The sequence below is a fragment of the Dromiciops gliroides genome, chromosome 3 (assembly GCF_019393635.1).
Source record: "Dromiciops gliroides isolate mDroGli1 chromosome 3, mDroGli1.pri, whole genome shotgun sequence".
Classification (NCBI taxonomy): domain Eukaryota; kingdom Metazoa; phylum Chordata; class Mammalia; order Microbiotheria; family Microbiotheriidae; genus Dromiciops; species Dromiciops gliroides.
This window is the reverse complement of record NC_057863.1, coordinates 504,806,781-504,928,676: the sequence shown is the minus strand read 5'-3', so window position 1 is coordinate 504,928,676 and position 121,896 is coordinate 504,806,781. Positions and strand designations below refer to the sequence as shown.

Below are 121,896 nucleotides of genomic sequence, written 5' to 3'. Positions count from 1 at the left end.
TGTCAAGTGTCTGAGGTCGGATTCAAATTCAGGTCCTCTTGAATCCAGGACCAGTGCTTTATCCACTATGCCACCTAGCTGCCCCTAACCTGGCTTTCCAAATTCAACTCACTTCTGTTGGAAGAATATCTCTGGTTAGGTTCCTAGAGATCCCAGGGACAATTCCACTGCTATCAGTTTTGCAAGCCTGGAAGTAAAATAAAGAGAGCAGTCAAAAAGAAAGGAAAAGAAATTGATTGGCACACTTGGTAGTAGTTTCAGCATCCTGGGATCCAGATTTGTCTTGTATAGCTTTTTCCAAGACTGCTTAGAGTATACACCTAAGTAGCAGCAATTGGGGACATTTGAATGAACTAATGGGCTGCAGTCTGTCCCAGTAAGGAAGTTGATCCCGACCTTTAGTCACCAGTTGTGAGTGGTATGCAACTTCGGTAGGATCATCCTGTGCAGACAAAGAGAATATTGTGCAGCCGGCTTTGTGAATTCAGTCTCAGCAGAACAAAGGTAGTTGAGTTTTGTGTATTCAGTCTGGTTGAATGTGGTGAGTGGGGGGGTGGCATTCAAACAAGTTTTGTGTATTTAGTCTGTGGAAGTATTTCACTTAAACCACACATTCTGATAACAAGATTATTTTATTCCACACTTCTTAACAATATGTTGTGCATTGTGCCAGAAATTTTATTCCTGGATCCTTTCAAAATTTGATTTCCTGTGATTCTCTCCTGTCTTTCTTATTTCATTGAGCTATTCTTTATGGTATCTAGCTTTTGGCAAAGTCCTCAAAACCACCTTAAGATATCTAGTCCATTTTAAAGGTGAGGAAACTGAGGCTCAAAGACATTTACTGACTTGCCTAACCTTATACAGCTAGTAAGCATCAGAGTAGAAACTCAAACTCATCCTCATGCCTTTATTTGCAAAGTCCCAGGGGGAATTGGAGAAGGGCGCGAAGCTGTTTCTCCAAGCTTTCTTATGAAATGTATTGGATTCTGCAGGGGAGCAATGGAGAATGTAGCCAGAACCAGCAGGAATGGCTACATTCCCTCCACCCCCAGTAGTCTGAGGGGAGAAACAGGGCTTCCCACTAGGTGAGATGTAGAACTGTCATTCTGGACATTCTAGTGATTTTCCAGGACTGCTGTGCTAGATGACGGATAAGGGTAACCTATGACATTCTGCTGAGGTTGCTTGATGTGATGATATAAACAATGTCTTCTTTGGAGATTGTTCTGTGGAAATTTGATGTGTACACCTCTTAACCTGAGTCTGGCTATTGTAGAGATGAGAACTAGAAATAGTTAGAAAGAACTAGCAAATGGTAGATTTGGAAAAGACTTTGATGTTAGCCAATCCAACATCTTTGTTTTATAAATGAGGAAATGAAAGGTAAAGTGATTTGTTTCAGGTAAAATCAGTGACAGGTATAGAAATAAAACTCAGCTCTCTGGGCTCAAGATGACTCTGGTCAGGAAAACTAGAGGTATGAAATCAAGATTATGATGAGTCAGATTTGTATGTCCTGTAAGAATGCAGGACATGCCTGGCTAGCCCTTCCCTATAGCACTCTCCTATCCTGGTCAATGTGATAGGTAGCAAATACAAATAAAGAGCTTTTAAAGATTTAGGACTGCAAGAAGGGGAGGGAGGCTGCAGACAGAAAGGAAATAATCCTGAGGAAACTAGTTCTCTAGAGGTGACCCAGGGCAGCTAGGAAGTGGCAGAGTCTGCACTAGCGGGGTAGATGTAGTACTTTTGAGGAAGATGCCATGAGGCTTAGGATAAATCAGATGTTTCTCCTGTGAGAAGCAAAACCAAAGATGACCAGATAACAGGACAGACATATTGAACAATCAAAGGACTACTAAAGTTGAGACTGACCAACTAGATATCAGGAGAGACACACCTAAGAAATAAGGGGAGATAACCCCAAAGATCAGGATCATCATTTCTAAAAAATCCCCCTTGACTCTCAGGAATATGATAAGCAAACAGGCTTTCCCCATCCCTGCCCTAAAATGAACTTTCCAGTTTTCAATTGGATACCCTATCTATCCTCTATAAAAAAACTTTTGCCTTCCCTCTGTTCATGGAGGAAGACAATTTTTCTAAGCCCTCCTCCCCAGAGGTGAAGTCTTTGACTTCCAACTTTGCCACTTTCTCTAGCGCCAAATAAAAGACCACTTTAATTCTAATTGGACTGTGTGTGAGGCTGTAATGCTTTATTGTGGAATATCTAAGGACCACCAAATTTCCTCACCCCTCCACTTCAAAGAGAAATCAGAGTTGATTGCCCATAGTCTTGTCTGAGGAGGGAATGTACTCTAGGGAAGGCCAGTGTATTTGGCTTTCACCAAAAGCAGAAAAATGTCTACTTCCTATGGTAAACTGGGCCGGGGGGGGGGGGGGGGGGAGGCAGCTAGGTGGCACAGTGGATAAAGCACTGGCCCTGGATTCAGGAGGACCTGAATTCAAATCCCACCTCAGACACTTGACACTTACTAGCTGTGGGACCCTGGTCAAGTCACTTAACCCTCACTGCCCCACAAAAAACCCAAAATAAAACAAAAAATTAAGGAGTAAATCAGAAAGTGCTGCAATGTTTCATATGCCACCAGCACTTTAGGGAAGTCAGATGACAGACCCTTCCATTTCCCTGCCTTCTAAATGAAGCACTGAAAAATATGGTGTGCTACTCTCTACCAAGTCACCAAGGAGCTAAGTGTTATTGTATACCACTACTTTTGTGACTCTGTGGCCAACCTAAAATAGTGTTTACCTCTCTTGCCTCCATCCCAACATAGATTCACATAAATCCCCAATGCTTCTCACATATCTCCCCACTCAATACTTAGCACTGCATTATATTTTCCTGGTTCCTAAATACAGTGTTGGTATCTATTGTCCAGGATGAGGAGCCAATTGTGTGACCTTTGTAGAATGGAGGTCCTAAGATAGAGGGGAGGGGAGAGAAAGATGGAAATTTGAAGCGTTCCTCAATAAATAAGACAGGGATTAATTAAATGAGTGTTTATTTCAAAATTAGTCTCGTAGTGTAAGCTGGGTTTTGAGGGCTGGAGCCAGAATACATAGTCAGTGGTAAAAGCATCTGTCTTCCTCCGACCCAGGCAGAGAGGAATAGACATCACTAGCCCTGCCCCTCATTCATGCATCCAATGATTACTAGGACTAGAAGCCAACGGCAAAGGATCCCGCGTTTGCTCATGTTTAATCCAGGTTATGCTATACACATTGAAATACACGTCGGAGGTTACATGGTGTCATGCAGTCCCTGCGATGGAATGACTCTCTTGCCCAGCTACCGCCTGCAGCTGGGGTGCTCCGGAGGGCAAGGTTAAGTAGGACAGAGCACTAGAAAAGAGAACAGGAGATACATCAGGACACATATAAGCAGCACCTGCCCAGTTCAAGATTAGGCTGGCAAACACCAGCCATGAGAACTTCACTCTGGTGAACCACCACTCTAACCTATCAGGAGGGAGTGGACTCCCAATAGCAGAATCCCATGGTTGGAAAGGAACTCAGGGATAAGATGGACTGAGCGATCTTTGACCAGGAATTTTCTCTTTGACATCACAACAAGTGGTCACCCAACAACCTCTGTTTGAAGACCTCCGGGTATGAGTAATTTATCACCTCCCCTCGCTGTCCAATCTACTTTGGGACATTCTTCTAATTGTGAATTAAGAAGTTTCTCCTAATAATTTTCCTAATAATAGATGAAATCTGCCTCTCTGTGATGCCCTCACATTGGTTCTAGTCATACCCTGTGGGACCAAGCATAATAAATCAAATCAGTCTTCCACATGACAACCTTTCAAATACTTAAAGAAAGATATTGTGTCCCCTTGAGTCTTTTCCTCTCCGGACTAAACATACGCAGTTCCTACACCTGATTCTCATGTAACAGCAGTCTCCCCCACTCCCATCACCATCCTTGTCACCTTTCCCTGACACTATCCAGCTTGCCAATGTCCTTCCTAAAATATGGTGCCCAAATTAAACACAACATTCTAGTTTTGTTTTGATCAAGACAATACAATGGGACAGTCACCTCCCTCATTCTGTACACTGTACTTCTCTTAATGCAGTCTAAGATCATGTTAGATTTTTTTCAGCTCCCATGTCACACTGCTCACTTATGTTTGATACACTGTCCCCTTTCCTCCTATCCTTTCCCTCCATCTCCTTCACATGGACTTTTACTTTGTTCTGTGTCTCCCATCCTGCACTTGTCAAATTGATTGTTTAAATTCAAGTGTAGGACTTTACACTTATCCTGATTAAATTTCACCTTATTAGATTCAATCCATTATTCCATTCTGTCAGTGACTTTTTGGAACATAGTTCTGTCTCTCACCTGCAAATTTAATAATCAGTTGGTCACAGGAGTTCTAAAGAGTTGATGATAAATTTACCATTTCAGTGAATCACAGATCAAAAAGAACCTCAAGAGGTCCCCTGGACTATTTTGGGGTGAGGCAATTGGGGTTAAGTGACTTGCCCAGGGTCACACAGCTAGTAAGCATTAAGTGTCTGAGGCCGAATTTGAACTCGGGTCCTCCTGACTCCAGGGCTGGTGCTCTACCCACTGTACCACCTAGCTGCCCCTAGTCCCCTAGACTATTAACTAATAACTACTCCTAACCCCTGGACTAGTATTAACCACCTCTGCAAGATACCATGCCCAGAAAAACCCATAAAGAAATGTTATAGTCACCTTCGAAAAGTTGTTCCATTGTCCTACAACTCTTATAGCAGAAATGTTTCCCTAAATCTAAATTAAATTCTTTCCATTACAATTTCAACCTAGACTCACCATGGAAACAATGTTGCTATGCTTTACTATAGGTCTGCTTTTTTTATATATGTTTGAAGATGACAATGAAAATCTGCCTTAGCCTTTTTTCCAAGTTAGAATGCTCTCAATCTTGCAGCCTGTCTGTCCTCTGCTGGCCAATTCCCAGGATGTTTATTGTTTTATTTACTCTACATTTGGCCTTACTCCCATAATTAAGAGGGGCTGGGATCTATTTCTCAGTTCCCCAGAAGCCTGAATACCTAGAGTAACCTGCTTTGTCTCTGTAAAACCTGTTTATTCAGGACTTTTCTTCCTGCACAGATTCACCTTGCTGAGTTCTAGAGAAACCTCACATTAGCTTCAAATACCAGGGACAGGAAGCCATTAGGGGTCCCCAGAGGGACTCTTCTGCTCAGGGTGGCATGGGGCTATTATTCTTACCTTTTAAAATGTAGTCCGTCAGCAATGTAGGCACCTTCTCATTATCTTCCTTCATGGCAAAGAGAACTAGGAGAGAGGAGATAGAAATGGGACAGGACATTGACTTAGGGCATACAGTTCATTCGCTAAGGCCAATTATCCAACCAACAAACCAACCAGCCCATGGCTGACAGGCCAGTGATTATGAAAACCTAAGCAGTGCTTAAGTATATAACCACCAAAGCTCAAAGATGTTCCCTTTGTCACAAATCAGCTATTCTAAGTTGTTAAAGGAGATGGAAAAGCTTACATAGGGATAAGTAGCCAACACTGAACTCAAAAAATGCAAAAATGTATAGTCTCAGAAGTGCAAATTCAAAGACCCTTAGGGTGCCATCATCTACTTGGGATTCCAGCACAAATAAATAAGCAAGATGAAACCCAAAGTTGGGGATACAGGGAAACAGCCATCTACACATGCCTGGAAGCATTGTAAACCAGTTTAGGCTTTCTGAAGAGTGAGCTGGCAATATGTACCTGGGCTTAGAAGGGCAAAAACCCTTTGATCCCATAACCCCACTCTTGGGGAATACATTCCAAAGAAATAATCCAAAAGAGAAAAAAATAACCCATACAAAGTGATATCCAAAGCAATGATGTTTATATCATAGGAAAACTGAAAACGATCTAAGTGGCTAGCAATAAGGAAATGGCTATGCAAGCTATGGAAGGGGGAAGAAGATGTGTGTGTGTGTGTACCTCATCTACTATATACCAGGTACTGTGCTAAGCACTTTACAAATATTATCTCATGGGGCAGCTAGGTAGAGCAATGGATAGAGCACTGGCCCTGGATTCAGGAGGATCTGAGTTCAAATCTGGCCTCAGATACTTAACACTAGCTGTGTGATCCTGGGCAAGTCACTTAACCCCAATTGCCTCACCAAAAAAAAAAAAAATTAAAAAAAAATTATCTCATTTGATCCTCACCACAACCCTGAGAGGTAGGTGATGTTATTTTCCCCCATTTTACAGTTGAGGAAACTGAGGGAAACAGGTCAAGTGACTTCCTCAGGGTTACACAACTAGAATCTGAGGTCAGATTTAAACTCAGGTCTTCCTGACTTTAGGTCCAGCACTCTCTTCACAAATACTATATCACTACTAAATGGCATGTATGTAAACTTGGAGATGTGTATGTCAAATAATGGGAAAAAGAAGAATTATGAAATAACATGTTTATATTGATTAAGGCTATGTAAAAATATAGTTGTACATTAAGCACAAACCAGAGAATAAACTGATAATTCCAATGCATTATTTTCTGATGCTTAAAAAAAAGTACTCAGGCCAAGCTTGTAGGTTGTTAGCCAAGCTCTGAACAAGAATAAAACTCTAAATCACTGAATATGTGATCAGCAGGTATCCTCAAAGATTATACCAGTTACTTGAAGTTATTTTTAAAACTATTTTCTCATATTCATTAATAGCAGTGGGATTGATTCAACCAAAGTATTAAGCATCATAGCTTGAAGAATAGCTGTAAGATGAGACTTTTCCCACCCCTCTCTTTTGTTGAGGTGGGAGGTCCACAAGTGTTAGAAAAATATGTTGCACATATTTTAAGACTTTTTTCATATATTGATCAGAAATGCTGATCCCCCTTTTCCCTTATTTATCTTTGGAAATGCTATTTGTTATATGAAGCAAATCTCTGAATCTCAGGGCAGGTGTATGGGGAGGGGAGAAACACTGGGAAAAATTATGATGTAAAAAAGACATCAAATTTTTTAAAAAAGGGGCAGCTAGGTGGCGCAGTGGATAGAGCACCAGCCCTGGAGTCAGGAGGACCTGAGTTCAAATCCGGCCTCAGACACTTAACACTTACTAGCTGTGTGACCCTGGGCAAGTCACTTAACCCCAATTGCCTCATTAAAAACAAACAAACAAACAAAAAAAACCCTCTTAAAATGATTAAGTATTTACAATCTGCCCAGAACAGGGCTAGATTTATGAAGATAACAAGAGAAGTCTAAAACAGGGTTCCCTCTGCTCAAGTTGCTTATAGTCTTCTTAAGGAGAAAGAACAACTTACAAGAGTGAGATGATTATAAGCTAAGGAATTTTTAGCCTAAGTTTTTTGGTAACTTTTATTTCTGTAGTATTAAGGCAATCAGCAAGCATTTATTAAATACCTACTACTGCAGACAGACACTGTACAGGCACTGGGGTTACAAATGCAAAGGATGAAACACTTCCAACTCTTAAGAATGTTACATTCTAATGGCAGAGACAAATACACATATAAGTATATACAGAATAAATATTAGGAGAACAAATGCAAATAAATATAAAGTATTAAATGCAAGGTGATTTGGGAGGAAGTGCACTAGCAGTTGGGAGAGTATATGATTGAGAAAGATATGCTATTAAATGAAATATTGTGCAAAAGGTTTTCATAACAAAGAAGGTCATTGTGGAAAATTTTTCAGGAAGGTGGTTGTATCCAGAAGGGGGACAGGCAGTGGATGGAAATAGAAGGGACAATAAAAATGGAAGACTTTCTGCCTTTATTCCCCACCTCCTGCATTCTTTTACTTCATAGCCTCCTCTTTTTTTGCCTTATTTCAAGGTAGGAAAATTAAACTTAGGTCAAGAGGGGAGAACCTCCAAGTGAGACTGAGGTAGGAATAGCTAGAATAGGGTGGAAGTGGGTGATTGAGCTAACAGAAAGTTAGGGACAAGACCAGAGCTTGTGAACTACATCTACATCTAGTAAGGAGATTGCAGCAGGTTGGTGGAACTCAGGTTTTTTGTTATCATCATTATTATATCATTTTTGCTTTCTACTGTAAGGTAAGTATTCTATTCAATTATGTCAACTGGGAATGCTTGCCAAGAGAGCATGTGCGGAATGCATGACAGAAATGAAGTAGATCTCCACTGAAAGTGAAAATAGAGATGTCACTTAACCAACAATGATTGTCAGAACTGACCATCTTAAAATTCTAAATTGAGATGAGTTGTCCCATTATAGCAGCTGTATAACTCTTTGGCCTTTGATTCCTTGATTCGAGGATGAAAGAGAGGAGACGTTATTTACAAGTCTACCTAAGGGAAGCTGCTCTAAGTAGAGGGTTTCACACAATTGGTTCAAATATGAATGCTAGCTATCATCATCATCATCAAATCAATGTCATTTCACATCCTATGCTTCAGTCTCTCATCTGTAAAAGGCAAAGGTGTCAAACTCAGTGCAGCCTATAAAACACCCCAGATTAAAATGTAGTTGGGGAAATGTTTATAACAAAATAAATAAAAATACATTTGTTGTTGTTGAGTTGTTTTGGTCAGGTCCAATATTTCATGACCCCATTTTGGGTTTTTCTTGGTAAAGATACCAGAGCGATTTGCCATTTTCTTCTTTAGCTCAATTTATAGATGAGGAGCTGTCCAGGGTCACACAGAGAGTAAATGTCTGATGCTGGATTTAAACTCAAAAAGAAGAGTCTTCCAGATTCCAAACCCAGTGCTCTATCTATTGGGCCACCTAGCTGACCTACAATGCAACATAGATAATGTTAATCTGTGGTTTTCTTTTTCTTTTTTTTTCTCTTGGGGACAATGAGGGTTAAGTGACTTGCCCAGGGTCACATAGCTAGTAAGTGTCAAGTGTCTGAGGCCAGATTTGAACTCAGGTCCTCCTGAATCCAGGGCTGGTGCTTTATCCACTGTGCCACCTAGCTGCCCCTTAATTTGTGGTTTTCTAAGAGTCTGTAGGGACCAATTTCTTTTCTTCAATTTTTTTTCTTCATTTTTTAACAAGTTTTAAATAATAATTAATTATCATATCATATCATATCATATATCATATTTTTACTTAAATTAAGCCACACTGATTTGGACACCATTCAAGTCAAAGTCATTATGAAGAAATGATATAGAAATAAAGGCAGAGATGTAATTATAGTGGAACACTCAGGTCCAGTAAGAACCCTTGCCTTTTAAAAATTTTTTTTCTTTATCATAAAAGTATTTTATTATTTTCTAGTTACATGTAGAGATAGTTTTCTTTTTTTCTTTTTTCTTTTTTTTGTGTGTGTGTGAGGCAATTGGGGTTAAGTGACTTGCCCAGGGTCACACAGCCAGTAAGTGTTAAGTGTCTGAGGCCAGATTTGAATTCAGGTCCTCCTGACTCCAGGGCTGGTGCTCTATCCACTGCACCACCTAGCTGCCCCTAGAGATAGTTTTCAACATTTGTTTTTATAAGATTTCTAGCCAAATTTCAATTTCTATTTGAATTTACTACCACTATGTTACATGATCTTTAAGGATCCTTGTAATTCCAAAGCTATGATCTATAGGAGATTTAAATGCATAGGAACTTGCTAGAAATACAAATAAACCTACAAGACTTCATAAAATGTAGGAATTTCATGTTGAATTCCTAATTACTTATTATTCATTACTATCTGTAATGCATTGATTGTTTTTTCTTTTAAGTCATGATGAAGATTGAACTATAAAAATTAAGCTCCTGTTGATAGGTGTAGTCAGGGCTATGTTGGGTCCAGTTTAGTTAGATTACCTGGAGAGGGAAGAGGATTATTAAATTTTCAGTGTGACCATTTATACCTTGGAAACTGGCAAGAACGACAAGTCAGGGTTTGACATATTGTTTTGTTGATTGTGTAGATTTAAGAAAGTGATAGAGACATTTTGCTAGAATGGAGCATTCCCTTAACCAGCAAAAATTGCAATCTGTCTAAGACTCAGCAGAAATGTCCTAGGGAGCTGTCCAAAGCATCTAGGCATTAGAGTCACACAGATAGTAACTGTCAGAGGCTGAATTTGAAAATGTTTTCTTGACTTCAAAACTAGCACTTTATCACCAAAATATATCTATATAATCCATACACATATAATAAACATTTATTTTTGTATTATTAAAAATGATAGAGAAAATGTAAATAGTGTAGATTAAACCTAAAAATGCCTCATGCTTGTCAGAAAGCCTGTTGTTAAACGTTTGCCAGCACACCCTTGGGTATAACGGAAAGAACATTAAATTAGGAATCCTCTGTAGTCAAATGTAAGATTTGAGGGAATGGACCATGTTGGTTTTGTCTCTGTGTTCCCAGTGCCTGGAACAGTTCTTGCTATACAGTAGGTTTTTTTTGTTTGTTTGTTTGTTTTACAAAGCGCTTCTTGGATTGAACTGAAAATTGACCTGGATTTCAGTGCAATGATCTATATGATATTGGACCTGTTAAGAAGGTGGACAAGATTTTCCCATTCAGATTCTATGATTATCCAAAAGAGAATAATTTCTAAAAGCACAAATGCATATATATCCATATGTTTGTACTCCTGCCTCTTAAAAATATTTTTATGAATACATATGCAGAAGAAAGAGCTTTAAAAACTATAGAAGAAAACAGCAGTGTACTCTGAAATGACAATTCCAGATTCTCAAGGACGAGATGTCTGTTGATTTCTCTCCACTTGAAGATGTGTCTATTTTTCTTCCATATCAGAGCTTCCCTCACACTGGAGCCTCCTGCTTTAGGTCTCCAAACTGATAGAATCGGAAACGTTTGGTCACCTTTAGCACTAGGTCCCAGCAGGCATCTTCCTCTGCTGAAGAGATAGCTCCTCTTTTCTTCCTCTCCTCCTGAGAAAGCCCTGGGGTATCCAACCATCACAAAGCTTGCTCCCCTCCCACTTTGCTCACTGCCTCAATGGGGGAGGCAGCCTGGTCTGTGTCATTCTCTGCAATGCACGGTTGCCAGGGAGATGAAGGCTCTCCAGAACCCACCCAGCCTGTCACAGCATCTCAGGCTTGGGTTTTTCTATTCTTAAAAGAGTAGAGCTGGCATTAGTGGCTAACACCATGCCTTCCCCAACCCCCAACCAAGCCCTTTGGGGGTTGTAATGTTTGATGTGTATAAATCTATTTTGCCTACAAAAGACTATTTATGACATACTGTTTCTTCCTGCAGCTCAGAATGTTTGTGGATATTTGAAAGTAGACCCAAAGAGAACATAGCCATTTGCTGAAAAGGAGAATAAAGGCACTTTCTTTCCCTGTCTTCCTTACAAATAAGTCTTTCCTTATTCTTTTCCTGTCCCTCCCCAGACCGATAGCTCCTCCATCTGAACAGAGCACTCTCCACACTGAGCTCCTTGCCCTTTTGGGAGGAAGGGGTTAGGGAGGAGAGATGGGAGAGTTGGTAATGGATCAGTTAAATGTAGTTACACTCAAGGAAAGGAAAGTTGGCAAGGGAGAGAATTTCCAGGTGCTGAGAGACACAATTTAGCCATGTATCACTCTGGTCTGAATAAAGGGACTAACTAGAGAAAGACTTTCTTCAAGCAAGACTTATAGGCAATGGATGAAAGTGGCCATAGGCGGGGGCAGCTAGATGGTGCAGTGGATAGAGCACCAGCCCTGGAGTCAGGAGTACCTGAGTTCAAATCCGGCCTTAGACACTTAACACTTACTAGCTGTGTGACCCTGGGCAAGTCACTTAACCCCAACTGCCTCACTTAAAAAAAAAAAAAAGTGGCCATAGGCTCTTTTGATTATCCTAATTTTACGCATTCAAGCAGCAGGCTGATGAAGCTTATGAGGAGTACATTCTGACCAACTGAACACAGATTCCAAGGGATTTCACTTGGGGCCCTGGAGGGAGTATCTGAAAGTAGGGGGTCACAGAGAAGGGACAAAAGAACTTACTGTTTGTCAGCATCTGCAGATCTTCCACTGATGGAGGTGAAGCCTTCTTTTCATAGGGGATGACTGTGTTCAGATACTGCAATGGAAATACAAGGACAGTTAAGAGGGGAATCAGGCAGGAGGAATGAAATCTGAGAAAGGAACTTTTTCAGTCTTCTTAGATAGTCTTAGGACTATTTGTTTCCAGGAACAGGATGCTTTTTCTTTTCTTTTGTTTTGCTTTTTGTTTTTTTAGTGAGGCAATTGGGGTTAAGTGACTTGCCCAGGGTCACACAGCTAGTAAGTGTTAAGTGTCTGAGGCCGGATTTGAACTCAGGTCCTCCTGACTCCAGGGCTGGTGCTCTATCCACTGCACCATCTAGCTGCCCCAGGATGCTTTTTCTCTAGATAAGGCCTAGTACTTTGGGAATATGGCATTCTCAGAATTAGGCCAAAGAATCGGAGATTTAGAGCTTTAAGGGAAAGACCTAAGAGTTCTTTTAATCCAGCTCCCTCATTTTATAAATGAAGAAATGGAAGTCCAGAGAAGTTTAATGACTTGCCCAATATCACACAGGTACAGATTCAAACACAGCCAAGAGTTGAACCCAAATCCAGTAATAATAAAATGACAGATCCCTGTTTCAGGAGTCTCCTTGCCAATTTCATTCCCATTTTCAGGGGCCTGCCATTTAAGGATGGATGAACAACTCATACAGCTGTCTTCTCTACTTCATTTAAATTCAATACACACTTGTACTATATCCAAGGCACTTTCCTACTTAATGGGGATCCCAGATGAAAATGAAATAGTTTTTTCCCTTAAGGAGATGATAATCTAGTGGGAAATGTGGCTCATGCCCCAAGTTATATGATACAAGAGAAAATGTACACGAGAGAGGCAGGAGAGTTGGGGATCACAGGATTATTGCTTTAGAGTTGGGTTGCTTTAGAGAAAGGGTTCTTAATGCAACCACCCTCATTTTACAGATGAAGAAACTGAGGTTCCTAGAGGTTGAGACTTGTTCAGAATACTCAACTAGTCAATGTCAATGGCATCTGGACCCAGGTGAAACAATTATCCCCAATTCTCCCGTTTGGAGGGGCTTCATTGTAGAGGTTGCAGCAGCACCTAAACTGTATATTATGGGCAGGGCAGAGAGGTGGAAGAAGTCTGTCCTAGAACTATGAAAGATAAATGCAGACTTCATTATTTTAATAAGAAGAACTCACATTTCTATAATGCTTTAAGTTTTGTAAAGCATAGCTTTACATATACTGGGAGGCACTGTAACCATTCTGATTCCTTCTTTACAGATGAGGAAACAGACTTGAGCATGAAGTTTCAGGTTCAGGGTTACAAAGCTTTTAAAATGTTGTTGTAGGGGGGGCAGGTAGGTGGTGCAGTGGATAGAGCACTGGCCCTGGAGTCAGGAGTACCTGAGTTCAAATCCAACCTGAGACACTTAACACTTACTAGCTATGTGATCCTGGGCAAGTCACTTAAACCCAATTACCTCACCAAAAAAAAAAAAAAAGAAAAGAAAAGAAAAAAAATGTTGTTGTAGGAATTAAAACCCAGATCCTCAGAATCCAAACCACCTACTGTGTACTATGGAAACTCCAGGCAGCAAGTGATTTGAATTAAATTAGGAAACAAAATAGGTCTCCCAAGTACCTTTAGTCATTTAGAAAATACTAATGCTTTATTTCTGGCTGGGACAGTTCCTTATGTTTCAAAGTGAATTATGACAGGGTGCTCATTTTTGTGCCACTGACTAGCTGTGTAACCTTGAGCAAGTTGCTTTCCCTCTTTGAACCTTGTGGTCTTCGCCTGTAAAGTGAAGATTAGAACAGATCCTCTATAAGGTTCCTTCCATCTCTAAAGTTCAATAGTCTATGATTCCTTTGTCAAAAATGACAGGAAATCAATGCAGAATAATGTCAGCAGTCCTGAGTGTTGGCTATGCTCCCTCTGCTGGTTTTTATTGGTGCCTCTACAGCAAAACCAGCATCCCAATGACCCTCAGTTAATGAATCGCTAAAGCAGGTAGAGAACTTGAGAGGTCATCTGATCTATTCTCTAGAAAAATAAGAACTTACTCCAATTTTTAAAAAAATCAAATAAGAATTTATTTTATTTTAATTTTTTACAAACATTCTAACTTTAAAAAATTCAGGCAAATAAGTTATTCTAATTTATTTAAAAAATCAGACAACTTATTCTATTTTTTAAAAAAAAGTACTTATTCCATTTTTTAAAAATCCTATGTCCTGCCTTAGTAACCAGAAAGAGATCTAGGTTGCTCCCCCACTGGAAAAATGGCTAAATGAAAAAGAAATATGATTTTGGGATTTTAAATACATGTGGGTTGAAGGCCCAGTGGGATCCATGGGAAAACTGCAGGAGACCTAATGTAGTAGAAAGTAGATCTTATATGGAATCTAAATCTCAGAAAATGGTGATACTTTGGGCCTAGTCTAGTGGTGTATCACTTTCTCTTTCTTTCTTTTTTCTTTTTCTTTCTTTTTTTTTTTTTTTTTAGTGAATCAATTGGGGTTAAGTGACTTGCCCAGGATCACACAGCTAGTAAGTGTTAAGTGTCTGAGGCCGGATTTGAACTCAGGTACTCCTGACTCCAGGACCAGTGCTCTATCCACTGCACCACCTAGCTGCCCCTCCACTGCGCCACCTAGCTGCCCCGTATCACTTTCTTTGTAGTTATCTTCAGCTGCCTTGACTTACAAGTGGCATCTATGTTTTGTGACTTTCATCAGGTTTTTGAAAAGGACTATTCTCTTTCTTAAAGGAAGGAGAAATGTCATGGAGACTGCTGAATCACCTATAGCTCTCATCCTTGTTTAAGGAGGTTGAATTGCAGGACTCATAAAGGAATCTGGGTGCTAGAGATGCTGCTCATACCTGTTTATCCGTTCCTGAGTTGCCAAAGGTCTGCCGGATACCAGTCTGCAGGATGTTGGAGATCCCCTCCATGCTGAAGCGCTGGGAGAGAAAAGAAAGGGACTCTAGATAAGCAAAGGCTTTTCTGAGCTTTGGAGCTTCCCACCCTCAAGGTTTCTGGGCCCTTCCTGAATCCTAGGAACTATACATCTACATGCTGTTCTGTGGGTAAGTACATTGGGATATTGGGTCAATTGAGAGCTATGAACCAAGCCTGAGTAGGCCTATGTGCTGTAGGAATAACTATTACACCCTCAGAGAGCCAGGTCACCCAGTCTCATTGGGTGCATGGGTATTCAATCTCTGACCCCATTTCTTTAGATCTCTCAGAACAGACGAGGTCATTAAAAAAATGAAATGCTTCCATAAAATTTGGTGAGATGAAACAAGGCTCTTTGACAGAAAACAGACTCAAGAAATCACTGTTATAGTGTCTGTAGGTGGTATGTGGCTTCCAACATGCACTTGCATGACAGGGAAGAACTGGCCCAAATAATCCTGCCAAGGTCCTGATCAGCCTTCAGCTCATTTCTCACCTTTGAGATCTCAAGAGGGCACTGATAATGAATGAACTCATACCCTAACCTGAAAGGATAACCCGGAACTATTAGCTGCCCCAGGGCCAGAGATACTGACCCAGGGTCCTGGAATAGATCTTCATTGTATACTACATGCCAGACCTAAGATCCTCATTTCTCTCAAGGTTCATCTGTAAAGAAACATTACATGTTGCACTTGTTATTTATCTTCTTATGTATACATACTCTCTTTTCAATTATATTGCAAGTCCTCTGAGATCAGGGACTATATTTTGCCTTTGTACCCACAATGCATAATTAATGTTTGCTGATAACAGATTTTTTAGAAGACTGGATTGGGACCTGAGGTCCTACAGGTGAATGGAGCTGCTCAACCCCCAACATCTGCAGGGGCTAGGGATCTGGCACCCAGTCATTTCCCCCCTTGCAGGGATTATTCACCCACCTTGAGGGGCATCTGGTTTCCTTTTTCTATTCGGCTACTCTGCAGACTCAACCCTTTCTCTTTCCGTCTCTTCTTCATCAGCTCTCTCTGCTCTTTCTGTTTGTTCTGGACCTCAATAAGCACGGTGATAAAGGAATTCTTCACTTCCTTCTCAAACTCCAGCTCATCACGCCTGGCGAGCTGTTGTACTAGTTCCTCAGAGTAATCGCGGATAGCACCTTCAATACGATCCAATAGCTCACCCAGCTCGGACCCTGACATATGTCTCAGTCCTGTAAGAAATAAGCCCAATACAATCCATACCTTTCCCAAACCAGCCCTAACTAAGGCAAGGTGGGAGACACCACTACTAGGTGAGGCTAGATTTACAGCAGGAGAGCAAACTAAGGATACTGCCCATCTGTTCTTATACGGAAGACAGTGGGCATCACTCACAGAAGAAGGCAATATGCTACACTGGAAAGAGCCCTAGACTTTGGGTCATGAGGCTGTCACTAGCTAGTTCTGTGTGTGTGAGAGTGTATGTGTGTATGTGTGTGTGTGTGTGTGTGTGTGTGTGTGTGTGAGAGAGAGAGAGAGAGAGAGAGAGAGAGAGAGAGAGAGAGAGATCCAGAAAGTCCTTGAACTTCTCATCTATAAATTGAGGGTATTAGACAAGATGATCTCCAAGGCTTTTTCTAATTCCAAGACTGTATAAGATCCAAGAACAGAAACTAGTTCTAGATCTGGTTCACAGAGTGATGATGACCATCCACAAAAATGTGTATTTCCATGGCTCTCTGACTCCTTGCAATGCTTCCTTCAAGTCCTTTATTAAGGGCTTCCTATGTGTAAGGCACTGGGCTTGGCAGCTTTGTGCCTGGAGTACAAAAGCAATATTGTCTCTGCTCTCAAGGAGCTTGAATTCTAGGGGGGTTGGGGTGGGGCACAGAGGGGAAACAAAATCTATGCAGACAAGTTAGCGTGTTGTCACTTGAGGGAGAGAACTAACCACTGAGCAAGGAAGATTTCGTGGAGAAGATGGTGTTTGAGCTATGCCTTGAAGGAAGAGAAAGGTTCTAAGAGGCAGAAGTGAGAAGAGAGGGAATTCTAGAGGGAGAGACTGAAAAGTCAGGAAAGCTACAGACAGCAGCTCATAGTACAGTGTAAGTGGATTGTAAACTCCATAATATGAAATAAGTCTTGAAAGACAGTTCAGGGTCAAATCGTGGAGGGCCTAGAATGCCAGACCAAAATTTTGTCTTAGAAAAGTTAGGGAACCACTGAAGTTTGTTGTTTTAAAGCAAGGTGGTGACATTGTCAGATTTGTGCCCGAGGATGACGGTTTTGCCAACTACATTGAAGACGGACTGTTTCATGTTGATCTGTATCCATGTGCCTAGGATTGCACCTGGCATACAATAAGAGCTTAATAAATACTTTCTGATGGACTGGAGACAGGAGAATCCAGAAAGTAGGAAAACTAATTAGGAGGCTATTATGATAGTCCTGGTGATGAGGGCCTAACTCAGGCCATGTCAGTGTGAGGAGAAGGGAATGAATTCAAGAAATAATGGGGAGGTAGAATCTTTGGAGACAGCGTCCTCAACATCACTGATGTCCATAGGAATAATAATCAGGGAAACCTAAATGTGGGATGAGTTGTTTATTCTCAGGGGTTGACCAAGATATAGTCTAACACAGAACCCACTTGAGTGATGACCCCCATGGCACCCTGAAGCCTCCTTTAAACCACAGGTGTGTATATGTATGTGTATATATATATATATATATATATATATTATGTATACAACTCTATGTTGTGGAGAAAGTACTGACCTGTTGAAGAAGTTTCTTCACTTGGTAATTTCCTACACCACTGAAATAACAGGTCTAGTTTCTCTCATTCTTCCTCTCTCTCTGTTTCTCTCTGTGTATATCTCTCTTCCTCTCCCTTTGTCTCTGTCTGTCTCCTTTTCTCTCTGTCTCTTTCTCTCTATAAATACATGTTTATAGATACACATACACACATAAATGTCTATCTCTATGATATAGATAGATAGATATGTGTAGATATTTTGTACAGTACACACCTTTGGAGAAATTCACAGCATAAGGCCATAGACATTTCAGAGAGTCTGTTAACCTTTATTTTTGCCCTTTTTTGAATTAAGACTCCAAATGGAACAAACAATAAAGACCCAGCCAGTAGGTGGAACAAATTCTGCTATCTTCTTAGAGAAAATGGGGCTGGAGAAAGTCAAACTTCTTTTCCATTTAGGCTTTTTCATTTGTAAAGTTGCTTTTTTGAGTCATTTCTCTACTCCCATTCCCCAACTTGCTTCTTTCTAAATTTATGCTTGGCTTTTATTTTTGAATCTCTTGCTGATCGAGCTCATTTCCCCTGTTTTATGCAGCTATTCTAGGCCCTCATCCCGTCTCCATTTTTGCCATTAAATTGTATATTTCAGCTGCTTCCCAGTCCTTTTGCTTAGTGCTTTTACCTTTGCTACAATATATGAGTGCCTGGGCATCATGCCAGGAGGGGGCTGGTTCTTGATGCAGCATCACTGCAGACAAAATTGTTCTGTTCATCTGAATAGTCTTTCTGTTTGTTATAACTCTGTCTCCTGTTGTTTAGAGTCATTGATTTTGATGTGTGGGGGTTGTTTTTACAGCTCATTCCTTTCTCTCTCTGACTTCTGATTTGATTTTAAATATGACATTTGTATTGGTCACTTTTGTCAGCCAGTCAGTGTCATTATTGGATGAATTTGTCTATTGTGAAAATGTAGGCCAGAACACTTTTTTGTCTTCTCACTCTATTCCAAATCATTTTCATGTACCTGATTTTCTTTCTCCAATTAGTGTCTATTCCCATTTCCATGTTTGCACTTTACAAAGGAGGAAGGAAGGGCAGAAGAGGGAGAGACTTTGGAGCTCCAGTTAAATTTTTTTCACATGTAACTGAGAAAACATTTAATGAAATAAAAATAATTTTTAAAAAAATGACAAAAAAAGATCACAGATTCAGAGTCAGAAAGGATGTTAGAGGCCATAGAGTCTAACCCCCTCACCTAAAAAGGGGAAAACTAAGATAAACAGGGATTAAATGATTTGCCTAGGGTCAGTCACTCAGTTAGTAAGTAGATGAAGTTGAATTTGAACTCGGGTCTTCCTGATGCCAAACGCAGCTCTCTATCCATTGTGCCACTGGCTTTCTCACTTGTTATAATCCCCCTTCCTGATTTTGTCATGCTGTATCATCCTCCAAAAATTGATGAATTTATTTCCAAATGTGCCCTTTCCTGTATTTTACATTTTCCCCATGTTTCATACTTTTTCGTGATTCATCCAGACTTTATTTTTTAAATAACATAGTTATGATGTCTTTGCAGTCAGCTTTTCATTATTCACATCTGGTACCATTTACTCGAAACTTAGCTGTTTTAAGGCGGTAGCAGGTTCATGTTGTACTTATCATTTACACTGTTCTACTTAATTTGCTTCTGTAATCTTACCATTGAGTCACAGGACTTGGAGCTGGAAGGAACCTCAGAGCTCATTTTCTAGATGAGAAAAGTGAGTTCTAGAGATTTGAAATAAACCTTTGCCCAAGGTCGAATAGGGAGCAGATAACAGGGTCAGATTTTGAACACATGCCCTCTGACTCCAAACCTAGTGTTCTTCCCACTATACTACACTACTCCAATCACCCTTTGGTGAATTTCCTTTTTTAGTATTTCCCCTCTTCCATTTTGTTCAGTTGCTTTTATTTATTTTAGGTATCTTGGTTTATTTCTTGAAGCAGAGTAAGAAGTTCCTGTCACACCTGACTTCTGATGCTCCGGATTTCTCCAGGCTCTCTTCTGTGACAACACCCCACCTTCCAGCACCCAAGGCCCCTGTTCCAACCCACTTGCAGCCTTCACCTTCATAAGAGCAGTTGTTGTTGAAGGTCTGTGTCAATGCTTGCATTTCTTGCAAGAGGATGGAATCTGCCTGGGATGAAGTTTCCCCTCCATCATCCTCCTCCAAAACCTCCTCTTCATCCTCAGGGTCTGGGGAGTTCTGCATCATCTCCTCAATCTCTTCAATTACCTGGGAAGGAGCCAGAACACAAACAGGGGTGATCAGATTGGCATAATTGCTAATGGGGATGAGGGTAGTGATCCATTTTTGTACAGAGGGTCATTCTGATCTGAACTTTGACGAGACCAAGAGACTTCTAATCAAATGGTCTGGAAAATTCATAAAGCATTATTAATGCTTCATATGAAAGAAGAGTAAAAACTTCTCCATGTCTAGAGGGACTTAAATGTACTGCTCCTCTAACATGAAGCACTTGTCCATTTGGGATAATAATCTCTTCCAAGAAGACCATTTAGGTGAGTGCTTTACTGGAACTACACTACTCAGCAACCAAGCAGGTCTGCCTGGAAGAGACCATTTACTTTTAAAGCACTGAGCACTTTATTTCTAATATATTACACATCCAACTTCAGGGTAGGATTCAGTCCATTAGTTACTGTAATACTTGAAGAAAATGTTCCTGGTGCAATGAGAGTCTGGAAAACATTTAAAGGAAAGAAGGAAAGACCACTTTGTACATTAACTGTTTATGAATGGAGGATGAAAGGAAAGTTTCAAAAACCATGTGAATGGTCAGCTGTGTAACCAGTGGGCAGTGTCTTAAAATGGTAGGTAGAACTCAATAGGAGAGGCAAAAAAAAATGCTTTTATAAATAATATCTTTGGGGCAGCTAGGTGGTGCAGTGGATAAAGCACTGGCCCTGGGATTCAAAAGGACCTGGGTTCAAATCTGGCCTCAGACACTTGACACTTGCTACATGTGTGACCCTGGGCAAGTCACTTAACCCTCACTGCTCCATGCCCCCCAAAAAAGATTGGCCAGATAGGGCATAAATAATATCTTATCTGGAAACTTGTGTGTGAAGAGCTAAAATAAACACAAACCAGACACATACTGCTGCTTTAAAGAGAAAAAGTAAGGTTCAGAGATGTGATTTATTCACTAAGTCAAGAAAAAGAAACAAAGATTACTTATTCCCACTCATGACTCTAAGAAATGGACTTCCAAAATGGCTTAAAAAACAATGGGAGCAATGCATCCAAAATTAGAAAAAAACACACACACACACACAAAAAACAATGGGGTTAGGGGCAGCTAGGTGGCACTAGCTGTGTGACCCTGGGCAAGTCACTTAACCCTCACTGCCCTACCAAAAAAAAAAACCACCCACCCCCCCCAAAAAAAACAATGGGGTTGTTTTTGATGAACAGGGTTATGTGCAAAGGTAAATTGGATGACCAACTCCTAATCCTGTTCAGGTCTATGAAAACAGAAGTATTTTTTCTTCAGGGGCTATATTTTCTGTCTTGAATTGGTGCTCCTTTTTTGGTATGTTCTATAGTTTCCTGCAGGGGGAGCAGTTTCTGCTGATCTGATTCTAAACTTGGATCATCTCTAGTAGAAACAGCCATCTTGAGGACTCTCTCCATATGTGACAATTTCCCCCATATTATAACAATGATAATAGCAAAAATAAAATCCTTAGTCATATGAACTATGGATGTGGTATTAAAAGGTATTTCAATTGCAGGCATAAAATTTCTACTTATATTAAACGTATTTTCCCAAAGATTCTCACTTATATTATTATACAAAAAACTTTTTGCTGCCTGAATGAGGAAAAAACCAATAATGTTATGAAGGACCATTGAGTAAACTATTCCTCTAAGTCGGGACGTTATGCTGTCCCAATACATTCCGATGAGAAAAATCAAAGGGATAGTAGAATATTCGAGCATCTTGCCCTTTAAACTGGGCTGGCTTTTCTGTTTAAAGCAAGACTTTTAGAGGCTTAAAGCAAGGGAGATTAGGCAAATGAGGCAAAGTCAGTGGGGGTATTTAAGAGAAAGTCCACTAAATTAGGTGGCTCATGGCCAAACTAGGGAGGGTGGGAGGGTCCTTAAGATCCCTTCGTGGTCGCCAAACTGTGAGATTAAAATTGGATATTAGATCATAAATCTCCCCTACTTAACCTTTCCCTTAATTTATCTCCCAGACTAGTAAATGGAAGAAGCTTCTGGTTTTCTAGATAGAGCCTTTATTGTATGGTAGTCACAAGGTGATGTTGATTAGAAGGATAGGAAAATAGAAATACAGTTGTAACCTAGGACTGCCATGAGCCTACAGGAAGAGAATCTGAGCACACTTATCTATGACCCAGGCAAAGAAAACCATCAGGTATGAGTGCATTTCAAAATTCGAGGTTCAGTGAACCCTAGGCATAAGGCACTAATCATCCTTAAGGAGAACACGATGACTTGGTAATGTGTTGCTATGGATAGAATACGGAAAGAAATCACTGAGATCTTTTTGAAATGTATCAGAATATGCAGAAAAGGAGAGTAGCCTAGAAAAAAAGCTAGACACATTCAAAGGAAGACGTAGTGGGAGTGTGGTGGGGAGAAAGAATCAGCTTAAAAAAAATCCCCAAGGGGAAAAAGCCATGTTTTTTCCTCAATTGTTTCTGGTCATTTTTTCTCCTAGGGGTTACCTAGTCTTTGACCATTAAAGATCTTATTTTGGCATCCGATTATCTGCCACAGCTTCCTTTTCTATTTTTATACTTCTATCATTCCACCAACCAAATCACAATCTCTGAGGACCTAACTTTTTCCCCTAATAACGTTAAGTCCCTATTTTCTTTCTTAACTAGTTTCTATCAGTCCTTATTTTTACCACAGGTAAAGGTAAAGACAACTCCCACCTTTCCCCTATAGTCCCTGTGCCTTTCTCTTAAAGGATAATCTTTCTGGCCCTGTATTTATATCTGACCCCACTTTAAGAAACATACCTGGGGCAGGATTGGCTCTATTTCAGTCAAGTTTCAGCATCATATTTCTGTTTATTACATGAATCTCAAAGGATCTTGCAAACTAGCTGAGGAAGTTGAGGCATAAAGAGATTTAAGCAGCTTGTCTAAGATCAAATCAAGGACAAATCTTCTAACTCTAAGGCTCTGGCTCCCACCAGAGCACAATCTCCCCCTCCCCCCACCGACCTACTTGAACATAGCAGGCTACTCTCAGAAGAATAAGAAGCCCCCAGGAACCTTGTTAGAGGGACCCATGTACCTGATCTGCTGTGAGTAGAGGTTCCTCATTAATACCAGAGTCATTTTCACTCTTCTCGTTGAACTCTTCCTCTTCCTTCTCATGGATCTGAAAGAATAAACCCAAATAGAATTCAGGTAGGTCATTAGAGGGACCTGTTTTCTCATTTGGTCTTTAGAACAAACCAAATTGGGAAGTCTTTCTGTAGTAGTCCCTAGTTTAATAAGGGACACTTAAGTATGTGCTGCTTCATTAAAATCCAAATGCAGGGGCAGCTAGATGGCGCAGTGGTTAAGTACCGGCCCTGGATTCAGGAGGACCTGAGTTCAAATCCGGCCTCAGACACTTGACACTTACTAGCTGTGTGACCCTGGCAAGTCACTTAACCCCCATTGCCTGCAAAAAAAAAAAAATCCAAATGCACTCCACCCCAGTTATGCAGCATGCATCACTGAGCCCAGCCAAAACAGAAAGGGAGAGGGGGCAGTGTGTGGCCAAGGCCATCCTGATAAAGAAGATGGATAATTTTTCTTTTGACTACAGACGGTTCCTTCTTGGGTGATGATCCCTGGCAATCAGATTCCTCTCCCATCACAAAACTTGAAACCATCTTTAACAGCTTAAAAATAAAAAGTGAAAATGTTAAGTCTGCATTTTAAAGAGCCCAAAGTGTCTTAGCAAAGTGAATGGTGCTGAAACTACCTCCTATATCATGACCTAGTGACTTACCTTACTGAGTGTTTCTGATTTGAGAGTTTCTCATCAGATTTCATTTTTATTAGTATTTTAAAAGGGAAATGGGGGAAGGGAAGGAATTACCCCAAGCCAAATACTCCTGTTTTTAGACTGTGCTGACCTGTCATAGTTTTCCTGGATTCCAGGTGTGGTGTGACAACAGAAGGAGCATGCAATGAATCCACATGGGATAGGCCATTGAGTAACCCAATAACATCAAATGAAAGTCAAACTAAGATAAAAATAAAATAGCATTTTAAAAACTCACTTGGTCTATTTGTTCTGAATCTCTGGGATCATATAATCCTAAGAAAACTCATGGCACCTCAGTGTCCTATGTTTTGTTGTTGTTGTTGTTGTGTTTTGTTTTTTTTTTTGGTGAGGCAATTGGAGTTAAGTGACTTGCCCAGGGTCACACAGCTAGTGTCAAGTGTCTGAGACTGGATTTGAACTCAGGTCCTCCTGAATCCAGTGCTTTATCCACTGCGCCACCTAGCTGCCCCTCGTGTCCTATGTTTTGTAGAGGGTTTTATAGAGGATTGGAGCTCAAAACAAAGCCCAACTGATTTAGAACAACTGGATAAACAAATACTCACTAATGGCCAACATATTTCTCAGAGCTATTGTCTATACTAGCTACCGACTCACTACTATTTCCAATTCAATCCAATGAGAATTTATTAAGTGCCTACTATGTGTACACTGCACTATGTGATAGAGAGCCAAAGATAGAATGAAAAAGTTATTGACCTTAAGAAGCCCACATTTTACTATTCCAATTCAAGGAGTTCCTCATTCTTATGTCCAAACAGTAACTAGGATGAGTCACTAGAATTCCTGGCCACAGTTTAGTCACAAAATAGCAGCCTCCAATCTCTACACTCATAGCCTCCTCCGGATTGTCTGCTTAAATCCAGTTATTTAAACCATCACCTTCCACAACCACATAAACTGTTCAGGTTTTGACAATTCAGTTCTTTCAAAAATCTGTCCCTAGCAGCACTCCCTGAAAAATTCCCTCATGGGGCAGCTAGGTGGCATGGTGGATAAAGCACTGGCCCTGGATTCAGGAGGACCTGAGTTCAAATCTGGCCTCAGACACTTGACATGTACTAGCTGTGTGACCCTGGGCAAGTCACTTAACCCTCATTGCCCTGCCCCCCCCAAAAGTCCCCTCATACTAGGCATCAAACCAACTCAGATGGCACTTTGCCCTTGAAGCTTTATACTTGGCAAGCTGCTCCTTTGCCTCTTCCTAGGGCTTAGATTTTCCCATCATACCTTTCCCCTTTATTCCACAGTCCAAAGCAAGAAGTATTTTTTAATACCATAAATTCAACTCATATACTTTCCCCCTCTTCTTATCAATTCATTTCAGCTCCCCAGAGCCTTAACCCACACTTCCAGGCACTCTTCTGGGATGGGACCAGAAAGGAACACTCCTACACAATAATGACTCTAAATAACACAACCAATCAGCAAGCAGAGATGAAAATGATGGAGGTAGGGACCTGCCAACCTGATAGCACAGAAGAATGATTTCAGACCAAGTGGACGAACCCTTTGTCTCTTACACTTCCTGACATTTTTTTTTTTTGGATGATACCCATCACTTGTCAAGGCCTAAACTGAGCATCTGGCACTATATGGCATCTTCGATCTTCTAAAAACCACATCCATATATGCTGAGAATTGTTTAGGCTCCCATAATGTCCCATAATAAAGCTTCATTTAAATCCAGCGCCAGCTTATATGAACGAAAGTAAATAGTTTTTGCCTTAAACACCATTAGTACCTAGGCAAGGCTAAGAGACAGGACAGTGAGATTGTAGGCCAATTCTGAGGAGCTGAGATGGAAGCACCATGGAACCAGATGGTGACATCTATTTCTGCTGTTTAACCCATATGTTCCTCTCTCTGCCAACCCTACCACCTGTGTTAGCTTCTTGGTTACAGCAGTTCTCCATCAAGCAGAACAGCTCCTCGGGACCATGACTTGCTCAGAACTGTATTCACATGGTAGTGCTTTCCTGGGGCCAGAAAGTCCTGTGGCGAAAGTCAGACCCGTGCTGGGAGGTACAGTTTGATTCTCATATCCCTGTGACAGCAGCTGCAGTTCTGTGTGCTGAAAAACCTTTGGCATAAAATCTATAAATAATTGCAATGTTTACATTTTCTTCAATGTAGCCAATTACAGAGACTTTACATAATTGGCTGCTAATGATGTAGCTTTTAAATATGCTGCTTCCCTTCCTAAGATGCTCTCTCAGTGCTTCTGCATTTCCTGCTGAAGGCAGGGAGGGAGCTTCTCAGGATGGGTCCTCTTTGTGGTTCTCAAGTTAATGTACTTGGGGCTATGCAGCAGGAAGGATAGTCTTTGTGTTTCTCAGACACAAACAAAGCCTGACTGGGCTGATCTGCAAGGTTCCAGGAAAGAGATTGTGAAAATCAATTAGGACTTTGTGAAAGGTACTTAAAGCTTTTAGGAAAAAGAGAGTGGTAATTGAACTCTTTTTTTTTTCTTCCAGTATTGTTTTTAAAAATCCAGGGGGTGGGATTTATGCAGACCGCACGGATTCCTCTCCTTAACATCCAGACTTCCCTTCTCATCCAGCCCTGGGTCTTGCTCCCATACTTCCTATGGTTCTACTTCAGTTCTGCCCTGATACTCCTCCAATTCCAACCTGACTCTTGTTCCCTTGCTCTCTCTAGCCTGCCTTGGACTACCTTCTTGGCTTCTGATCAGATTCTGCTCTTGCCTCATCCACTTATCAGTTAGCCCTCTAATTCCTCACAAATTCAGCAGCTTCCTTGGACTCCTGAGGCAATTTCTTTTACAGAAGGTATAAAATTGGGTTATGAGATTATTCCAATATATACACACCACATTGTAAAAACATGCCCTGAATGGATTGTTATTTCAGTGTGCAAAAAGGGTCACAGGGAATCGTTCCTTCTGGCCTCATCTGTACTACCCAAAAATATATCATAGGCACTCGTCTAATATGTGGTTATGATGTAGGAGGCAAAAAAGGGGGTTAACAGAAAAACCTAAGAACCCAAGATCTAATTTAGATCTGAGCTCTAAAAGGGATTCAGACCCCAGTTAATGGACAACCTGAGACTTGAGTCTATTAATACAAGTCAGGGCCTAGGTTCTTGTTACCCACATTAATCAGCATTCATAAAAAGAACATAAAGAGGCAGGTCATAGAGACTTTAACTATAATAATGATACATTGATAGGGTATAGAAATTCTAAGTGATAAGTGAAAATATTTAGAAACTACACATGGGAATGAAAAGGTGACATGCTCAGAAAAGTCCAAATTTGTCCTCAGATTCACCTTATTATGTGTAAACCCCCAAAACACACCTCCACAGAAAAAGGTACCCGCCTTGGGAGTTGGCTCAAGCCCCCAGGAACTCTAAATTAGGATAAGCCCTCCCCTGTACTTCCCTAAGGTGGAGATTATTATAATGAAACTGATAATCAATTTATATACACTATAAATATAACTGTCTTTTCTTTCCTTATTCAAGAGATACCTTTCCACTTTTCTGGTTCCTCTCCCTGTGTTCACTCACAGTATTGCAATAAAACTTGGGAAATTGAGTCACTGAATCTCGTAATTCTTTTGGGACAACTCACTGTCAATTTGATCCTAAATTCCATCCCACATCAGTTATACACCAGAAAAACATTCAGGCAAAACCATTAAGAGTTTGTGTTTATTTCTGCATTGCATATATTGTCATACTTGGTTGGAGTGTTGTTTAGTTTTGCTGAAATGTTTTCTATTTCTATTTCTTTTTTTTTTTAGTTTTTTTTTTTGTTGTTGTTAGATGGTGTTATGGGGAAAATCAAAGAACCTTCTTGTGACGTTTAAAATTTAATGTGCGGGGGCAGCTAGGTGGTGCAGTAGATAAAGCACCAGCCCTGGATTCAGGAGGACCTGAGTTCAAATCCAGCCTCAGATACTTGACATGTACTAGCTGTGTGACACTGGGCAAGTCACAACCCTCATTGCCTCACAAAAACAAAAAAAGAAAAAAAAATTAATGTGTGGTCACCTTATTCCTGTCCCAAGTATAGAGAAAGCTAGCTAGGTTTTACTTATAAATTAGAAGGTTTAGCACCAGTTTGGGGGCATTAAGCATTTATTAAAGCATACCAAATATTAGTAAAGAGAGAACACGTGGAGTTCAGAAAGTTTAGAAACCTATCTACCCTAGAGGAGAGATAAGAGTCCAGCCTGGCCTGCTTCTTCCAAGAGTCTTCTGCCACCCAGAGCCTGTTTCCGAGACAAACTAAGAGAGTAAGCTTCCTCTCTGTCCCAAGGAGAGGCAGTCCTTCCACCCTGCTTCAAGCTAATTGGCTAGGATCACCCAAATCCATTGGTTCACTGGACTTGAGGGTGGGCCCCTGCTGAGGTCAGAGTCCACAGTTTCTAAGAACAATACTCTTGCTGGCCAGGCAGGTATAGCTTCAATTGAATTATCTTTAAATGAGCTAATCAGCAGAGTCAGTCAGTCTCAGTCAATCCAATCAATCCAAATCAATTGCCTCTGGTTGAGGCCTTTGGGAGTTGGCAAAGCCCATTATTTTCTCACATTCTCCTTGAGAAACTAAACTGAAGGGCAGACACACCTAGAGAGATAAGTGGAACCTGATCAGGACTGAGCTAGCTCTGGGACCACCACCCTTCATTCCAGTCTCCCCCACCCCTCAGAGAGATAATATTAGGTGTGGCTGCTGCCTTTGTGGCATGAGGAGGACAGAGATGGCTTGAGAGATCCAGAGCTGCCCCTTACCCAACTCCCCCCAGCCACCACCAGAGGGGGATGGTCCTCCCCCAATAAGGGAACTTTCCAGTCAGATGATCACCCCCATCAGTCCTCTATAAAAGGATTTCCCTGTCTCCTGCTCCAGGAGAAATGTATCTCAGAGAGCCACACCTCTGTGCCATGCCTTCTCCCCATGAGAAGAAGTCCAAGGATTTCTCTCTTGGTTTCCTTTCCCTAGCACCTAAATAAACTATTATTTTATTCTAATTGGATTTGTGTGCCGGAGGGTATAATTCTTTAAAGAGAAATTCATAAGGACCCCTATCCCAAACCTCTACCAATTTTACCCATAACAGAAAGGATAGCTCTTTGGGTAGAAAAGGACAAAAGGCCAACATGGAAATAAATGAAAGTTATATTAAAATGATAAAATAATCAATAAATTTTTTAAAAATTTTGTATTTCTTTTTGAGATGCGAGGAGCCTAGAAAGTTGCTTCCACAACGCCCAAAGTCAGAAGAATTTGAAATAAACTATTCTCTTTTAAGAAGAATCATTCATACTCTTATAAGTAATGCCTTCCCAGAGCTGAGTCTAGAAGTCCAAGGTGTCTGACTGAGGGGAGCTGTTTTGGTCAGAAGTTTTTTCCCTTCTTGCTTTGATTAGGAGAGTTTCATTAGGGCTGTGGATTTAGAGTTGAATGCAAATTTCTATATTAATGGTTTTGATGTCTATTAATACCTGATGCACAATGGCAAATACAATCATCCTAGATTCAAAGACTGGGTATGTTAAATGAATTTATTTTTTGAAAGTGTTCAAGTTCATTCCATTCATAAAAAGAATTCATCTCTATAGCACATTTAACCTTCTCCACAAAATTTCCCTTCCCTTATATCATTGCCACAAATAGCAGGTCCCTTGGCAAGTTAAAAAAAAATGTGGGGCAGCTAGGTGGTACAGTGGACAGAGCACTGGCCCTGGATTCAGAAGGACCTGAGTTCAAATCTGGCCTCAGACACTTGATACTTACTAGCCATGTGACCCTGGGCAAGTCACTTAATCCTCATTGTCCTGCCCCCCCCCCAATAAATAAATAAAATAATAATGAAATTCTTTTTTTTTTTTTTTTTGGTGAGGCAATTGGGGTTAAGTGCCTTGCCCAAGGTCACACAGCCAGTAAGTGTTAAGTGTCTGAGGCCAGATTTGAACTCAGGTCCTCCTGACTCCAGGGCCAGTGCTCTGTCCACTGCGCCACTTAGCTGCCCCAATAATGCAATTCTTCAGGTAAAGATGTCAAAGGTGACAAAAGAAAGCTATCAGTGTGGCCCCACAGAGTGATTCAGCTCAAGATCTTGTATCCTTTAAGGAAAAGCCCATGAAGGAGCAATGTGGTCTTTCCCTTACTGGTGACTGACCCAGGAATACCTGAGGATAAGCCAGCCATACCTATCCTATCTTAACAGAATGGAACACCAGAGGGAGGGGCCTTAAAGATGGCATTGCCACTTTCTAGACCCAATCTTACTCTCTCCACCTCCCCTCACCCCAACTCTAACCCCAGCCCCACAATGATTCAGTCCCCTGAAAAAGACAAAAGATATTTTGATTTGCCTTCTAGGTCAGCCTCTGCTTGCTATTAAACAAAGGTCAGAGATAGTCAAGTAATGAAGAAGGAAGCCTTTCTCTATTCACTTAAACTACCTTTTCCTTTACACTAGATACAAGGAATTCATCTTTCTCAGGGTCATTTCATTCACCCTGAGATGTGAACGGTCCTGAGGGAAATATGCAAATGAGGATGAATTAGTGTTCTTTTGAAGAGCTGTCCTGTATCTCCTTGAGCTTGACCCAGGGTTGAGCAAGAAAGGTGGCAAAAGAGATAATGAAGCAGGATTTGCCGTAGTTCTAGGATGGGTTTGATTTTAATTCTAGAAAACAAATTCACTACATCTCCACCCTAAGCTCTCTCACATGTGGACTTGTTTTTGTCACTGGGCACCTAATGAACCCAAAGTATCTTTACATCTTCTCTAGTGACACTAAACAATTATAGCCTAGAGAAAAAAGCAAGTAGACAAGAGTCACCTAAAGAGTCGGTGCTCAGAGACAGGACTTCATACTCAGCCACTGGGATGTTTACCAAACAGGTTAATGGGAATCTGGAAACATTAAAACCATTGCCTCAGAGCAGCTAATGCCCCCAGGATGAGCAAATAACTTTTTCTTGTCTGGTCATTCTGCATTTCAAGAGTTAAGCAAATTCCATTCTTTCCCCAAAATATACTTCCCTGTGGTATGGTGGATGGAAAACTAGCCTTGGAATCCAAAGACTTACCGAGTTTGAGGCCTGGAGTCCCCACTTACTATCTGTGTAAGCTTAGGCAAGTCATCTAATGTCACTACATTTCTGTTCCTTCATCCATAATATAGGAAGAATAATATGCCATCTCAGGAGACTGAGGAGTGGAAAAGACCTTGTAAACTAGAAAGCATGATATAAAACATAACTACTGCTTTTGCTGCTTGAGCATTCATTCTGGACAGGTAACTTACAAAAACAGCAGACCAGCAAGGGGAATTTTTCCAGATGGATTTTACATTAACATATATAGCACTAGGATACCTGGGCCAGGATGAAGCTCCTCGGTTCATTTCAAGTTTGTCACATCTGTTTTCCCTCACAGCAAAATCTAGAGAGCCCGCCAAAGGGGAAGTGACCTTTTCCAGGGAGTCAAGTGAATGAAGCCAATAAATGGTTTTATTTTCTATATGTACCTTTGGCTGAATTGTTCGCCTTGGACCTAGAAGGATTTTGCTTCTTGCTATCCTGTGCAAAAGACTCAAAATAGATTCCTGTACTTTACTTTCCCAACTCTCTTGAGGTTTTCATCTCAGTTTGCCAAGCCACCTTCCTCCTCAGTACCAAAGGGTATGACCCTGGCTCAGCCACTCAAATGCCACCCAGAAAGATTTCCTGAAGAATACACCCCATGTCTATCTGACCAGGAGAACTTGTTCCAGGGCTATGATCACGCCTGCAGAGTAATTGTGAGTAATTAGTACCAGCAACGTTTTTGATGAAAGAGTGGGAAAAGAGATAACATCTGTTCTCCTACATGGGAGAACCGTAGGCATTACAACTTCTGCCAGGAAATGTTGTTACTTGGGCACCAAAATAGCCTGTAATACTTGCCCAGTTTATTACACTTCAGACCTTTTCACTTCATGTTTTGTGTTGTTAAGGTCAATAATACTTCTTAAAAATAGCTACCCCTAATAACTAGTGGCCAACCTTTATCTGTCATTTCTCCATTCCCACCCTTCCTACCCCATCCCTTCCCACAACTGTCAAGGCCCTAGAGAGGTACCTCAGTGTCTGAGATGTTGCCATTCAGAGCCTCGATGTTTGGGTCCCTCCAGTCTTCCCCAAGTGAAGGGATGTAATTGTCCGTCAGAGCATCCCAAACTCTGAAAACAAAGAAAGTTTCTTGTTAGCAGACATCTGTGGCCTGACTCCGCCTGGGGGAAGGAAGAGCTCAGCTAGAGAAGGAGAGAGGCTTCTCTGTGTGCCAGGCTGAGATCATCTGCCCTCCAGCATGCTTGGTCAAAACAGCCTAGAAATCACATCAGAAGGCAAACAGAGCAAGAAGGAACAATGCTAAAAGGCCCAAGACACACTGGTGCCAGGTCACCTATTTCAGGATTGAGGTATCCGAAGGCAGGGCAATTTCTTGTCATCAATCACTAACAATTGAGGCTACAGATAAACAATGACTTATATCTGGGATTGAACATAAATTTACCCCTAAAGCAGGTGCACGGTTCATATTCTGTGGCCCTGAGTGGTGACTTACTAGTGTCATTTCTTATTAGTGGGCAAAAGTTTATAAAGAGCTGCAGGAAGATTTCTTGGATGAATGACCCTCTCTCACTGAGGTCGGGGACCTTCATACAGTTTGCATGGGTCCCAAGAGATCTACTACCTAATATGTCAAGAAAATTAACTGTCCCACAGAAGCTAAGCTGTATAATTGAGATTCTTCTAACTCTTGTTTAATATTAATGGCTTGCCCCCAAGACACATAGGGATGGCATAACCCTGCCCTTTCTACAAGCTGATGATGCTCTCAACAGGCAGGCCCTATATACCTCACACAGGGTATCACTACATCACAAAAAGTACATAGCTAATAGATAGTTATCTCGTCATGGCTCATTGTAGGTGCACAGAGGGTGGGGACTAAGGGAGGAGTCGCACCTCTTTTTATATTTGTTATGTTTTTGCTGCTTCTTTTTATCCAGCATGTAGCAGTGCCTGACCCATAAGAAATCCTTAATAAACATTTGTTGACTAATTTTAAAATTGGACACATTATAAGAAAAGATTGTTTTCATATAGTTCTTATTATTTAACACATCTAATCCAGAAGACATCCTTTGAAAAATGGATGTTTGAGGAGGGTTTTGAACACAAATTAAAATAACTAATGAAGTCACAAACACATGCTTATTTATTCAACATGAACAGCAATAACAATAGTTTACCTATACACAGATAGCCCTTTCTTGGCACAAAGTGTGCATGCACATGTGTGTGTGTATGTGATCTTTGTTGGTCCCAACACCACACAGACATAAGCCAACACCAAAAGATTTAAATGTGCAAAATAAAATACCTAGCTTCAAGAATAATGGCATGCAAGGAAAAGGCAGATGATTTTGTTAAATGATGATAGGTAAGGCATGCTTGTAATTTTCTTCCGAAATGCACTACAAAATTGTTACACGAGTGCCATATAACCATATGTAAAATGTTGTAAATTCTATATATGTAAAAGCATTGCATACCCAGTAACATTGGAAGGGGTACACCTGTAAAATGGCTGCATTTTACAACATGACGGCTTCCATTTGCAGTGTGCCATACACACAATTTCAGATACTTATAGAGAATACTGAATTCGAATACTTTAAAATATGCTAGTGTATACCAAACAAACAAACAAACCCAAAACCAAGGACAAAGGAAAAACTGCCACACAAACATTTGAAATTGTGAAGATGCAGAACAGGGATCATATACAGGTATAATATATAAACAAAGAGTTCTTCCTGGTGCATATAGTCCATCATTAGTGAAGAAACAAAAGAGGCACCCCAGAAAATATAACAATATAATGCCAGTGCTTAGAACATCCATTTATTCTCTATTTTTCTGCCATTACAAGAGAGCTCTTCAAGAGACCAACTCATCAAATACTCATTAGCCATCTATTCAGAAAGATTTCAGAAAGGAATTCTTAAACCCAGCAGTGTTATCAGACTGGCAATCTCCTAATCTCTAGGAGTCCTTGTTCAACTGCATTAATCCTGTATGAGTTTAAACCTGGGTCCCATTAGCATTCCAATGTAGGAAAACCAAAATGATCAGCTCCCTTAGATAATGGTAAAATGCTAAAAGAACTACTACTGGGGCTCCCTCACTCCTCCATCTGAATCCCTTTCTTGACCATCCCACAGAATTAAAACAAAACCAAATCCAGAAATGCCCTCCAGCTCCCGGATCTAGATGAATTGTTATTGGGACTGTGCAAAAACCATGTTTGTAGTGGGCAGTATGCTGACCTTCAGGATCATTCCTGTAGGAAGTGCAAAAAAAAAAAAGTGAAATTCAATCAAGTTCAAAAAAGGCAGAAATCTTTTGTTCCTATTCGGAGAAGGAAGGAAGATGAAACTCTTATTACACTGCATCAACTTTCACTTCACCTTGAGGATGCTCCCCTCCTTAGGATGGTAGCCAAGAGAGCTCTCGAAGCCTTTGGGGAGTGTTTCTCCTTCCTGAGGCTTTCCTCAGCTGCCTTCCTTCTCCAATTTCTGGCCTTTCAATGATGTTTTCTAAGTCTTCCCCTCTGAGCAGCTCTAGCCACTTCTAGGTTTTCCTCTTTTGATACTGTTACTCTCCCCACCTCCCTCCCTTCCCCGCTTCCCCTACCTCCTCTCATTTGGGTCTTAGATTCTGCTGAGCTAAAAATAAAAATAATTTTAAAAACCTTTCAAGGGCTTCCTAATCAACTGCATCATTTTTTTCATATCTACCTTGCATGCATATATCAGGGGTTCCAAAAGACTTAATTTCTGCATCGCTAGAAAACCCCAGGTATGCAGTTGGCAAACCTACGCTCTAACCCTTTTAACCTGGGGTTCCTCATGTGATACATACCCAGATATTTGCCACTACCCTGGGCCCCCAGCAGCAAATTGCCTTATTAAAGGCAGGGCAAAAGCCTTATGGGTACAACTGGCTTCATGAGAGCACAAAGGGTGAGGGGCACTGAGGAAGCAAAGACAGTCACAAATTAGGCAGTCAGCAGCAGCAATAACAAGGGACTTGGGGGGAGAGGGGAGGGAAGGAGGAAGGCCAACTGAAAGAGGCCAAGAGGAAGTACAAAGCTTGTTTGTGTGAGAGGGAGCTGGAAGTATTTATGTCCCCTGAGAGGCTTTCTAACGCATCCTAGGCAGGGCTTCTGAAAGTGGAGTTATCCTGATTAAAAGGTAGCCTAAGGTGGACTGTGGAGGTGAGCTTTCTAAAGAAGGAATCAGGCACTTTAGCATTGTCTTAGGGAAAGAAGAACCTTGAATCCTATCTTGTAATTCATTATTTAGCATCTATAAACTGTGCCACTTATAGAAAACAAAGATGAAACAGATGCCCTCAGCTGAACCATTACCTTTATCCTATTACCTAAGGCTCACCGTGTTTGCTCTTTAGGCTGGCTACCTCATACATCAAAGAAAGCTTATTTTGAAGGTATTTTGCCTTGGGATTAGCATGTGTATAGAATTGACCAAAGACTAGGGAAGAATGGGATGTGTCTAAAGGGGGGGGGTCCCCAGAAAGGGGATAAGCAGATGGATATGTATGGATCCCAAGGTGGTAACACAGCTCACTTCCCTGTCCACTCCTAGGAAATTTCACCAACCTGTCAAGTGTGGTAAGAAGCTGTGTGGAACTACACTGATACTAACTTGGTTCTCAGCACCCATCTGTCAGGATGAGTCCTGGGGCACCTGCCCCACTTGGATTGTAAGACTGACCTCCCAGGTATAGGCAATATTCTCTGGTATCTTAGGAGTCATGTTAGAATTCACTGAGCACCAACAATTATTGGCATGTGTGATTCTATGCAATGTCATGTCATGCCAATACTATCATATTGTGAGCTGATTACATGTATTAACCTATATGTAACTATGTTGGTCTCTTATTCCACTATTGGACAGTAAGCAAGGGCAGGGATATTGACTTATCTCACAGGAGGTAGTCAATAAATGTTAATCAGATGAACGAATGAAAGAATGCCTTAAAACAAAACTTTCAGCTTTTCCATTCCCTATAGATTAGTATTATTTTCACCAGGCATACAACAAAATCAAACCTGTAATGGAGAACTAATTCTCCTAAGGTTACAAAATGAGGCAAGAGAGAAAGGGTCTGTCAATCCAGAATTCCCCACACCAGATTATCCTCTAAACCACAGGTGACACGATGGTTCATGACCAGTAGCAGTATGTATGTTTGTAAGTCATAGCTTAACTTCAACTATAAACTGGTACCAAGGTTTAAAATTGTACCACTGTGCTGACTGTGATGAGTTGAAATCTTTAACTCAAGAATTATCTTTAAACAAGGAAGGAAGTAACTGTATCAGTAGCTTCTCACCCCTGTGTGATTGCTAGAAATGGGATGAAACAGGAGGAAGTTGGCTCTTCAGGACATTTAATGAGGTACACTGATACAGTATCCCCTTCCTACTGATTATATGGCAGAGAAAGTTCAGTAATATATTTGCAATAACCACCTGGAAGAAGTTGTATCTTCTGAACTCAAAATCACAGCCAGATTGTCCTTAAATGACTATCTCTTCCCTGCCCTTCCAAGACAGAGATTAGCCTTTAATGTCTCCCTTGGCAGTTAGGTGGTGCTGTGGATAGAGTATCAGACTTGGAGTCAGGAAGACTTGAATTCAAATCCTGCCTCGTTGTGTGACTTAGGGCAAGTTACTTAACTTTTTTGAAACCTCAGTTTTCTCATCTGTAAAATGGGCATAATGTTAGCAACTATTTCACAGGTTTTTTGTGAAGATTAAATAAAACAAATATAAAGTACTTGGCAAATCTTAAATTGATATATAAGTGCAATCTGCTATTATTATCTTTTTTTTAGTGAGGCAATTGGGGTTAAGTGACTTGCCCAGGGTCACACAGCTAGTAAGTGTTAAGTGTCTGAGGCCAGATTTGAACTCAGGTCCTCCTGAATCCAGGGCCAGTGCTCTATCTACTGTGCCACCTAGCTGCCCTGCTATTATTATCTTTAATTATTATTAGCAAGTTCATTTTCCAGGTCTTTCCCAATGCAACTTTCTAAAATCAGTTCATTTGATAGTTGCCCCTGGGTTTGCTTCTGTCTTATGTTCTCTTTAAGGGAGTTACCTGACCAAATGATGAAAGCACTCCGCTGGTTTGTCCTACTGTTCCAGTTATTTGGTTCTATCCCTGAAGACCTGATCGGAGAGAGACACTCCATTCATCTCCCTAAATACTGAATCTGTCCAGAGATTGCCATGACAACAGTCAGCCTTCACTCAGGAAGAAGTGGAGAGGTGAAGGATGGGAAGAATACCTCCAGCCTGCCTTTGTCACTGGGGGTCATTTTATAGCCAAGATAGTCCAACAGATGCCATCTAGTATTTAATTGCACTTATTTTATACTATAAAGGTACATTAGAGTTTTCATTCACCTTTCCTGAAGACATTTCTGAAAGTGGTTAGAAACCACTTGGAGCCTGCGAAATAACACTATTAGCTTCCCCGTGCCCTATTTCCTCCCTACATATCATCCCCCCCGCCATTTCTTGACCTCTGCTAATGGAGTCAGACACGGGAGAGGAGAATAAGACCCTGCCTCCTGGGTCTACTACCTCAAAGAAACAGATAAAGATCTAGAAAAAGGAAGGAACGATTTGTTGTTGATTATGATATGATATGTATATGATTATTATGTGTTGTTGATTATTAATGATATGTTGTTAAATGATTTGTTTGGAAATGAGAAAAATTTGGCATATTCTATTGTCGTTTTTAAATCTGTCTTGGTGAAGTCAGAGGTTATATTCTTTGCAGGTTCCTGGACCAGCGTCACCAAGATTGTGCTTTAGAGGCTTCACAGCCAAAATGCCTAAGCAATCAACTGGGGTTAAGTGACTTACCCAAGGTCACACAGCAAATGCATTGATAGGACAAGAATTACAGTTCATGTTTCTTGAGTTTCTAGTTCATTGCCTGGTGCATTGGAGGGAAGAAATTCTTAATAACAATAGAGCCCACAGTCATTCTTCTCACTTAGAGAAATCAGGTAAATTATCACAAGCTTAAGACCTAAGGGAAATCTGTGTGAGAGCAAGAATTTTAATTTTAAAAAGATCCAAGAAAAAAAGATCTAGCATACAGTTTTAGTATTGGACTTCTTCAGGCTCAGATCTTCTTAATGATATTCACTAAAATAGGAAGGAATGGGGAAAGTGTTGTAGGCCTCGATATGATGATGATGATGATGAAAGCTAACATTTATATAGCACTTACTATATGCCAGGCATTGTGCTAAGCACTTTACAATTGTGATTTCATTTGATCCTCATAACAGCCCTGGATGGCAAGTACAATTATTATACCCCTTTTATAGATGAGGAAGCTGACTCATATAGAAGTTAAATGACTTGCCTAAGTTTTTGAGGCCACATTTGAACTCAGATCTTCCTGACTTCAGATCCAGCTCTCTATCCTGAGAATACTGCTGTTAGTTTATTGATGCTATCTGTAAGGTGGGCTATATCATTTTAGCAAATAGTATATGGGTCAATTATGTTTGAAATAGTATCACTTAATTGCCCCAACTTCTGATCCCTGTGACATACCACCTCACCCTGGAATCTTCCCAGTTAAGGCCATGGAAAAGAGAAAAACTAGGGTATATAGCTCCCATCTTCTCTGACTCATAACTTACCTTTTCCCAGAATTATTTTAAGAAAACTGATGGATGTTCTTTTCTTTTTACTAGGAATTTTTTCCTGTTTCCATCACTTCCTCTCACTTATTCAACAAATTAACCCCTTCTCCTTAAAATCTGTCCTTTTTTGACTGCTCTAAGACCATAATACCTTGTTTCATAATATCCTGTCCTATTCTATCTTTTTGTTCTAATGCTTTCCTGACATTCCAGGAATGATCTTCTAGCCCTAAAGGGTCTTAATTATGTTGAGAATATTCACAGTGTTGGCATTTCTACAGGAAACCCCCCCCCACCATAAATGACACCTTCTTTCATTACAATGAATTTAGGAGGGAGGAAGAAAGAGGTATATCATTTCTAAGAAATAGATGGTCCTAGAATTCTGAAAGTTACAGTGCAACAGGAGTAGAGATAGGATCACAGATTTAGTGCTAGAAGGGACATTAGAAGCCAAAGTGTCTAACTACTTAAATTTACAGATAAGGAAACCAAGGCACAGAGAGGTTAAATGACTTGTCCAGGATTACATAGCTAGTGTGTGAGGTCAGGTTGAAACCCAGATCTTTCTAACTTCAAGTCCATCACTCTGCTGTACCATGTTGCCTCTGGATTTAATGTTCCCCAAACTACATTTCAACAGCTAGGAAAACCTTCCTATTCCCTAAAATTAATTCATTCCTCTAAGGCTTCAACCCTGGAAAAAAGTGACCCTAAATGAGAATAGCTATAGGGTAGGATTAGTGGCAGTGGTATAAGAATAGACTGGGTTGAACAGTTGTCCAAGGACCATAGCATAGCCTTGTTGGGGAGTCTGGGAGTGGATATAACCAATCATGAATCTATGGATTCATGATGATATTTTGTTAGGGAGCCTCAGTCTAATGACTATTATCTGAGACAAAGGAGGTAAGGTAAGATTTCTTACTCCTCATCCTGTAGATTCTCTTCTTCTTCCTGGATCTGCAACTGATTCTTCACAGGGGCCAAGTTCTCAGTCTTGGCATTATAGTTTCGAAAGCAGACATTGAGCTTCTCATCAAACTCATTCACAAGATCCTCCATGGACTTGAAGCTAATAATTTCAGAGGAGAAATTTTCAAGCTCAGAGAGAGAGGGGTCTTCTAGGTGGTGGGGAGATGAGCCATAGAAACATCGAGGTTTCTCATCCCTGTCCTCTGAATAGCAGGGTCGCAAGTCCTCAAATTCTTCATCTAGGCTCACCAATGGGGCCTCCATGTTGCGCAGGTTTAGACAAGAACAAATTTCACGTTGACCTTATCTGGAAATTAAAAAGAAGAAGAAAAAAAAGAAACTATATGATCCAGAACTCGCCTCTTTCTCTATGTTCTGCTAAGAATTATTTAGAGCATTATCAACAGCCCTCTGCAAATAGCCTTGTTCCCCTTGGGGAAAAACACCCATCTTTTAGGCATTCTGTCTATTCTAGATGCCATACATATTTAGAATACTTATATCTGGGCTTTGTAAATAACACCAATATGAGAAACAGACTAAATAACTTCTTGTGGTTGCTTTTAACTGATGATTCTATCAATCAGTATGGAGGCAGTCTAAGCAAGCCATCTACAATCTCCCCATAAAAGCCTTCCACAGCCACACTAAATATTATACACGGGCAAGTACTTTGTAGGAAATCTTACTTTTATTTTCTTAAAGGCTTACTTTTTACATCACTCCTTCAGCACTTGCCATGTATCACTTTATATTATCATCATGTGTGAGAAGCTATGTGTATGTCATCTTTGACCTCCTTCTCCCTCATTTAAAACACCCAATCAGTTGCCAAGTCCTGTCAATTCTACTTGCATACCTAACTCCTTTCCACTCCCACTGTCCGTACCCTATTTCAGTCTCCCGTTACTTCTTGTGTGAACTATTGTAATAGCTTCCTAACTAGCTTTCTGGTCTATTCTTTCTTTGTATGGCAGCTCAAATAATACACAGTTGCATATTTGTTACAAGGATTTTGTTTTTCTTTCTTTTTCATTGGAGGAGGTAGGGAGGTGGGGGAGAGAGCAAAATATTTTCCCCTGGCAAATAAAATATAAAATCCCTTAGCTGATTATTCAAAGCCCTTTACAAGTTGTTTCCTACATTCCTTTCTGGCCTTTGTTCATATTCATTGTAGGCTGCTAGATCCTGTCCTCTCCCACCTTTGTCTATTTGTATATGCCATCTTCTATGTCTACAGTAAACTCCCCCCATAACTCTACCTATTGAAATCCTTCTCTTTCTTTAAGGCAACTCAGGTACTTCTTCCATAAGCCTTCCCTGAACGTCCCAACTAGAAGGGATACTTGACCTTTCCCGTGTCCCTATAATCACAGTCTAACCAGTATTACAGTTATTTGCATACACCTCTCTCCCCTCCACTAGGAGAGGAGATGCTGTGTTAATTTTCATTTCTCTTTCTCCCCTCCCCCTAGTACAATGCATTACACATATTCAGTACTTAAATAAATGTTCAATATATTTGTTTAATTGAATTAAGCAGCACATGCATGACAGACTTATCATAATGAACTCTGACTCTCCACATACTCAAATTCTTCTGCTATGATACAGAATGGCAATCAAATGCATACTGGCCTACATATGTGCTCTCACAGTAATTAGTCTGTTTAGATAAGTACGATTGTAGTCAGGGCCCTGCAGAAGAGCTAGGCAGATTCATCAATAACCATATGCTTTGTTCTCAGAGGCTCCATTTGTGAACTATATAGAACAAAGCCAAGGGAAGGTGTGGCAGCTGGGAGATCATGGAAAGAGCATAGATTTGACCCCAAAAGATCTAGGTTTGAATCCCAGCTCTTTTCCTTAGATAAGTCACTTAACCTCACTAGGCCTCAGTTTTCTTAGCTGTAAAATCAGGGAGTTGGACTGGATGATACTTAAGGTTTCTTGACGCACTAAATCCTATGATCTTAAGTCAGTTTTCTGAATGTCTCTGAGCCCAAGTATCATCATTTATTAAACAGAGCTAATTAACCTGCACTACCTACTTCCCAAGGTTGTGGTAAGGACAAAATGAAAAAAATATATTCAAAGTATTTGATAACCATAAATTGCTTTGTGAATGCCACTTGCTATTGTTGCTATCAGGAAGAACCACATGGATATTTTTACCCAGGAATAGGTCAACAACAAACAAACATTTACTGAGCATCTACTGCATGGAAAACACTAGGCCACCTGTGAAAAGAAAAGAAATATGGAGGTAGTGTATATGGACTTGAAAGTAGTCCCAGGTCTGTCAACAACTAACTATCTGACATATCCTTAGCAAGTGATATATCTTCTACAGGCTCCAGTTTCTTTATAAGTAAAATAAAGAAATTAAACTAGAAGACCTAAAGTAGGGCAGCTAGGTGGTGCAGTGGATAGAACACTGGTCCTGTAGTCAAGAGGACCTGAGTTCAAATTTAGACTCAAGCACTTACTAGCTAAGTGACCTTGGGCAAGTCACGTAACCCTGCCTCCCCCCAAAAAGAAAGAAAGGAAGGAAGGAAGGTCTAAGGTCTAGTTCATGTATAAAAAATTAGTTTTATTGGGGAGACAAATACATAGAAAGATTACTCAATCTCTCCTGGCCTCAGTTCCTCTCTTGTAGAAAAATGGAGTTGGATGGGAGATGTCATCTGTGGTTCCTTCTAGTTCTAAGTCTATGATACTATGATCTTGTTTGTTTTGTTAGCTATTAATTCAGTATTCTATCTTATGTTTCCATGCCTTCCTATAGGCAGTCCTCTATACTTTAAATACTCTTACCTCTACTTTCTTTTGTGTGTGTGTGCGTGTGTGTGTGCGTGTGTGTGTGTGTGTGTGTGTGTGTGTGTGTGTGTGAGGCAATTGGGGTTAAATGACTTGCCCAGGGTCACACAGCTAGTAAGTGTCAAGGGTCTGAGGCCAGATTTGAACTCAGGACCTCCTGAATCCAGGGCTGGTACTCTATTCACTGCGCCACCTAGCTGCCCCACCTACTTTCTTTCAAGGATCAGATGCTGCCTCCTATATGAAGCCCAATCTCCACCCCCCACACCCCATTTTTAGTCTTCTCCCATTTCAAACTACCTTGAACTAACTTACATATTATATCCCTCCAATAGAATGCAATCTTCTTGAGGTGTGAAATTTTTATTTTTGTGTGTGTCCCTGTGACTATTATGGTACCTCAAACACTGCGGATATTTATTTAACAAATGTTTCCTGAATTGAAATAAAAGATAATCAAGGTTACTGAAGTTCAGAAAAAGGGGACATCAGTGTAGACTAAATTCAGTCAGGAAAATCTTCATGGAAGTAGAAATTGAGCTGATCCTGAAGGAAAAAAGTAGAATTTAGAGAATTGGAGAGAAGGCCAATGGGTATAATTCCAAGTAGAAGGAACAGGATTGGCAAAAGCATGAAAATAATAATATGCCTGGTTTATCCACATGAATATTTTAGTCTACAAATTGAGGGCTGTTCAAAAAAGGGAAGAATCCTGGAATTAAAGAAGACTTGAATTCTAAATCACAGCTTTTTACAAATCACATAGGTCTGAAGTGTGTGACCTTGAGAAAATTATTTACTTTCTCTGGGCCTTAGTTTCCTCATCTGTAAAATAAGGGGATTGAACTAGATAATCATACGATCTTTAAATTGAGAGCTAGAAGGACCCTTAGCTTATCTAGTTGAACCAGATGTTGGTTTGCTTAGGCCCACAGAGGTTAAGTAACATAGATAACAATTAATAAAGCCAATATTTGAATCCAGGCCTTTGACTCCAAATCTAGAGTGCTTTCTACTACATCATGCTTCTCCCTCCAAGATTTAATAAGTGTGAATTCATAACTATCTATAGAATATCAATTGTTAGCATGCTAGTGACTCAAACCACTTCTTGGCCAAAGGAAATGATCAGAGGCATGGATGGCTCTTTTCACCATTCCTTGGGTGATACTATATGACTCTGAATGATGGAACACCATAGTCTCTAAAGTATCAGAATTGTGGGTCACCCAAAGGGTGATGGTGAACATAAATGGCCTGCAGCATACTATCCATGACTTATGAGCAAGAAGTGGTGTAAAAAAACCCCAAAAGATGAATGACTGGGAAAAGAGGTGGGCTCGGCATGGAATAACAATAAGGGATCACAGACTGACAACCTGTCTGCTCTACCCAAACCCACAGAAAGGTAAAAGTCCTAGAGAAAGGGCTGTGTCTGTTGTGTATGGTATGTATGGATAAGAATGCATATTCTTATGCATTCTTAAGAGAAGTGCAGGATGAGAAGTCAATGTATTGCATGCTCCATTGCTGGAGGGAGTATTTGTGATTCTATAATTCATTCCAATTTCTCCATATTTCTGCTTGTGGCTCCCATCCCTACCATCAGATCAATTATGGTATCTAAAATGCCTTCCCCTGGATACTCTCCAAATTATCAATACCCTTCCTAAAAATATGGCTCCCACAACTGAACACCATACTGCATATATGGTCTGCCTAGGATAGAGATAATGCTAAAAGATTCTAAGATATTGGCATAATCCTACTACCTCCTGAACCTCAAGCAATTAACAATAACCACTGAGCACCTACTATGTGGAAAATACTGAGCTAGGCATAATTCCTGCCCTTAAGAGGTTTACAATTTTATGGGAAACATGGAACAAACAAATAAAAAGGTAAATAGTAATATAAAATTTAAATAATAATTTGATACGGATGTCACAAAATTTCTCACCTCAAGAAGACTGCATTCTACTGGAGGGATATAATATGTACAAATAAGTTAATTCAAGGCAGTTTGAAATGGGAGAGGACTAAAAACAGGGGTGGGTGGGGGTGGGAGGGCTCTGGCTTCATATAGGAGGCAACATCTGAATTGATCCTTGAAAGAAAGTAAAGGTGATTTAAAGTATGGAGGGCAGCCTGCAGGAAGGCATGGAAACATAAGATGTAATACTGAATTAATATCTAACAAAACAAAAGCCTGATACAAATAACAAATGCAATGGGAGTTCAAAGGGAATAGATTTCCTGAGCTGGGAAGATTTTATGGAAGAAAAGAAATTTTGAGTCAAATTTTAGGGAACAAAAAGTTGTTGTTTGTACTTCGTTCTGGAAGAGGACCATGACATCAGGAGGTGATGTCATGACTTGCAGTGAATTGGATTTAAGTGAGGGAGGAATGTGCGAACTCACCAACCTCACTTTGTCTTCCAGAGCCATCTGGGTCTAGAGGCAAGATATATATCAAGACAACTGGAGATGCCCCCCAGTGTTTAAGGCAATTGGGGTAAGTAACTTGCCCAGGATCACACAGCTAGTAAGTGTCTGAGGTGAGATTTGAACTCAGATCCTCCCAACTTCAGGGCTAGTGCTCTATCCACTGTACCATCTAGCCGCCCCAGAAGAAAAGATACACTCTTAAAGAATGGATAGGCATTAGATAGGGGAACTAGAGAAGAATGAATTCCTAGACAAGGGGCAGCTTCTATTTTGATTGATACTTTATTCTTTTTTTTTTTTTTTTTGCGGGGCAATGAGGGTTAAGTGACTTGCCCAGGGTCACACAGCTAGTAAGTGTGTCAAGTGTCTGAGGCTGGATTTGAACTCAGGTCCTCCTGAATCCAGGGCCAGTGCTTTACCCATTGCGCCACCTAGCTGCCCCCGATACTTTATTCTTCATGGAAGACATAAAATTATGTTTCATAAAGGTTTATTGAATTGATACCAAATTAATGTTAACTAATCTTTTTTCACTAAGGAGCTCCTATTCTTTTAAATTTCTTTAGCCAGTTCCCTGTGGACCACTGTCTCTATTCTAGAGAGCTGAAACCATTCAAAAAGTTAACCGGGGGGCAGCTAGGTGGCACAGTGGATAAAGCACTGGCCTTGGATTCAGGAGGACCTGAGTTCAAATCCAGCCTCAGACACTTGACACTTAACTAGCTGTGTGACCCTGGGCAAGTCACTTAACCCTCATTGCCCTGCAAAAACAAAACAAAACAAAAAAAAAGTTAACCAGCTAGAGTTCCAGGTAGTCACACTTTCTTTAAATCTATACTGGGGGGCAGCTAAGTGGCACAGTGGATAAAGCACTGGTCCTGGATTCAGGAGGACCTGAGTTCAAATGTGACCTCAGACACTTGACACTTACTAGCTGTGTGACCTTGGGCAAGTTACTTAACCCTCATTGCCCTGTCCCCCCCAAATCTATACTAAGGGAAATGTCAGAATTAGAAAGGGGCCTCTTGGACACTATCCAAAGCACCGACTATAGAATAGAAACATCACAAGAAGCCAAACCACCTAACATCTAGTTTCAAGTAGCTAGCCTGGAATGCTACACTGAGACTAAACCATTAGTGGCCAAGGAAAATTCCAGAGGAGAAAATTAGCTCATTTGTAAAGTTACAAATGAAGAAATCTATCCAATATCCTGGATTTTAAAAGCAGTGTCATCTATAATTGTTTTCATTAACCCAAGCTGCAATACATTTTTGTTTTAGTGAACTCATTACATAGAAGCCGATCAACACTTAGTGAATGACCAGTTTCAATCATAACAACATTAAGGTTTACAAAGCACTTTACAAATACAACCTCATTTTATCTTCACAATCCTGAGAGGTAGTTGTTTTCACTATCCCCACTTTACAGGTTTGTTTTTTGTCTTCCCCCGCCCCCCCACTTTACAGTTGAGGAAACAGAGACAGAGGTTAAATGACTTGCCCAGACTCACACAGCTAATAAATGTCTGACACAGGATTTTGAACTCACTTCTTTCTGACTCCCAACTTAAGAACTCTATCCACAGTGCCAATAATATATCTTTTAAAACTTACAAAGCTCTTTACTCATAGCAACCCTGTGAAGTGGATAGTATATCTCCATTTTACAGATAAGGAAACATTTATTACAGCTAGGTCAAGTGATTTTCCTATAGTCACACTGCTAGTATGTATAAGATTCACAGAATCCCCAAATCTCAGAGCCAGAAGGGACCTGAACAAGACTCTCATTCATAACAAACCATACAAGTAGTCATCAAGCCTTTGCTTGAAGCCTTCCCAGCCAGGAGGAACCCACTATCTCCTGGGGGCATCCCACTCCTCTTCTGAACAGCTCTGATTTTCTGGAACTCTAGTCCTAGTTCTGACCTTTGTAACTAAAAAAAAAAAAAGTCTAATCCCTCTTCCCCTCTTCAGATTCTTGAAGGCAACCATTATTCCCCACCTTTACGCCTCCTCCCCAGATCTTCTCTACACCAGGCTAACCAACCCCAATTCTATCACAGGATCACACACCCATCAATTTAAAGCTGGAAGGGACCACTTTCTACAAGAAGCTTCTCTGCATTCCCCTTAATTCTAGTGCCTTTCCTTTGATTACCCCCCATTTATCCTGTATATGTCTTTTTTGCACGTTGTCTCCCCCATTAGACAGTAAGCTCCTAGAGAATTGGGACTACCTTGCCTTTCTTTGTATCCCCAGTGTTTGGCACAGTGCCAGACACACAGGAGGTGCTTGTTAATGCTAACTGACCATAGAGGCCATCCAATCCAATCTCCTCATTATACAGAAGAATAACTGAGTTCCAGAGAGATCACAAGACTTGTTCCAGTCACACAGGCAGTAAAAAAAGGAGCTGGGAATTGAACCCAGGCACTGACACCTAATTCAGTGTTCTTTCCATCATAGGGCACTGCTTTTCACCTGTCATCTTCTGATCATCATATGGCATGAACTTGAGGCCCTTCATCATTCTGGTTGCCTTTCCCCAGACACTCTCCAGGTTATCCATATCCTTCCTAAAAATACGACTCCTAGAACTGAACACCATACTGCAGATATGGTCTGATCAGGGTAGGAACACAAACAACTCTCTGGTTCCTAACCCTGTGCTTCTCAAGGCACCCCAAGATCACATTCATTTTCTTAGCTGTCATCAGTCATAAGTAGGGTAGAAACACCAGGCTTTGATCCACTCATTTAAAGGGTGTCACAACTAGAGGGACTGACAGAATTTGCCATCCTTAGTATAGATATAAGTGTAGTTAGTAAGAATAATTACAGTAGGAAGATACCAGATGGCAGGCTAGGACCTCCTCCGTTACCCTCCCCTGCTCAGCCCCACTACTTCTCAGCAGCTTCCCTAGTAGCAGCTCCCTGGGAGAGGTCTCTGTGTTTCTTCCTCAGCTGATGGTATACTTAGGACCACTTGCTCTAGGCACATTTTGTACTACTTGCCCTAAGCACAAGAATTCCTAGTTGGTTTCTGTTTAACCATAACCCTCTCATCTTGTGCTTGCAAGGTTGATTTCTAGGATCCCCAAATTTTTAGATTTGCCTCAATGTCCTTGTTTGCCAAGACATTTTCGAATCCTAACACAGTGCGCCAGTTTTGGCACCTGCAAATTTGATAAGCTCCTCCGCTATGCCTTTCTCCAAGTCATTAATAAAAAATGTTAAATGGCCAAGGGCCCAGCTTTAGATTCAAATCTGGGTCTCCTGGCTCCAAATCCAGGGCTCGTCCCACACCTCTTTCCACCCTACCACACAACCTCAAAGTACAAAAACTGTGCCTAATGCTTGCAGGGAGGCCTCTGTGCCAAGGCAGGAAGCAAGGATTCAGCATTCTGTCTCTCTCTGCCACTACTTCAGTATTAGACCTTTGGGTTCTCATGCTGGTCTGTCATATGGAACACCCTTCATTCTAATCAAGCAAACCTCCCCTTTGCCATCTTTGCTTTGTTCCCAATTGAACGCCCCCCTGCCCCACTGTACCCCCAGCTTTAGTACCTTTGTGCTATCTGAAATGCCAGGATCAATCTCCCACTCGTGATGTGCTGAGGTTTCCTTCCTCTTCATCCAGGGCTCACCTCAAAGCTCTCCCCTTACCCAAGCTAAAGTTAATGAGTGACAGCACTTCTTCCTTCCCTAGATTTCCCCCAAAACAAAAATAAATAAATGATGAATAATGGGAAGATGGCCATCTTCCTCTCTTTCTGCCCCCCCCCATATAAAATAACTAGTGAAACTGTGTTTTGGGGTATACTCTGTGAAACTGATTTAGACATTCTCTTTTTCCTCCCATCCCTTCCTCCACTCACTTGTCCCCACCTTCCCATCCTCAATATGGTCCTGGAGTAGGAGAAGAGAGGAATTATGCAAGTTACTGCCTTACTCTTTACCTCATGGAAAATGGAAATGAAAATACACATTTTGCAATGGAATCACAGGCAATACAGATTACTTGTCAAACACCTTGTGATCTATTGAAGGGAGGAATGCTAGGGAGAATCTTAAAAATGTGTTATTTCATCTTGATTCATTGATTTACTTCCTCATAAACCCAAGATACAAAGTGTTAAACACAGAGCTCTTCAGAGACCTATCAAGAAAAATGTGGGCTTCTCTCTGCAGTCTTGACAATGCACTGCAGACTGGAGCTGTAGCACCAATTATGAGTCCTTTCTCCCTGAAATGGAGTATGGCTGAGCAGCTGCTTCCTTGCCTGGCCTAGGGATCTCTATGGGCCAAGGTCTTTCACAATGTCCCCAAGCTCCTCATCACCCCTGACCCTGGGCCCATGTCTATCACTGTTTCTTCTATGAAACCTGTCCTCATCCCCTGCAATCCCAAATTTCCCAAGGCTCCTCACTAAAGCTCGTGTAGCATTTAATAGCTTTATTTCACAACTGACAGCTACACATTTTGACCAGAAGGGAGCATTTCATTGTCAATGAGCAAAGCAACCCCTCCCCAGTTATGGTTCTCCCTTCTTCCTCCTTTGACCTCCCCATCTCCCTCCTAGCTTGCTCCCCTCCCATCTTCGATTCTGCTTCAGTCTGGCTAGAGTACACAGTTCCTTTCCACCAGCAGCACAATGGCTGGAGCCCCCAAAAGACACAGCACGATTCTGAATAAGCTGCACAGCCTAAACTGCCCTTTTGGCCAAACATGACAGTAGCAACTAACGATGGGAAGGTGTACACAAGGGAGTAGAGAAAGGGATGGGAGGAAAAAGAAAGAAGGGGCATAGCAGAAGTGTAAAATTTGCAAAGCTGGGTCTCTGGCCAGCGCAAACATGTTCCCTGGCTCACTGGACAGGGGCCCCTGCCAACCAGTGCCCACCTAAACACATTCGGCCCTTTCCCTAACGTGTTTTTGTTTTTAAATACTCGCCACTCGGAACCGCTATCCCCGCGGCCGCTGCAGCTGCTGCGGGTTCTGACATTGCAGGAATGCATGGTCCCGGGCGATGCTCTGCCAGCCACGGGAACGGGTGGGCGAAGGAATTTTGGAGGACCAGAAAGCAAGATGGAACCTTGCGGTGTGTGTTTGGCGGAGAGAGATAAAGGTACAGGATTTCTTTCCTTACCACCCTCCCCAAATCACCCCTGCTTCGGGTGACATTCCCCTTATCCTTGTCTTACCCTCCCCCGCGGAGCGCGCGCGCACATACACACACACACACACACACACACACACACACACACACACACACACATACACACACATGCATAACGGGCTCGGCCGGGATATCCGAAGCCCTGGGAGCCGCCCCCTGCCCCATCTCTAGGGACACAGACCCTCCAGAGGCGCGTCCCCGGGCCGGGGGAAGAGGAGGGTACCCTTGCCTCCCAAGCGAGTCCCAGAATGCAGAGGGAAGCGCAACTTCTGGTCCTTGCCGGTCCTGCCCGAGACACCCCCCCGCAGGCCCTGACTCCTCAGCCCCGCCACTTGGCCTCCCAACATCCCCTCTCCCCACCCGCCCCTGAACGCAGCTGGGGGTCCGAACTCCAGGCGGCCCCACTGGCAACGGCACCTGTGAGGCTCCTGGCGGAGGGAGGCGGATCCCGGGGCTCAGCCGGACACCTCCATCCACGGGGCCGCGGCGGCCGGAGCGGCGGTGACAAGCGGAGCGAGCGCTTCCCCCCAGCTGCACCAGCAGCTCCTCTCCCCCTCCCTTCCCTTCTCTCCCCCTCCCCGCCCTCAGCGCGCACCCGGGATCTCAGGAACGCGCGCGCGAGCTCGGGCTAGCTCCAGCCCCTCTCCTTAGCGGGCGCCGGTTTCTCAGGAGCGCGCAACGAAGTCCTAGCCCGGCCTGGCCCCCGGCTGCCTCGTTATTAATATTCATCAACTTCCCAGGGCCACGCAGACTCGCGTGGACGTGCCTCAATCATTATCTCCCCCCACCCCCCTCCGCCTTCTCCTACCCCTAGCCTCTTCTCTTCTTATTAATACTAATGAGTTTATGGATGCTTTCCCTCACAGTTGGTCACTCAGCTTCGCTCATGCATATTTAGCATTTACAGAAAATCTGAACTGTAGTTTTAACTACCTAAACAGCCACTTCTGCTATTCAGGGGAAAAAAAATGGGAGCAATTGCCCAATGAACCCCCAGTGTCCAGTTCTGACTCCTTGGTCCAAAAAGAAGCTCCCTCCCTCCCTCCCTTTTTATCTCTCTCCCTCCCTCTTTCTCTCCCTCTCTCCCTCTTCTCCTCTCCCCCTCTCCCTCCCCCCCCCCCCCCACTGGATAAAGGCTAGGTCAAGTGCATTTCAGCCACCCGGAAGCACAACAAACCGTTCTTGTTAAAGATCCAGACTTTAAAATCTCAAGCTTCTGGTCAAAAAGGGAGCTTTGAGATAATATAAGCATTGTCTGGAGGACAATGAAGGGAGACCTCCCCAAGGGCAGATCAGCCTTGCTAGCAGAAGTGGCTGTGTAGGTAGCCAGGGAGAGCAGGGATTCTTAATCTTCTTTTCGTGTCATGGAACCCTTTGACTGATGAAGCCTGATGAAGCCCAAGGACCCTTTTTAATGTGTAAAATAAAACACATACAAAGGAAAATGATTATATTGAAATACAGTTATCTATCTAGATATTTTATATGTATGTAGATATTTTATATAAAGTTGACAAACCCCAAATTAAATTAAAAACCCTTAGACTAGAGCAAGAGTCATCTGTGTGGCAAAAGACACCATAATAATAATTGTAATAATAACTAATACTTTAAGATTTGCAATTTTTTCCCCCTGTAACACAGTGTAAAGGTAATACAGATATTATTTTCATTATTTTACAAATAAGGAAACATTCCCAAAAGTAAAGTGATTTGACCAAGATTACACAGGGAGTATCAGATCCAGGATCTTGACCCAAGTCTCCTGACTGTAAACCCAAATCCTTTTATGTCACCATTTTCACAAAGCCCTACTCCAAAGCTTTGTTATAGTGTGAAGGTAACCTTGTGTTATCCAACAATAAGCCAGTGGAGCCCAGCTCTGGCAGGTTCTGCCATTCAGGAAAGGCTTCCAATGTCAGACCAAGTCCTCTGACTGAGAACCATCTTCCTTAAGTGGAGCAGCTGGTGGTGCAGTGGACAGAGCTCTGAGACAACCGCTGTTTGTCTCATTTTCCTCCTCTGTAAAATGGGGATAATAACAGCACCTATTTCTCAGGGTTGATTTGAAGATCAAATGTCACGTGAAAGAATGTTTGTAAAGCACTTAACACAGTGCCTGGAACATAGTAGGTGCTATATAAATGCTTATTCCCTTCCCCTCACAAATATGAACAGGTTCATCACCAGCAGACTAGTAAATAGGTAGAGATGATATTTGGTCATGGCCATCCATGAAACAAAGAAAAAAATGTCTTTTGGTCCTGTGCAGTTTCCGTTGTACTTCAGCTACACACAGAGATGATTATATCCTTGATCTTGCTCACAAGGTTTCCACTTCCTTTTTGGGGAATTGCAAAAGTCTTTTATCTGATCACAATCTTTTATCATTCCCTCTTAACCCCTAACTCTATTCTTTGTCCTCACTGTGATATCCATTCCTTTCATCCCTCTGTTCTTAGGCTGTTAGTGGCACTGCCAATACTCTCCGATCTCTCCTGTCTCAACCCCTGATGAGCCAATTCAATTTTACTCTATTACATGACCCTCTATTCCTAAATCCCTACCCCTCTGATTCTATCACCAATCTTGCCCTGACAAAAACGAAGTGTAGATTGTTCCCATTATTTGCCTCCTCCTCTCTTATCCACATAGTGCTGAACAGAGATAAAAGAAATTATTATAACTTTTTTTTTTTGTGGGACAATGAGGGTTAAGTGACTTTCCGAGGGTCACATGGCCAGTGAATGTCAAGTGTCTGAGTTGGGATTTGAACTCAGGTCCTCCTGAATCCAGGGCTGGTGCTTTATCCACAGCACCACCTAGCTGCCCCAAGATAGAAGAAATTATGAAATTATCATGGATTTCACTACAAATGTATGTTATCTAATCTCAACTAGCCCCTCACTGCAGCAAGGTAAACATTTTATTCCCCCCTTATGAGTTCTCTATCCCCAGCTTTACAACAGCTATTCCAAACCTTCTCATCCCTCCTAAGTCCTTCCACTGTGTACCCTACCCCCAGTTCTCAGCCAATGATATCACTTCATACTTCACTGAAAAAAAATGAAGCTGTACATGGAAAGCTCTCTTGCCTTTCCTCCCTTTCTGCTCATCTCACACCATTTAGACATCTCCCACTTTCCTCCTCTCCAATCTTAGATTCAGATGGCCCTTGCCAAAGCCAAACCCTCCCTCTTATATGCATTCTTGCTCCCATCTCCTCCCAATTTCTTCAGTGGATCATCTTTGCTTCATCTCTCTCTTATCTTTAGTTTCTATCAACTGATTATATTCCTGAATCCCACAAATATGCCCATTTCCCCCTCATTCTTAAAAAAAAAAAAAAGCCCTCCACCCTGCTCATTAGTTATCATCCTGGCTAACCTCCTTGAGATACCTATTTATGCCTGGTACTTCCACTTCCTTTCCTCTTACTTTTTTTTTTTTAACTTTCTTCTAAACCCAGTGCAATCTGACTTTGGACCTCATTCATCTGAAATTGTCCTCTCCGAGATTAAAAAAAAAATCACTTAATCACCAAACCTAATGGCCTTTTCTCAATTCTAATCCTTTTAAACTTCTCTGCAGCAGCATTTGACATAGTTTTTCTTCCTCTCCTCCTGAATATTTTCTCTTCTCTTGGTTTTCATGTGCTACTGCTTTCTTTTGGTTTTCCTCTTATCTGACCATTCTTGTTTATTCTCCTTTGTTGAATCTTCATCTATGCCATGTCCATTAACTATGGGGGTCACCCAGAACTGTGTCCAGGATTGCCTTCATTTTTCACTCTGTACTTAATTGGTAATCTCATCAGTTAACATGAATTCAAGTATTTCTGTGCAAGTGATTCTAGCCAGGGGTGTGCTGGAGAGCTAATTGTTAAATTTTCAGTGTGCGCATTAATACCTCCGTCACTACAAATTAGGGCTTGATTTGTTGTTTTGTTAATTGTCTAGACTTACAAAAGTGATAGAGAAAATGTTAATGATGCAGATTAAACTCAAAAGTGTGTCTGGTGAGCCAGTTATTAAACATTTACTAGTATGCCTCTGATTCCAGCTATTATTATTAATGTTATTATTGTATTTATTTAGCTAGCCCTAGCCTCTCTCCTAATATAATGATACATCATCAATTGCCTATTACACATTTCAAACTGGATATTCTGTAGACATTCCACACTCAACACATCCTGAACATAACTCCATTATCTTTCCTCCCAAATCTTTCTACCCTTCGCTTTTCCCACCTACTCTGATGAGGGCATCATTCTCCCAGACACCCAAGCTAACAACTTTGGTGCCATGCTCAACTCCTCACTCTGTTACCCTATATCATCAATCTGTTACCACATCTTGTTACTTCTGCCTTCAATATCTTGTATATATCCCCATCTCTCCAGTCATACAGACAGCCCCCTAGTTCAAGCTCTTGTTACCTCTCAACTGGACTATTGCAATAGCCCTCTAAATGGTATCTATTCCTCTACACTCTCTCTCTACTCCAATCCATCCACTCACCTTCACCAGGGTGATTTTTTTTTCCTAATGTGAAGGCTTGAATATGTCATTCACTGCTCAGTGAGTTCTAGTGGCTCCCTATTACTTCTAGGAGCAAATATGAACTTTTCTCTTAGGCATTCAAGGCTCTTGATAACCTGGTCCCTTTTCTACCTTTTCGGCCTTCTTAAACATGTGTATTCTATGACCTATTAATACTGGCCTCCTTGCAGTTTTTCAAACATAACACTTCGTCTCTCATCTTTGTGCTCTTGCACTGGCTGTCTTCTACACATGCAAATGCTCTGCCCCCTTCCCTCTGCCTCTTAGTTCCTTGGATTCCTTCAAGACTCAACTTAAGGGGGGCAGCTCAGTGGTGCAGTGGATAAAGCACCAGCCCTGGATTCAGGAGGACCTGAATTCAAATGTGACCTCAGACACTTGACACTTACTGGCTATGTGATCCTGGGCAAGTCACTTAACCCTCATGGCCCTGCAAACAAAAAAAAGACAACTCAAATCTCACCTCCCAGTAGAAGGCTTTTTCTGGTCCTGCTCCATCTTCTCCACTTCCCCATTCCCAATGCCTTCTCCTCTTTTTTTGCTTTCCATCGTTATGAATCTTGTAGGTACATACCCTTTTATATATCTGCACAGACACCAAATACATGTAGCAGCACTTTTTGTGGTAGTAAAGAATTGTAAACAAAGTAGATGCCCATTGTTTGGGGAATGACTAAACAAATCATTGTATGTGAATGGAATAAAATATTACTATGCTTTAAGAAATGATGAACACCATAGAAAGAAGTATAAAAAGACATAAATGTACTGATGCAAAGTGAAGTTAGCAGACACTTCCTTGTATTTTACAAGGAAGACAATACACTGACTACAACAATGTAAATGGAAAAAACAACAACCACAAACCATTTAAAACTGAACCTTATGAAATTATAAACAATAAAATTGTCCTTAAAGAAGAAATATGAGAAGATAACTCCTTGGATTTCTTTGAAGAGATGAGGAATCCTTAAGTCTGGGGCATTGCATGTAATGTTGGATTTTTAAAAACTTTCACTGATCAATTTTGCCAAATTTTTTCTCTTCTTTTTCTTTTAAAATTCTTTGATATAAGGGAGGTCAAAGGAGGGATATTTGTTTTTGTTCAGTCATTTTTTAGTCATGTCCGACTCTTTGTGACATCTTTGCAGAGATACTGGAGTAGCCAGCCAATTCCTTCTCCAGCTAATTTTACAAATGAGGAAACTGAGGCAAACAGGGTTAAGTGGCTTGCCCAGGGTTATGCAACTAGTGTCTGAGGCAAGATTTGAACTCAGGACAATGAGTCTTCCTGACTCCAAACCTTGCACTTTATTCCTTCCAGGGGAGAGATTCAAGGAGAAATTGAGGCAAAACCAAAAAATAGCAGTAACACACACACACACACACACACACACACACACACACACACATATGTTTTTTGCAAGGCAATGGGGATTAAGTGACTTGCCCAGGGTCACACAGCTAGGAAGTGTCAAGTGTCTAAGGTCAGATTTGAACTCAGGTCTTCCTGAATCCAAGGCCGCTGCTTTATCCACTGTGCCACCTAGCTGCCCCAGTAACATATATTTTGAAACAATAATAATGTGAACTCTTTGAGGGAAAGGACTTTTTGTTGTTTATTCTCAGCACTTAGCATAGTATGTAATAAGTGCTTAATAAATGCTTGTTGATTGACTGATGGCAGAAGTTCCTAAGAATCAGTTTTTAGATCCTCTATAAATAATAATTGAACATATTCTAAATGTACGACATTTCCAGTTACCAACAAATTGACATACTATTGTTAAAAATGAATCAGATCGGGGGCAGCTAGGTGGCGCAGTGGATAAAGCGCCGGCCCTAAATTCAGGAGGACCTGAGTTCAAATCCAGGCTCGAACACTTGACACTTGCTGGCTGTGTGACCCTGGGCAAGTCACTTAACCCCAATTGCCTCACTAAAAAGAAAAAAAAAGAATCAGATCAATATTGATACTCTTGCAGTAAATGGAACCAGTAGATAGAAAAAAGATGTAGCTAAATGGAAAGATAGTTCACAGGTTCTCACAAGAGAAAGATAACAGAAATTTGACTTCACCTATGTGCTCAAAGCCAAGAGAAATATCATTTCATGGGACACTTGTCCATTTCATATTACAGGGCTCTTGGTGAGTATTTGTAAAAGAATAACCAGGAAGATAATTGTAGTTATATGCCAACAATCTATTGCAGAGGATTTAAAGATAGAGAAATTCTTGGAAGAACTTGACAAGGTCATACAAAGTAGGTCAATATACACTTTGATACTTGATGACTTCAATACAAAAATGGGCCAAGGGGAGGATGGTGAAAAATATATTAGTAAATATGGTTCAGACTTAAAAAATGAAAGTGGGGGGGGGGCGGGGTGGCTAGGTGGTGCAGTAGATAAAGCACCGGCCCTGGATTCAGGAGTACCTGAGTTCAAATCTGACCTCAGACACTTGACACTTACTAGCTGTGTGATCCTGGGCAAGTCACTTAACCCCCATTGCCCCGCAAAAAAAAAAAAAAATGAAAGTGGTCAAAGGTTAGTAGACTATTCAGAAACTGCATGCTTATATATTATGAACACTTTCTGCCAAAGGAGGTAAGAAGGCATGGTGCAATGTGAGCACCAAACAACATTATGAAAATGAACCTTACTATATTTTCACAGACATGAAATGACCGGTTACTCTGATATGGGAGTTATATCAGAACCAATCTCTGTACACAGTCAAACCATTGACTAGTTAGAGCAATGATCAAAATCAGTATCAAATGAGAAGGACAAAGATAAGGAGAAGAGACTGTCAACAATAGTACCAACTTCTACCTGACCTATTAAAAGGATATTAAAAAATGGGACTGGAAAAAAGCAAAGATATTGACCCTGATTATCACCATTTCCTGCAACAGTTAAATTGGTACAAAGTAGTCACCATGAGAATGAGGCCAAAAGAGACCAGTAACTGCCTTCAACCACAAACACTTAATTTCATTACCAAAGTGAGAAAAATAGCAGCCAAGGGCAACATCAGTTTAGTGCACAAACTCACTTGTAAAACATTGCAGAGGAGGATGGCAGAAAATTATAACCATTATCACTTCATAAAACAGTAAAAAGCAGTTGAGGTAAAAATATGTCCACAGAAACCTTGGCATAAGACCCAAATGAGCCACATCATCCCAGAGAATTCATAGATGAAACTGGCAAGAGGACAAAAAGTAGAGGGAAAGTGGAACAAATTTGTATGCATTTCTATAACCATCTATTTTAATCATCAGTGATAGTGAAACCATCAGATTTGGACCCTAACACTTCAGTCCCTCATGTACTACACAAGTAAATTAAAATGGCATTTAAGAAGTTGGCAAGTAAGGAGTGGTGATTTCAGACCAAAAATAAACCAAAGAAATTCATAGTGCTTATTTTGCAAGGCATTTTGGATAAAGAAAGATACCAAGAGAACAGAAAAATTCATGAATGATATCAACTTGATGAAATAATTGAGAGATTAACAACTATTGATCCATATTCTTACTTTTAAAAAAATGTATTTTGAAAAAAAAAGTTAAAAAATTTTTAAAAATTAAAAAAATGTAAAAAATGTATTTTGTGTTGATACATTGCATAACCTCTCAAAACTCAGAATTCAAGTCCCCTCAATGTATGATACTTATGTAATTGGGGGTCTTTCAGCACAGATTATTTCTCATTTTCATGGTGACTCGGTGGAGAGGGAGTGGCTATGCAAAGGACACACCCTCACACCCATCCCAGGAATTTCCCAGTGCTGCCCAACTTTGGCAATAAGATTGTGTCCAGTTTAAAATAAATTTTGTTCTTTGCCCTAACATATACACTGAAAGTATAAAAACATTTATACTTTTTATAAAGGATTGAGCAAGCAAGGGAGTCAGTGAGTGAGTGAGTGAGTGAGTGAGTGAGTGAAAAAGCGAGCGAGAGAGTCCTCTATAATTTTGTTAATTTCAGACAGTCCAATGTAGATTAGGTTCAGAGACTCTGTCTTCCTTGCTGTAGCTTGCACAACACTCTTTGTCTTTCAACTCTGTGCATTTTCACTTGCTGTCTCCCATGACTGGAATTCTCTTCCTTCTTATCTCCCCCTCATAAATTCCCTTTGTTCCTTCAAGTCTTGGCTAAAATGAGGTTTTTCTGGTTCTCCTTAATGCTAGTGCCTTTCCTCTGAGATTATTTCCAATTTATCTTTCATATAGCTAGATATTGGCATTGGATTGTTGTTTGTCCTTTGTTTTCGAAGAGGACCAATGACATCACAGAAATGTCTTGATTCAACCATGAAATGGATTTAAATGAGGCAGTTGCACAAAATCATCAGCCACACTCTTCCAGAGTCATCAAAGTCCAGTGGCAAGACAGAAGTCGGGATGATTGCTGAGGATGCAGCGGATGATTTTGGCATCTTTGATGTCTGACCAAGCTCTAAGCGCTCCACAGAGCCTGCTTCAGCCTCCTTCATGGCTGTTGAAACAAACCATTCTCATCTGTTCACACCCATCTTCACATGCTTGGGGTGTACACTTCCTTGGTCTGAGAACCATCAGTTACCCTCAAACCGGCTTATCCTGTCTAAGATGTTTTTGTTTTTTTTACCAGGGTGTGGCCATTGCATGTTCTACAGCTTCTTGGAGTCACAGGTGAGTATTGAGTGCCAGGTAGACACCAAAAGTGGATAAGCAGCCCTGAAATGGCTCTGCAGCCCTCACACCAGCTAGTCCTCCATGAATATTTCTATCTTACCACTCTAAAGACTTTGAGGTATCTTCCCTTGGCTGAGATCTGGGACTTTCTTTTATTTGTTCTGGATATTTTGCTCCCAGTAGGAGAGTTCATTCACACTGTATTGTGTCTGGTATATTCTCATCTGTATAACTTCTCTGATTTTTGTTTCTTATTGGCTTAGATGAATGGGGTTTATTTCATTGCTATGTGTGGTCTTTGTGTAACTGGCATTTGGTGGGAAGAGAGTCAAGCATTTGGATGTATATTTTAGGGCACTTCTTCCCCATTAAAGGATCGCAATCAGAAGCACAGCTTGAACCTAAAATTGTTTCCCTTAGACTTACAATATTTAGGGGCAGATAGGTATATTTCTAGTCAGTTAATCTCTTTCTGAGGAGAGCAGAATGACCAGCCTCATGGCACCATTCTTCTATTCCCTTCCTGGCAGGAATTGGTTTTCCTTGGAGAAGGGTGGTGGAGACTCTAGAGATATCCACACATATCTTTTTGCAAGCCACATCGAGACAGGCCTATGTGGCTATATATAACCTATATAAGCAACACACACATCCACACACACACCTCTCATTTTCATATTGCCTCTCCCCATTAGATTGTAAGCTCCTTGAAGGCAGGAACTATTTTTTACTTTCATTGTGTCCTCAGTGCTTAACACAGTGCCTGGAACATGGTAGGAACTTAATCAATGCTTATTGACTTGACTTGACTTGACTCCAATATCTTTTGATCTTGAAGGAATTTGTTTCCCAGAGAGGGGATTCAGAAAAGTCAGTAGGTGATACCAAGTAGAGAAATGGAAAAAACACATCTATATTTCTCCCGCCATAGCTTGTGGAAAGAGGTTGGGATGGGCCCAAGGGCCGCTGCTGAAACATGGAAGGAGTGGAAAAGAACAGACCTGGGGGATCAGGAGGCGGGGAGATAGAAACAAAGAGATGTAAAAAGAGATACAGAAATAGAGAGATGGATAAACAGAGACAGAGATAGAAAGAGAGATGGCTACAGAAAAGCAGAGAGAGAGATAGACAAAGATACAGACTGAGAAAGAGAAAGCAAGAAAAAGATAGAGAAACAGAAAGAGACAGAGAAAAGAAAAAATCAAGATAGAAAAAGAGCAAGAAAGAAGACAGAGAAATAGTTTCTCTTGCAATATTGGTAATTTCTGAGCATATTTCAAGCATCCCCCCAACTTCTTTGGGACATAGAGGAGACTTTAGTAAGGAAAACAACTGTAAGTGGGTATTTGTGAGTGTTGGTACAGTTTTATCCAGGCATTCCCTTTCTGACACCAATATTTGCAGCTGGCCTTGTCTTACAGTGGTTGGCTGGTTGTTGTCCTTCATTCTCAAAGAGAACCAAAATGACCTCAAGGTAAAATGTGTCCAATTGTGACAAAGCAGACCAATATGAGCCCTAGCACAGGTTGGACACAAAGAGATGTCTCTAAATTTGCACATCTCACATTTTCTTTGTGCTACTGTGATTCTGATTTGCTTATAGAGCACAGCACCTTCTTTGAAGTGGGCACACCATGCTGGGTGGTCCTGTGCCAATGTCTCCAATGTCCCACAATTGATTCCAAAGTTCTTCAGAGAAACCTCTAGAGTGTCCTTGTGCTGATTCTCCTGACCTTGTTGTGAACACTTGTCTTATGTGGGTTCTCCATATAATAGCCTTTTAGCCAAAAATATCTTTGGCATTCGAACAACATGGCCAGTCTATCAGAGTTACACTTTCTGAAGTAGAGTTTGAATGCTTGACAATTCGTTCAGCTTGAGAGAGGACCTACTTTTTTTGGTACGTTATTTTACCAGGTAATCTTCAGAATCTTTCTAAGGCAATTGAAACAGAAGAGATTCTCTTTCCTGGCATGGTGCTGGTATACTGTCCAGGTTTCTCAGGCAAATAATAATGAGGTCAGCAAAACAACTCTGTAGACCTTTAGTTTGGTGGTCAGTCGAATACCTCTTCCCTTCCACATTTTCCTCTGCAGCCTCCCAGACACTCAGATAGTTCTGGCAATGTGTGCATCAACCTTATCATCTTTATGTACATCCCTGGAAATTATACAGCCAAGGTAAGTGAACTTATGTGCAGCTTTCAAAATCTCTCCCATTTGCTATAACCAATAGTTCCACATATGAATGGTATGGTGCTGGTTGGTGGAGAACCTACATTTTCTTGTTGTTCATTGTCAGCTCCAGAGCAGGCAAATTAGCTAACAGCCTTCCATCATGACTAGAAACTAGCCAGAGACATTTGTAGGCCGCAAAACTATGTATACAGAGACATCAAGAGCAGGGGGCTCCCAGTGGATAAAACACTGGCCCTGGATTCAGGAAGACTTGAGTTCAAATCTGGCCTGAGACACTTGACACTGGCTGTGTGACCCTGAGCAAGTCACTTAACCCTCACTGCCCTGTCCGCCCCCCCAAAAAAGCAGGGGACTCCCATGAGAAAGTCCTAGGGTGGTCAGAAACTCACAATATAGACCTCAGGAGCAAATGGGAGTGGCAACAACCAATGTGGGGACAGTAAAGCTCAGACCAGAACAGCCCAGGCCCAGCAGCAACAAGGTTCCTAGCACTCTGTCTTGAGATGCCATTGAGGGCCCTGAAAATCCAGCTCTCTAAATTTCAAAGACCCAGTAAAGATAGGTAAGAGGGCGCAGCTAGGTGGCACAGTGGATAGAGCAGTGGCCCTGGAGTCAGGAGTACCTGAGTTCAAATCCAGCCTCAGACACTTAACACTTACTAGCTGTGTGACCCTGGGCAAGTCACTTAACCCCAATTGCCTCACTAAAAAAACAAAAACAAAAAAAAACCAACCAAACAAAAAAGATAAGGTAAGAGGAGTATCAGGAGAGAAGAAAGTCTCAAAAACCTAGACAGAAGAGAATATATGAAGGAGAGGGTGTTCAACTGTGTTCTGCTTTTTTTAACTGGAATGCTTGAAAGTACTCTAGTCCATTTAAGATACATTCTCTCTCCTATGGGATTATATTCATAGTAAATAGATGGTAAATTAGTTTTGGTTACAAGTCCTTTTCAGAAGATTGTGTCCCCAAATCTCCTCTCATTTGTAGTAAAAGTGTCCAGTTCGCCTTTGATTTCAAGTATAGTTTCTTGGTGGCAGAACTCTTTCTGGTTATTTGAAGTATTTTTCTCTGACATGGTAAATCTGGATTTTGACTATAAAATTTCTGGATAGAAAATACAAACCACTATAAGAAATTAGAATAGATACAGAGATAACCAAAAATCTATTTTAGAAGGAGAGAATAACTATATAAGAACTGCAAAGACTCAAAGAAAAAAATGGATCTTTAACAAGGGCTACATGAACATCTATTAGAAATAAAACAAGAGAAAAAAATAGAATAAAAGATCTGGAGGAAAGAACTGAAAAGAGAATAAATAATTTAGAACAGAAAGTGGCAACCTTTACCCAAGTAGCAGACTCCCAGAAAATTAGACAAGACCATAGAGAAATCAGTGACTCCATGAAACAAGGAATATTAGAATAAAAATATTGAAAAAATGTAACTTCTTTATTAGAAATTACTGACCTGGACAACAGATCAAGGAGAAATAATTTAGAAACTCTTGGACACCTTGAAAACCATAATTTTTTTTAAACTCAGCAAACTATATATATATATCTTTTTTTGCAGGGCAATTGGAGTTAAGTGACTTGCCCAGGGTCACACAGCTAGTAAGTGTTAAGTGTTTGAGGCTGGATTTGAACTCAGGTCCTCCTGAATCCAGGGCCGGTGCTCTATCCACTGCTCCACCTAGCTGCCCCAACAAACTATATTTTAAAAATTCATAAATGAAAACAGCCCAGATTGATCAGAAGGACGTTCAGAAGGAAGCACAGTTAAGCAGGTCAGTTTTTAAAGTAACATGTTAAATTTATTTTAAAGTTAGCAGTATGGAATCTCTATTCATAATTTATATACAATCAGAGGTATACTGGTAAATATTTTATAATCAGCTCTCTGAAGGCTGGGGGAAGTATGCAAGTCACACTTTTAAGTGTAATCCACATCATTAACATTTTCCCCATTACTTTATTAAGTCAAGACAATAAATAAAACAATAGATCATGCCCTGATTTGTAGCATTGGACTATTTCAAAGGTCTAAATGCTCACACTGAAAATTTGACAATTGGCTCTTGAACTAGTTCAAACTAGCTATATACAATACTCTTTCTGTGTCCCATTTTGTATATGAAAATGCTTTTTTTCCCCCTAGGTATTTATTAGTTTAGAATTTTAAAAAATAAGTTACTAAGACATAAGTACCTTTTGATCCTACTGCTAGGCATATTACTCAGTGAGGTCAAAGACAAAATGTTTCATATAGATCAAAATATTAATATCAGCCCTTTTTGTGGTAGTAAAGAATTAGAAACAAAGTAGATGCCTATTAACTGAGGAATAGCTAAACAAATTGTGGAATTGTGGTGTTTGCATATGGTAGTTATTACCAAATAGTAAAAAACAATGAATAAGAAGAACTCAAAGCATGAAAAAACTTACATGAACTGATGCAGAGTGGACGGGAGTAGCATGGTGGAGAAGTCAAAGAAGGTCAAAATGAGTATAGCCAGAGATGTCAAAATGAGTGCAGCCAAGGAAATCAGATGTAAGAGTTAAATTGATAGTGGGGTTATAATCAATGCTATTTATTATATTAATGAGATATTAACTTATACTGGACAAATAATATTGGAAGAATACACCAGAATCAGGGCTTAAGCTGATAGTATAGAAAGAATGCAACTCTTTAGAGCACTGAGGATGAAATGTAGTTGCCCCCTGGAAAAGGAACTACTATAAATGGAAGTTGGGATAAGGATCTCCAAAATCTCTATAAAGTACAGAAATATAAGATTCTATGACTCTATGATTCTCAACCAATTCATGTAGGGGAAAAAATTAACTAAGGTAATGACATATGACAAGTAAATACTGATGGGTATGGTGGTGGTGTTATAATGACAAATAGATAGGTCTCAAACTAGGGCTGAAAAGCTCGAATTAGACCCAAAAGTGCATGGAGAGGGGAGACGGGCAGCTGAGCAGAATAAGGGCATTGGGCACAAATGAGAATGGAAAGGGTATGAGAAGAAGAGTACTAAAAAAACCATTTCACTAACTTAAAAATTTATGGGATCAGTCTCCGGGGAACTATTGTTTAGAGTTCAGTTGGCTAAGTGTAGGTTCTAAAGGATAGTTTTAAGGATAAGGACTTTTTAAAAAAATAAGAGTGAAAATTTATAGCTAGGTTCTGATTATTGAGAGTAACAAATCCCATGAAATGGTCATATGTATTTGAATTTGAGCTATTTGAAGTTATAATTATGTAAAATATGGTCATTGGTTCCAACTCAATGGAAATATTCAGTGTGAATTTGAATAATATGACCACTTCAGAAGATTCTTTATTGTAACTAATAGGGACACAGTCAGGATTACACCAGACCTGGCAGTTTCAACATTAAAGCATCTCAAGGCTTGGATTATGATTCCAGAAGGCAAAGGAACTTGGATTGCAACCAAGAATCAACTACTCAGAAAAATTGAGCATTATCTTTCAGGGGAAAAAGATGGATATTCAATGAAATAAGGGACTTTCAAGGTTTCCTTATGAAAAGACCAGAACTTAACAGAAAATTTGATCTTTAAATACTAGACTCAAGAGAAGTATAAAAAGGGGCAGCTAGATGGTGTAGTGGTAAAGCACTGGCCCTGGATTCAGGAGGACCTGAGTTCAAATCCAGCTTCAGACTCTTGACAATTACTAGCTGTGTGACCCTGGCCAAGCCACTTAATCCTCATTGTCCCACCAGAAGAAGAAGAAGAAGAAGAAGAAGAAGAAGAAGAAGCACATTGCTCAAAAAAAAAAAAAAGAGAGAAGTATAAAAAGGTAAACGGGGAAAAAAAAGTTTTTCAATAAGGTTAACCTGTTTACATCCCTACACACGAAGATAATATTTATAGCTCTTGAGAACTGTATCTCTATTTGGGCAGATAGAAGGAGTGTACACGAAAGGGAAGTGAATAAAAGAGTGGATTAAAAACCAGAATCCTACAATAGGTTGTCTACAAGAAACACATTTGAAGCAGAGAGATACACACGCAGTAAAAGTAAAAGGTTGGAGCAGAATATATTATGCTTCAGTTGAAGTAAAAAAAGCAGGAGTAGCAATCTTTCTATTGGACAAAGCAAAAGCAAAAATAGATCTAATTAAAAGTGTAAAAATATTTTGAATTACTGGCCTAATTTGGGGGCTAATCTGACTGGAGGACTAATCTGGGGACTGACTGGCTATCTGACTGCTATTAATTTAATATGGGCCGTTTATAAAGTTCCATCACACTGCTCCACTCCCAAATTGATAAGCAAAAGATTAAGAAGCCTCTTAACTAAATAATCAAAGCAGAGTTTATTTATGAGATACAATTTTTTGTGTGTGTGTGGGGGTTTTTTTTGGTTTTTTTTTGCAGGCAATGGGGGTCAAGTGACTTGCCCAGGGTCACACAGCTAGTAAGTGTCAAGTGTCTGAGGCCAGATTTGAACTCAGGTACTCCTGAATTCAGGGCTGGTGCTTTAACCAATGAGCCATCTAGCTTCCCCTATGAGATACAATTTTAAATTAAGAATGCAGGGAAATAAAATGTACAACCTGCTGCCCCTGGAACTTTTTTAATGCAATAAGGGCCGGTGCCGCCTCTTGCCTTAGGGTATGTTCCACTTTCCCTGCTCAGCTACTTTCTTCTTTTTTTTTTTTTTTCTGCAGGGCAATGAGGATTAAGTGACTTGCCCAGGGTCACACAGCTAGTTAAGTGTCAAGTGTCTGAGGCCAGATTTGAACTCAGGTACTCCTGAATCCAGGGCCGGTGCTTTACCACTGCGCCATCTAGCTGCCCCCAGCTACTTTCTTCTAACTCTACTTCTTTCTACTTCTTTGTCTATCGCTGTGTCTAACTTTCCTCTCTGGACTGCTGCCGCTGAAGCCCTGTGTTTCTCTCTCACCAACCTCTCCTTCTGTTCTCCTAGTGCTCCAGTCTCCTTCTGTTCTCTTAATCTTCACTTTCTCCAACCTTTACCCTGTGCTGACCACTTCTGTGCTCTCCGCTGCCTCCTGTTCTGTCTGTCTGCTCCGTCAGTCTTCCCTCTGCCGCTTTTGCTGCCCCTCTAATCTTGTCAGTCCTCCTCAATCTTGTCCTTTCTCGTCAGCCCCCCCTTAATCTTGTCGGCCAACCTCTCCCTTACTGTCTAACTCCCAGGTATATATCTTCCTTTTCTCCACTCAAACCTTGGGCTTTTTTGCACCCCCACAGAACCCAAGCTAATCCACCAGCCAGGGCTGCAGCTGGGGGACGGGGATGCTCAAGTGTCTCATGCATACCATACCCAGGGCTCCAGGGGCCTGTGCCCCCTGCTGTGCACCTGGGACCTTGGCACAGGCTACGTCAGAGCCTGGCCTGGACAAACCAGGGATCTCTTGGATAGATCCACTCAGGGAGGAGGGAGCTGGGGCCCCCTCCCAGCTGTCTGACCTGGTGTCTTATACAGCCCAAGGGGCTTTTTGGCTCAGCTAGAGCAGAGGGGGAGGGGCACCAGCACCTCCCACATAGAAGAGACCCTGAAGGCCTAAGGCTTTCTAATCTCAGCCCAAAGTTAGGGTCCCCAAATCAAAATAAATTTCCACAAAAGAGATAAGGAAGGAAATGACACCCTACTAAAAGTACCATAGACAATGAAGTAATATCAATACTAAACATATATGCACCAAGTGGTATAGCATCCAAATTCTTAGAGGAGAAGTTAAATGAGTTATAAGAGGAAATAGACAGTACAACTGTATTGGTGGGGCATCTTAACCTGCCGGCTCAGAACTTTAAAAATCTAACCACAAAATAAATAAGAAAGAAGTTAAAGATGTGAATAGAATTTTAGAGAAGTTAGATATGGGACAGCTAGGTGGCACAGTGGATAGAGCACTGGCCCTGGATTCAGGAGGACCTGAGTTCAAATCCGGCCTCAGACACTTAACACTTATTAGCTGTGTGACCCTGGGCAAGTCACTTAACCCCAATTGCCACACCAAAAAAAATAAAGAAAGAAAGAAAAGTTAGACATGATAGACTTCTGAAGACAATTGAATAGGGATATTCTTGGTGGTACATGGCACATACACAAAAATTGACCATGTATTAGGGCACAAAAACCTCACAGTCAAATGTAGAAAGTCAGAAATAATAAACACATCCTTTTCAGATCATGATTCAATAATAATTACATGTAATAAAGAATCATGGACAAATAGACTGAAAATTAATTGGGGGGCAGCTAGGTGGCACAGTGGATAAATCACCGGCCCTGGATTCAGGAAGACCTGAGTTCAAATCTGGCCTTAGATACTTGACACTTACTAGCTATGTGACCCTGGGCAAGTCACTTAACCCTCATTGCCCTGCAAAAAGAAAAAGAAAAAGAAAGAAAGAAAGAAATTAATTGGAAACTAAATAATCTCATCCTAAAGAATTAGTAGGCCAAACATCAAATCATAGAAACAATCAATAACTTAATCCAAGAGAAAGACAAGGAGATGTGATGAAATAATGGGATTTAGCAGATACTCAAAGACCCACCTGGAGATTAATCTAGACTGATTGAATCAAGTGAGAGTAATTGACTGCTGATTAAGCCTACTTCAAGTTAACTGGATTGTAATCACACCTGGCTAGCCCTTAAGAAGGTATTGTTCTCAGAAACTAGACTGTGAACTCAACTTGAGAACACATTCAAAACCAATGGATTTGTATGATGCCAACCAATCAGCTTGAAGCAGTGTGTAAGGACCACCTCTGTTCCAGACCTATAAAAAGCTTCCACAATCAGCTTGCTGAGGAGTTCCTGATTAAAGCAGGCTCATGGAGGAGGACTTCAGGAAGAATGCAACCAGGCTGGAACTCTAGGCTAGACTGGTGCTGAAGCTTCTGATTTAAGGCAACCACATTTTAGATTTTAAACATCACAGAGAGAACATACCAAAACTTATGGGATGTAACCAAAGCAGTTTTGGGGGAAAATTTTATATCTCCAAATGTTTACATGAATAAAGTAGAGAAAGAGGAAATCAATGAATTGGGCATGCAACTAAAAAAGCTAGAAAAAGAACAAATTAAAAATACCCAATTAAATACTAAGTTAGAAATTCTGAAAATCAAAGGAGAGATTTATAAAATTGAAAGTAAGAAAACTATAGAATTAATCAATAAAACTAAGAGCAGGTTTTATGAAAAAAATCAATAAAATAGATAAACCTTTGGTTAATTTGATTTGAAAAAAAATAAAGAAGAAAACCAAATGACCTGTATCAAAAATGAAAGAGGTGAATTCACCACTAATGAAGTGGAAAATAAAGCAATAATTAGGAACTATTTTGCCCAACTGTATGCCAATAAATTTGACAATCTAAATGAAATGGATAAATATTTACAAAAATACAAATTTCCCAGGTTATCTGAAGAGTCAATAAAATCCCTAAATAAGCCCATTTTAGAAAAAGAAATTGAACAAACTAACAATAAACTCCCTAAGAAATAATCTCCAGGGCCTGATGGGTTTACAAACAAATTGTACCAAACATTTAAAGAACAATTAATTCCAATACTATATAAATTATTGGGGAAAATAGGTGAAGAAGGAGTTCTACCAAATTCCTTTTATGACACAAATATGGTGTTAATACCAAAACCAGGCAGAGCCAAAACAGAGAAAGAAAATTATATACCAATTTCCCTAATAAATATTGATGCAAAAATCTTAAATAAAATATTAGCAAGGAGATTATAGCAAATGATCACCAGGATAGGGGCAGCTAGGTGGTGCAGTGAATAGAGCACTGGCCCTGGATTCAGGAGGACATGAGTTCAAATCCTGCCTAAGACACTTGACACTTACTAGCTGTGTGACCCTGGGCAAGTCACTTAACCCCAATTGCCTCACCAAAAAAAAAAAAAAAAAAAGAAAAAAGAAAAAGGTGATCACCAGGATAATACACTATGACCAGGTGGGATGTATACCAGGAATTCAGGGCTGGTTCAACATTAGGAAAACTATTAACATAATTTACCACATCAATAACAAAACTAACCAAAATCATGTGGTTATCTCAATAGATGCAAAAAAGGCTTTTGACAAAATACAGCACTCATGCCTATTAAAAACATTAGAGAGCACAGGAATAAATGGAACTTTCCTTAAAATGATAAATAGTATCTACTTAAAACAATTGGCAAACATCTAATGGGGATAAGTTAGAAGCATTCTGAATAAGATCAGGGGTGAAATAGGGATGTCCATTATCACTTCTGTTATTTAATATCGTACTAGAAATGTTAGCTTTAGCAATAAGAGAAGAAGAAGGAATTAAAGGAATTAGAATAGGCAAGGGGGGAACAAAATTATCACTCTTTGGACATGATATATGGTATACTTAGAGAATCTTAGAGAATCAACTAGAAAACTACTTGAAACAATTAACATTGACAGAGTTGTAGTATATAAAATAAATCCACATAAGCATTTCTATACATGACAAAAAAGGTTCAGCAGCAAGAGATAGAAAGAGAAATTCCATTTAGAGTAAGTGTAGAAGATGGCAGAGGAAAAGCAGTGAACTTTCGAACTCATGACATGATCGCTCAAAAAAACATCCAAATAACACCACAGGAAAATGCCCGGAGTAGCAAAACTCACAGAAGAATGTGCTGTAATCATCTTCTAACCAAGAACAGCTTGGAAGGTCAGAAGGAGGGAGCTGCTGTACTGACACAGGAGTCAAGCCCAACCCCACAGTCACCCTGACACAGATCCAGTCCTAGGAAGGCCTCACCAGAGAAGAAGACCCCCAGAGCCTCTGAATCAGCTGAAGCACCAGTGTCTAGAACTAAGCTCAGAGTCTGGTGAGAGGGCTGAGTCCTGGGCAGGGGGGAGACTACGAAGGTCTATGCTGGTGCTGAGGCAAAACTTGGGTTTTTCACCCCTGCTGGGAACCAGGAAGTAGGCTTGAGTAGCAGTGGCCCAGGTCAGGGAGGGGCACAGGCTTATCAGAGCTGACAACCCCAACACACAAAGCTGATTGATTAGCAAGTTGGTCTGGGGTCATCCACAGACCAGGGAATAGGCCAGATGAGTGAAGAACCTGATCCTCCTTAATTCATACCACCTGGGACTTCTTAAGCTTGGGATACTGCAGCCTGGAAAGAGTGCCCCACTTTAAGGAGCTAAAAGTCTAGTAAAAGAAAGGCAAGATGAGCCAACAGAGAAAGGTGAGGACCATAGAAAGTTTCTTCAGTAACAAGGTAGACCAAGGGGCACCCTCAGAGGAAGATGTCAACATCAGGGCCCCTATATCTAAAGTTTCCAAGAAAAATACGAATTGGTCTCAGGCCATAGAGGTGCTCAAAAAGGACTTTGAAGATAAAGTTAGAGAGGTAGAGGAAAAAATGGAAAGAGAAATGAGGGTGATGCAGGAAAGACATGAGAAAAATGTCAACAGCTTGAAAAGTCAAATGGAAAAGCTCTCTGATGAAAATAATTGCCTAAGAATGAGGATTGAACAAAGGGAAGCCAGTGACTTTATGAGAAACCAAGACATAATAAAGCAAATCCAAATAAAAAATAGAGGGCAATGTGAAATATCTTCTGGGGAAAACTGCTGATCTGGAAAATAGGTCCAGGAGAGATAATTTGAAAATTATTGGTCTACCTGAAAACCATGATCAAGGAAAGAGCTTAGACAACATCTCCCAAGATATTCTCAGGGAAAATTGCCCTGAAATTCTAGAAGCAGAAGCTAAAATAGAAATTGAAAGAATCCATCGATCACCTCCAGAAAGAGATCCCAAAAGGAAAGCTCCTAGGAATATTATAGCCAAATTCCAGAGCTCTCAGGTCAAGGAGAAAATATTGCAAGCTGCCAAAAAGAAAGAATTCAAGTACTGTGGAGCCCCAGTCAGGATAGCCCAAGATCTAGCAGCTTCTACATTAAAGGACCAGAGGGCATGGAATATGATATTCCAGAGGGCAAAGGAAATGGGATTACAACCAAGAATCACCTACCCAGCAAAACTCAGCATAATCTTTCAGCAGAAAAAATGGGACTTTAATGAAAAAGAAGACTTTCAGATATTTGTGATGAAAAGACCTGAACTGAATGGAAAATTTGACTTTCAAGTACAAGACCCTAGAGAACTATAAAAAATTGTAGTTGGGGGACATACCTGGGGTCGTACAGTGGGTGACTGTCTTGTGTATGAGGCTGGGTTTTGGCTCTGATCCCTCTGGGTCCAGGGGTGGTGCTTTGTCCACTGTGTCACCTAGCTGCCCCATGATTACATCCTTAGGGTTAAATTGAGGAGTGAGGGTAATGCACTGGGGGAGGGGGAAGGACAGAGGTGAAACCCAACATGAAAGAAACAGGAAAAGGCTTATGGAGTGGGGGAAGAGATGGAAGAGGAGCAGGGCAATAAATGAATTTTACACTCATCAGAAAAGGCTCAAAGACCTTAAACTCATCAATGTTGGCTTGAACACACACACACACACACCCAACTGGGTAGAGTAATCTATTTAATCTGGGCAGTAAATGAGCCTAACACTCATCAGAATTGGCTCAAAGACCTCAATCTCATTAGAATTGGCTCAAGGAAGGAATAATGTACACACTCAATTGGGTGGAGTAATCTCTCTAACCCTGCAGGAAAATAGGACGGGAAGGGGATAAAGAGAAAGGGGCAAGGGGCAGCTAGGTGGTGCAGTGGATAGAGCACTGGCCCTGGAGTCAGGAGTACCTGAGTTCAAATCCAGCCTCAGACATTTAACACTTACTAGCTGTGTGACCCTGGGCAAGTCACTTAACCCCAATTGCCTCACTTAAAAAAAAAAAAAAGAGAGAGAGGGGCAAAAGAAGGAAGGGCAGAATGGGGGAGGGGACAGACAGAAGCAAATCCCTTTTGAAGAGTGATAGGATGAAAGAAGATGGATAATAGAATAAATATCATGGGGAAGGGAATAGGATGGAAGGGAAACAGTTAACAATAGTGATCGTGAAAAAGAGAAAAGGGGGGAAATTGTACAGAAAATATTTATAGCAACTCTTTGTGGAGGCTAAGAATTGAGAATCAAGGGAATGTCCATCAACTGAGGAATGATGGAAAAAGCTGTGCTATATGATTGTGGTGGAATGGTCATGTGCTATAGGAAATGACAAACAGGATGCTCCCAGAAAAACCTGGAAAGACTAATGAACATCAATGTATAGTGAGGTGAGCAGAGTTGGGAGGACATTGTGCATGGCAACAGCAGTGTTGTTCAACGAGCAAATGAGCAAATGTGAATGACTTGACTGCTCTCAGCAGTGCAATGATCTGGGACAATCCCCTGGGGACTAGTGAGGAAGCTTGCTGTTCGCCCCCATGGAGGGAACTGATGAAGGGAACACTTGTGGATTGTACATATGTGGCCTGGTTTCGATCTTGTGACTGGGGGGGGTGGGGGTGGGGAAGGGGAGGGAGGGAGGGAGAAAGGTTTGGAGCTATAAATCTTATGAGGGTGGATGTTGAAAACTACCAGTACATGTAGCTGGAAAAAAATAAAATAAATGTTTGTTGCTAAAAACAACAACAACAACAACCAACCAAACAAACAAACAAACAGAACAGGCCAAATGGTTTAAAAAAAAAAGCACAAAAATCCAACGAAGAGAAGAACACCTTAAAAAGCAGAATTAGCCAAATGGAAAGAGATGTACAAAAGCTCAGTAAAAAAAATAATTCTTTAAAAATTAGAATTGGGCAAATCCAACTAGTAACTCCATCAAGAAGCAATAAAACAATTAAAAAATGAACAAAATAGAAGAAAATGTTAAGTATCTTGTTAGAAAAACAACTGACTGGGGCAGCTAGGTGGCACAATGAATAGAGCACTGGTCCTGGAGTCAGGAGTACCTGAGTTCAAATCTGGCCTCAGACCCTTGACACTTACTAGCTGTGTGACCCTGGGCAAGTCACTTAACCCCCATTGCCTCGAAGAAGAAGAAGAAGAAGAAGAAGAAGAAGAAGAAGAAGAAGAAGAAGAAGAAGAAGAAGAAGAAGAAGAAGAAGAAGAAGAAGAAGAAGGAAAGAAAGAAAAACAACTCACCTGGAAAATAGATCAGGAAGAGATAATTTAAAAATTATTGAACTACCTGAAAACCATGATCAAAAAAAGATCTTTAACATCATATTTCAAGAAATTATTAAGGAAAACTACCCTGATATTCTAGAACCAAAGGGTAAAATAGAAATTGAAAAAATATACTGATCATTTCCTGAAAGTGATTTTAAAATGAAAATTCCCAGGAATATTAAAGCCAAATTCCAGAGCTCCCCAGTCCAGGAGAAAATATTGCAAGCAGCCAGAAAGAAACAATTCAAATATCATGGAACCACAATTGGAGCACATGGAGTCACATACTAATATGATTTAGCAGCTTCTACATTACAGGATCAGGAAGCTTGAGATATGATATTCAGGAAGTTTAAGGATCTATGATTACAATGAACAATCACCTACCCAGTGAAACTGATTATGATCTTTCAGAGGAAAAATGGATATTCCTGGGGAAAATGGATTTTCAAGCATTCCTGATGAAAAGACCAAAGCTGAACAGAAAATTTGACTTGCAAATATAAGATTCAATAGAAACATAAAAAGTAAATACGAAAGGGAACTCATAAGGGACTCAATAAGGTTAAACTATTTACATTCCTAAATGGGAAGATATTTCTTATAACTCTTAAGAACTTTTTCACTATTAGGGCATTTAGAAGCAGAATACATAGATAGAGGGCAAAGGTATAAGTTGACTAAGATGGAATGATATATTAAAAAAAATTAAGGGGTAAAAAATAGAAATGCACTGGGAAAAGATAAAAGGGGATAAATTTTCTCACATAAGGGGCAGCTAGGTGGTGCAGTGGATAGAGCACCGGCCCTAGATTCAGGAGGACCTGAGTTCAAATCCGACCTCAGACACTTAACACTTACTAGCTGTGTGACCCTGGGTAAGCCACTTAACCCCAATTGCTTCACACAAAAAAAGAAAAGAACAAAATTATCTCACATAAAAGAGACACAAAAGAATCTTTTAGTGGCTAGAGCACCAGCCCTGGAGTCAGGAGTACCTGGGTTCAAATCCGGCCTCAGACACTTAACACTTAATAGCTGTGTGACCCTGAGCAAGTCACTTAACCCCCATTGCCCTGCCCACCCCCAAAAAACAACAAAAAAAACCCAAAAAACCCAAAACAAAAACAAAAGAGTTTTTTACAATGGTGAGGGAAATAGGGGAAGTAGGTGGGAGTACTCAAACCTTATTCTCATCCAAATTGTCTCATAGAGGGAATAAGATACATATTCAGGTTGGTATAGAAATTTATCTTCTGCTTCAGGAAAGTAGGAAGGGAAAGGGATAATAGTCTAGTATAGTTTTACTGTCTATTTCCTCCTGTAACTCATTCAAACTTCTCCTTTGAGAATTTAAATGCTATATCATTTGGTGCATATATATTTAGTATTGATATTATTTCATTATCTATGGTACCCTTTAACAAAATGTAGTTTCCATCCTTATCTCTTTTAATTAGATCTATTTTCATTTTGTGATTGCTACCCCTGTTTTTTGTTTTTACTTCAGGTGAAACATAATGCAATCTGATCCAGCCCTTTGATTACATTAAATTTTAAAAGTTTTGAATAAATAAAACCAATACAACCAAGATTAGAAAGAAAGCAAGAAGCTGAGGAAATTTTTTTTTTACAGTAAGTGTATGATAAAAGTCTCATTTCTCAAATATATAGAGAACTGAGTCAAATTTATGAGAATCCAAGTCATTCCCCAAATAATAATTGGTCAAATGATATGAAAAACAGGCAGTTTTCAGATAAAGCAATCAAAGCTATTTATAGTCATATGAAAAATTGCTCTAAATCATTATTGATTAGAGAAATGGAAATTAAAACAACTCTGAGGTACCACCTTATACCTATTAGGTTGGCTAATATAACAAAAAAGGAAAACAATAAACGTTGGAGGGGATGTGGGAAAATTGGGACTCTAATGCCATTGTTGGTGGAGTTGTGAACTTATCAGCCATTCTGGTGAGCAATTTGGAACTATGCCCAAAGGACTATAAAAGTGTGCATACCCTTTGATCCAGGAATAACAATAATAGCTCTGTATCCCAAAGAGTTAAAAAAAAAAGAGGGGGGAGCAGGAGGACCTATTTGTGCAAAAATATTTCAAGCAGCTCTTTTTTATGGTGGCAAAGAATTGGAAATTGAGGCAATGCCCATCAATTGGGGAATGGCTGTTCTAGTATATGATTGTTTTTCTCAGTTATAAAAAGAGGTTTCAGTGGAAGAGGGAGAGAGGTACATATCAAGAAATGACTGCTGTAAAAAGCTAAAAGCATCAATAAAACTTTATCAAAAAGCCTTAGCCTTTAGATTGCAGTGTGGGATTGAACGACCCTGTTAAGCACCTTTGTTGTGCCCTGTGCAGTACTTAAACACCCAGTTTCTTCCATATGAGGGGTAATGACTGCTGTTGATTTTTTTCTGTCACTAGTCCTCTTCAAACACACCAACATTTAATTCAGATATATATTCTTTTCCATCTCTAATCTCCAGGGTTGATTAACATCACTGATTTCTTTCCACAAGGGAAATAGCAAATTCCATGAGATTTGAAACTCCTTTGCCATCATCTAACTAGCTTGTAGGTAATTATTTTATACCTGAGAGCACTTCCAGCAGGAATGTGAATGAATTTCTGTTGCCACAGCAGGAGCATGCAATTTCATAAGACTTAACCATAAATCAATCCCTCAAAGCCAGAAGTAATTGTAAAGTCTAGAATGCTCACATCATAGGGAAATTAGTCAAATTTACAAAAATAAGAGCCATTCTCCAATTGATAAATCCTCAAAGGTAGTTTTCAGAGGAAGAAATCCAATCTGTCAATAGCCATTTGAAAAAAAATGCTATGAATCCCTAATAATTAGAGAAATACACATTAAAACAACTCTGAGGGGGGCAGCTAGGTGGCTCAGTGGATAGAGCACCGGCCCTGGAGTCAGGAGGACCTGAGTTCAAATCCAGCCTCAGACACTTAACACTTATTAGCTGTGTGACCTTGGGCAAGTCACTTAACCCCAATTGCCTCACTAAAAAACAAACAAACAAATTTTAAAAATCATTATAGTCTGCTTGATAGGAGTTAGTTTGAAAAATTAAAAAAAAAAAACACAACTCTGAGGGGCAGCTAGGTGGCATAGTGGATAAAGCACTGGCCCTGGATTCAGGAGTACCCAAGTTCAAATCCGGCCTCAGACACTTGACACTTAAGTAGCTGTGTGACCCTGGGCTTAACCCTCATTGCCCTGCAAAACAAACAAACAAACAAAAAAAAACCCAACTCTGAGATACCCCCTCACACCCATCATATTGGCTAGGATGACAAAAATAAAAATATGAGGAATGTTGGAGGGGCTATGGGAAAACAGGCACACAAACTCACTGTTTTGTTTTTGTTTTTGTTTTTTTTTTGCAGGGCAACGGGGGTTAAGTGACTTGCCCAGGGTCACACAGCTAGTAAGTGTTTGAGGCCGGATTTGAACTCAGGTACTCCTGAATCCAGGGCCGGTGCTTTATCCACTGTGCCACCTAGCTGCCCCCAAGATCTGCAAGTTCTTTTTTTTTTTTTTTGCAGGGCTATGAGGGTTAAGTGACTTGCCCAGGGTCACACAGCTAGTTAAGTGTCAAGTGTCTGAGGCTGGATTTGAACTCAGGTCCTCCTGAATCCAAGGCCAGTGCTTTACCCACTGCGCCACCTAGCTGCCCCCACAAACTCACTGTTGATGGAGCTTTGAACTAGTCCAACCATTTTGGAAAAAATTGGAACTATGCCCCCAAAGCTATAAAACTGTATATCCTTTGACCCAGGGATACCACCACTAGATCAATATCCCAAAGAAGTATGTGTACACATACATACATACATAAAAATTATAGCACTGCTTTTGGGGGTGGCAAAGAATTGAAAAATGAGGGAATGCCCATCCATTGGAGAAAGGCTGAATAAATTATGGCGTATAAATTTGATGGAATACTATTATGCTATAAGAAATGATGAAGGGGATGATTTCAAAAAACCTGTATGAACTGATGCTAAGTGATGTATGCAGAACCAGGAGAACTATTTGTACAATAACAACAATATTGCAACATCTTTCAATTTTGCATCATATAAATAGGTATAGTAGCATTTCTGCTACTCATTCAACTTGCACTTGTACTCACTGGGTGGGCCTCAGAGGGCAACTACTACTCCCAGGTTCACAAGGAGCTCCTGAAGCCTTAACACTATAGCTCACAAGCCCCCACTGATGTCCCTCTTTAACCAGTCAGTAAGTAGACATGATTAGCTCAAAACAAAGCCATTTATGAAGATAGTATGGTATGAAAAGTAGCTATAAAACATTCTCTCCATAAACCTAGGTTGCATTTTCTCACAAATATAAACAAGCATCAGTGGGAAGAGTGAGCACATATTCTGAGTCCAATGATAGTTATGTACATGTATAGGAAACATATGGAGCCAAGGCAATCTAGACCCCTGGTACTGTAGGATCTCAAAATCCTTTTTTTTTGGGGGGGGGGTGAGGCAGTTGGGGTTAAGTGACTTGCCTAGGGTCACACAGCTAGTAATTGTTAAGTGTGTAAGGCTGGATTTGAACTCAGGTCCTCCAGGGCCGGTGCTCTATCCACTGCACCACCTAGCTGCCCCTCAAAATCCTTTCTTATGTCCTGAAGTCTCTTCTGAGAAGTTTACCCAGCTAGGTTTCCATAGTTTGCACCTCTCTGTGGCTCCACTTTCAATTGCCATAGCTAACTCTCTCTTGAGTCCATGGCCAGTTCTCTTTGTTGTTAGAATGCCTGTTCTTTGAAGCTATATCTGTGTCGTACTGGAGAGTATGTGACTATTTCTTGAGGGATGCAATGTCTCCTACCATGTGAATAGCTCCACCAACACAGCAATGCTAATGAGAGTGAGAGAGGAAAGAAGATCCTCTCTCATCACCTGGTATAGGTGTAATGGAGGGATTGGCCAATGAGAGCACAGTCTTTAGGAGCATGTACAATATTCTGTTTGTGCTGCACATCTGCCTGGAAGCTGAGTGAGTCTACTTCCACAAGTGCAGGATGGAGAGGCCCTTCCCTTCTTGGACTGAGAACATACACAGGTATCCATCCTCTAATTGCTTCTTGCTAATTTACTACATTGTGATAAAAAGCCTATTAATGGAACTGACTGTGCATAGTTTAAAAAAAACACTTAAACAAAGGAAAGGATTGTTTTCCTTCCAGTTAGTTTTCAAGTGAGGAGGAAGAAATGCTGTAAGCATGTGGGTGGGGAGAGAGGTACTAGCAATGACCACAGTAGCCTGCTACCAACAGCTGTCTGATCTCCCATCCCAGTCACCATATAGCCATGAATACATGGTGCCACCTTGGTTTCTGTCTCTGTCCAGCACTTATCACAGTGCCTGACACATAGTAGTTGCTTGATAAATATTTATTGATTGTTGTGTTCTTTTTTTATCTTAGGTGAATGAGTAGTAGAGACCGATGGATCAGGTTGTGCCCTTGTAAGCTTTGAAAGATTAGAAGAATCACCAGAGGTCCAGCAACCGAGCTCCATAACAGAGTTTGCCAGTAGCCACAGCAGCTGAGCCAAAAGATGAAACACCCCTGAAGAACAAGCTGCTTGACTCCAATAGTAAATCAGTGTAACAGCTGAGACATGAATTCTGCTAGCAAGGGAACAACTGCTCCCCTGTCTATGCCACATCCAGGAGTAAACTTGGTAGAAGGAATGATTGATAATCACCACTTTAAGTCTGAGTCCACTCTATCCTAGAAATGAGATGGGGGAAGAGAATGGGCCTCTAGTTTCAGAGATGGTTACACTTCAGTTTATACCAAAGTTTCTTAGTAAATATCCCTTTGTAAAAGCTAAGTGAAGTTAATTGGTTAATTGGTATCAAAAAGAAATCTTCTAGTTGGATGACACTGGAGAGATATTAACTGGTGAATTATATTGGGGAAAACAATAGATGAAGGGAGGAACAATAGTCCTAGACAACTAACCTGTCAAGGGATATCCCTTCAACTCTGAGGAGAGATGTGGTTAGCTGAGTTCTGAGCTCTGAGTTGGGAGAGTGAACTCAGAACTTATATGCTACAAAGACAAAGGGGTCTCGTCCACCTGACTGCTAACAGCCTAGACTGATTCTAAGAGGCAAACTCAGCCCTTTATGGGTCCTCAGGAGAGGGACCAATTTTGTTTTGTTTGTTTGTTTTTTCATTTTTTTTACCAAAAACTAATTATCTCTTAGAAGTAATTCTAGTTTCTTCACTGAAAAGAAGATGTTGTATTATATAATAGGTTTGGAGATGAACCTAGTTCAAAATCTACTCGTATGTATGAACATTTCAAAAAAGGTCTAATCATTTGTAGATCTGAAAGGAAAAGTTTGCTTGTTTTAAAGCTTGTGCATGAGCAAAATTAATGCAACAAGGATAAGAAGGAAAAAAGCAGACTGGGAAAAAATCTTTATTATCAAATATCTCTGATAAGGGTCTGATATCCAACATATATAGGGAAGTAAAAATATATAAGACTAAAAGCCATCCCTCAATACATAAGTATTCAAAGGATATGAACAAATGGTTTCCAAAAGAAGAATTGCAAACTACTAATCATATGATAGAATGCTCCAATTCACTAATAAAAAGAAAACTGCAAATCAAAATAACTGAGTTTTCAATCAGTTGCAAAGATGACAAAAGATGGGAATAATCAATGTTGGAGGGATTGTGGAAATATGGGCATATGCAGCAAGTTTCTCTGGTAAAGATAGAAGATATATGAGGAGTTGGTTCAAATTTATAGAATAAGAGCCAAAGGATAAAAACAAGCAGTTTTTGAAGGAAGAAATACAAGTTATCAACAGCTACATTTAAAAAAGGATTTAAATTATTTATTAGAGAAATGCAAATTAAAGCAACCATGAGGTTCTACCACATCTACTGCATCTTTTATTGGCAAAGATAATAAAAGAGGAAAATGATAAATGGTGGAGGGGCTGCAAGAAAGTAAGTAAATTAATGTACTATTGATAAAGCTGTGAATTGTCCAGCCATTTTGGAAATCAATTTGGAACTATGCTTCAAAAGTCACTAAACTGTATACTTTTGACCCAGTACTAGACCTATACCTCAAAGAGACCAAAGAAAGAGGAAAAGGACCTACATGTACAAAATATTTATAGAAGATGCTTTTATGTTGGCCAAGAACTGGAGAGTAAGAAGGTGTCCATCAATTGAAGAATAGATGAACAAATTATGGTATATGAATATGATGGAATACTATTGTACCATTAGAAATGATAAAAAGGATGGGTTCAGTAAAACCTGGAAGACTTATATGAACTGATGCAGAGTAAAGTGAATGGAACCAGGAGAATTTATGCAATAACAACAATATTGTAAAGACAACTTTGAAAGACTTAAAAACTCGGATCATTGCAATAACTCGTCATAAATCCAGAGTACTGATAATGAAGCAAACTTCGTACTTCCTGAGAGAGAAGTGATGTACTCTAGATGCAGAATGAGATGTACATTTTTAGACACAGCTAATGTGGGAATTTGTTTTATTTGACTATATATGCTGGTTACAAAGTTTTTGTGTTTGTTTTCCCACATCAGGGATACAGGGATGGAGACCAAGGTGAGGAAGAGAAAATAAATGTTTATTAATTAAAAAATAAAATAATTTAAAAAATAAGCATGGAAGAGAAGCATGGGATAGTGGACAGGGCTCCAGTCCTGCCTCTGACACATACTGACTGTGTAAACCTGGGTAACTCAATTAACCTCTGTGCCTTAAGCAATTCTCTAAGACTTTATCTCTAAGTTTTAGAGCAAATGCTTATCTTCAATGGTAGAGGGAATTTCCTAAACCAATGAAATTATAGGTCTAGTCTAAAACATTCACACAGACATACCCCCACATACATACACACACAAGCTATTATGAAAATCAAAAAAATAATTCTATCTACAAAGCCAGCAAACCTTTACTCGTTCACCAGATTGCATTGCATATATCAAGGTGACAATACATTTCCATAGAAGATTCTCAAGAGCTTACTCTGTATTCTGTCTGGTGTACTCTTTCACTGAGAACATAGAACCTGCTTATATTTGAATCTAGAATCTTTTTCACATGTGTCAATTCCTTGGAATGATAGAATTGGAGCTAGAAGGGACCTCAGAAGTCACTTAGCCAATGCCATCATTTTAAACCTAAGAAATCTGAGGCCTAGAGCTGTGAAGTGACTTCCCCCAAACAATACAGACATTAAGTGGCAGATAGTTAAGCTAGGGCCTTTGACTCCAAATCTAGTACAGTTTTAACTTTGTCATGCTGCATCCCCTTAACCAACTGTATTATAAAGAAACCTGGGGGCAGCTAGGTGGAGCAGTGGATAAAGCACTGGCCTTGGATTCAGAAGTACCTGAGTTCAAATCCAGCCTCAGACACTTGACACTTACTAGCTGTGTGACCCTGGGCAAGTCACTTAACCCCCATTGCCCCACAAAAAACCAAAACAAACAAACAATAAAGAAACCTGTGCCTCGGCAAGCAACCTCCTCTGGGTCTATACTTCCAAAATCTAACCCTACAATAAAATTTCGTATGCCCCCAAGAAACAATGGTAGGATGGGGAAAAAAATCAATGAACTGGGAGTCAGGACAAGAGGGTTCAAATACCTCTTTTTCTACTGTGTCATCTTGGACAGACCAACCTTTCTAAGCCTCATTCTCCTCATCTGTAAGTCAAGATGACCTATGGGCTCTTTTCTAGGTCTAACATTCTATGATATTGTAAAGCTATTCATTTCCAACACAGCCTTCTAAATAAGACATATCAGAGCAATTACTTTGGATCCAGAAGTAGAGGGAGCCTGTTCACCTCCCTATCTCCCAGAGGAGTTGAATCAGTGTACAAATTGTAAGGATGCCAGCAGACATGAAGGAGAATGCTGCTACCTGCTTTGCTAATCACTTGTGTTTCTTCATCAGCTACCCCCGTCTGGCTTTCTCCCCAGAATCTCAGGCCACTCCTTCAGCCTCACTCTATCCTGCCTTAAAGATTTGCTTTTTCCTTTCAGGTGTTTACCAGTTTTTGTCAGGGCACTTCATTCTGAGCCCTAGACACTGGTTTCAAAAAGTATAGGCTATTGACAACCAAACAAAAAAGTATTGTTATCCAGTTTTGATGATCATTTAAACAATGTCAAAATCCATCCCCGTTTCCTTGGTTCTTTTTCACTCATAGCTCCAAGCCTCCGTTGCTAGCCTAACAAAGCTTTCCCACTGTTGTTGTGCCCCTCCCAGTGGCTCAGGATAGGAGGAAAAAACCAAAAACAACTACTGATCTATACTCCTGCCCCGGGCTGCTTCCATCCTGGGGAAAAGAGCCAGGAGAGGTTTTCACAGAGTCGCACTCACCAGGGCTCCTCATAGGGGCCATCCAGAGAGATAAGGGACCAGCTGGCCATCTCTCCTCTTCCTTTTTCCTCAGCTGGATGGCAGCTTCCCTCCTCCACCCTGCCGTTCTCCCAGCCCACCCCCCTCACTGCTCACACTGCTACATGGCAGCCTTGTTGCCATGCCAATAGGGTTCCCATAGTAACCGAGCAAGGGCTGCTGCATTCCCAAGGGCAGAATCATGCCTACCAAAGAGAAAAAGGGACCAATCAGTTCTAGCTACCCCCACAAGAGGTACAAGGGGACACAAAAGGGATGGGAGGGTGATTCTTGTGTTATTGATCTCATTTTGCTAGAAGAATCTGAACCAAAACCCTGCCCATTCCAGTTTCCCCTCATCCAAATTTGAGATAAGGAGAGATCTGGCACTTGGCCAAGTCCATTGTTTGACCTGATGTGGGGTCCAAATAGGCATCTCATTGTGAGGATAATGTTAATATGTAAATATGTTAATGCATCCAGTCTCTTTGTCTCACAAAGAAAATTGCAAGTATCAAACATGCTTCCCCACCCTCCCCGCTCTGAGATATCATGTTGAAGCATCTGTTTTTTCTTCAAATGTCTGACCCCCAACTTAGACCATCTTAGATCACACAATAAATTTGGAAGCCACATTTTACTTTATTCAGAGCCCCTGATGGGCTAAACATCCCCCCTGCTTGTTTCAGATGCCTAAATGGCTATACAAAATGCTAGGGTATTGGGCTTTAACAAGCTTCTGGCTGCTTAAAGTGAAAAGTGAAAGCAAAACCCAAAACAATTAGACTTGACCCTTTGTTTTCAACCTCTAGCTAATTTTTGAAAAGCCATTTTAGTTCTCTTTCAGCTCTTGGGGCTGAGCTATTTCAGATCTAAATGTCTAATTTTTACCTGTAACCAAGATTTTATTTCACTCATTTCTTAAAATTATAGGGTTTGGAACTAGAAGGGCCATTAAAGATGATCTCATCTAGTTCTAGAATCACAGATTTAGAAGTGGAAGAGACCCCTGGAGGCCACTCAGTCTAACCTGTTCATTTTACGGATGAGGAAACTGCAAGTCAAAGATGTTAAAGCATGTGCCCAGAGTCACATAAGGAGTAAGTATCTGAGAAAGGATTTGAACCCAGGTCTTCCTGCTGGTAGGTCCAGCAATCTATCCACTATACCACGTTACCCCTCGGTAACCACCTACTTCATTTTACATATTAGGAAACTGAGTCTCACAGAGGCTTAAATGACTTTTCCAAGGCCATGCATATAGAACCAATGGCAAAGCAGGGCAAATCTACCTGGAAAGCAAGAAAGAAAGTGGGTAGATGGCTTTCTCAGGCATTCCTCTATAGGTTGCCTCTGAAATCCTTACCACATGCATGGCCCTGAGCAAGGGCTTTTTTGTGGAATCACAGATTCAGTATTTGGAAAACAGAATACTATTCAAAAGCTTTCCTATCTTCCTGGTTCCTGCTGTCTGTAAGACCAGAAGAGTAGCAGTAAAACTTCAATGATATGTATTTCACAGAAGCAGGAAAAATAGGTACTGTATAAATTTAGCCTATATCTTTTTTTATTATAAAAGTATTTTATTATTTTCCAGTTACATGTAGAGATAGTTTTCAACATTTGTGTTTACAAGATTTCTAGTTTCAAATTTTTCTCCCTCCCTCCCCTCCTTTCCCCCCTCCCCAAGACAGCAAGTAATCTGATATACGTTATATATGTACATTAACATTAAATATATTTCTGCATTAGTCATGTTATAAGAGAAGAGTCAGAGCAAAAAGGAACCCCCCCCCCCAAAAGAAAAACAACAGCACCAAAAACAAAAGAAATAGCATGGTTCAATCTGCATCCATATTCCACAGTTCTTTTTTTTTCTAGATTTGGAGAGCCTTTTCCATCATTAGTCCTTTGGAACTATCTTGTACCGTTGTATTGCTGAGAAGAATCAAGTCTGTCACAGTTGATCAACACATAATGTTGATGATACTGTGTATAATGTTCCCCTGGTTCTGCTCATCTCACTCATCATCAGTTCATGCAAGTCCTTCCAGGTTTCTCTGAACTCCTCCTGCTTCTTACAGCACAATAGAATTCCATTATATTCATATACCACAACTTGTTCAGCCATTCCCCAATTGATGGGCAGCCCCTCAATTTCCAATTCCTTGTCACCACAAAAAGAGCAGCTTTAAATATTTTTGTACATGTGGGTCCTTTTCCCTTTTTTATGATCTCTTTGGGAAAAAGACCCAATAGTGATATTGCTGGGTCAAAGGGTATGCACAGCTTTATAGCCCTTTGGGCATAATTCCAAATTGCTCTCCAGAATGGTTGGATCAGTTCACAGCTCCACCAACAATGCATTAGTGTTCCAATTTTTCCACAGCTTTTCCAACATTTATTATTTTCCTTTTTTGTCATATTAGCCAATCTGATAGGTGTCAGGTGGTACCTCAGAGTTGTTTTAATTTGCATTTCTCTAATCAATAGTGATTTAAAGCATTTTTTTCATATTAACCTATATCTTTTTAATCAAACATTCCGAATCATGACTATGACCAGAGATATACAGGAGACTGATAACCTACATACCCTATTTTTTTTGGACCCATGATACTTATTTACCTAGTAATATTACCATTTTAGCTCTTTTTTTCTTCTCCTCTATGGCTACCTGTGGAAACAAGAACCCTCCTCTCTGGGCCTGCAGAGTGGCTTTGCAGTGAGCTAGACCACTGGCGCCTCCGTCTATGTGGTCGAGTCTTGCTCCATAAAAGCCATGGTACACATTTCAACTTGAGAGTCTTATACAAATAATAGGGTTGTGATATTGTCACCAGGCAGGGTGGTACAACTTCTCAGCCTCAGTTTCCTCACAGGTAAAATGAAAGGACTGGACTGGTGCCTTCTACATTCCCTTACAGCCTATGGACTACAATCTACAAATGAGACACACTCCCGCTTGAGCTCTTCGTGCCAAAGGTGCTCCCTTAATATTGAGAGAGACTAATCCCCTTCCCTGCAGTGTCCTGCAGACAGAGTCAGAGCAAGTGTTGGACTATTTCTTATCTAACAGCAGCTCTGGGGCCCTGAAGCCCCTTGAAGCTGCTGGCTGGCAGCTTAGTCTGGGCCCCAGCCTCATGTCTTGACTCTGTGCCTTTGCTCTGGCTCCTCAGTGTTTGAAATGGTCTCTCCCCTTGTCTCTGCTTTCTGGCTTCCTTCAGTTCTCAGATCAAATCCTACTTTCCAAAAGAAACCTTTCCTGGTCCCCCTTAAAGTCTCCCTCTGTGATTATCTCCAAGTTATCCTTTTTTTATGTTGCTTGTACATAGTTGTTTGTATTCTGTCTCCTCCATTACAGTGTGAGTTCCATGAGGGCAGGGACTATTTTTAACTTTTCTTTGTATCTCCAGAGCTTAGCACATAGTACATGTGGGATTGTACCATAGTACACTGGGACACAGGAAACACTTAATAAACACAGGAAACTGACAAAAAACCCCGCTAAACTATGTTTTTAAAGGACTGACCATGGTGGCATCATGCCCTTTAATCCTTGCTACCAGAAAGGCTGAGTCTGGTAAATGCTCAAGTTCAGGAATTCTGAGCTTCAACAGGGCTAATGCTGATCAAGTGTCCACATGGAGTCTGGTATATATTACAATTTAATGTTTGCATATGCTTTTCCATTGGATGCAAAGTCTCCAGATTATTAGAGGAAGAGGTGAAGAGGGAGTGCATTCCAAGTATAGAGGACAGACTAGGCAAAGGCACAAAGATGGAAGATGGAGAGTCATGTGCAAGGAACAGTAAGAAGGCCAATTTATTGAATCATAACACACAGGAAAGGAGAAAGTGTATGAGAAGACTGGAAAGGTAAGTTAGGAGCTGGTTGTAAAGGGCTTAAATGGGAGCAACTAGGTGGTGCAGTGGATAGAGCACCAGCCCTGGAGTCAGGAGTTCAAATCTGGCCTCAGACACTTAACACTTACTAGCTGTGTGACCTTGGGTAAGTCACTTAACCCCAATTGCCTCACCAAAAAAAAAAAAAAGTAAAGGGCTTAAATGCCAAACAGAAGAGTTTGTATTTGATCCTATTGAGTAGGGAGTGGCATGGTCAGACCAATAATTTGGGAAATTTATTTTGGCAACTATGTAGAGGAAGATTAAAAGGGAGAGACCTGAGTCAGGGAGACCAATTAGGATGATATTTACAATAGTCAAGGCAAGAGGTGATAAAGGTATGCACTAGGTTGATGGCTGTGGGAGTGGAGAGCAAAGGACGATGTTGTGAAGACAGAAATGGTAAGGTTTGGGTCCTGATTAGATAAATAGGGCAAAGGAGAGTGAACTATTGAGCATCATGCTAAAGTGGTGAACCTGGGTGACTAGAAGAATGGTAGTTCTGAGGAATGGAAAGAGTAAAGAGAGTAAACATGATTAGTGTACTGCATCTGGGTAGAAGACTTTGAGGATGTCTATGACCAGAAAAGTGTCAAAGTAAATTTCAGTAAAAGTCACAAAGGTCCACAAGAAAGAAGCCAGGAGGGGTAGCTAGGTGGTGCAATGGATAAAACACTGGCCCTGGATTCAGGAGGTGCTGAGTTCAAATCCGGCCTCAGACACTTCACACTTGTGTGACCTTGGACAAGTCACTTAACCCTCATTGCCCCGCAAGAAAAAAAAAGAAAGAAAGAAAGAAGCCAGGATTGAGAGTAAGGGGATCTAGGTGTAGTCCTGACTGTATCATTAACTCTCTTTGTGTTCTTAAATATATCATAGAGTCAAAGCTGGAAAGAACCTTAGCAATCATTTTTCTTACTTTCTAGATTTTGAAACGGAAGCTCAGAGAGCTTAAACAATTTATTCAAACTCATGCAGATATTTAGTGGTATAACTGGACCTAAAAGCAAGGTCTCCTGATTCCTAGGCTAGTATTCTGACCATTATACTGCATTTTTTCCTCTGTGCCTCAGTTTTGTAATTTCTTTTTTTTTTCTGAATAGAATTTCATTTTCCAAAATATATGTAAAAAACAAATTTTGACATCAATTTTTTAAAACTTTGTGTTCCAACTTCTCTTCCTCCCTCCCTTCCCACCTCCCACCCACAAGAACTCAAGCAATTCAAAATCAGTTATACATGAGTAGTCATCGAAAACATTTCCACATTAGCTAGGTTGTGAGAGAAAACAGTAAAAAACCAAAACTTCAGATTAAGGAATTGTCAAAAACAACAACAAAAAATTTTTAATTGTTTCCATCGGTTTTCAGATACTATCAGTTCTTTCTCTGTAGATGGATTGCAATTTTCATAAGTTCTTCAGGGTTATATTGAATCATTGCCTTGCTGAAAATAGCCACATGCTTCCCAGCAGATCATCTGACACTATTGCTGTTATTTTGTATACAGTACATTTCACTCTGCTTCAGTTCATGTAGGTCTTTCCAGGTTTTTCAGATAGTTTCCTGTGAATTTTGTAATTTATAAAATGGAAAAAAGAATGCTTTCTGTGGCTTAATTGTACCAGATCTAAAACTATATTATAAAGCAGCAATCATCAAAACTACTTGATACTGGCTAAAAAATAGAGAGGTAGATCAGTGGAATTGGTTAGGTACACAAAACACAGCAGTAAATGAATGTAGAAATCTCTTATTTGATAAACCCAAAGACTCCAGCCTCCAGTATAAGAACTCCCTATTTGACAAAAACTGCTGGGAAAACTGGAAGATAGTATGGCAGAAACTAGGCACAGACCAACATCTTACAGTATACACCAAAGTAAAGCCAAAATGGGTACAAGATCTAGACATAAAGGGTGATACCATAGGCAAATTAGAAAAGGAAGAAATAGTTTACTTCTCAGATTTATGGAGAGGGGAAGAATTTATGAGCAAAGATGAGATAGAGAACATTATGAAATGTAGAGTAGATCATTATGATTACATTGAATTAAAAGATTTCTGCACAAAAAAACCCAATGCAAGCAAGATTAGAAGGAAAGCAGAAAGCTGAGAAACAATTTTTACGGTGTTTCTGATAAAGGCCTCATATCTAAAATATATAGAGAACTGAATCAAATATATAAGAATACAAGTCATTCCCCAATTGAGAAATGATCAAAGGATGTGAACAGGCAGTTTTCAGATGAAGAAATTAAAGCTATCTACAGCCATATGAAAAAATGTTCTCAATCACTACTGATTAGAAAAATACAAATTTAAACTACTCTGAGGTACCACCTCACATCTATCCAATTGGCTAATATGACAAAAAAGGAAAATGATAAATGTCGGAGAAGATGTGGTAGAATTCTAACACTAATGCATTGTTGGTGGAGCTGTGAATTGACCCAACAGAATCTGGAGAGCAATTTGGAACCATGCCCAGAAGGCTTTAAAACTGTGCATACCCTTTGACCCAGCAATACCACTACTAGGCCTGTATTCCAAAGAGATCATGGAAAAGGGAAAAGGACCGACATGTACAAAAATATTTATAGCTGCTCTTTTTTGTGGTGACAAGGAATTGGAAATTGAGGGATTGCCCATCAATTGGGGAATGGCTAAACAAGTTGTGGTATATGAATGTAATGGAATACTATTGTGCTGTAAGAAATGATAAGCAGATGGATTTCAGAAAAACCTGGAAGGACTTACATGAATTGATGTTGAATGAAATGAGCAGAAACAAGAGAACATTGTACACAGTATCAACAACATTATGGGACAATCAACTGTGACAGACTTAACTCTTCTCAGTAATACAAGACAATGCCAAAGTAGTTATGGTGGAAAATGCTCTCCACATCCAGAAAAAGAACTGTGGAATCTGAATGCAGATTGAAGCATACTCTTTTTACTTTTGTTGTTGCTTTTTTGTTATTGTTCTTGTTTATTCTTTCTTGCATTTTTTTCTTTTTGTTCTGATGCTTTTCTTACAATATGACTAATGTAGAAATATGTTTAACATGATTGTAATGTATAACTTATATTATTAGATTGTTTGCTGGTCTTGGGAGGGGGAGGGAAATTTGGAACTCAAAAAAATATCTTTACATGTAATTGGAAAAAATTTTAAAATAAAATTAAATGTGATTGTACATTTATGATGTATATCAGATTGCTTTCCATCTTGGGGAGGGGGGAGAGAAGGGAGACTGGGAGAAAAATTTGGAACTAAAAATTCTATGAAAACAAATTTTGAAAACTATCCTCACATGTAACTGGAAAATAATAAAATAATAAAATACTTTTATAAAATAAAAACAAAAAATAAATATAAAAAATACCTTCTACCTACATCAAAGTACTATAAACATCAAGTCCATTGATGCATGTGAATGTTCTATGTAAACATATGGTATGATTATTGCTGTTTTATAAATCCAGACTTTATCATGCAGGTCTAATTTTTACAGGATCCTCTTATACATTCCAAATTTATACTTCTCTACCAGATCACTAGTATTTTACTCCAATGCTATTTCCCCCCTTCTATGTGGCTACAAATCCTCTTTCCATTTAGGGATCCATCAAATTGATCTTAATGTTCAAGCTATTTTAAAATTTCTTTTTAGGGGCAGCTAGGTGGTGCAGTAGATAGAGCACCGGCCCTGGAGTCAGGAGTACCTGAGTTCAAATCCGGTCTCAGACACTTAACACTTACTAGCTGTGTGACCCTGGGCAAGTCACTTAACCCCAATTGCCTCACTAAAAAAAAAAAAAAATTCTTTTTTTAGCCTCCTAACCTTGACTAAAACATGGCTCTTCCCAGAGGACACCATCTTTCCTCCCATCCTCCTCCCTAATCTTTTCCTCCATGTCTTTGCCTCTAGAGGCTTTATTTTCTACCATGCTTCCCCAATTCAGTTGAAGAGAAGGAAAGATGATCAATCTGCTATTATTTCCCTGTACCACATGATATACTTCACTTTCTCCATTTGTTACTTAAAATTCATGTTCATCTAGACTACCTTTTCTAGATCGCCACTAGCACCTCTGAGACTCAGTTTCCTCATATGTAAAAAGAGGCAGTTGAACCAGGTGACTCTAAGGTTCCTTTCAGCTCTATGAGCCAATAAATAATGAGCCAATAAAATGATTTTTTTTTCAGGGCAATGGGGGTTAAGTGACTTGCCCAGGGTCACACAACTAGTAAGTGTCAAGTGTCTGAGGTCGGATTTAAACTCAGGTACTCCTGAATCCAGGGCAGGTGCTTTATCCACTGTGCCACCTAGCTACCCCCAATAAAATGATTTTTTAAAAGATCCCATTTTATAAATTTATGGTGTTGGCAAATACTTTATTCACAACCTCTTAATGTAGGTATAATAGATATTACTATACCCATTTTTCATATAGGGAAACTAAAATTCAAAGAGCTGGACTGATTTGCCTATATTCATACAGCTAGTAACTGTCAGGTATAGAATCTGAATCCAGGTCTCTTGACTCCAAGTCCAGGGCTTTTCCCTCAACTATTCTAACATTTTCTTGCCCACCTCTAGAACCACTGTTGTTATACAGAGCTTAGTCACCCTGAGACAAGATTTGGGGCATGAGCTAAGTCGAACTTATATAGAGTTTGGAAGAGATGTCCCTCTTCTTTGCCTCAATGAATCTTTCCACTTGTCACCTTAATCTCATCTCTTCTCACCTCCTTTTTCTGGAGGGGGGGGCAGGGCAGTGAGGGTTAAGTGACTTGCCCAGGGTCACACAGCTAGTAAGTGTCAAGTGTCTGAGACCAGATTTGAATTCAGGTCCTCCTGAATCCAGGGCCAGTGCTTTATGCACTGCGCCATCTAGCTGCCCCCAGCCCTCTCCCCTTCCTACCTCCTAAGAGATTTTCCTGAATTCATCTTTTTTCCTCTCCTGTCCTTCAATCTTCCTTTCTAAATTGACTCCTTCTTAGGATCATATATCATCAAGTGAGAGTATAACTCATATAATAACTATCCTAAAAAAGGCTTCACTTTTATGCTACCATTGTATTTCATTCCTTTCCATCCATGACAGCTTTCTGGAAAGTGTAGTCTGTACTTGCTGGCTCCACCTCCCTGCTACCCACTCATTCATTCCTCAGCTCCTTATGCTGTGGCTTCCACCTCCAGCACTAGCCTGAAACTGATCTCTTAAAGGTCACCAATGACATACTGACAAAAAAAAATGCAGTGGATTTTTCTTATTCTTTATTCTCTTTGACCTCACTGCAGCATTTGACACTATAGACTGCCCCTTTCTTCTCGTTACAATAATTGATCCTCCTTGGGCTCCCTTGATACTCACATTCTTTTGGTTCTCCTCTTTCTCTGTCTCTTTCACTTGCTCCTCTTCTCCCTCCTGCCCTAAATCACAGTGTCCCTCTTGGTTCTATGCCAGGTTCTCATTTCTCTTCTTTCAGTAATCTCTTTCAATGGTCTCACTCCCAAGGCTTCACATATGATCTCTACACAAATGATAGTCAAACCTCTGTTCCTCCATCTTCAGTCACCTTCTCCTTATGTCTTCGTGGATGTTTTGTCAGCACCTTAAGATAAACATTTCTAATATTAACTCTTCTTTATCTTTCCCTCTAAACTTGCTCCTTCTGATAACTTCTCTTTTTCTGTTAAAGGCACTGCCATTCTCCCAGTCACTCAACTTAAGCATCAGCTTTGCCTTCCCTCTCCTTCACCCTCTCCTCCCCTCATCTAATCAGTTGCCATGTTCTGTTAATTATACCACCAAAGTATCTTTGGAATCTGTTCATCTTGTCTACTTTGTAACCGGTCCCCCCCATCTCCAGATTCCCTCTGCTAAAATTAATCCTATACATAACTGGGGAAGTAATTTTCCAAATGAATAGCTCTGATCTTGAGACTTTGCTCAAAAACTTCCAGGGAATCCCCACTGTCCACTAAATAATATATCAATCACCTTCTTTGCCTACAAGGCCTTGTATAAGGCAATAGCCTCAAACTCTTTTTCCAGCCTTACTGCATGGTTTCATCTTACAGATCTTCTTCTCCTCCAAACTATTCTTCTCACTTCTGTAAGTAAAACTTGTCTTCCTTATGTCCACATTGCTTCTCTTCTCAAAATCTTTGGGTTCCTAGGATTATAGACTGAGATCCCCAAGGGATGACACTAAATCCCTTTAACAGTTCCTCACTGCCTACATAATGAAATAGTAACTGCCCAGTCTAACATTCAAGGACCCCTACAATCTGGTACCAGCCTATCTTTCTAGCCTTATCTTGCACTTATTTTCCTTCATATTCTCCTTCATATTCTCCATGTTTTAAGCAAACTGGGCTACTTACTTTTCCTGTCCTTTTCTGGTTTCATATGTTTGCCTATGCTGTTCCTCATTTTTAGAATATACTTCTGGCCATCCACATTTACCCTCATTCTTCTGTCGACTACCTCCACTCCAACCCCAAATTCCTACACTCTTTTACACATCGATTTTTTTTTTTTGGTGAGGCAATTGGGGTTAAGTGACTTGCCCAGGGTCACACAGCTAGTAAGTGTCAAGTGTCTGAGGCTGGATTTGAACTCAGGTCCTCCTGAATCCAGGGTCAGTGCTCTATCCACTGCACCATTTAGCTGCCCCTCACACTCTTTTAAAGTCCAACTCAAACATCATTTCCTCTAGAAAGCCTTCTGGGACCAGATTTCTGATTATATCAGTATAGGGAACTCCCAGAATACAAATGTTCTCCAGAGATACAGTTTTCCCATCATCATAATGCTTTGAAATCCTTCACACTCATATTAATGTCAACAATCATTATCATCATTACCACAAATGAGCAGCAGCAGCATTAATATTTGAATGACTGCTATGTAGAAAGAGGGATTAGACTTGTTCTGTTCTGTCCCAGAACATAAAACTAGGAGCAATGGGTAGAGTATCATGTTTAGGTCCCATGCAAGGAAAAAAATTCCATGATTTGTATGTGTGTGTCTTGACCTATGACTTCATTGACATATGGAATTCTCTTCACTAATGCAGATTAGCAACATTCTGTCACTTGAGATCTTAAAGAGTTACCTAGCTTGCTTAGAGGATGTGACTTGCCAGAGGTCATACTAGCTGTATGTTCTTGAGAAAGGACTTAAACCCAAATCTTCTTGTCTCCAAGTCTGGTTTTCTATTGGTTATATAATGCTTCTTCTTGTCATACGTTGATGAGACTTTTGTGTTTTTGTGTACACCATGTGATACTTGGAGCACTGATTTAGTAGCCGTTGTAGCTTTTCTTAACCAAAAAGTCACTGGTTTATTCAGTTAGTGGGTGTAATATATAATTTTTCCACCAGATGGCACCCTACTCAAGCCACCAGCCAAATGGTCTTGTTGGAGTCTCTTTGGCACATGGGTGAGAGCCTCCCAAAGAACTGCAGAATGCTTGGTGGCCACAAGAGGGTATTTATCCTGCAAATGTTTCCCTATCGCTTATGCCAGGTGGCTTCGAGGGTAGTATTAATCAAATTAAAGCCATACTGACTTCAGAATTTAGATGGGGAGATGATATGGAACATTACTCAAAATATCAAAAAGTTGAAATCTATGACTCTAGAGACCTAACCACACATCTGGAAGGAAAAAAGGAAAAAATAATTTATTAAGGCACTATGCTAAGCAGAATATCCTCTCTCACTCAATATTACCCCACAATCCCAAGACACAATTCCTCAACATTCTATAGCTACATCATTTACTGAACATTTCAAAAACAAAAGGAAAAAAGCCAGGTGTTTCTTCATGGAGCCACCCAACTCCAATGCTCTCCCAAAATCATTCCACATGCCCTCCCAGTTGTTTGGAGAAGATAAGAAAAGTTCTTGACTTCTCCTCACTGCCCTAATCAAAGATGAAGAAGCAGGGTGGGGTGGGGAATAAGTGAGGAAGGTTGTGTCTAGGAGAGAGTACAGATTGTACTGAGGGAAAGCAAAGGAAACATGATGAAAGATAATTTTTTCCCTTCCCACACAGAAGATACCCACTCATATCTCAGTCCTTTGTTATCTGACTTCTGACTCCATCACCCAAGGGCATCTTGGACCCTGTTCTTACTGGCTCTCAGAAAACTTTTAAATTGTCAACATAAGCATTTACATTGGAGACGCATCATGGCTTAATCTGGTTTGGGTGATTTCTAGACAAAGAAAGTGATAGTGAAAATGATAATAAGACCAATTTAACTGAAAAGTTAGTGCACACATTTTTTTTTTCCCGAGAACAGATTGTGGAACATTCACCCCACTAAAAATACTCTCAAGATTTCTTAATTGCTAAATCCTAAGGCCTCATCCCCCTTGATTTGTTTGTTTGTTTGTTTTTTTGTGAGGCAATTGGGGTTAAGTGACTTGCCCAGGGTCACACAGCTAGTAAGTGTTAAATGTCTGAGGCCGGATTTGAACTCAGGTACTCCTGACTCCAGGGTCAGTGCTCTATCCACTGCACCACCTAGCTGCCCCTCCCTTGATTTCTTTGTAGCTTTTTACTTGGGTGACCACTATATTATTTTTCCTCCCTTGTCTTCTAAGACACTGCTCTCTCCTGATCCTCCTACTGTCTGTTTCTTTTCTATCTTCTTTATTTAAACATCATCCATCCCCAACTATTCCACAGGACTTTGTCCTGGGCCCTCTTCTCTCTCTCTCTCTCTCTCTCTCTCTCTCTCTCTCTCTCTCTCTCCTTTTTTTTTGGGCAGGGCAACGAAGGTTAAGTTACTTGCCCAGGGTCACACAGTTAGTAAGTCTTAAGTGTCTGAGATCAGATTTGAACTCAGGTCCTTCTGAATCCAAGGCCATTGCTTTATCCACTGCACCACTTAGCAGCCCCTTATTCTCTCCCTATATGCTCTTTGACTTTCCATGGTTTTAAGTACTATCTCTGTGGATTCCCAAATCTATTTTTCATTCCTAGCTTCTATCCTAGATTGGAGTTCCACATCGGTCAACTGCCTTCTGGACACATATTTCCAGAATACCCACAGGTATCTCAAATTGCACAAGCTAGAAGTAAAAATATCTTTCCTTCTGAAGGAAAAAAATCAGTGTTTAGTATTTTGGGCACCAGCCTACAGAGACAAATTTAAATTATAGTTATTGTAAACAAAGACAAAATTTCACAATAAAATTAATCACTTTAGGGGTGGCTAGGTGGAGCAGTGGATAAAGCACCGGCCCTGGAGTCAGCAGTACCTGAGTTCAAACCCAGCCTCAGACACTTGACACTTACTAGCTGTGTGACCCTGGGCAAGTCACTTAACCCCAATTGCCTCACCAAAAAAAAAAGAACTGATTGAATTAAGTGAGATTGACTGAGACTTTGCTGATTAACCTACTTAAAGTTAATTCAATTAAAGCCACGCAGGACTGACTCCCAAGGGGGAGTGTTCTCAGAGGCTGTGGACTATGGCATCAACATGAGACCTTATCTCAGTATACAGTGTAAGATACCTAGTTTTTGCCAAACTGCTTTCTGGTTATCCCAGCAGTTGTCTTCAAATGATTTCTTGTCCCATAATCTTGGATCTTTAAATTTGTCAAACACTAGATTACTATGGTCATTTACTATTCTGTGTTGTGTACTTAATCTATTCCACTGATCCACCACTTTATTTGAGTTCCAGATTTTTCTCCTTCTCTCCCTTCCCTTTCCCCTCCCCAAAGACAAGAAGCAATCGAATATAGGTTATACATGTACAATCGTGTTAAACACACTTCCACATTAGTCATATTGTGAAAAAAAAAACCAAAAAGGGAAAAACAGGAGAAACAAAAAAAGTGAAGACAATATGCCCTGATCTGCATTCAGACTCCATAGTTCTTTCTCTGGATGTGGATAGCATTTTCCATCCTGAGTCTTCTGCAATTGTCTTAGATAACTGTATTGTTGAGAAGACCTAAGTCTTTCATAGTTGATCATCACACAATATTGCTGTTACTGTGCATAATGTTCTCCTGGTTCTGCTCACTTTACTCAGCATCAGTTCATATATGTCTTTCCAGGTTTTTCTGAAACCTGCCTGCTCATCATTTCTTACACTATAATAAATACTATTCCATTATATTCATATACTACAACTTGTTCAGCCATTCCCTGTTTGATTGGCATCCCCTCAGTTCCCAATTCTTTGCCACCACAAAAAGAGCTGCTATAAACATGTTTGTATGTGTGGATTCTTTCCCCACTTTTATGTTCTCTTTGGGATACAGACCTAGTAGTGGTATTGCTGAGTCAAAGGCACAGTTTTATAGCCCTTTGGGCAGAGTTCCAACTTGCTCTCCAGAAAGGTTGGATCAGTTCACAACTCCACCAACAATGCATTAGAGTTCTAATTTTCCCACATCTTCTCCAACATTTATCATTTTCCTTTTTTGTCATATTAGCCAATCTGATAGGTGTCAGGTGGTCCCTCAGAGTTGTTTTAATTTGAATTTCTCTAATCAATAGTGATTTAGAACATTTTTTCATGTGACTATAGATAGCTTTATTTTCTTCATCTGAAAACTGCCTGTTCATATCCTTTGACTATTTCTCAATTGGGGAATGACTTGAATTCTTATAAATCTGCTCAAGTTCAGTTCTCTATATATTTGAGAAATTAGGCCTTTATACACAGGTTGTGAAAATTCTTTCCCAGTTTTGTTTTCCTTCTAATCTTATTTGCATTGGTTTTGTTTGTGCAAAATCTTTTTAAATTAGTGTAATTAAAATTAAGCATTTTGCATTCTATACTGTCTTCTACCTCTTTTAGTAATAAATTCTTCCCTTTTCCATAGATCTGACAAGTAAACTATTGCTTCCTCTCCTAACTTGCCTATGGTATCACCCTTTATGTCTAAATTATATACCCATTTTGACTTTATTTTGGTATATAGCATGAGATGTTGGTCTATGCCTAATTTTAGCCATACTCTTTTTAAGTTTTCCCAGCAGTTTTTGTCAAGCAGTGAGTTCTTATCCCAGAAGCTGGAATCTTTGGGTTTATTAAACAGTAGATTACTATACTTATTTACTATTGTGTCTTGTGTGCCTAACCTATTCCACTGACCCACCACTCTATTCCTTAGCCAGTACCAAATAATTTTGATGATTGTTGCTTTATAATATAGTTTTAGATCTGGTATGGCTAAGCAACCTTCATTTGCATTTTTCCAAAAATTTCCTTGATATTCTTGACCTTTTGTTCTTCCAGATTAATTTTGTTATTCTTTTTGCTAGCTTTATAAAATAATTTTTGGTAGTTTGTTATGGAACTGAATAAGTAAATTAATTTAGGTAGGGTTCTCATTTTTATTATATTAATTCACCCTCCCTATGAGAAATTGATATTTTTCCAATTGTTTAGATCTTATAATAGGCTCTTAATTAGTCTCTTGCTTCCAGTCTCTTTTCTTGTCAATATATGTTCACTACAACTACAAAATAATCTTCCTTTTTAAAAAGGACATTGTTATATCCAAATTCTTTGTGACCCCCATTTGAGGTTTTCTTGGCAAAGATATTGGAGTGGTTTGCCATTTCTTTCTCCAACTCATTTTGCAAATGAGGAAACTGAGGCAAACAGGGTTAAGCGACTTGCCCAGGGTCATTGATCTAGTAAGTATCTGAGGCTAGACTTGAATTCAGGAAGATGAGTCTTCCTGACTTCAGGCCTAGCACTCTGTCCACTGAACTACCTAGCTGCCTTTTAAAAAGCAGAGAAGGGGGCAGCTAGGTGGCTCAGTGGATAAAGCACCAACCCTGGATTCAGGAGGACCTGAGTTCAAATCCAGCCTCAGACACTTGATACTTATTAGCTGTGTGACCCTGGGAAAGTCACTTAATCCTCATTGCCCCACCAAAAAAAAAAAAAGAGTAGAGAAAGAAGCACAGATAGGCAGGATAGTTTTGGAAATAATATGTTGAATTTATTGTAAACTTAAAAAAAAACAAGCTGTATGAAATGGATATTCAAGGTTTCATATAGAATTTTTTTGCATTTTTCTATGTTTTTGAAAATGCTGGGGATTTTTGTGTTTAAATCAAGAATATTTTAAAAATTATTTTCGTAAGGCATAGGTCTAACTATGTCAATCTCTTCTTGCTCCTTAGCAAGGCTGCTCATTGCTTCAAAGATAGAATAAAAATTCCGCAGCCTAGCATATTCTATCCACCTCAAGAGAAAGAACTGATATTGATGGAACACAGACTGAAGCACACTATTTTTCACTTTCTTTTTTTTATTCAAGTTTTCTTGAACAAAATTACTAATATGGGGGGCAGCTAGGTGGCACAGTAGATAGAGCACTGGCCCTGGAGTCAGGAGTACCTGAGTTCAAATCCAGCCTCAGACACTTAACACTTACTAGCTATGTGATCCTGGGCAAGTCACTTAACCCCAATTGCCTCACTAAAAAAACCAAAAACCCCAAACCAAAATTACTAATATGGCAATGTTTTACATATTTGCACATGTATAACCCACATTTGATTGCTTACCTTTTCAGAGAGGGTGACAGGAAGGGAGGGATGGAAGCATAAAATTTGGAACTCAAAACTATAAATAAAATGTTTATTATTAAATAGAAAGAAAATAACTGCACAACAACAAAAATATATATGTTGGTCATCCTTTGTACTTGAAGAGGAACAATGACATCACAATGTTGGGGTGAAGGTACAGTGTGTTTGACTATGGCTGATCAGTCCAATATGAGTTTGATCACGAATAGTCCATTTGAACATTTTAGATGGCAGTGTCTCTAGATTTGAGCACCTCGTGTTTCCTCTATGCTGCTTCAATTCTGCTTTGCTCATAAAGCACAGCACCTTCTTTGATGCAGTCATGGCATGCTGGGAAGTGTCTCCAATGTCTCAAAAGTAATACTGAAGTTCTTCAGAGAGACCTTGGGAATGTTCTTGTCACTTCTTTTGACCAAGCTATGAGTTCTTGCCTTGGGCAAGTTCTGTGTAAAATAGTCTTTTAGGTAAACATGCTTTTGGCATTCAAACATGTGACTAGCCCATTGGAGTTGGGCTCTCTGATGTAGAATTTGAAAGCTTGGCAGTTCAGTTCAAGAAAGGACCTTAGTGTCAGGTACCTTATCTTGCCAGGTGATCTTCAGAACCTTCCCAAGACAATTCAAGTGGAAGTAGTTCAATTTTCTGGCATGGCACTGGTGCACTATCCAGGTTTCATAGGCATACAACAGTGAAATCAGCATAATAGCTCTATAGATCTTCCATTTGATAGGTTTGAAAGACAAACATCTCGTTTCAATAAACTCAGTAGACACCACATCCAAAGAGCATCCCTGAGTGAAATGAGGCTGGTAAATGGTCAGGTTACTTACTGAAGTAGGAGCAAGTTCCTCACCTGAGTTTGGGCCTGGGCAATAGTAGACTGCTGATAGACAACACTGCATTAGCCAGCTGGAAAGCTTTGCTGCTTTAGAGTGGCAGAATGGCAAGCTTTCCTTTGGTCTAGTATTCCTCTTCTTGTTCTTTCTCTACAGGATTCAGACCAGGCTAGAAGCTAGAAAAGAGACCCTGCTCTTCTGGAATCTGAACCACACAGCCCCTATAGGCTTCTGATGCTCCTTCTCCATAAACTGTCCACAGGCTTCCATGGCTCCCAACCCAATGCTGCTCTCCTAGCTAGGTGGTTCAATGGGTACAGCAGGGGCCTGGAATCTGGAAGATATGTTAAAATAGGGTGTAGTCTTCCTAGTTGTGTGGCAAGCCACTTCACCTCTGTTTGTCTCAGTTTCCTAACTCTAAAATGGGGATAATAATAGCACCTACCTTCCCAAGGTTGTTAGCACAGTGCCGGGCATAGGATGTGCCTAATACATTCTCGGTCCCTTCTCTACTGTCCCATCCTCCTCACTCTCCTTCCTCAATCCACCTGGGATTTGTGACATGGAACTGGATAGAGGGCAACAAAGCTACCAGTTGCTACCTATTCTCATTGTGTTGTCCAAGTAAAGATTTGGAGGTGCTCCATATTGGCCTGGGACACTCTTTTGCTCCAGTGAATAGTCTCTCCTTGAGTCCTGGGGTGCTTCAAATCAGGGCTGGAAAAAGGCCTCGTGACTTTTTCTTGGGTTTTCCCATGGGATTCAGTCTGGTGCATTTTCTGGGTCTGTTTGGAGGAGAGTATTTTGGCGGGGGTGGGGGTGGGGTGGGAGGGAGCTCACTCTACTGCTTCCTGCTATTGTCATCCTGGCTCCGCCTTCTGGCTCAGATTTAAACTACTGGTCTTCTCCCTCCAGAATTCCTTTTCATTCTGAAATTTCATTTCTTCTTACCACGTGAATGACCAGAGAGGCAAAAGCATTGTGAGAGAGTAAAGAAAGAGCAAAAACAAAGAGGTAGAAAAGGTGTGTATATTTGTTTCGTAGTTAAATTGATTAGAAACAATCAAAAAGCAATCTTCTAATGCGGGAGGAGTGGGGAAAAGGGAAAGTGTATGGGTACTAAGTAGGGTGTGGTGGCAACCCGGGAACAACTACAAAGACACCCCTCAGGGTGACCAGAGCCCTGGGTCATTGGCCTGGATGGGGAAGAGGTGGGCAACGTTAATGTCCAGCAGGGGAGTGGAATCACTCATGCTTCAGGCTGGGAGTTTTTAATGTTTTGTGGGATCGGCCCGTTTGGCAATGTCTCATTTTCATGGAATAATATTTTTAAATATTTGAAAGAAACGCACATTTTAAGTTACAGGTTGTTGAAAACGAAGAGGTGATTCCCCCCCCCCCCATCTAAGTTCACAGGCTGCCTGATGCACCCCAGGATAAGAACCCCTACTTTAGCGCTCCCGATGGTCTTGTCACCCCCTGTACTCCCTCACTTCTTGCACTACACCAACTCTGGCCTAGATTCATTAATGACCCTCTACGCGTCCCAGTTCTTCCTTTTTATCTACCCTGAATTTTTGAAGTCTGTTCTCTCTTCCGCCCTCCGGGAAGTTGTAAACATATTACAGAGACTGACCGTCACAAATACCAGCTTTCCCACCTCTTTGGCCCACAAAGCGTTTTGTCTTTATTTATCACTAATACTCTTTCCTGTCCCTCTAATCTACAGGAAAGTGGTTCTCAAAATTAACCGAGTCGGGAGGGGGGGGGGGAAAGCGGCAAGAGGAAAAGGCCCTAAGATCGTCGCATTTGGAGCTGGAAAGGATCTTGGAAGCTATCTAGTCCCTAGGCATTTGAGGAAACTGAGGCTCAGTCAGGTAAGGAGAGCCTTACCCAGCCCTCAACACAATTCCTGGCGAATAAATGGTCGGTGCTTAATTCAAGTTTATTGATCGACTAACTCAGTAGAATGGAAGCGGGGGGATAAAAGTGAGAAAGTCACTAGCAAGCCCGGTGCAAAAGATGTGTGGAGGGGGCGGTGATACACACACGTGGGTGGAGCTGCTGCCGCCTGGGACGGGACTGGCGTCTCGGAACTACATTTCCCAGGCGGAGACTGGGCATGCGCCACCTTGCTCTCCCAGCCACCGGCTTTCTTCCTCCCCTTCCTCCTCCCCTTCCTCCTCCTCCTCCTGCAGCCGCTCGGCGCAGCGCCGGTCCTGCTCGCTTCCCAGCCTGCCCCGTGCAGCCCGGGCATGCCCAGTGCGGGAGGTGCGGGCCCCGGCCTGGGGAGCGGCGCCGGCTGGAAGGCGGTGGGCAGCGGCGGCGGCAGCCGGGGCCAGGGGAGCCGAGCGGGGCCGCGGGCAGGTCAGCTGCTGGGGGCAGGCGGGGAGGATGAGCCGGGGTTGCGCGAGGGCCAGCCGGGGCGGCGGAGGGCAGCGGGGCGGATTCGGGCTCGGGCTCGGGCTCGGGCTTAATGAGGGGCCCGACTTGCACGTCCTGGGCTGCTGCTAGCCGCGTGAGCGCGCGCGCGTGTAGGGTGTGGGTACACTTTGAGTGTATGCGCGGGTGTGGGCGCTTGTGCATGCGTGCGTGTTTGTATGTGTGTGTGTATGTGGGGGACACAAGCAGGCTCCTGTTGATTTGTTGAAGTGCACTTAGAAGACACAGCCCTCTCGCTTCTGGGCAGCCCCGAGGTGGGGAGGCCTCAGGGCAGGGGATTGGGGGTTCTTGGTTTCAGTAGCCCGGGAAACCCCAAGGAAAGACCGACCCCATAGTGCATCTGGGGATAGCTGTCGCATGGTAACCGACCTGGCAGCCCCGTCTCGGGGCTTTAAGTTCATTTTCTTGCCAAGGCTATGGAGGTCGTTAAAAAAGGGGAGGCTTTATGTGTGATCGTTGGTGTGACCTTTTCGGAGGTTTGATGGGAAGAGTACTGAACCCAGAGAAGGGCCCCAATCTTGACTGTCACTAACTAGTTGAGTGACCTTGAACCAGTCATTTAACTTTTTCGGACTTTTCCTTTTCTCTTATGTAAAATGAAGTACCTCGTTGAGCTCTATGGTCCCTTCCTACTCTAAGATAACATATTTTCAAGAAGTTAGGTTTAAACCTGGGTGAATAAATTGCTTTCTCTGATGCCTCCACCTTTATACCAGACTGTACTTTGAGTTGTCTGAGAGGCATTCTCTACAAAACATTCATTGATGTCTGGAAAGAAAGACTAAAGTCGTTAAGACTGTTGTTATAAAATTAAAAGGAAATGGCATCCATCTTTAAGTTCATGAAGCTACCCAGAGTCTCCATTGTGTCTTTACGGGTCTGTCAATATCTTTCCAGCTCTATTGATGCAGTTGCGAAATCAAGCAGGTTAGGGAAAAAAAACTGCTTTGGTATTAGAGTGAATAATAACTCATTTTTATACACTTTAAAGTTTGCTAAGCACTTATGCCTCACAACTATGCTGTGATGTAGGTGTGATTGGTCCCATTTTAGGGGTGTGACAAGTGAGGCTTTGAGAATTTAAATCTGTGGTCTCCTAGCTATTGTTAGAGACAGGGTTCAAGTCCATGTTTCCTGACTCCAATTCTAGCACTCTGTGCTTTATTGTAGTGAAAAGTGCCCCAGTCCTAATGCTACCCTATGCGAGTGAGGATGGGTATTGGTGTTGGAGTGATAATTACACGAGGAGAACAGTAGCCAAAACTTTAGACGCTAAAAATGGGCTAACCAGGAAAGAGGAGGGTACAAGTTTATAATGGTGTGGCCATGCCACTATTCTTAGAACACTCATTGAAAAATCTAGTGAGCAGAATGAGCGTTGCTAGACTTAGTGATTTTTCTTAAAATTTTTATATATATATATATATTTTTACCTATAAGAAAATATGTGTTTTTGCATGTGTGTGCATATGTATGTGTGTATGTATATACATACAGATACATATATTTTCTCTTTGCATATTGACATGATGAGCAGGCATTTGCTTGGTTGTGCAAGTTTTCCTTCTCAGGCTTTGTACCCTGCTCTTCCAGTTCCAAGTGGCATACATCCATCTGGGTCAAACTCAATTGCAGTTTGGTGAGATGGTTAAAGGTTACGGAGCACGGATCTACTCCTGTTCTTGAACTGTGAAACACGAGGTGTTTCCTTCCATAATAAGCCACACAAGAAAATCAGTCACATGTTTTATATTAAGGATTTTTGGTTGGCAAGGAATTTGGGAGTTGAATGTGAAGGATATTTTTAGTTATGTAGTCTGACTTTTCTGCTTTTTGGTAGGTGTCCTTTTTCCCACCTCTAAGTTTAAATTAATATGTATTTATATTCTACACATCAGAACTTTGTTAATCCTTCGCAGAAAATTATATCTGGTCTAGGATTCGTATTGATTAAATTTGAACTTACTCAACAAATGTCAAAGGTCCTGAAGGGTAGATGACATCATTTGTATGACCAGCTTCATGTGTGCCTACTGCGCTGTGGTTAGTTGGAGAGGTGTATTTGTGGCAGGAGTATGGTAATTAGTTTCATAAGAACATAGCTCAGATTACACATGAGCTCAAATCCCAGAGTAACAACCTTATATGTAATATGTAACCTCATTATATGTAGGAAGGTTGAAATAGACTCTTCCCTTTTTGAACAATATATTATTGTACTACCTCAAGTATTATTGATATATGACGGTACTTCCTCTAGTTTTTAGGGCATTAGTAACAATTTTAATTTATCTGATTTGTTCTTTAATAATACTCCTATCTGGCTAATCCTTCATGGATGTATGAGAGGAAAGAGAGAAGCATCTGCTTTTCTTAGGTCATAGATGGGTAAACAAAGGCCCAGAAAAGGAAAGGGAATAACCCTTTTTCCCCACTCCCCCATTCAGTGTTTTATCTACTGGAATTTTTTTTCCAAGTGAAAGTTTAAGTGGTTGTAGGGAGAACTAGTGCATAATAAGGAAAGAAAAGGGAGATACATGTTCCATTAAGATTTTAGCTTTTAGCAGCTATGTCATCATCTCACCTCAATAGAACCTAGAGACAAAACACAGCTCTCTTAGGCAAGAAAGCTGTTAGTCACCATAGGTGAGTGTGTTTCGGTACGAGTTGAAATTGAGCTTTGTCTGGACTTTTAAATACGCTCTAGTTTTTCATATTTTGGTTAAATTTATCTTTTCATGGTAATTTTTAAAAAATCCTGTCAATTTGCAGCATTCATCAAATGTTAACTGAGTTCCTACTTTATGTACCTCAACATTTGGCAGGGCTCCATGGGAATCATGGTAGGTATCAGGCTTGGGATGTCAGTGGCTCTGCTACTTGCTGTGTGACTTAAACTGTCTGGGTTTTTATTTTATCCATTTATAAAATAGGATTAAATGATGCCTTTTTCCTGCCTGACATACAAAAACAAATAAAAAAATAAAAATCCTTTAGTGCTTTTTAAATTCAGGGTAGCAATGTGAGGATGATCAGTGTGTCTTTCGGGTCTTTGGGTCAGATTAGGGGCAGCTAGGTGGACCTGGGTTCAAATATGACCTCAGACACTGACTAGCTGTGTAACTCTGGGCAAGTCACTTAGCCCTGCTTTCCTCAGTTTCCTCATCTGTAGAATGAGCTGGAGAAGGAAATGGCAAACCACTCTATTATCTTTGCCAAGAAAACCCCAAATGGGGACATGAAGAGCCAGATGCAGCAGAAATGACTCAATAACAAAGGCAAGGTTAGATTAATTGAGAAATCTAACATTTGATTTTATAGAGACAGCTTAAAAATGGACTTGTGGCCTCTTGTAGGATTGATGTTGATACCTTTCTCCATCTTCCAGCTAGGTATTTAACAATATATTTTTCTCTCTCCATTAGGCTCTGTGTTTCCAGGCTCTTCACGATGAGAGATTTGGGGGTCCTTCTCTTTCCTTCTCCCTGTAGTTGATAGTTTGGGTGGTGGAAGTGATGCAGAAGTAGAGATGGCTGACAGTGTCAAAACGTTTCTCCATGATCTTGTCAGGGTGAGTAAAACTGTCATGCCTCAGATAGGAGCTCTTATTTCCTGGTGTTTTTGTTGAAGGAGTTAACTTTAAAATCTCCAAACCTTGGACTTGTTGCTTGATTTTTCTTTTTTTAGAATCATAGAATGTAGAGCTGTAATGTTACTCCACTCAACTATTCCAACCCCTTTTCTTACACATGAGACATTGGGGTCCAGAGAGGCGAAATCTCTTACTTGTTCACATAGCTAATTAGAATGTGACTCAAACCCAGGCCTCCTGATTCCGTGGTTCACACTGCCTCCACATTACTACTTAGTCCATTCAGTGGCCTAGATAGAGGAGCAAAGCTTACAGAGCCTGAACTAAGATCCCTTTAACCTCCTTGTGCCAGGAACTCTTTGGGCAAAGTTGGCAAATGTGCCTAGATCTTCATCAGGCCAAGAACAGGGAAGTGGGAGAAAGATTGGCCAACTATTTTAATACCATTTCCCATTCACAGCTACCAGATTCTACCCATGTGGAGGTGGTTCCATTGAAAGTGCCAAAAGGAGAGAAAATATTGAAAATTAACTTAAACATCATATAAATTTCCTTCTTATGTTAGCTTTTAAGTTTCATTTTCTCTTATGTAATGGCCTTTCAGCAAAGTGAGTAGAATCACTTTCAGTTTTTATTAGTTGACCTCTGCATTTACTTGCCTTCTTCATTGTACCAGCATGCTCTCTGCTTTAAAAATAAAAGATTGTAACACTTTTACTTATAGGGAATCAAGGACTCCATCTGGGGCATCTGCACCATCTCCAAATTGGATGCCCGGATCCAGCAGAAAAGGGAAGAGCAGCGTCGAAGAAGGGCAAGCAGTGTTTTAGCACAGAGAAGAGCCCAAAGTGAGGAGAGGAAACAGGAGAGGTGAGGAGAGCAAATCATGATGAAATAAATTTTTGGAGTTATGATATGATGTGAATATTTGAGGAGGATGACTGGGAACCCCATTAACGATTCCCCATCTTTTTGGAGTTGGAAAACCCTACCATTGTGGGTCTTTTTTATAATTTATTTTTCTGCTTCACTAACAAAATACACCGTGCCATTTAATTTTGAAGATAAAATGAATTAAGTTTAACTTTGATTTGAGTGTTTTTGAGACTTTTGCAATATTCCTTGAGATAAATATGGTCTTGTAAAGATTTGGAATTACTGTCCTAGAAAACTCAGGAAATGGATTAGTGAATATTTTTATTGGGAAAGGCCAAATAAGTTAATGGATGAAACAACCAAATTTGAGAGACTTCTGGTTTAATTTTACCATTCCACTGATTGTCTGAAAAACCTTTGAATATTGTCCAAGTTTTATAGACTTCTGAAAATCACATTGTAGAGAATAGCAAATTCTTAAATTCCATAAATCACCTATTTTAGGAGAGCTTACTAGTCACAGTGGTAGGCACAGTGTTTGAGTAAGACATATGAAAGTAAGTATATGAAAATTTTAAATAATAAAATAACAACACAGTAACTAAGGCTTAGAGAATTAAAGTAATTGGACCCTGGTCACATAGCTAATAAATATCAGTGGAGATTTGAACCCAGATTTCCAAGATTTGAAGTTTAGCACTCCTTCCACTAAACCTCACTGCAGTTACAAAATATAATATACTGGTCAAAGAGGAAAGGTTATTAATGACAGATAATCTGGGAAGGCTTTTTGGAGGAGGTGGCTTTGGAGTTGAACTTCAAAAAATAATAGGAATAAGGGGCAGCTAGGTGGCGCAGTGGATAAAGCACCGGCCCTGGATTCAGGAGGACCTAAGTTCTGGCCTCAGACACTTTACACTTCCTAGCTGTGTGACCCTAGGCAAGTCACTTAACTCCAATTGCTTCACCCAAAAAAAAAAAAAAGGAATTTAATAAGTGGAGGGAAAGAAAACCCCAGTAATCAAGAACAGATTGAGCATGGAGGTGGCATGATGGCGATTGAGGTTGGAAAGAGGTGTTGAAAAATGAGAGTCTGGAACTTGGAGGGGAGAGAGTTTAAGGATAGAACTATAAATTTGGGCGTATACAAGGGATAGTTCAGGTTTTGAGGAGAGGTGAGAAATGGAAGAGAATCAGGAGAGTATAATGTGAAGCCAAGGGGCAAGATATCACCCAAAAGCAGGTCACCAGCATCCTATGCTCCAGAGATGTCAGACTTGCCCTTGGATTTGACAGTAGATCATTGGCTGTCTTTGAACAATTTGAGTAAAGTAGTGGGGATGAAATCCATATTGTAAGAAGTTAATGAAAAGGTGCTGAGGAAGAGGAGGAAATATATGAATGACTTTTTCAAAGGTTGCCTATGAAGGGAAAAGGAGAGAGGACAGTTGCTAGATGTGATAGAAAGGTCAGAGCGTCCTTTTTTTTAGAATTTGTTAAGTCCTAAGCAAGTTTTTATTTATTTTAAACTTTTATTGATGACCTTAATTTTTACTTCATAGTTATTTTTGGCTATATCCGCCTTATTGATAGCTTGCGCTGAAACTCCTTTGTAACAGAAAAAGGAGTTCAGCAAGAATAACTGATGCAGTGATTGGTCTAAGAGTAAGTGCAATGTTTTGCCCCTTATAAATTCTCTTCTCTAACATGAGGAAGGAGAGCCTATTTCATAATCTGTTCTCTGGGACCAAAACTGATCATTACTTCCTTTATGTTACTGTAGTCATTGTATAGTAGACTGATTTTGCTTACTTTGCTCTGCATCAGTTTGCATCTCTTTCTACGTTTCTCTGAATTCCTCTTTGGCCATTTATTTTTATAGAGTACTCTTCTATTCATTTACCCACAGTTTGTTTTGCCCTTTTCCCAATCAATGAGCACCCATTTCATGAGCATGTATTTAGATATATGGGAAGGAGCCAGTGAAGAGGGAAAAAGTCTTTTATTCATGAAAGAGATAATTGATGGAACAGGGTCCCAAAGGATCTGAGAGGGTGTGGGTTACAAATAGAAGAGTGAGCCTTATCAGTGAGTTGAGATATGTGTTCTTTTGAGAAACAGGAGGGAAAGAAAATTTATTCTACAAGAGAATAAGTGATTTTATATATCTATATTTATATCTATACACACACACACACACACACACACACACGTTTGTTGGTGTATAGGATGACATTTAAGGGAACTCCAGTCTTATGCATAGTGGTTAGACTGTTAGGAAGACCTAGGTTCAAATCTCACCTATAACCCATATTAATTCTATGTCCTAAGGAAGGTCACTTAACCTGAGTTTTGGTTTCCTGTCTGTACAGTGTAGGGGTTGGAATAAATGGCTTTTGATATCTTGCTCTAGATATGTGATCTTAATTATATAGGAGACTAAGTCGTATGTTATAAAGAATAGAGATGGGTGAAAGGATAGTATTTGGGGGGAGTTCAAGAGATATAATGGATTAATGGATATGAATGAAGTAGAGAGTTGATAGAGTAAAGTAGGATTGCTTAAAAGTAGTAGTGAAGATAAAACTGAGGTCATGTACCTTAAATATACAGTGAATGAATAATTTATTAAGAGCTTACAACATGAAGCACTGTGTTAAACTCTGGGACTACAAATACAAAGGCAAAGACCTCCCTTCTCCTTAAGGGACTTGTATTCTTGTGAGGAAAGCAACACAGATAATGATGGCCTAGGATAGGTACTTTGGTATTCAAAGTTACTGAGATGGTAAATGGGACAGTTGATTAATGAATCCTATCCAGGAAGAGCATATTTTGATAATCATTCAAGGTTCTAAAACTGGTGTAGGAAAGGAAAGGGCATACAGGTTCTCATAGTGGGGCAAGGGGTCTGGTGAGGAGACCAGAGAAGAGAGTGTGAATTGAAGCCTGGTGGTGGGGCTTTCCTGAAATAGTGTTCCAGGAGAGGCAATTACCACACTGGGGGCAGAGGTGGAGCTGGGGTGGTTTGGGTAGGGTGGGGTAGAAGTTCCTTGGAGCATGGTCTCTGGTATCTGCAGCAAGGCAATTTGTGAAGGAAGCTGTGGAGGAGATAGCTACAGAGGGAATGGATGAAACTAGCATAATTTCAATGTCACTATAACCAGATATTGCAGGGGATAGAAAGAGGGACTTGGCCTGGAAGGAAGAACTGAGTTCAAATCTAGCCTCAGTCATTTACTAACTGTGTGACCCCAATACCTGTCACCCAGGGCACGTTGCTTAATTTTTTTCTGCCTCAGTTTTCTCAACTATAAAAATGAGCATAACAACAGGCATCTCTACTGTACAAAGTTGTTATGAGGATCAGAAGAGATACTTGTAAAGTGCTTAATCAGTCCCTGGCACAGTAGGTGCTTAATTAAATGCCTATTTTTTCCCTTCCCACTCAAGCAGTCTAGGAGCTGGAAGAAGGGAACTTAATGATAGGAGTTAACTGGGATTGAGAATTAGTGAATCAGAAGTTCCAAAGGTCCAGAACTAAGAATCTAGGATAGTGAGTACTAAATCATTAAAGTGGCAGATCATTTTTACTTTTAAAGTTTTCATGGCTATTCCACAAATGGCTTCCTCAACCTGATACCCTGCCCTCAGTAAACTTGCAATCAAAATATTGGTTTTGCATCATGTAAATTTCCCCCTACATCCCTCTCCCCCACCTCCCCCCCTCCTCATTCCAAATGACAGTGTGTTGGTTTTTTTTTTTAATAAAAAAGAGGAAGAGGGGGTAAACATCTGTGAAAACAATATATAGAATGTTTTCACATATGTGAAAATGTTAATTTAATTGAAAAAAATCTGAAAATATATGTAACATTTGACATCCATGGACCTCCAACCTCTGCAAAGGAGTGGGAAGAGGTGTCTTCTAATATCTTTTCTTTGGAGCCATGCTTGTTTGTAATTCTGCTGCATTCACTTTTGATTATCTTGTGTTGGTGGCTCTTTGCATTGTTGTAACCATTGTATATGTTGTTTTCTTGACTTTGCTTACTTCATTCTGCATCAGTTCATGTAAGTCGTCCCATGCTTCTCTGCATATTCTTCATATTCATCATTTCTTATAGCATAGTAATATCCTAATACATACAAAAAGCACTCTTTAGCCATTCTCTAATCAAGTACTTAACTAACTATTGAAAAAGTGCTGCTATAAATCTTTTGGTTTATATGGGAAGTTGATTCTTATCAATGGTTTCCTTGCTGAAATATGTGTAGTGGTAGAATCTCTGGGTTTAAAAAATATGGACATTTTGATCATTTTATTTGTATAATGTCCAAATTGCTTTTCATATGGTTGTGCCAATTCACAGCTCCACCAAAAATGTACTAGTATACCTATCTTTCCACCGCTCTCAATGTTAACTATTCTCATCTTTTGTTATTTTTGCCAATTTGTTGGTTGTGAGCTATCCAATCTTTTTAAAAAGACTTTTTAAAAGATCAAAATGATAGGAATATAAGAGAAAAACAGATCTGCTTAGTAATAAGGAGCAGCCTGCTTGCTTCACAGACTGTATGTGGGATCTTTTTTAGTGAGCCAAGGATAGTGAGCAGAATTTTCCAGTGCTGTGCTTGGAATGGAGGAGTATTCTGGGTGAGTAAGCTTTTGCCACCCTTTCCCTTGACCAAAACCTAAACCTAGTATTCTTCATGTCTTGCTTCTTGCTTTTTTGGCCTTTTGGTATCTTTAGGGGGTAGAAAAACTTTAAGTCTTTGAGTGTTGGTATTTTTCATAAGAGCTATGCATGCTTTTGAATAACTCTTATTTGTTGGGTTGTTGAGGAAGAAGAGTTTCACTGCTTCTGACCATCAAAACCCCAAGCAGAACAAGTACCTCACTGTCAAGTGAAAATTTGATGAATACAGGACTATTAATTTAATTTGTACTTCTTAAGGGTAGATTGTGTTTGAATTTATCCTTTGGGCTCCTTTTATAGTGGACTAGGAATCAATGCATAATAGTTGAGAGTCTGCTCACTTAAGTATTTTGTCCTTTGAGGAGCTACACAAACATTCTTCTATTCCTAACATATCCTGGTTTCAGGGTTTAGTTCACAGCATGCATTTTTATTTGTGGATCTGGCTCTCCCAACCTACTAGCAAGATGCTCTTCAGCCAGACCATTAGCTTAATCACTAGATTTCTGTATCTCAAAATTTACTTCCTCACAAGTTTGTACTGAAGTGTATAAATGGATAATATTGGACCTGCTCTTTCCATCAGCCCTATTCATTTGGAGCCCTAGGAGGTGGAAATGAGCTGAGAAAACCTTAAATAAAGATGGCTAAATTGTAGAGGCTAATCTTGATAAGATGGTGAAAGCAGGATTTGTATAGTTGGAAGTTCTCAACAGTTGTTTTTTTTCAGAGAGAGAACTATTGAATAGAACATTTGAACTTGTATTTTTAATGAAAGCCTTTTTCATATTTACCATATTGACTTTCTTCTTTAGCTCAGTCTCCTCTTGTTTTACCGAGTATTTATCCCTGTGCTTCAGTCAGTAACAGCTCAAATTATTGGTAAGTACATAAATTGCTCTCTGTTGCCTTTGTCTGTACACACTTCTTCTTTCCTCATTTGGGACTGAGGTGAGGCCAGAGGTCATGACTTTTCCAAGTCTTATACTAACATCCAAAGCCTTATACGAACACCATATTTCCAAGTAAGCAGTTTTGCTAGGGGAGCGCCTAATAATTTTCTGCTTTTTGGGGGGGGCAGGGCAGTGGGGGTTAAGTGACTTGCCCAGGGTCACACAGCTAGTAAGTGTCAAGTGTCTGAGGCTGGATTTGAACTCAGGTACTCCTGAATCCAAGGCCAGTGCTTTATCCACTGCGCCACCTAGCTGCCCTCTGCTTTTGATTGAATGAAAATTAAAGTAAGATTGTGGCATGGGTGTGGCAGCGAGGCTCAACTGATCCTTACTGGTTCTTAAACCAGAAATAAGAGGAGAGGCATGGGAGAAAAGAAGCATGAAAAGCAGGAGAGCCCAGTGGTTTGTTTAGGTCTGTTTCTAGAGCTTATAGTGGCTTTTTCCTTCCTGTCTTAGGAGATCCCTCTCTGCATGGAGATGTCTGGTCCTGGCTGGAGTTTATCCTCACTTCTATCTTTAGTGCTCTGTGGGTGCTCCCCCTGTTTGTGCTCAGTAAAGTGGTGAATGCCATATGGTTTCAGGTAAGTCCAGGTCAGAAATAAGCCTCTTGGCCCTGAAAATATGCTAACTTAGTAGTCTTTGAAGCAGCCTGGAAACAAGAACTGTTGATAGCCGTCATTTCCTTAGATGTACCTCTGCATGGTAGTATTGCCAAGAAATACCTAGCTGTGTTCATAAGTAGGGAAATTCTTAATGTTCTTTTTAAATGGAATCAGTGGATATTTCAGAAGTGAGTAGAGCAACCCATTCCTCAATATCTTTTTTAATCAGGAGAGAGACTTTCCCAGGATTCCTGTCCAGGATAGCAACTCTGCTAGAGCCAGTGGACTGGAGGCTTTAAAACAAGTGTTCTTAATCTTTTTTTGGGTGTCAGGGATCCCTTTGGCAAGTTGGTGAAACCTGTGGATCTTTCTCAGAATAATGTATTTAAATGAATAAAATAAAATCCATGAGATTAAAAAGGAAAACAATTGAAATATTGAAATACATTAATTGAGATATTTATTAAAAAGTTAAGTTCACAGACCCCAGGTTATAGAACGCTTGCATTAGGATTTATGGCCTAGATCTGTTCTGGTGAGCTGCCTACTGTGTTTCAGGATATCGCTGACCTGGCATTCGAGGTATCTGGGAGAAAACCTCAACCATTCCCAAGTGTCAGCAAGATCATCGCCGACATGCTTTTTAACCTCTTGCTGCAGGCCCTTTTCCTGATCCAGGTGAGACTAGCCTTCTGATGACATAAACAGGAAGCAATGGCAAAGTAGAGGAGGGGGGCGTCTTTGGTCGGTGCTGCCCAGATGGGACATATTTTATTCCTCTGGAAGACTGATTCAGTAATAAAGTGAGAGAAGCTCTCTCTTTACAGATGGAATTAATTGGGGGAATGGATGAAGATGGCATTCTTGCCATTGGATCTTGAAAAGAACTCAAGTTGGTTGTGATTCCTCTGCAGGGCATGTTTGTCAGTCTATTCCCGATCCATCTCATTGGCCAGTTGGTCAGTCTCCTGCACATGTCTCTTCTCTACTCACTTTACTGTTTTGAGTACCGTTGGTTCAACAAAGGTGAGTGCTTACTACTCAAGAGGAGATAATATCTTAAATAGGTTCTTTCCTATTTCCTTTTTATTCTGTAAGGTACAATTCCTAAACATTGCCAAAAAGGTGGGCTCTTTCCTCCAGGTCTTAGAACTTGGGTTTGAGCCATGGTTGACAGAGGATTCAAGAAGCCTCCCAGTGATTAGAGCTGACTCTACAACTACCATTAATTATTAAGTACATTCTGTGAAAAACACTGCTAGGATCTGGATATAGGCAAAATTTAGATAAGGCATGGTTAGTACTTTTATGGAATTTACAGTTTAGTAAGGGGAAAGTTGGAAGTTAATTAGCATGGTATAGTATAGTCATGAAACCATGCTGACCAGATCCACTACAAATTTGTTATCTAATCTAGGGGTAGCCAGTGGTACAGAGGGCTGGGTCTGGGGTCAGGAAGATCTGTGTTCAAATCCAGCTTCAGATTCTTATTAGCTGTGTGACTTTGGGCAGGTCATATGAACTCTGTTTGCTTCAAGTATTTTCATCTGTAAAATGGGGATTATGATAGCACCTACCTCCCAGGGTGATTTTTAAGGATCAAAGGAGAATATTTGTTTTTTGTTTTTTTTTGGTTTTGTTTTGTTTTTTTGGTGAGGCAATTGGGGTTAAGTGACTTGCCCAGGGTCACACAGCTAGTAAGTGTTAAGTGTCTGAGGTCGAATTTGAACTCAGGTCCTCCTGACTCCAGGGCCAGTACTCTATCCACTACACCATCTAGCTACCCCCAAAGGAGAATATTTGTAAAGTGCCTATCATATTGGTTATTACATAGCAAGTGTTATATAAATGTTGGTGGCTATTATAATTGTTGTTATCATTCTTCTTCTTCTTATTCTCATTTGGGTCTTCATTGCAGCAAGGAAATCCTCTTATCAGTTTTCTTTGTCACTTGCCACATTGGCTTTTCCAAACCTCTTTTCCCCTGGAGCTTTTCACATTTGAGGATCTTGGCTCTTACTTAGCCATTAAAAAATTGAGGCTGCTTGATGAGAGTGTTCTCCCCTTTATAACACAGCTTTCCAAATCATCTCCCATTATCTCCTACATCACACAAATCTCTGATGAACAAGTTGCCCTTCTTTCGAAGGGCAGCCTACATGTATTCTAAATGATATTCCTTCGCATCTCTCCAGCAGATTGTCCTATTATCTTCACCCCTTATTCCTGTCTTCAGTATTTAACCTCTCCTAGTCTGAGCTCCTTCCCTGCTTCCTACAAACAGGTGTGGGTCAATTCTAATATCCATGCTAGCTGTTATCTAAGTCTCCTCCCTTTCTCAATTAAACTCTTTAGAGTAGCCATCTACACTAGGTGCCTCTACTTTTTTCCTTTCATTTTCTTGGCCCTTTGCAGTCTGACTTCTGATCTTGAAACTGGACTCTCCAAAGTAACTATAATTTTTCTTTTCGTTTTGGTAATTTTAAAAAAATCACATTTATTTCACTGTGAAATCTGGCACAATGCAGTTTGTTGTAATTGTTATTTCTGTGTTCAGTATACACAGCCAACATATATAAGATGGGAATTAAATTATCTCTATTCAAATGATGCATCAGAAGTGCTCATGGCAAAAGTGTTTTGCTTCTGACTGCCCCCTCCCCTGCTCTGCCCTCCCTTCTTTTTTTTTTTTTTTGCTTGTTTGTTTGTTTGTTTTTTGGTGAGGCAATTGGTGTTAAGTGACTTGCCCAGGGTCACACAGCCAGTAAGTGTTAAGTGTCTGAGGCCAGATTTGAACTCAGGTCCTCCTGACTCCAGGGCTGGTCCTCTATCCACTGTGCAACCTAGCTGCCCCCTGCCCTCCCTTCTTTCACCTTTCCCTCCTTATCCTCTTCCCCATCTACTTTCCAGTAGGGTTAAATGGATTACTCTTCCCAATTGGGTGTAACTGTTATTCCCTCCTTGAGCCCACTCTGGTGAGATTAAGGTCTTTGAGCTAATTCTGTGTTCTAAATTTTTCTTCCTACCTCCCTCTCAACCCTCCTTATGAAATCTTGTGCAGGTATGCAGAACATCTTCACTTTCCTCGAAAGCGTTTTGCTTTTTACTGCTCTCTCCTCCAATTTGCTCTTGTTCCCTTCATGTGAACTACCTATCCCCAGTCCACCTCTCCCCTTTCCCCTCCACCAGTCTATTCCTCCTACTCCTCAACCCTATTTTAAAGATGTCATCATGGGTTAGCTAGGTGGCACAGTGGACAAAGCACCAGCCCTGGACCCAGGAGGCCTGAGCCCAAATCTGGCCCCAGACATAAGACACCCCACCCTGTTTGCCCCACAAATTAAAAAAACATAAATGCTTTACAGATATCATCCCTTCATATTTAGTTCAGACCTGTGTCCGCTGTGAATTCCTTACTGCAAAAGTTCTTATGAGTTCGAAGTATTATCTTCCCATGTAGGAATGTAAACAGTTTAATCTTTTAATATTCCTCATGAATTCTTTTTCCTGTTTACCTTTTTGTGCTTCTCCAGGGTCTTGTATTTGAAAGTCAAATTTTCTATTCAGTTCAGGTCTTTTCATCACAAATGCCTGAAAGTCCTCTTTTTCATTGAAGTCCCATTTTTACCCCTGAAAGATTATACTCACTTTTGATGGATAGTTGATTCTTGGCTGTAGTCCCAGTTCCTTTGTCCTCTGGAATATCATATTCCATGCTGCTAGATCTTGTTTTATCCTTATTCTAGCTCCATAGTATTTGAATTCCTTTTTTCTAGCTACTTGCAATATTTTCTCCTTGACCTGGGAGCTCTGGAATTTGGCTATAACATTCCTGGGGGCAGTCAGAAGTAAAACACTTTTGATGAGGAATAGGGCAAAAGAAGATAGAAAATAGAGTAAATATCTTGGGAAGGGAATAGGATGGAGGGAAATAGTTGTGATGATTGATTATAATGGCAAAATGTATGGTACCAACTTTGATGGGCTATTATTGTGAAGAAAATTCTTTGTAAAGTTTAAGGTACTATATAAAAGTTATGGTGAGCAGGATGCTATCAGACAAGCCTGGAAAGACCTACATGAACTGAAGCAGAGTGAAATGTATATAAAACAGCAATAGTGTAAGATGGTCTGCTGGGAAGCATGTGGGTATTTTCAGCCAGGCAATGATCCAATATAACCCTGAAGGATTTATGAAAATTGCAACCCATCTGCAGAGAAAGAACTGATGGTATCTGAAAACAGACTGAAATACATTAAAAAAATTTTTTTTTCTTTGACAATTCCTTAATCTGAAGTTTTGCTTTTTAATTGTTTTCTCTCACAACCTAGCTAATGTGGGGATGTTTTCCATGACTACTCATGTATAACTTATATTGAATTGCTTGAGTTCTTGGGGCGGGGCAGGGGAGGAAAAGAAGTTGGAACACAAAGTTTTAAAAAATTGATGCTAAATAGATAGATAGATAGATAGATAGATAGATAGATAGATAGATAGATAGATACATAGATACATAGATAGATAAAGAAGGGAAAAAGAAGTGCTCATGGCTAGACATCAAGTTCCTTAAAGTCCACCTGAACATTTTATATTTGTGACTGACCAAATCCCTAAGAAGAGCATTCCCCACAAAAGTCCTCTATCCTCATGTATGTATGGCATACATTTCCAGAATCTAGTACTAGTGATCTGTACTAGATACACAGCACCAATAACACCCCATATCTTTCCGTGGGAAGACTAGTAGTATTTGACTAGCTTCTTGTAGCACAGCCCAAGAAACTTGTTCAGCATCACTGCCCTGCTTGTTTCAGCCTTTGTTTGGCCCTCCAGTTAGCATGTCAGCCTATGCACCTCAGAGTTACCCCAGTTCTACTCTAGTGATCTCTTAATTGCCAAGACTAATAGCCTTTTTCTCAGTAACCTCTTTGAAGGATTTGTTACTGTTAACTACCATCCCTTCCTGGATACTCTGTCCTCTTGTGTTTTTGTGACCCTGCTCTTTCTGTTGATTCTGCTACCCCTCTATTGTTGGATTGTAAGCTTCTTGAGGGCAGGGACTATTATGCCTTCCTTTGTATCCCCAGTGCTTAGGATAGTACCCGGCACATATTAAGCATTCAGTGAATGCTTTTGACTTGACATGTCTGTTCCTCTTCATCCTTGTCACAAACCCCTACTGTGTACCTCCCAAGGCTCAGCCCTGGGCCTTTTTCCTCTATATTGTCACATTTGGTGATCTCATCTACTCCCATGAATTCAATTATCATCTCTATTCCATATCTATATATTTAGCTCTCAGCTCCTTCCTGAGTTCTAAACCTAACTGCCTTTTGGAGGGAGGAGAAAGGAAACGATAATAAATCCACTTTTGAAAATGTTGTGTTTGATGTGCCGGTGGTGCAGGCATTTAATTAGATGTCCTGTGGGCAGTTAGAAATACAGTTCTAAAGCTTAAAAGGGAAAGTAGGGATGGAGAAAGTAATTTACATAGATGTAATAGTTCAAGCCCTAAGAGTAAATGAAATTGTCAAGAGAGAATGAGTAAATAGAAAAGAATAGTAAACAGAAATTTAGGGAACACCCACAAGGAATCTGAGGAAATGAAGCCAATGAAGGAGAATAGATAAGTATTCAAGAAATTCTGGTCTGGGAAGATGAAAATGACTTCTGTTCTTCCAGATGGCTCTTTCTAGAGATTGTGTTTTTTAGGATACTCTCTTAATGGCATTTAATCTGTGTGGGCACATTCTAATAGTAGTTTTTCAGTAGAAATTTGTTATGGCAAATAACATAATAATGAAAATCTTAAATTACTATGCCCATGATTCTTGTGATCATATTTGTCATGAGATTTTACTTAGTATAGCTGTAATGAAGCAACCCTATGCTAAAGTCAGCTGGATTTAAGTCTTCTTAGAGTGCTTAGAGAAGACAGAAATGTTTCAAGCTTGGTCTCTAAGATTATTTTTCTCGGTCTCAATATTGTATTGTAATTTCATCAGGGATTGAAATGCATCAGCGATTATCCAACATTGAAAGGAATTGGCCTTACTACTTTGGATTTGGTCTACCCTTGGCCTTCCTCACAGCAATGCAGTCTTCTTACATCATCAGGTAATTGGAATTAAAGAATTTGGGGTAGGTAGTGAGGATAAAAAGCTGGGGTTTGTCCCTGAACATATACAGTAGAATCATTTGAGATTTGTTCCTCTTCTCCTGGAAGGTATCTGGTTAACCTGTCCCAAAATATAATCTTAGATTCTTTTTTTTTTTTTTTTTTAGTGAGGCAATTGGGGTTAAGTGACTTGCCCAGAGTCACACAGCTAGTAAGTGTTAAGTGTCTGAGGCCGGATTTGAACTCAGGTACTCCTGACTCCAGGGCCGGTGCTCTATCCACTGCGCCATCTAGCTGCCCCTAATCTTAGATTCTTAAAGGAGTTAAAGATGTGATAATGATGCCCTTTGGGGTCCTTTTGGCTTTTCACATCTACCCACTGTGAGAAAACCTTGGGATTTGGCAGATGCCCAGGGGCTCCACCTGGAGACTGATTTGGAATTGATTGAATTGGGTGAAACTGACTGAGAACCTTCTTAAGGTTGATTAAGTCAAGACCACACTTGGCAGGCCCTGGGTAGGGTGTTGTTCTCAGAAACTGAGGACTTAGAACTCAGCAACTAGACCACTCTGAGGTCCAGTGAACCAATCTAGCCAATCAACTTGAAGGATGGCCCCTTCTGGGGCAGGGAGACAGGAAGTAGGAAGTGAGGCTGGCTCCCTGTCTCTGTCTCTTTCATTCTGGAACCTTGGGTTGGTGGCTGAAGAGGAGGAGGAGTCCAGTCTGAACCCTAGGGAAGATAGGTTTCTTTTCTTTATTTTCGGACCTCCATGTGTTCTCTCTTTACTAACCTCTAATATACTTTAATAAATGCTTGATGCCTAAAATGTTGCTGAAGCTTCTAATTTATAAGTAAATCCTAGTTTCCTCCAACACTGGGGGCAGAAAAAGATGACCACACATTAGATTTTAAATGTCATATCACTTAGAGACTGGGTTTTCTGTGAAGCCATCTCACTTTCTTTCCTTTTTCTGCAGTGGCTGCCTCTTCTCTATCCTCTTCCCTCTGTTCATCATCAGCGCCAATGAAGCGAAGACCCCTGGCAAAGCGTAGTAAGTACTTATTACTTGGTCACTGGGGTCAGAGACCATACCTGAGGTATTTTACTGTAAGAGTAAAAGTTGGCAACCATACACAATTGGGTTTAGTTTTTGGTGTTTCTTTTGACTTCCTGTGTAGAGGAGTCAGATGACACTCTCCCAAAGAGAGATTCTGCATACGTAGTGTCTGTCTGTAAATCAGAATACAGGAATTCATATTCTCAGAACTTTGGAATCTGTCAGTCAGCTGTTGAGAAAGCCTTTAGTACAACTCCTGCCCCTGGGGATGTCACACTGAACATGCCTATTAACATATTAAAAGTTCAGACCCAGGAAGAGTACATGAGAAGAGCAAGAGCTAACATGATCCAAATACAAAGTCTAATGTGGGTTTCTTTTTTGCCTTTCAGCCTCTTCCAGTTGCGCCTCTTTTCCTTGGTGGTCTTCCTAAGCAACAGACTCTTTCACAAGACGGTCTACCTGCAGTCTGCCCTGAGCAGCTCAGCCTCTGCCGAAAAGCTCCCTTCACCTCACCCATCTCCTGCCAAACTGAAGGCTGCTGCAGCCCACTGAGCTGCCTCCAAGGGGAGGGATGGCTTTGGGGGAGGCACTGATGGTGGCTTCCTCAGTTTCCCCTCACCCAGGGAAAGCAGGACCCACCCTGCCAAGGGCCCTCAGCACATTCCCGTTGTTCTCTGTGGGATCTGGAGTTTCACTGTCTTGTGAGTGTAGGCCAGAATCTTTTTGATGTCAGGTGTGGATTTTTAATGCCGTCGCTTGTCTCAGTGACCGCAGATTTTTCTGCAGCTGTTTTCTAGCCTTTGCCAGCCCTGTGCCTGTGCTGATTTGAACACTTTGCTTTTCTCCCCGTGCCATCCCTCTCCTTTGCTCTGCCACCCTTGGATGAATGGATTTTGTAAATCCAGTTTGTTTGTTTTTGTGTGTGTGTGTTTTATTTTGTTTTGTTTTGTTTTCCTGTGTGAAACCTGCTCATTGGGTGTGGAGGGAGGGGGAGTCTCCCAGCTAGTCCTGGTTGCTTCCTTCTGTGGCCTTCACTGTCTTTGGTTCTTGTAACTCAGGTTAGGTTTTCAT

General features: G+C 40.5%; 2 protein-coding genes across 7 annotated transcripts in view; one reads left to right on the top strand and one right to left on the bottom strand.

Annotated features, from left to right (window-relative positions):
• Positions 1-3,012: 3,012 nt before the first annotated feature.
• On the bottom strand, positions 3,013-83,236 carry FEZ1 (fasciculation and elongation protein zeta 1). 6 transcript variants are annotated; one of them, XM_043996996.1, is made up of 11 exons: positions 83,113-83,208; positions 48,434-48,571; positions 39,543-39,896; positions 31,920-32,019; positions 23,047-23,133; positions 19,815-19,983; positions 15,904-16,175; positions 14,881-14,961; positions 11,979-12,054; positions 5,261-5,326; positions 3,013-3,369 (listed from the first exon to the last, which is right to left on the bottom strand). In XM_043996996.1, the coding sequence occupies exons 3-11, from the start codon at positions 39,851-39,853 to the stop codon at positions 3,353-3,355; spliced, it is 1,179 nt and encodes a 392-aa protein (XP_043852931.1). In that variant the 5' UTR covers positions 39,854-39,896; positions 48,434-48,571; positions 83,113-83,208; the 3' UTR covers positions 3,013-3,352. The 6 variants fall into 6 exon arrangements, with proteins under 6 accessions (XP_043852931.1, XP_043852932.1, XP_043852929.1 ...); XM_043996997.1 differs by lacking the exon at positions 83,113-83,208 and adding an exon at positions 50,641-50,659; XM_043996994.1 differs by lacking the exon at positions 83,113-83,208 and adding an exon at positions 50,463-50,602.
• Positions 83,237-102,654: 19,418 nt separating this feature from the next.
• The window catches only part of EI24 (EI24 autophagy associated transmembrane protein), a 20,613-nt gene continuing 1,371 nt past the window's right edge, over positions 102,655-121,896 (top strand). Inside the window, exons 1-11 of the mRNA XM_043994884.1 lie at positions 102,655-102,845; positions 106,346-106,491; positions 107,237-107,382; positions 111,985-112,045; positions 112,904-112,970; positions 113,498-113,622; positions 114,202-114,321; positions 114,558-114,669; positions 119,650-119,761; positions 120,742-120,816; positions 121,215-121,896. The exon at positions 121,215-121,896 is cut by the window's right edge and continues 1,371 nt beyond it. Coding sequence (XP_043850819.1) covers positions 106,450-106,491; positions 107,237-107,382; positions 111,985-112,045; positions 112,904-112,970; positions 113,498-113,622; positions 114,202-114,321; positions 114,558-114,669; positions 119,650-119,761; positions 120,742-120,816; positions 121,215-121,377 — 1,023 coding nt within the window. The 5' untranslated portion in view covers positions 102,655-102,845; positions 106,346-106,449 and the 3' untranslated portion in view covers positions 121,378-121,896. The remainder of the gene's footprint in view (positions 102,846-106,345; positions 106,492-107,236; positions 107,383-111,984; positions 112,046-112,903; positions 112,971-113,497; positions 113,623-114,201; positions 114,322-114,557; positions 114,670-119,649; positions 119,762-120,741; positions 120,817-121,214) is intronic.

Bases quoted from the DNA above. Each gene is read 5' to 3' on its own strand.
- FEZ1 (XM_043996995.1), bottom strand. From the start codon at position 39,853: ATGGAGGCCCCATTGGTGAGCCTAGATGAAGAATTTGAGGACTTGCGA. The intron at 19,984-23,046 runs GTACATGGGTCC...GCTCCTTCCCAG, and splicing joins CTCTACTCACAGCAGATCAG to GTAATTGAAGAGATTGAGGA. The intron at 16,176-19,814 runs GTGAAGGCTGCA...TATTTCTTACAG, and splicing joins CAACAACTGCTCTTATGAAG to GACTGAGACATATGTCAGGG.